Source organism: Paramormyrops kingsleyae, chromosome 20 (assembly GCF_048594095.1).
Source record: "Paramormyrops kingsleyae isolate MSU_618 chromosome 20, PKINGS_0.4, whole genome shotgun sequence".
NCBI classification, from domain to species: domain Eukaryota; kingdom Metazoa; phylum Chordata; class Actinopteri; order Osteoglossiformes; family Mormyridae; genus Paramormyrops; species Paramormyrops kingsleyae.
The window spans coordinates 9,947,584-10,069,479 of record NC_132816.1 but is presented as its reverse complement, the minus strand read 5'-3'; the positions used below and the strand labels follow the sequence as shown (position 1 = coordinate 10,069,479).

The following is a 121,896-nucleotide window of genomic DNA, read 5'->3' as shown; positions in this document are numbered from 1 at the left end:
AGTTCCTCATATAAATAAAAAGACTGTTGGCAGTAGAGGCTTCAGCCACTGGGCAGCAATCTGCCAGCATATGAGAGGGCTGCCCCCTCAGTCTCTGTTTAAATCCACACTGAAGCCCTCTGCTAGTCTACCTGTGCATGTCTGGTCACATATCAACATCTGCAATTACCTTCTGAGTCACTCTTCTCTCCACTGCCCTGATACTCTGTACCTGGGGCGAAGGTCAACTGAGTTCATGCCATTGGTATTGCAGACCATAGAGAGTTACTGGAAAGGAGATCTGATCTGCAGAACGGTGAACAGAGATCTGACCTACAGGTGGTGCGATGACCTGCAGACGAGGGCAAAGAAGAGAACATCTCACGCACACACACACATGCACGCACACCCTACTCTCCCCTAGCATGCCCAGTCACCTGAATCAAGAATCAAGTTGTAAGACTGCTATTTAAAACAAACCGAATTTTAAAAATGCGATCCTGTGCTTTAATGCTACCAACGCCCTGGTAGCTAAAGTTGTCCTTCCATCCCTCCTTGGTCTAGTTAGGATCACCGTGCCCTGGAATCTGTCCCAGGAAGCCCTGGCTGTACAGCAGGGAACATGCTGGCATACACACCCATTTCCTGGTACAGCCAGGCATTATGGGTAATTTAGAATCATCCATTCCCCTGAGCTGCTTGTCTTTGGAGTGCAGGAGTAAATCAGGCTAACTGGAAGAAATCCAGACAAGCACAGGGAGAACATGCAAACTCAGCAGTCACAGACGATGACTGGTTTTGAACCTACAGCTCTGGAAGCGTGAGGCGATGACGGTACCCAGTGAGCCCTGGAGCTGTCTGACTGCCCTCTCAGTCCATATTCAGCTGCACTCTTTTTTTCTTGCAATCTTAATCCAACAACTCAGCACCCAAATACAGTTCCTTTTTAAAAGTTTTCATGATATAATCTTTCAAGGGGACTTTTCCACCTGCATAATGTGTATTATGGTCTGCTATTTCTCAAACCCAGTGCAGTGAAATAATTTGAAGGCCTTCCTTTGAAAGAAAGTGAAACTAAAATAAAATTAAATGGTCAATATTAACATATAGAAAAAGAGATGGCCTATTTAGGCATACGGTTTGACGTTATTGACATTACCAATGAATACTCCTAACGCTGCTCCAGAGACAATGTCATTTTGACAATTTTCCAGCTGCCTGAAACTCCGACAGTTGGTTATGCAAATACCTTTAGATTTATTTGAAATGGCTCTCCAAGATTTCACATGTCAAGCGGATATTGCGAGTTTTACTTATTTAGGCAAAATACTGCATACTTCAAACCCCTTCCGCCTTTCAAAGCTGACAGACTCCTGATGCAATGGCAAGACAGTCCAAGCAATAAGTCAGCTAACAGGGGCTCCTTGGTTGAACATCTACTGCTTCTCCTCACTAGCATACTATTGTGCAGGGACCAAAGAAACATTTCATAGAAAGGAGGAATTCTTAGCCGCAAAAAATATAATATTCATTTTCTCAAGACAGCGTCCCTAAAAAGTGTCTGATATACACACAAGATAATTAGAATCCAACAGTAGATATTTTTCTAAATACTCATCAAGAATGAATATTTATTGAAATACTATACTTATGAACAGAAAACTTGAAAATGCAACATGCTGCTAAATGTTTATTGAGGAGAGAAGCATTGGCAGCACCGTACGTGTCCTCTTACAAAAATGTATCACGTTAGCCTCAATAATCCCGTCATCAAATAAGACTCTATATCGGATAAATACTTACGGAAGATGAATGGATAGATTTATGTTTTTCATAGACTATTGTGATTATCGTTGAAAAAGCAATAGTAGTCATTTTATAGTACACTCATACTGGATTTTACTCTGTAAATTGTAATGTAATGTAATGTGTAAATTTTACATATGGCTCAGATATAACAAGAACAAGAACAACAATAATAATAATACTTAAGTGAGGCTGTGCGTGGTGGCGAGTTTGAATCTGCTGTGCGCATCATCTACGTGACTTTTCACAGGGTTTCCTTTATAACGTGCTATTCTCCCATAAGAAAAACACGCTTCTCCGTATCCTTCCCCAATGACGCTCCTGTAATTACCGCATCCCCCACTGCTGGGTATCATAAATACTACACACTCTTCTAGCAAATACACTGTGTGAGCTAACATTTCTATTTCTGCGGTTTCTCTTTAATGTCTTCTTTACTTAACTTCAGTATGCAACAGTGTATCTATAAGTGATTAATGCCTCAGATTTGCCAAGGGAGCTATCAGCAGTGAACACGACCCAGTCCATCATTATATCGTGATCAGTTATCAGTGAAGAATTCGCTTTTATTTGGTGAACCCTTTAACTAGGGTTAATATCGGTCTGGAGTGGCTTTTCGGCGTGTAAGCAATTTCATACTACTTGGCATTCATATAGCAATAATTTTATCACACTGCTCAATGAATTATTCCCTTTATCATCATCAACAACGAGATTTTGCTCTACTAATATTTAAACTTCACGGTAGGCTACGTGTTAAAAACCCCCGAGCCCTATGCCCTCCGATGCCCGTCAATCGGGAGTCACCCTTCCTCGTCCGTCCCTTTGTCGCGGGGCGTGTGTGGACACAATCGCGCCTCCATTCATCATTTTATACCCCCCTCTCCGTTAGTAGCCAGTCATTCATTTCTAAATAATACAGGAGACTTCCAACTTCCCCATTGTTGCAAATTGGCTTTTTTTTTTTTAGATTTTCGATGCTATATGGCATGTACATTTGCTAGGGCGTCTGCGCAAGCACGACGCATGCTAAGAGTGAAAAAAAGCCTCATTTTGCGGTGACGTCCTTACTTCCAGCGAGCAGACCGCCCCCTCCTCTCCCCCTGCCAGCCTCGCTTAGCGGAATGCGGCTTCGCCTTCACCGGCCCACAGCCGCAGTAAGGTGCGTGTGTTTCTCTCTTCTCATTGTTATGTAGGGGAATGCTTTTTTCCCTTCTTGGTGGTGGATTAATTAAAGGACCGTTTCGTATGGAGATCCGACTGGGAAGCGAGTGAAGACGAAAAAAAGACGAAGATCCAATTGGCGTTCCAGGTAAAAAAAAAGACAGTAAGGTTGCGCGTTTTAGCGTTTTAGTGATGAAGCTTATTATTCGACTAGCGGTGGGCCTCCTTTTATCGTCATTACCCCCATGCAGACTTTAATTCCCGAACCGAAGTGGCCGCGACCTGTCATGCATATTCTTGCTTGTCTTTATTCCCAGCCTCAATAACGTGTGGCACGGGGGTATGCTTCCACAAAGCGGGAGGACGTATGAAAATGCATTTTGATGACACGTCTGATGCTTGATCAGATCAAAGGACAGCGTTTTTCTTATTTTGGTGGTGGTCCTCAGTGTGCGCAGCCGGCGAGCGCTCATATGATATCGGGGATCTTCTGACGTTTGAGGTCGGGGAGAAGCTGTCGGATCTCCCCAATCATATCAGATCTGCCGGCCTTTTGCTGCTCGCAGATAAAGCATTTAGTCGCCCAGCCCCAGACACGGTTATGCTACCTGCATACGACAGATGAGCCTCCTGCGTTAAAAATATTACCGCCGGCAAATATCCCCAAAATGCCTCCTGCACAGCCACTGCAGCTGCCGAGGGAGGAAACGCCGTACCACTGAAGCTGCTTAAAGCTTTGCGGGGTTTAGCCTACCGGCGGGCCTCCTTTTATCATACATTATATTCTACATATGTTATTTTCCATCTAAATCACATATGCATTAAGATCCTTGGTGCCTAAGCCAAGGATGGGTCCCGTGAAAATATGCATTTAACTACATCTTCTTTGTTCCTTTGTCTCTTTTGTTTCTTTCTAAGACCACGCTGTTAGAAGGCAGCCTTAGGCAGCGATTTTTAAAATTGTTTTTCTATGTAGGCAACTACTGTTAATAATTCCTTTTTATTGTAATTAACATAATTTTGCGAATTTATAGCTAAATTTCAAAACTTATCACCACAACATAGAGGAGCAGGGTATGTAAGCCAGCATGTAAACTTAAAAATTGGAGTCACTATTAATTACGTATTCATGGAAAATGGTTTAGGAGCTGGAAAGAGAATGATGGAGGGAGCCTGTCACAGGTGACTTCTTTTTCAAATAAATCAGAAGACAGCCGCATTTTATAGACACCAATTAGCCAGAGCCAGATTACTGTTAATCCATGCGTCTTAATTTAGAGTGGATTGTGACATCTACCTACTGACAAGTGCAAATAGTAGCTTTATGCTTATACCACAGATTTACATGAATGCCCAAATAACATAGTGTGTTTAAAGATAACCTTTTCAGAATTGAGATTTTAATTGACATTAGGGTTCCTGCAATACATATCAGTTTTTTATTCAGTCTAACTATTCTGTAATGATTTAATATTCTGTTGTGTCTTTCATATCTATCTCAGTATTGACTTGCCTTGCACCCTCATCCTTGATGTAATGAGCACTCACTGTGAGAGATTTGATGTCAGAAGTTAGACGCTGTGTTGGTCCTTGAAGCCTGGGCCCTCTGGGCATCGGGTTAGGGTTAGGATTGCTGTCGCTGGTGTGAGAGACTCATTTTTTAATCTCGCCGTGGGCGAACCAAAGACAAACTGCTGTACTAATGCAATCTGCTTTTGATGAGCTCTGTAATCCTAGTTAGCATTTTTTTGGCATTTAGTAATTCTCAAGTTTCTTGTTTATTCAAGCATGACCGAAATGCACCAGTATTTATACAAATTATGATTTGGGGACTTAGAACAAAAGATCCCAGCTCTGATTCTTGCTATTTTTTCCTATTATCATCTTATCTTATCTATACCCTTTGTAGGGCTGCTCAGTTCTGGCAAAAATCACAATCACAATTATTTTGGTCAATACTGCGATCATGATTATTAAATACGATTACTCACTGACTTTGGAAATATCATGCATTTATTGAACTTTAAAAAACTGTCTTGTTAACAGTGGATTTCCTTGAACTTTAAATATAATTCAGCTGAGAAACTAATAAAAAGGAATGTGCTGGATTTATAAAACAGAATAAAACTGGAACATAATTGCAAAATAAAACAAATTATTTTGTTTTGATAATCACTATATTTTACATATCATAGACAACTTTGGAAGCAGTGAAACCTTACAGTAGAAAATATGAACTGCCGGAAAATTGAACCGTTTTTGTCCTCATCATGTCTCAAGCAAAACTGGAGATAGTTTTGAATGACATTGTCTATCGAGAGCAGAGGGATCTCTGGATGGGTGGGGGGGGGGGGGGGGTTTGTTACCTCACCCTGAAGGGGCCACACTGGCATGTGTCTTTGTAGATAACTGCTGTATGCCACAGATTATGGTGTCCTATGTCCCTCAAGGGGGGGGGGGCATATGAACATGACGGCCGGAATATTCTGTAAATTGTAGATCTACTCAGTATACTGGAGTTTGTAGTGGAGGAGGCACACTGGATTTGCTTAGCACCTGATTCAGGTAAACAGGCGGTTTGTGAACCGTATCTTGAGCTTAGCCAGTCTGATTTATTTTATGTCGGTGCCGTTAATTTGCGAACAAGCTAGCAACATAACGTTAGCTAGCTTCAAGGATTGAAGCATATCGTGCATGAATATTTATGAAGTGAATAGCGTTGTGGTCTTACACCTTCCAAGTGTTTCCATGTTCTCTCTCTCTCTGGACTTCCTCTCCCATACCCACAGAGGTCCAGCTGAAGTGTACTGGTGTGTCTAAGTTGCCTGTGCGCATGTGTCCTTGCACATGTGTGCCTGTGCGCGCTTGTCTAAATTGCCTGTGCCAGTAAGCCAGGGTGTCCCCTGGCTTACTCATCCTACAGTATCCTCCAGTCCCACTGCAGGCCTGCTTTGGATACGTTGTTATGGATAATATATGGAAAGTTACTTTTCTATAGTATGCATCATTTTTCCTAATGATTTTTCTTGCATCACGACCAACAGCTTCAAAGATTTAAAGCCAAGTCTTACATTTTTTTTTTTATGAAATGCTCATTAATATTAAAACTGCATCCAAAAACCTATCAGCCACTTCAGAATTTATAGAATGATTATTTGCAAGCTTTGCTTAATGTCTTTAAAATCTTAAAACATATATTTACTCTAACCATCTATATGACGGAAGGATTTATTTCTGTACTATTTCCGAATACCTTTTGTTCTGTGACCTGTCAGATTAGCGATGTACACGTCTTGTATTGTGATATCCAGGCCCCACCCCTCGTCTCGCTTTTCATGTAGAGGTTGAAATTGCCTTGCAGAAAGCTTAACTCTCCTCACGGATGTAGGTAACTGGGAAAGATGCTTCCTTTGAAGTAGTGATAGAAATTCTCTCTCTGTCAGCTTCAGGGCGACTGAGAGATGCCAGGTATCCTGTCTTTGTGTGTTTGGACTGTGGGAGGAAAATTGTGTGATGGGGAAGCAGCCAAATTCCACTCCCCCACAGGAGAGAAGCAGGAATCAACCCCCCAACCCTAGAGGTGTGAGGCGACACTGCACCCCCTGCTGCTTTATTGTGCTTTTATGATTGTTTACGACTTTTTTTTTCTTTTTGTAACAAGCACTGTATATTTTGGGCCACTATGCATATCCAAAAATCAGCTGATCAGGACCTTCCCGGGGAGGCCATTCACACCCTGCCCTCTGCCATTGCATTTGTTAAATTGTGTTATTTTAATGCATTTTTTCCTTTTGTCCATCATTCCGGGTTATTTTTGCCATCGGCTAATTGCAGCCGCGTGTCCCGATCTCCTCGCCCCGTCGTTATTCGTCCAAGGATTCGCGGATGGCCATGAGCCGCTGGTAGCTTCAATGTGAGCCTCCGTCCGTTGGGTGAATTCTACTTTAAAAAGGCAGATGCCTCCAAAACAGGTTCTTGACTATTGATGAACAAATCTAACAAACTGTAAATTTACCTTGAAGAGGAGTATAGAATAAATAAAAGACCTGCCTGCCCTCCAGGAAGTGTAGGTATTTGGGGGGGGGGGGGGGGGCTGGACCTGTGGCACATGGGGTGGTGGTATATCCTGGGACACACTATGGACAAACTGCAGCCTAACTGCATGTCTGTGGACCGCGAGAGGAAACCCATGTGACGAACATGCAAGGAACCGGGGTGCGATCCAAGCCCTGACACTGGAGGTGTGAGGGGACAGTGCTGGTCACTGCACCACTGCACAAGCTCTCTGAAATTATCCATTAATTTCCAAGGAACTGCCTGCTGTAGTTAGCAAGACAGGAGCCTCAGTGTATCATGACACTGGAAAAAGATGGTGTGCTGTTCCTCACTTAAAGGCTCCGTCTCCTTCCGGACCAGCACTAAAAAGTGGGAGGGGCGTCACAAAATATTAAACGTTACCCTTTATATCAGTGTTTCCCAACCCAGTCCTCGGGGGAACCCCAGACAGTCCACATTTTTGCTTCCTCTCAGCTCCCAGCACACCTGTACCAGGTATACAGTGTTCCTGATTGGCTGCGAGCTGGGAGGGAGCAAAAACGTGGACTGTCCAGGGTTCCTCGAGGACTGGGTTGGGAAACACTGCTTTATATAACAAGCTTGCAGTTATTTACCTGGAAGTTTCTCTTAAAGGCAAAAAACAGTTTTTCAGCACAAATTCTGTAATAGTTGGTGTTAGCCCTAATAAGGTGGTATTAACCCTAATAAGGTGGTATTAACCCTAATAAGGCCCTCAGGGACAGTGAAGGTGAAACAGCCCAATGACATTAATATCCACATTTTGCCCTGGGTATGATATTCCTTTCTTATGCTTTCAGCATCAAATTACCACCAGTTTGAATGGCTAAAGTCCCCCATATTTATATGCTGTACATATGTATTATATAACACCTGATTGCATTTCACATGTTATCTGCATGTAGCACCTGATTTCTGGTCACGTGTTAATGGCCTTTGGGGGGCTTCCTGGGGAGCTGTGGGTGGCCTTTCATAAAGACGTGGCAACTTTCTCCATGGAAACTTTAGATCATTAGAGTGACCTGACTGCAATCCTGGAGACCTGGCGGCTGATTTGCACAAAAAGTCAACTGGAATGGGCGTTTGTGCCTGCAAAATCGCACATTTATCGAACAAAACTTAAAATGTGTATAGGTACAATAACTTGCATCCTTGATATTTGGACTGGGGCAAGAACAACACCTGGGATTTTTACCATCCTCTGTACTTCTGTTCTTTGTGTAGGAACTGGTCTTCAGCGATGTAAGAACTTTAAACAGTTATGCAAGAAACACAAGTATGGTCAAGTAGGCATATTGCGAAACACCCTGAATATTTTTGTGCATATAGTTTTTTTTTTTTTTTAAACGATGAAATTTATGCAAAGTTTGATGAATGAGGTTGCCGGTCCTTTGTAATGCTCCAGCAGTGACCTTGGCATCTTCCTCTGCTCTATGAACCGTCCTTCTCACTTTGCTCAGGGACACGGCACCTGGCACTTTATCGCTCTTGCAGTTTATATGCTTTTTATCTTAATTGTTCCCCAGTGGTCATGAGGAATAGGACATTTTCTGCTGGATTTCCTGGTTGCTGTGAAGGTCAAACAAGCATTTTGCATTGTTCTTTCATTCTGTCTGACGGATGACAAAGGGTTTTTGATATCCGTCTCCTTTCTATACACTGGCGTAATACGAGGCCGTGGAGGCTACAGTGTCAGTGCATCACGACTGATATGGGCTCTGATGGATATCAGTAAATATTCTATTATTTTAAGCAATTTCTATTTTAAAACCGAATTCACTGTGGAGTTGAATTATATTTCAATTATATATTTTGTGCATAAATATTACCTTACCTGTTTTTTTTATTCTGTCCATTTTGGTAATCTTTGAGTCAGATCGCCTGGTAGCAGTGACACTGCTCAGAAGGACATTTGTCAGCAACATTTTTAATATTCCTGTTTGCTTTTTGTGATTTGATTTGAGTGCCTTAATGTTTTTTTTTTATTATTGGTAGGAACAGCTGCTAATTTTGTTTGATTTTCAGGGTTAGCTAATAAACTGCCTGCATGCTTTAATGTTATCCACTGGGGGCACTGTCCTGTCATATTGTCATCCCCGGTCAGTGTGGTACAGAGCCAGGCCTGAGCGGGTGATGCCTGGCATGCGCTCGGTATCCTAGAAACAGTGGGAGCTGGTGACTGCAGAATGGTTGCTAGGTAACCCACTGGTGCAAGGTGCCTGCAGTATTTGTCATTTGTCTTTTAATTAACGGCATTTTCATTCTGCCCTATGCCTTTACAAAAGTTATAATTATGATGAGGAGAATGGGGGGGGGGGGGGGCGCTGAAGCCAGAATGAGCCCTTCGATTTTATAGTGAGAATGTTTCGATAAGCAAAGATAACAAAAGATGTCAAATAGCGAATAGGTGACGATTTCTTTGTGTCGTTATTTATTTATAAAAAAAATTATTTTTAAAGTTAGGATTAGGCTGTGAAAGCATTTGAGAATTAGGACTTTCTCCTGTGCTGTTTCCATTGTTGGAAATATTGTTTTAACTAAAAACACATGTGTAATATTTTCTTTCTCTCCTGCTTGGGGGTACCATTTATAAAATCAACAAAAATATGTGTGTGTTTAAACTACGCAATTCATAGCAGCTTTCACATTCCATTTTCTGTTAAATAAGTTTAATTGGTCAGTTCAGATAAACGGAGACATTTTCCTGATTTATTAAGAATCAAACGTTTAAAAGCAGTTTGTAAAGCACTGTCTGTTCATTCGCAGTTTTCCTTCAGGTGCCTGGTGTGTTGGAAACACACTCTAGATGTTTGGCCCGGAGCTGTGTCACCTCCTTCGTGACTTTCCGGAATGTCTTCTGTTCTTCTAAAGCCATTTCAGGAGACAATCTGTGATTCACACATTTCACACTAAGGGATTAAATTTTAATTTTAACAATGGGCTAAAACCTTTTGGTATATTGCATATCTGTCGTGGCTTGGTTATACTTCACTTTAATTTCATTTGAAATGATGGCAGTAGCTCGTATTGTGACTGTGTGTGTGTGTGTGTGTGTTCATGGTCATGTATATATTACATTGTAGGGACCAAATGTCTCCACAATATGATAAAACCCTGTTATTTTGATGAGAGAAGGCATGATATCATTTGCAAAACTAAATCTGTTGCCAAATTAAATATAATAAGGAATCAATCACAAAAGTACCCCAACTAACCATTTGTGGTCAAAAACTACACATAAGTATCCAGTACAAAATAAACAATGGAGTGCAGAAAACTTTTAAGTAGTAATTTACCAACATTAGAAATAATACAAGTCTGAAGACATTTAGTTTGTATTATTAGTTTGTTGACATTTAGACTGTGTTCAGACTTAAGAAAAATCAGCAGTAGCCTATATGTACACTGCACTCTACAGTTTTGCTTAATTTTTCCATCAGCGTAAGGTACAGTACCCCCTTCACATTGACGAGGGATAGGCCTGGAACATCCCTCTGAATGTGACGATTTGCAAATAATGCCCACACCCAACCTCACCCTACAGCAGTCTGCTAGCCTGAATGCTAAACCAATGTTGTGTTTTTTTTATTACCAGTTTCTACACAAACAGTACTGTACACTTTGCATGTAAAATTACTTTGTCATTTGCTATCAAGACTTCTTAATTTATTATATACAAACCATCTAAATTACACCACTGTATGTACAAAGTTACTACTGTACGCACTGGGAGCACTACGTTCTGGACCCATTATTAAAAATGCAAAGTTAACGACAGTAAAAAGTTTAAAAATGACTGTGGGGAACTCCACAGTTACAAAGTGAGGCTGGTTGCCAAGACAGAGATGCGCAGTGCAGTCATGCAAATCATTTACTATTAAAGAGTATGCAGAGTTAATATACACTAATAGATAGAGTATGCAGAGTTAGTATACACTAATAGATAGAGCATGCAGAGTTAATATACACTAACATATCAGAGGGGACTCCAACTCCGGTCCTTGAGAGCTACTGTCCAGTAGGTTTTCTATCCTACCTGGCTTCTAATGAGCCACACCTGTTCCTGCTATTTACATATTATAATAATAGATAAATAATATTTATATAATATATGACTTTATGTGATCCCAGTCATTTTCATTATTGGTTTCGACTTGCTCATCGAGTTCCTGTGATCTTTCAGCTGGCTCTAGTTGTTCATGGCCAACTTGTGAAGAACCAAAATCACGATTTTGCAGGCTAAACCAATCGCTGATGGAAAATTGAAGTGGTTTATTAGCCCTCGTACTCCTGCCCTGAATTTCCGATTCAACAATTTTTGGCAGTATCATACAGTAGCTGTCAAGTCTCCCGTTTTGGCCGGGAAACTACCGTATTTTACCCCTCTTTCCCGCCGTCCTCCCGTATTAGTATTTTCCCGTAAATCTCCCGTATTATAATGTCATTTAAAAAAATTCCTCTGCCTCTCCAAACTGAACTGTCAGTAGCCTCGCGAGAACTGGCACCTGCAGTAGTCTGCAGGTCATTTACAACAATAACCAAGTCATAAATGCGGAGGTTAAAATGGCAATGCTGTGTGCCAAAAACAACGTTACTTTCACCTTCTGTGACGACTTCAACACGGATACAAAGTCTGCAACAAATCTGTATAATAAGTCATTAGTGAATGCCAGAGAGCCACATGAGTGAACATGAGAAATTAAAAGAAAATGTGTAATGAAAATAAAATGTAAATGACAAGTGGTTATTTTAGATTTCTTGTACACCTGTCTTAAAATGTAAGGGATACTGGAGCTTGGTTGGGGTGGTGGGGCGGCTCGCGGTGGGTGCCGGAAAATTTCCCTTATTTTCAAATCCAAAACTTGACAGGTATGGCCAGTATCACCCCAATACCGATATTGCATCGCTGCCGTCTCTAATTTTGACCTTGTGGGGACATTTTTTTTTCCACAAAAGAACTCAAATCTGTGACTGTAATCAAAAAACTAAAAATGTCTTGTATTTTGTTTGGTTACTTATGGTTAAGGTTAGGGCTGGGTAAGGGTTAAGGAGATCATTGTTGGAATTATGGGCTTGACCATAGAAATGAATGGAGATTCTTCATAAACCTGGTGTGTGTATATTTTGTTTGTATTACATTGTGAGGACTTAATGTTGGTCCCCACAACATCAAAATAACCGGTTTTAACAAAATAACAAGGGGGGGGGGGGGGCTGATACCTCATCCAGGGTGTTCCTCTGCCTTGTGCCTTGTGCTGTAGGCTTGCAGTGGTTGAAGATGGGTGGGTGTTTAAAGAATCCATCAGAAATTATAGGTCCTGTTATGATGATGAAGACTTTCAAAGTAATTGTCGGTTGGTAATGAGATTTCTTACAGGTGATAAACATGTAATACATTTGTCTTATACTCATTTCATGGTTTTCTTCACATAATTTTTGTTACCTTTAATTATAGAGTCAGACTTGATTGCAGGTGTGCAGTACATGAAATGGGAGGAAAAATGAAAGGAATTGCAGCAGTGCCATTCAGAGAATTCTGAGCAAGTTTAAAGCTGTGTCTGCTGAATGCGTAGGTGAGGAACTAATGTGTAAAGCGTCGAGGGTTTTCAAAGCCTGCAGAAGGTATTGCCTGCTTTGTGGGCTGTTATTCAGGTAAAAAACAAGTAGGGTGAAGTATCTGAAATGTTCTTTAACAACAAAGAGAGGCTCCCAGAGGAAGCCTGAGCCGGTTTTAAATGAAAGGACAGAAGTCGAGATGGGGATAGAAAGGGCGGTGTGCCTTAGGAAGTCTGTGATCTCGGGGGGGGGGGGGGGGGCTCTCTGGAGATGCTTCCTTACAGAAGAAGGGAGAAGGGAAATTATCAGCTGTTTGGAAGGAGAGTGTTTCATCTCTGAATTGTCTGTCTTTCTCGCCTTTTGTGAAATCTGTTTTTCATCCTTATTTTTAGTGCCTTTTAATTTGGTATGTTGTATATCTGGTCTCTACATCTCTTTCCCTGAATTGTCTCTGGAAATGCAAGAATTGGATCAATTTAGATGAGATTAATGGTGGCAGGCTGAAGCGGATTACTCAGAGAGAAGGAAACCTTCATTTTCATGCAGTCCTATTTGTTTGTGGTTATCCTTTAAGAGTGTCTTATAAATATTTATGTCCTAATCATCTTCCTAAATTAAGAGGTTCTCTTACATGGAGAAAATATGGGCAGGCCTACAAAACATATATACAACTATATACAGTTTCGAAGGAAGTGGATTCTTTCTTGCAAATATTGATGGCAAGCGGTAATGCAATGTAATAATATTTTGATGCCACTGAAGAGTTGCATTTACGCTACAGTATTGATATAGATGACGTGTTGTCATGACTCTGTAATGTTGTGGGGCTGTCATGTGACCTCATGTATCATGTGACCTCATGTAAGTCTATCTCCTTAATAGATAGATTTTTTATTTTTTGCCCATAAAGATGGTGACCAAGTTATTTTTGTTTTTACATGGACATCTTTAGAATCTGCTTGTTATATTTTAGTAATATAATGATGTCCAGTTGGGAGCAGTTTGATTGATATCCTGCCCAGGTGTGGATAGCATGCAGCAGTCAGTTAGATGCTGGTAATCTAACCGCACAGTCAGCTGCAAAGTGATGTCATAGCTGTGGTTACCGGGCTTTGTATCAGGAATGTATTTATAAACATTTGATCTTTTGTAGTTTAAGATGATGCACTGATACGGTTTCCTGGGCATTCCTGCATATAGAGCTATTCTGTCTTGAATTCTTTGAGATATAAAGTTTACTTTTCTACTTTTAACCTTGGAACAGATGTCACTGCGAAAGTGATTTGGGTTCTGGTGCAGTTACATTAATTAGAAGCTGCTGTTTCTTCAGTTTCTCCTTGATAATGGATACTTGGTTCTATAATGCCGACCCGGAGAAGGCGCCCCGCACTTTCCCTTGGGATTAGGAGGCTTCTTCCTGTCCATTGGTGAGGATCCATTTGTCAGCAGTGTCCTACCAAAGTCCGTGTCTCTGGCTGCCATTCAGAAGGACCTATAGATAGACTATAACCTTCTCTACCTTCCATATCCTTCGTATTTCCATGTATCTCTTTGATATGGAATGTTTTTGCATTCGCCGTGTCTGTATTGTTATGGAAAACGTTCATGTCTTCGAAATTAGAAGGAATACTTTAATTGGCAATCCAAATTATGTCAGCAGAAATGTGTTTTCTGGGTGATTGGCAGATGTTCAGGGCACAGCCTCAAAACGCTGTAACATACATACAAGATCATGGTTATTAGCTTTTGACACAGTAAATCAAACCTGTTCCAAAAACTTTAATGATGAACAAAACTTTCTGAGTCAGTGTGTAAACATGATTGACACAAGGTGAGATCATATTTATTTTTAAACCTGCAACAAGTTCAGACGAAAAATATGGACTTGGTGTGCAATGGCCTGAATACATTAAAAAATTACAGTCACAGTGCATTGTACTGTATTCATTATTTGTATTATATTAGCTCAATAATCAAATCAAATATGAAATTGTGTGCAATAGGTTAATAGTTTTGCTAATCAGTATAAATATTTCTGTATATATAACTTGCCTGTATTTATTACTTGCTAAGAAATAAAATACACAGTCTGTGTACCTTGGAATATTTGTAATTTTTTGAGGAACCATGCAGATTTTGGAATTTTTGGGAAAATGTTGATCCACTTCTTGACCAGGATGGGAATGCGAGATTAAAGTCAGCCACTATGAGGAGGATTTAACCTTGTTTGGTTTAGTTGGCCACAAACTGTTTATCTTACTGTTTGGATGTGATTTTTTTTCTCACTTGTGTTGATCTGTATCATTTTATAGAGATTGGTATAAAAATGAGTGATGTATAAAGGGATCCCCACGTTGAGGCCAAGCCTTTTGTATTCTGGGTGTTGAATGACTGAGGTCACTGGGTTATTAAGGGAAACCTGTTGAGTAAGACTAGAAGATTAGCACAAAGTTCACAGTGTGAATTTGCTCCCATCCTTAAATGAAAAGCATCCCTCCATCTCTCCATCCCTCCGTTCCTCCATCCATCTATTCTAGAGGATCTGTGTTTCCTGGCAGCCTGTGTACTGAAGCAGGGGACACCCTGGACGGGATGCCAGTGCTGAAGCGCATTTACTCTGCAGACGTGCCTCTGAAGCCGTGTTTGATGTCATCCTCCTGAATGAATTACACCGCAGCCACCGCTGCTCTCCTTCACGCTTGCACATGGTCATGGTGGTGATCTGAAGGCTCTCTCTAGCCCGGGGGGGGGGGGGGGGGGGGGTGTATGGCTGTATGGCTGTGCAGGTTGCAGTGGCGTGCCTGTCATTGGGACGTGGCCGCTTCGCATCACAGGCTTGACATTAGGCTGTCGGGTCTTTCGGCCCCTTAACCCCCATCATAACGTTGTAAGTTATTATATTAACCATCATCATTTTTTTCTCTCTTTCTAATTTCTGGACTTCCATCCATTAGGAGGGAAATAACCATCACAGCACCCTAAATAAAAAAGTTATCAGTGTAACCTCACCCTCCAAGGTTCAAATCCTGCCCCCCCACCCCGTGTGGGTATGGGTGTGGCTTTTGCATATCCTGCCCCCCCCCCCCACTCCATCTGCATGTTCTCCCTGTTTTGCACGGATTTCCTGCGGGTTGCCTCCTTGCAGTCTGGCCCACTTCTTGTGTCCATGAGTATGAGCTCTGTGATGGGCCGGCATCCTCTCCGGAATGTTCCCTGGCCTTGGGGGTTTGTGCTTCCTGCCTGGCACCACGGCCCTGTTTAGCAGAGCCAGTTACAGAAGATGGATATATGGATGGACAATAGCTGTTTTATTGAATATATCAAAAAGGCTCTCAGGAAGTGTAACACATCCTCCTCCAAAACCTTGCGTACAGATGTACACCCAGAACAAATGTCATTCAATATGTTAGTTGTTTTTTTTTAGATCTCACCAGAGTTTTGGTAGAAGTATATGTTTCTGCAGGCTGGAGTGCTGAGCGTATCAGAGAGTGGGCGTGTCGAAAAGTCTGTGGGCCTGTTGAGTGTGGTGAACTGGGAGGAACCATGAATATACCTTAATTTGTACTTTCTGGAAGTATGACAGTAAGTGTAAACAAACATGGGATGCGTCTTATGCTATATGAACAAGTATGAAACAGATTATAACACATATCTTCATTATAGATATGTGTTAATCATAGTCATTGCCTGACCTATATGTCTGGTGAATGTCTGTTTTTTCTGAAATAATGACAAGATTTTTGGTCAAACAGAAATAATCTTTTTGCATCCCTGCTCTATTGCACATGTCCACCATTCGATATGCCCTCTACTCTGTCCTACAGAGACTCGTGTCTCTTTTGATTTCAGTCCCCTGAACTGAAACTCTGTTCATCCATTTTCCCCGGTTTCAGGAGACACGTTCAGAGATGTCGCAGCAGATAATGTTGTGGATGACGCTCGAGTGGGCAGGAAGTGACATCGCATTTGCTGAGTGATGGCACGCAGCTTGAGAAATTAAACTGCTAATTTTTATCCAAACCTGGTCTGTCATGGATTGTGATTGGCTATAATTATACGGTTTATCTGCTTAATGCTTAGTTATCGGTATGCTGAGATATTTTTATAGGGAGTGTCCTGCAGCAATGGCATGAGATTTAGTGCAGTTGATATATGGTTACTTTGGATTGGAGTTGGACTGAATATTGCATGTGGTAATTTTTCATATGTTTATATGATAAAGCTGTTTTTAAGAAATACTTAAAGGCTGTGAATTCAGACTTTAAAATGACGTTATTAAAGTGATTTTCCAGAATGTTGTGTTTAATTATTAGTCAATTTTTCCCTCTCTTACTGTGCCTGTGTCAGTCCGGGGAGGAGTGTGTGTGTGTGTGTATGTGTGTGTGTGTTTGTGTGTGTATGTATGTGTGTCTGTGCGTGTGTGTTTCTGTGTATATATGTGTGGGTTTGTGTTTGTGTGTGTGTGTGTTTGTGTGTGTTTTGTATATGTACGTGTGTGTGTGTGTGTGTGTGTGTGTGTATGTGTTTGCTTGTGCTTGCGTGCCGACATGCCCTGCCTTTCACGCCTCCTTGCTTGATCCCCTGGCCCTCACCTGACCCCCCGATGGCCTGAGAGGCATTTTGCCATCCCTCTCTATGCTCAAACCCTGACCAGCAGCGTGGCCCCGCCCTGTTTCAGCCGGCATGTCCCCAGAGAGGCTCGTCTGGTGTGATGAGCTGGGCAGATATTACCTTCCTGCGGGCAGAGCGAGTGACTTTTTAAGATTAAGCCAAAAACTTTTTTGGTTTCAGAGAAGCAGTATAAATTTTAAATGAATGTACCTGATACCGGAGCCTGCGGCCGTCCTGCCGATGGATCTGCGCCGTCTTGTGTTACGCCGGGCTGCTAGTCCTCTCCCTGAGACAAGCTGACCTTCTTTTTCATTTTTGGGAACCTCAGCATCTGTGTCGTCATCTTCTGGGGGATTTTCCTGCAATTATCAAAAGTTAGGACAAAGACGAGCGATGCAGGCTGGTCATCATCGGGGATGATCGTCCCTTAAGAAACAGGAGACGTAGGAGGCTGTAACAACAGAGGTAACTCGAGGAGGAGGCTTGTGTTTCACCTGGCTGCCTGCGGCTTTGCCAGTGCTCAGCGTTACGAGATGGGGCTTATTTTAATGTACGCGCAGTGCTAAGTACCATGTGCCATGGTAAGTAGGGTTGGGGGCTGTATAGACATTTGTTAATTCCTTGTATGTACAAGAAAACTATTCAGCGAGCGGCAGTGAATGGAGGCTGACAGTCCGCCAGCAGCAGTTATGGGTAAAGCTTCTCTGCTTGTTTATTTGGGCTTTTAGCGCTTTGGCGGCAAAGCGAGCGTCTTTTAGGGACGGACATCGATTTCCGTGTTCAGTGGGATTAAGCGCTATCTGCCAGACGGAGTGTTGCATTAATATCAGATGTATTATTAGGTATGAGGTGCTGTTGAGGTTTTCTAGCACGATGACTGGAATTTTCCAGACCTGTTGGTCTGATTCAGGTTATTTTTACTCAGCATGGGTAAGGTGGAGTAGAAAGAGAGGGAGGGAGGGTGGGGGTGGGGGGTCCGTGACTCGATTAAAGCCCCCACGCTACATATTCATGAAGCTGCTTATAGAAGGCGAGTCGGATTTTAATAATTAGCTATTTACGGACAAAATAAACACAGATACGTTTACAGATGATGGCCAGACGGTGCTGAGGGTCCCCACACTGGGTTTGTCCTGATCTGGGTTTTTTGCGCATTATGTAAAGAAAGATAGCTGTGAGGTATTTGGATATTTAGAGATTTAATTTTGCATTTTAGTGTACAGCCTAGGCATAACCAGTAAAAACAAGGTGCGAGGTGTTAAAAAGCTGCATGTGTGTGGGAGGTGAGTGGCAGCGTGTCGGTCCTGCAGGGTGAAGACGTTCGGCAGGCCGAGGTCCATCGGGCCTGAGCTGCTGCTGGCATGTTGGCCCGCGATGGCTGCCGTCCTTCAGAAGAGCCGCTGACCCGCCGGAGGGCAAGACGCCTCTCTTGGCATTTACGTTATTACTTTCTGTTATTCTGGTAATTTAATCTAGTAATTATTTACCAGTTCCATAAGCTATAAACCTTTGAAATTAATTAGCGTAATAGTTCATTTATTTAATTATGCAAAATGCATACTTGTAGGATAATCTGTCCAAGAATTGGGGTAACAGCATGTATTATGTAGCTTTGTAATAACTGTAGCAATTACAATGATTATCATCATTATTATTATTATTATTAATAATAATAATAATAATAAGAAGAAGAAGAAGAAGAAGAAGAATAAATATTATCATCAATAATAATTATTATAATAAATATAATTGTTAATAATAATAATAATAATAATAATAAGAAGAAGAAGAAGAAGAAGAAGAAGAATGGGCATCATCCTCATAATAAATATAATTGTTAATAATAATAATAATAATCATAATAATAATACTAATAATAAGAATGGTCATCATCCTCATAATATGAAGAGTCAGACATGCCCTTGCTGAGCCTTACGAAGCCTATTTCTAATGTACTGCTGGCTACTTACATTTTATGGAAAATTTCAACGTTGGTCGCAGTTTGTTTGTTTATCGCCCTTGAATGTCAGGCTGAAAAGTGATTCTTCTTTTCTGAGGAGAACTTCACTTTATAAATCACATAACACAGGCTGCTATTGTCAGCCAGCGATGCTCTGGCACGAAGTATGATGACTGAATGAATGAATGAATGTACAATGGCATTCCTAAGAGAGTTCTTTTATTCAGACTGCAACTTTGAATGTATAGGTGCAATTATACAAAAGCATGACTGTCCATGCATCCGATTTCAGAGTCTGCTTGGCCAGTGTGGCGTGATTGTGACCCCGAGCGCAGAGCAGCCGACCCGCCGGTCCAGCCTTTCTGTCAGCTCCTCACTGGCTCTTAATGGCACTATGCACTTTTAGTAAGTGCCTGCAATCATGCAGCCTCTATGTGCACGATTATTTTTCTGTGTTTTAAATGACTACCGGCCACGTCACACACTTTTTTTATTTATTCCTTTTTCCATCACTGCTTATACAGCACTAGGTTGTGGTGCATTGCTGGAGACACATACGCACACACACACACGTTTGTATTCGTATCTTTGTGGGGACTGCTCATTCATTTCTATCGGGGGAAAAACTCTAATCCCAACAATGACAACCTTAACCCCTACCCAGCTCTAATGTTCCTAATGTTTACCATAAGTAACCAAATAAAACACAGGATTTTTGACATTTTTAGTTTTTTGATTGCAGTCAGATTTTTCTAAAATTTAATTTCCCCCTATGGGGTTTGAGAACGGTCAAAATAACTGTTTTTTTATCACATTGTGGGGACATTTGGAGACCTGGGAGACGCCTGACAGACACAGATGTAAACGGTGAAAGCTGTCTGCTTGTGATCTGAACACCCAAGACGCTTTTAAAACAGCGTGTGAACAAGCCCACAATTATATAGTAAGGAAGTGAGTGTGTTATCATGTTAATGAAAGATGACTTCTTAAATTTCCGAAGAAAACTTGACTACTAGTTTTTATAAAATACCATAATGCAAAGTTGACCCAATAACAGCTTGTTGTAGGTCCCACTGGAAAACGTCATGTTCAGTCACATTCAAGGATTTGGTCGCTGGCTGGCTGATTTGCTTATCCTGCCATAGTAAGATCATCCTCAGTGTGAGTTCACTCTCAGACACACTTGTCCTGGGAAAGTCTGTCTGTCTGTGTGTCCCACCTTCAAAGTGTGCAGCAAAATGTTCTAGGCTGAAATTAGGTAGCTGACGAACATCGTCGCGCCTGTTTAATCAAACCCAGACGGGAGAGATGTTATGTTGTTGGAGACATGACATCCTTTTTCAGAACCCCTAGTCCCAGTCTTTTAAATGCTTAGGAACAGAAGAAGAGACTGGGTATTTTAGGGAAGAATGAGACTGTGGAAAAGAAGGATGATGGAAACAAATGAGTGCGAGAGGAATGTTGTGTCTTTAGCCTTGCAGAGGATTACTTGTGTTAGAGAGGAAGGAGTGCTTTGGGGGAAGAGAATTAGCACACTATTGTTCAGCTTTCCTGCCTCACTGAACATTACAGGATGGTGCGGACAAAAATAATACAGGCATTCTTTCGGTGAATTAAATATGTTAATAAAGGGATTTGTACATTAGTTCGTTTAAGGAGGGGATTTCTCACATCTTTCTTTGCTTGGTAACCGAACGCCGGTCTTTCAGCTCATTTTGTCACCCGGCTTCTCGGATGTGCATTTTGCGCGCATTTATTCTATAGCTATAATTTAATCTAGAGTGAATAATAATTATGAAGATACTAAAATTCTCAACTTCCACGCACAGTTTTTGACCAATTCAGCCATGTCTCTTAACACTTTGATATTTTGCTTTACTAAGCATCTTTTGGCTGTTTTACCAATAATTGCATTTTTTATGCTAGAATTTGAACAGAAGTAAGGATGGTGCAAACCAAATAAGTACAGTTAATCAGCAAATAATGCCGGCCACAAAAAAAACAAATTCTACTAAAATTCATGTCCTGGAACCATTTTTTCCCACCACTGGACGGTGGATCAAATTCCAGAACAATCCTGGAGAATCCTGGGGCAATAGCGACCCTATCTGTGACCTGCATGGATAGGAAAACCTCATTCTGTTATTTACGGGAACATTTGTGGATTCTCACTATGGTTAAAAAAATGAGGATCCTCATCCGGGAAAATTCTGAGTCCTCCTGAGCCACTGATTCCACAGCAGGCAGAGACAGGGCAAGTCCCCCCCCCCACAATGGACACTTGCAGGTATAAATTTAGCATCAGTGAAAGCTTGGTTTTCTTTACCTTCGTTGCTCCTGCTTTTTTGTATCTGGTTGAATTTACTGGTGCATTGATGTGCCGTGTCACCCTTCTACAGCTGAATGTGTGCAGTGGGGACAGTGAGCCCCCGGCAGCCTGCCGCCAGTGCTGTCCAGCACAGCGTGGGGTCTCCTCACTCCACTGCCGCCTCTGTGATGTCGGCTTAACGAGACTGTTAGGCTCCCCTCATGTCATGAGGTGCTAGGGATGTGCAGAAGGTCTTAGTGCCCTAATGGGCACAGACAGCCAGGCCGAGCCTGCAGTAAACCGTGTTTCAGTGGCTGTGTGCTGTTGTGCTTTTGCTGGGAACTGTGGATTCCACTGGTCCTGGATTCTGCAGAAGTGGTTGGCTCAGGGGGACTTGGTGACTGCGTGTAGCACTGTAGCTGCACATCTCCACCGTTTGGGGTTCGAATCCCACTCCTGCTGATTGAAGTTCATACATTTTGTCTGCTTTCCTCACACCGGCCAGACACTTGCTGTTATGCTAATTCGTGCCAGTGTGTGCATGTATGTGCCCTGTGATGGACTGGCATCCCGTCCAGGGTGATCCCACCCTGTGCCCTTTGCTGCCAGGGTCAGGCTCCAGGCCTCTCTAGTCACACTCACCAGGATAAGCAAGTAGACATTTGCTATTATTTGCTGTTGTTCAGTCTTTTCCATTTTTTTAAAACACATGCATGGTAAAAAAATGGCGACGTCACCTGATGTCACCAAGACTGCTGTACTGTGTAGCTCTGCCTCTGTCTCCGGCCTTCAGTAAGACCCCCCAGCCAGTGGGGTGGGGTTAATCGACATGATCCTTATCTGAGTTTATAATTATAATTTTATGTGCAGTGCTGATGTGGTCAACTTAACAGGATGAAAGTTCATTATAAATTAATAGATTCTTTAATTAAATAATGCTTATTTTGTCTTTCTAGGGATTTTAATGCATTTAAAGTGCCTTGTTGAGCTCTCAGTGTTAGTGTAAGTTTTTTTTTTGTTTTTTTGGAGGTTCACCAATGTATTAGTGCAGGGCTCTTCAACTCTGGACCTCGATTCCAAATCCAGGCCGTGTTTTCAGTTCCCCCAGGTAGTTGTTTAATAATTACTGATTCTGATTGGTCAGAGGCTTCACACCTGACTGACAGGTAAAGGCAGGCTGGAAAACCAGCAGTGCTCGGACCTCGAGGACCGTGAGTTGAATAACCCTGTATTAGTGACTTCTATCAAATGACCTGCTTCAGCTGGGTTAGGGCTCATTTTGCTGAATCTCTCGCATGAAGGTTGAACACATTACCTTGGCACTGATGGCTGCGATCCCGGCTTCTCTCCACAGATGGTAAGCGCCTGGACGTGACGCTTCTCCTCGTGCTGATCATGATGACGAGCGTGTTTGGTGCACGGGCCTGCACGGCCCCCAATAACTGCTCCATCATCTCCAAGGACTACTGCTACTCGGCCCGAATCCGCAGCACCGTACTGCAGGGCCTGCCCTTCGGGGGGGTGCCCACTGTCCTCGCCCTGGACTTCATGTGCTTTCTGGTAAGCTGGCGGCCTCCTGGGCTGGGGGTCGTGTGGGGGGGGGATGCCGAGTCACCAGAGGAACCAGAGTACTGTTGCGGGATTTTTTTTTTTTTTAGTTTTTGTTCTCTGCTGGTCCTTTTTTTTTTTTTTTTTTTTAAATTTTTGAAGCAGGTGACATTAATAGACAGCTGGCATCAGATTTTCATGGCTGCAGTTGACTGCTAATGCTCACAGAGTCACAGACCATAAAGCAGTGTTGTGTAAATGATGACGGTGGTAACTTTACTGAGGTCTTTCAGGGTAAACAGGCAAAGCTTCATGCACAGCTATAAAATGATAGCTCCAAAAATGTCATCAAGTGTATTAAACCATCATAGGCTTAGTTGGTAATGTTTTTGTTGAGCAGCCACTTAACCCGTTAATGATTAAGCGGGCATGCAGACATACTTTTGTTGCAGTGTCTCTTTTTGCCTGGTGGTTAGATTCCCCAAGGCTCCAAAAGCTCTCAACATTACATTACAACAATACTAATAGTTAAAAAAAAATAAAAATCACTCAAGCAGTAAAACAGGATAAATGACAAACTTGGTGTCTGTTTTTGTAGGCAGGGTTAGATTTCACAGGAGAGGCTAATATGGAGCCGGTAAATCTGGATTAGCCAACTCGTTTCATTAACTCAGATATTGTTCTGCTTCCAGCTTGACTTGATGTGTTTCAGTTGTTGAGTAAGCGTTCAGAATCATGTACTGCCGTCAACTGGAACGACAATGAAATAAAATTTTGTAACATGAGCAAACTATAAAACAAACTAATGGACAAATTAATAAATACAATGTAAGAGTCTTTCTTTTTGTGAATCCTGCCCATGAGATTTCAGCCATTTCAGTAACCGCACGACACGCCTTGTCCCTAGGAATACCTTTAGGTGCTGCAGCACAAAAACATCAGGATTCAAAATTTGTATTCATCATGTTGAAGGTAGCAGCCAATCAGAGGGATGGGATTCTCATTTTACAACAGAAGTGTTGTTTTTAATGTAATCCCGCTGTGTTAATCCGGTGTTTGGGATAGTGCGTGATCTCGCCGTTCACCTTGCTGCCCTTCAGGTCCTTCTCTTTGTGTTCTCCATTCTGCGGAAAGTGGCCTGGGATTATGGACGCTTGGCGCTAGTGACAGACTCAGACAGGTAAGAGTACCGACGCTCGCACTTCACCATCTGAGTTTTCCTGTGGAGCTTCTGGCTTTAAAAGTCCTTGTGGTGACTCTTCAGTGTAGATTCACAAATGGGAGTTCACAGATGGGTGTGTTGATGGGTGGATGTGTGAATAATTCATATACTTCTCCAGCAGGAAACCTTCACTGGAACTAATGTATATTTTTCATTCTTGTTTTTCAGACCTAATGTCCTAAATGTCTGTGTATAAACTGTTAGAAGTTGATTCGCCGAGCCTCTATTTCTATGTTTTCTAGACTTTAATATGTGCTAACGTTAACCTCTACAGTTTCCAGGTCCCTGCATTCCAAGGTCTTCTAGACTTGAATGTATAGAACATGGGGCGAGTCTCTCTCCGCATCATAAATCTCGGTCTCCTTCGTGGCGCAGTGACAGTCACGGCTATCCTGTCATTACTGTATGAATCCATCCGTGTGAAACAGCTTTGCTGGAAGGTGAAGGATCCGTTCAGACTCCATGTAGACTCCGCGTCAGGGTGGGCAGTGAGCAGACCGCTGAACCCCCCCCCCCCCCACCTTCACACTGCTTTTAGCCTGCAGGGTTTGCGAATTCAGCTTCGGCTTCATCGCCCATCTCGGGAAATCCTTTGAGGAAGTGCAGGACAGAGGGTCCTGGTTCCCGAGTGCTGATAGAGACAAACCGATGGCCTTTTCCTTATCTCGTACTGACAGTCCATGATAAATGCAAGATTTTTATTATTAGCTGATATAGGATCTCTATGACAGTACTTGGGTTATTTGGCAGTATTGAGTGTTCCTCTGGTAAACTGGCTAATATAGCAAGAAATGAAGCACATGCTTCGTATTATGGCATGGTGGTGCCCCCTTGCTTCCCTGAGGCTTCAGAGTTGCCTTAAGGCCGCCAAACTGTTAGAGCCAATCAGAGCTTTGCTTGAGCCAATCAGAGCTTTGCTTGAGCCAATCAGAGCTTTGGTTGACCATGTGACTTCCAGGATTTCTTGGGCCTTCAGGTCTGCAGCCAGCGTTTGCTGTACAGGATCTAATGCTGCCATGCAGCTGTAGAATTTAAATAAAGTTCAGAAATAATATTTGCCACTTCACTGATATATTTTTCCTAATATTAATATTATATTATTCTGAAAAATGTTCTACAGAACACATAATTCTAGTGTCCAGTTATCATACAACAGCTGGCATGCTTTGATATGGATATACCACTTTAATGTGGTCTCTTGATTAACAGAAGTAGCTTAAATCAGTTTTGCATATTCTACTTAAGTATGATATGATTTGCAGAAGCAAATCATCCCCCTTAGAATAAATATCATTTGTAAAAATGTAGCATTGTTCTTCTTAACAGTAGACTGCATGGTCTGTAGGTTGTGTAGCAGCCTTGTCAGGTAAATATGTCTCTCATCCTTCACCTCCACAAATGAGATGTTCTGCTGCTGAAATTCTGATATTAACATATTGGACCCTAAGAGGGTATATCTGTATGTCTGAGTCCCCCCCCCCCCCAGCACATGCCCCTCCGTAATCTCTGTTATCTGCTTCCCATCTGCCCCCCCTACCAGCCACCCATTCCAGGAGTTGATTGCTCTTCCTTCCTTGAGTCATTGTGTAAGCAGGGGGGTGGGAAGTATGTGTGGAGGGGTGTGCTTCAGACTGCCCTTTCACGCCCCCCCCATGCCCTCGGAGGCCACTCTCAGCTGTCACTACCCGCTCCACACTGAAGAGCACAGAGCCCCCTCTCTTCTACAGTAGGTGGCGATGTCACAGATGGTCACCCTGTCATCAGACGATGGCTCCTTTGTGTTCCTGCACTGTTGTTCGCTCTCTGTCTCCCTCTCTCTCTCTCTCTCTCTCTCTCCATCTCCCTCTCTCTTTCTCTCCATCTCCCTCCCTCGTGCTCTCTTTCTTTTTCTCTGGCAGGATACGGAACGTGAATCACCATGGACACCTTGTCCAGCCGTTAAAATTCTTCTAACACAGAAATGGCTTATTGTCCTCACTATAAATTCTTACACAGCGTAATATCTTGTGCTCCTTTTGGCTTCTCTTGGGGTCATTTGTTTTTGCAAGGTGCTTATTAATGGACCACTAATAATGAGGAACAGTGATGTCACCTGACCATGCTTACTGAACACAATCATATTTGCACGTCATAGGTTGTTTACCTTTTTGAAAATAACTCGTTACAGATTTGTTTAGTGACCACAAGCTGACTCATTATTGTATGCTGCTAATTTTTTTCTCGTTTTTCTTCTGAAGACTGAAGAAACTCTTCAGCGGCTTGGACGAGAGGGAATAGTATGTTCTGACTTTTGAATTTGTGTGTCTCCTGCTATGCCGGTTTCACTGCCCACTCTCGCTCATTTTCCCTCTGGTGAATTAACGGCCCTTTTGTGTGGACTTGGGGTTTGACTGTGTGGTGGGGGCTCTCACTGATTTCCTTCAACCTCTGAGCACTTTGCCTGCAGTTCCTGCGACAGCGGTTGAATCCCATTAGGGATTTAAAGTGCATTTCTGCTTTGGTGTTCCCTAAGATGCTTTCACAGTCTGTTCTCTTTGCTGCGCATGCACCTTCTTACCTGTCTGATTTAACCAAAAATGAACAGAACAAGTACAAAGGATTATGAAGCAGTAAACAGGTAATTGGCCGCTGATCTTGGTGCCCTTCTGTGATGCTCAGGGAGGCGCGTAGCACAGAGCTCTGCCCGGATCCCTGTGAGATTGCCAGCCGGAGCCACTTGATTGGGCCTCGCTTTGCACCCCTGCAGAGTCCTGAGGGGTGGATGCTTCTGCTCAAGCAGATATCTAACTATCCAAAAATGAGTCATGCCTGCGAATGACATGGCTCTGATCCTGGGGGGGTTCTGGGTGATCCAGACTGGTGGTATAGCTCTCCCTTTTGGGGGGGGGGGCGGTGGGATGACATGGCCAGTGTGTCACTGGAAACTTTTATTGCAGGTTTGTTGCTTCCGGTACATATGTAACTGTTACAAAATCAAAGTAGTTTTGTGGGGGGAGGCTTAGTTTGTCTGTGGATGGCGTTATGGCCACTGGGGGGCATATTTATCATTGTGGTGATACTAATAGGTACAAACAAAATCAATCGTCCTTATTTACTGATGTGACACATAACAAGCAGAGCGACTGTATTCAGCAAAAGGTTGTCCTGATTCGCTGTGAGTGATCGTGTTTTTAAATAGTTCTGAGACAGCAGACGTACAATATAGTGTTACGGCTGGTGTTTTAGTGATGCCCAAACAGGCTGTCCCTCCCTGGCTAAAGTTAAGTGGGTGTGGGTGTGGAGACAGACATCCGGGGTCACACTGCAGCCCTGCAATGGATGTCTTACTTTCATACTTAAAAAAAATGTTTTTTATGCATTAGTATGTGATTCTGGATAGGTTAGTGCAACTACTAGTTAACTGATAAAATGACAATAAAAGGATGATTAAATGGCTACTGTAAGAATTTGTATCTACTGACTGATTTTTTAAATGCTCTGTATTAATTTTTGTTTTCAGTTCAGATAAAAGTTAATTACAAGTGATTGCAAGCTTATCTACAAGCTTAATATCCTGATTCCTTAATGTCTATTCTCAGATAGTGAACTGACAACCTGATTGATCTTTAAAGCAAAGTTTTTTTTTTTTACCAGATTGAGCTGAGAAACCATGTCTTTTAAACCATCGGACCTGGTGCTAATTACGTTCTGGTCCTGGTACAATCCAGAGACTCCTCCACAATAAGGCTCTCCACAGGGCCCGGGACCCGTTTGTGTCACTTGATAATTCCTTAGAAGTTCCTGCGATTCCTGCAGTGGTCTGTGTGACCCTGGGACTGTCAAAGCTGTACGGATGACAGGTGGATGGTCATGTGCTGAGTAATTAAGGTTTGAAATTGCCAGCTCCATTAAGATGCATACTATAGAGCAGCAGATTAACAGGAGACTATTGAAGAGGCAATGGCTTTTTAAAAATTATTTTATTTTAAACTGCAGCTCTACTTTAGGGGTCTCTGCTTGGTCCACTGACCTGCTTGCAGATGAATATCTGTGCTGCAGTGGACTGGGTGTCATGCTCACAAGGTGCGTTAGGCTTCAAAATGCACAGGTTAATTTGCATATATGTTAAACACCTATCTAAATCAGCCACCAGGGTGCCTACAGATCATCAGTCTATAAATTTGCATCCTTGGCCAAAACCGCAGCAAAAGGACAAAATTAAAATCTGCTCCCAAAGTGAAGATTAACCTGACAGATTGTTCCAGAAAGGCTACCCCAGGGTTGCAGTGCTGTTACAGCTGTACTGGGTTCTACGTGACACGCTGCCCATGTCTCCAGTTGTGATGTAAATAGCAGAGTCGTTCCTTCCGTGCTGATGATGATAAACACGTCTCCGCTGAGCTGCTTAATGACGACTACTGCTGTCCTCTTCTGGCACCTCTGCTCCTTGGGGACATCCGAGCTGGGTGACTCTTAGCCACAGTAATTGCTCTGCTCTCAGTAGACTCCAGTACTCGTGTAGCTCCCAGAGTCCTTGGCTTGCACATTACCCAGTTTTATTGCTCATACATGTGTGAAAGTAAACCAGGTCTTCATAGAGAGCACGGGTCGGCTTCAGCACCCAAAACAACTGTTTAAAACAATTGTGTGTTGAACAGTGGAATTAATTGCACATTAGTCTTAGTGCAATGTACTGTTTTAATAAGCAGGCAGAAGCAGGCTTTGAGAGCAGGCCAGGATAATTGCTTCACACCTGAACGAACTTGTAATGTTATTTTTGTTTTTCTCCTAGTGTGGCATCGGCCCTACATTCGGAAACGCCCGATCGATATGAACGCCTCACCTCTGTTTCCAGCTCTGTTGACTTTGAGCAAAGAGACAACGTAAGCCAGTGAACACAAAAACGGATCTCTTGTCCATGTGGGTCGTAATGGCCCCCCTCCCCCCCCCCTCCAAATCTCACCTGTCAGTCAGAGCTCTCATCCCCAGCTGCTCTGCCAGTGGGACGGGCACCACCTATACACTTATACACAGGGACACAACAGAGGGAAGCTCTCCAGTCAGTGCCTGATCACTTTTGTTTGCAAAGTACTTCCATTCCTTTTTTCTTCCCATCTCATGTGGATTGTTTGGAGAGATTTATTTGTATGCAGATCTAGACAGTGGTGTATGGATAGGTATAGATATTATGCCGAGAGATCTCCTGTGTATTGCTGTTCAGCAGGGGTAAAGGTGAGCGTAGCACACTATGGGTATTACTTATTACAATGGAGTGTGTAGAATTAAGGAAGCATGTGCAGTTCGTTAAGGACCAAGGAAGGCCATCATTTAGTGTCGCTCATTTATACCTTTCCTGGAGAAACCTGCACTAATTCAAACTGAAATTGCTTCTTCTCTTTTCTCGAATTCAGGGCTTCTGCTCTTGGCTGACGGCTATCTTTAGGATAAAGTAAGTATAAAGTCGTAACGTGATTTTGCCGTATGGTCGGGGGGGGGGGGGTCACTGCAGAGCCTGGGATGGCACCTTAACCAGCTCCCTGTAGCTTAATTAGATCAGTGTTTCTCAAACGGGTCCTTGGCGACCCCCCCCCCCAGGGGTCCACGCTCTTGCTCCCGTTTTCAGATACTTTAGACCAGGGGTGTCAAACTCCAGTCCTGGGGGGGCGGAGCCATGCATATTTTTGGGTTTCCCCACATTTAACACACCTGATTGAACTCCTTGTGCTTATTACCACAAAGCTCATAAGCTAAATCATTTATGGTGGAACAGGGGAAGAACTAAGCTACACAGGGCTGCGGCCCCCCAGGGCTGCAGTTTGACACCCCAGCTTTAGACCATCTGAGGGAGCGAAACCGTGGCCCCTCTGTGGTTCGCCGAGGGCTGGGATGAGATGATTGGATAGGAGCATGTGAGTCAGTGTCCACGGCGCCTCCTAGTGGGCAGTATGGATACATGCGAGCTGGACATACTGTAGCTAGGGGAGCCTTGGGGGGGGGGGCATTCTCCCATGAGCCACTGATCCTTCTCCTCCTTAGAGACGAGGAGATCAGAGAGAAATGCGGCGAGGACGCGGTCCACTACCTCTCCTTCCAGAGGCATATCATCGGGCTGCTGGTGGTCGTGGGGGTGCTGTCCGTGGGGATCGTCCTTCCCGTCAACTTCTCCGGAGATCTGCTGGGTAAGAGCGGCCGGGGTATGCAGGGGCAGCACTGAGCTGCCCTCCGCCCGCTACCCCTGGGGCCCTTCGGCACCGATGATGGATGGCTGAACATGCTTTCTGGGCTAAGAACAGCCACACCTGACTCTGCTGGGATTTCGCTCAGCCTTTGATTACAGTTTACTTTTCGTAAATACCTTTTTCATTTCTGGGCACTGTTGGCTCGGAGTGGAGGAATATTTACGTTTACACCGTGTGCCTGTGCTGCATTAATTCCTGCAAGACGTCATTGCTTATATAACGACCCCTAGCGTCCCTCGACTCGGAAATATTCAGCCCCCTCCTGATTTCCTCCAGAACCCAGCTTGTGCTGTCTTCGGCAGTCCCCTCCAGGTTTTTTGAGTGCTTGCGTCAATCTCCTGTTGGCTTATGTAAAGTTCTCCGGTCCGTACTGGGATCTCACGCCCTCACAGGGCAGGGTAATGGGCTCTCTTTCCTGCCGAGAGGCACCTCGGAGTCGAGCACAGCAGACGGATGACGTCTGGCTCCCTGGGGGCTCTTGGCATTTTGTCTTCTCTTTTGGTTTTGTCAAATAGCACAGGTAGACTTTCTTAGCCCTGTTATGCAGGATGTAGTGCATGGCTGTTGCAAGGAGCTGCTTTTCTAGGACTAGAAGGGGCTCTGTTATTTAGATGCAGAGTGATATAACTTTGATGCGGGGGTCAGTTTGAAATGCTCACTACTGAAAATGGACCATCCAGTCAATAGAACTCCTTATGGACCTTATGATAAAATATAGATGTAATTTATAGAACTGAAAAAAATGCTCCAATATTGAGTGTCTTGACAAAACTGTTGAATCATCTCAACTAAGAACTTTTTTTTTTCCTTACATCAGAGAATAATGCCTATAGCTTTGGACGAACTACTATAGCAAACCTAAATTCTGGGTGAGTACGTTGAAAGGTGCATAAAATTAAGGAGTCAAGTGATTGAAATGAAAGTGATATGTACATATGCATATATTTATTTAATCTGTGTGCTTCTGTATGCTGTGTGACTTGGCTTGTGTCTCTTTGGGGGATCAGATGAGGTGACGTTGTGTTTATGCTTAACAGGAATAACCTCCTCTGGCTGCACACCTCATTTGCGTTCATGTACCTCCTGTTGACGGTGTACAGCATGAGAAGACACACCTCCAAGATGCACTACAAAGAGGATGATCTGGTAGGGGCACCTCATGTAGGGAGGGTCAGTGCGTGGGAGGAGGGGCAAGGCCTCCTCGTGTTGGGTAGGCTGGGGGTGTCAGGCTGAGCTCAGCCTGTAGGGTCACCTGGTGTAGGGTAGGCTGGGGCCAACTCGTGTGGGGGAGGGTCAGCTAATGTAAGCTATGGCCACCTCCTGCAGGGTCAGCTCCCCAGGCCAGTGTGTTTCTCCTCATTTGAATTCTAGTTGTAGGTGTATTGTTCTGTGTTTTAGGGGTAGATTGTTCCTGTGTGTAAGTTCCACAAAAGCCTTTTGAGTGCGCCGCTAAATATGAGCCAGATGCTAGTTAATCAATTAATAAGCTGCTGAAGACAGATCAGGGCCGCTGTAGCCTGCTTGTGTTGGCAGCCGCCTCGTTTTTGAGATTAAATTTCCGTGGAGAATCACTTGACTCTCCTCCTGCAGGTGAAACGCACCTTGTTCATAAACGGGATATCGAAGTACGCCGAGGAGAGCCACATAAAACAGCACTTTGAGTAAGTATGCTTGTGTTATTTTCACCCGCTTACATGACGGGGAAGTACGGGACGCTGGGAATGCAGTGGCTAATGATGCTCTCACACTTAGAAATCTGGGGGTTTTTCAGAATGAGTCCATGGGGGTTTTTGTATCTGCAGGGATGTCTAGTATAATGAAAGGCTCTGCTGTGTGGTGCTGCTGTTTCTATGGTATTCTGGAGGGCCCATGTGCATTACTAACAGTACTGACAGTACTAACAGTACTGAATTAATACTGCAACAGTCAGAATCACATCAGAGACAAGCCTAAAAAAACAACACCCAAATTCGGTGATCCAAAGCAATCCGGCAGAGTTTAATGCAGGACCCAAGTGCCAGCAGAATACATTTCCTGGATACTGTTAAATAACCTTTTAGTGATGCCTTAAACTTTACATAATTGGTAAAATATGTTTAATTCGTGGAAACAGTAACTAAAATTTGCCATGCCAGCACCAAGTGAAGTTTTTTTATTGGAGATATTTGGCATGCTGATAATTCAGTAATGAGGAAGTGTCATTTAGGTAAAGCAAAGGAAATTTGATTGGGATCTCAACCTTATGTTTGTGTGTCTGTAACTGGAAACTGTGTGCAGCTGTTTTTCCAAAAGTTTCCATGCTAACACTCTGTTGCTGTGACACAGACAGGCCTATGAGAACTGCACTGTGCTTGAGGCTCGCATCTGCTACAATGTGGCAAAGCTCATGTCCCTAAACACGGAGAGGTAAGATACTCTTTCGCTCATCATCCTTCTTCTGCAGAGTCAGAGAAACGTGTATCTCATGGGCGTTTCCAGTTAGGACAGCACCCCCTAATGGTCTCTTATGACCTAATTATTTGGCCAGTGAAAAACTAGGAAATAGTGCAAAATTGTTCAGGAACATTTTGTTGTAAAAACTCATGGTTTTTGTTTTTCTAACTGGGTTTCAGCAAATTTTTTCATTTTAATTGTCTGCAGTTTGTCAAACATAATAACGAGTTTGTGAGTTTTATCTTCACATCGGTAATAATTTACCTTACTGGCTGATTACTGTTCTACTGTGAGTTTTTTTTTCAACTATAGGGATTATAACAGGTATGTAAAAAGGAAAAAAAATACTGGATCAGTTTTAATGCATTCTGTGTATGCATCATGAAAATGAAAGCGGACTGGAAAATGTGTTAATTAGGTGTCTGTTGTTGACCAAAAGATGAAATATAAAATGTATAGGACAAAACATACAATCTGCTATGCCTTTATTGGGTAGATGCACAAGGCTAGTATAAATATGTAATTAAACAGAGCCAGGCTTAACCGAAGGCAAGATTATGGCAATATGCTATGAGACGAGGTCCCTGCAGGCTGCTTGTGTGTAAACCAGAAACAGCTGCCTGTCAGAGAAGATACAAGTAAGGGGCTGGAGCAGGACAGAGCCGAGGGGGGAGGAGAGGCACGGCTGACAAGAATGGGAGCTAATCATCAAAATGGGGGGCAGTGGACTAGAAATACGACAGAGTGACCTTTAGGGTGACAGAGGAAGGAGTCCTGTGAGGCACGCAATTAAGAGGAGTCTTTAAGGCCGGATTCACGCTACAATACTCCTGAAATCATCAGATCGCTGTACCGCTCACACTGCATGACGCCTGAAGTCGTCAGATCGCTGTACCGCTCACACTGCACGACGCCTGAAGTCGTCAGATCGCTGTACCGCTCACACTGCACGACTCCTGAAGTCGTCAGACCGCTGTACCGCTCACACTGCACGACTCCTGAAGTCGTCAGACCGCTGTATTGCTCACACTGCACGACACCTGAAGTCGTCAGATCGCTGTACCGCTCACACTGCACGACTCCTGAAGTCGTCAGACCGCTGTACCGCTCACACTGCACGACTCTTGAAGTCGTCAGACTGCTGTATTGCTCACACTGCACGACGCCTGAAGTCATCAGATCGCTGTACCGCTCACACTGCACGACTCCTGAAGTCGTCAGACCGCTGTATTGCTCACACTGCACGACTCCTGAAGTCGTCAGATCGCGGTACTGCTCGCACTGCACGACTCCTGAAGTCGTCAGATCGTTGTACCGCTCACACTGCACGACTCCTGAAATCGTCATATCGCTGTACCGCCCACACTGCACGACTCCTGAAGTCGTCAGACCGCTGTATTGCTCACACTGCACGACTCCTGAAGTCGTCAGATCGCGGTACTGCTCGCACTGCACGACTCCTGAAGTCGTCAGATCGTTGTACCGCTCACACTGCACGACTCCTGAAGTTGTCAGATCGCTATACTGCTCACACTGCTCGAGTCCCATGCGGGTTTCTGCGACTCATCATTGACTGCATCAGGTCGCGTCTTTGAACAGATTACACTTGGCGATCTAGCACCGATTTGCCAGCACTGATCGAACACCGATTTACCTCCGAGCTGGGGGTTTTGTCTGCGATCTCCAAAAACTGTTGGCAAGTGGAAAATCAGGGCTAAAATCGTGTAATGTGATCTTGGCTTTAGTGAGGAGGTTCTGATCCCTGAAAAGGACCACTTGGGGCTTAAATTTGTTTGCAGCTGGACGATTTCCTGGCATTGTTGTAAATTGTCCCTAAAAGTAAGACGTCATATTGATGCATTAATATTACTGGCTCCTGTAGTTCAACAAGTGGAGTATTGCACTAAAGTCATGGATTCAAATTCCAAGGGAGCACATGCAAATGGTAACACTTCTTTCTACTGCAAGTCACTCTGGATAAAAGCATCAGCTAACTGTAGTTACTGTGAGTGTTGTTCTGACAAAGCATTTAGCTAGCTATGTAAAGATACACCACCATGCACAGTACAACCGCAGCATGTTATAGTGTTTATTTGAGGATACATCTCCAGTGAAGTGATTGAGGCTAGAAGATATCTGTCATGCTTCCAAGCAGAGCTTTGGGACTGTGTTGCCATGGGTTACTCATGATGCAATATTGTATGCGCTAACAGCTAGTTTCTAATTTTACCACCTGCATCTGCTTAAGCTCTGGCCTCTGTATGTTGTTTGTTTTAGGGGCCTGAATCATGCAGAGGTGCTATTAAATATGTAGGACGTTCTCACCAACCACATTACGCACTGACTCTTTTCTTGTAGTCTGGGAGTAGTAATTATCTTTTGTGCTAAAACGATTGTAACTTGAAACTGTTGGGATATAGTAGCTACATAGGTTAGGAATGTATTCATTCATGTAATTGAATATAAGAGTGTCCTGTGGTGGACTGGTATCCTATCCAGGGTGTTGGCCTGCCTATTGGCCTGCACTACCTGGGATAGGCTCCAGACTAACAGTGACTCATCCTGGATAAGCAGTTATGGAACATGGATGGATGGATGGATAACTGGCACCTCAGTAAGTGTCAAGAAAAAGGGAGCATATCATCAGCCGCTTGTACCGGGGCTTTGAGTCTTCTGGTGACAGTGAGTGTGATTGTCAGCATCTCCCCAATGCTGTCTGCAGCAGCACGGAAGCTCTGCATGGGGAGATGGCAAGAGGCTTGTCAGAATTCGGAAGTTCATTTGGTGTTCAGATCCTGAACTTAACGATGATGTGTCCATATATTAAGGACACAGTAGGCTAGCACTGACATCTCGTAGCTAATCTTCTGCCATTAAAGTTAAATCCCAGTGTTTGCAACATCTCCTTAAAGGAGCGGCTCTTCAGACCTAAATGGAATTTTTTATTTTTAAAATATTTTGTCATTTTTGGCATGACTGGCTGTCTGGTTGTTGAAGATGACGTTGGTGCACAGTGTGATGTTTTAAACTTGTGGGGGGGGGGGGGTTACGTCACCTGCAGAAAGAAGGCAGAGCGAAGCAAGAAGTTCTTCACTGACCTGATGGCCAAGGAGCACGTCCCCACCATGATCAACCCTAAGCCGTGTGGACACCTCTGCTGCTGCATCATCAAGGGATGCGAAGAGGTCTGTGTCCTCTAGGGGGCGCTCAGCGATGAATGGCGGGAGGGGGTGTGACCAAACAGCGCCGTTTCTGCCGTATGCTGACACAGAGGTAGACAGGAATGCCAGGAGACCATCTGCGTAAGGATGGAAAGCAGACCTTCAAAATCGCAGCGTCTCTGCTTGAGACTTCTAATTTCTGAGAGGATTAGGAATATAGTGGCAGGGGAAAAAATATGTCTATCCTACCTGTCCTGGCTGGTTCGGAGTGTGAGTGTGAGTGTGAGTGTGAGTGTGAGTGTGAGTGTGAGTGTGTGTGTGTGTGTGTGTGTGTGTGTGTGTGTATGTGTGTGTGTGTGTGTATGTGTGTGTATATATATATATATATATATATATATATATATATATATATATATATATATATATATATATATATATATATATATAGAGCGTATTCCATTTTGAGGGAAAAAAATAAAGTCAGCGGAAGCATATTGTATTGTGAGGCACCAGCTGTGGAACGGGTCGATGACGTCATCCCCCATGCTGTAGCTAATTCGATTCACGGTTGGAGAAAATTATTGTTTATTGTTGGGTTTTAGGTGTATTGTGTCTTCCCCCTAATATAGTTCATTAGTCCCAGTTGGTTTGTGAGTAGTTCAGTCTTGCTGTGTCTTTTTCCCTTTGTATTGAGTGTGTCGATGTAATGTAAACAGCAATGTGTCCCTCATACCCCTGTATCTATTTTCCCCATTGCGTAGGCTAGCCTGCTTCACAAATGAGCGGATCCCTACGAGTCGCTCCTGTGATTCACCCACTCGGCATTACAATATGTTTCACATTTTATTAGTTGATTTATCTAAAAATAAGCAGACTTGTGGAAGTTCAGCAACGTGAAAGTTCTCTCGCTTAACTCGTGCGTGAAAAACAAAAAGTGCGTATGCTAGTGAAGGCTCATTTTTTGGCGTTTTCCAAAGTGTTTGCTGACAGCGGTTGTGGGTCGTTACGAGCAGATGTGCGGAGCTCGTGTCGGGCTTCATTAAAAGTTAGAGCGTCAACACCAGGCCGAGGACGTGCAAGACGGGATTCGCAAGCCAGACGTGGCTTTAAGGGAGGGAAGCGATTTGACAAAGGATATGGAAAGGTGTCTTTTTCTCTTGTGCGGACAGGAGGAGGCTGTGAGCTATTACACCAAGCTGGAGTCGAAGCTGAAGGAGGAGTACAGGAAGGAGAAGGAGAAAGTCAACACGAAACCTCTCGGGATGGCGTTTGTCACTTTCCAGAACGAGGCGATGACTGCAGTGTGAGTCATTCTTCTGTGTGCCTCTTTTCTGTGTGTGTGTGTGTGTGTGTGTGTGTGTGTGTGTGTGTGTGTGTGTGTGCGTGTGTGTGTGTGCATGTGTGCATCTGTAGGGGTGACATTTTGAAAAGTAGAGGACCAAAATAGAAACGTTAATGTCGGCTTTATCAATGGCTTGCAATTTGTGCTCTATTTCATAACTATAATCATGTTTGGAGTGTCACAGTATAATGACAGATACAGTATCAATTCTGCTCTGTGTCTGTGCTCTTCATTGAAAGCAAGTTGTCTTCTTGTGGAAAATTGCACGTGATGCAGCTGAGTAGAATTATTTTCCTGGTGCTGGGAGGATCAGTCTGCTTTATAATGGAAGCGCACTGCTATTGTAATACTGAGTCTATATTGGAGGAACTTCTACAATCAGGTATTAAGAAGTAAAACAGGCCTGTTCAATTTAATAAACACACGTTGTTTGAAAACTGGGTCAGTTACTGAAATGTATTTACATTTGATCGAAATAAGTGGAATCAGTATAGCCAATTTGTCTCCCAAAAAATGTATGAGTAACATTTATTTATGAGTATCATTAAGCAGAAATCGCATTATGAGCAACAAAGTTAAAACATACAAAAGAAAATGCAGTGATTAAAATTCAGAGAAACAAATTCAACAAATCAGAGAAAGTAGTTTTGGTAGGTTTTGATTAGGGCTGCGTGATATTGGAAAAAATTCTAATTTTATTTAGTGATAAATATCAAGATATTTCTGAAGTGAGAAAGGAGTTGAAAACTAACTGAAAACAAACTATAGATGAATAGGACTTCTTATGATCTACCAATAGTGTCTATCGAGTCAGTTGTTGGTGTTGCCAAAAAGCAGTGTTGACAAAGCATTTACTTTTGAAAATACTGTTGAAATGACGAAATTAAAAATTAGAAACTGTCCAACCAAGCTGATTATTGCGATCCTTGTGAATTGACAAATGCATGTGCATAACATGCGATGTTGATATTAACTTGGCACATCATGCAGGTCTAGTTTTGATGATCCTGTGTCCCCGCCCCCCCCCCCCATTTTGGGATGTGTTGTGGTTCCCTGTTAGAATGGGGGCATGTTTCGACCAAACCTGCAGTTGTTGTTATTAACTGCAGGTGACAGACTGAGCCTGTGTCCATGTAATGGATCAGTAACTGGGCACTGGGGCCTTTTTCTGTTTTTATTCTGTTATTGCAGTATTGTCATTTCCCAGGTGCTTGTTAGCTGTAGAATTCTGTGCTGTATAAACATCCTCCTCTCCTGATGCAAGAGGCCAGAGGCAGTTGAAATGCTATTTTCTGTATGGAAACATGCCTTAAATGTTTAATCTGATGGCCTTTAATGCCTTATCCACTGAGAGCAGGGGCTTTTGCCGCGATATCACTCTCTTTTTGGACCTTTAAATACGGAAGGTGAGTGGTCTGTGTGTGATGCAGCATGTGAGTGTGTGTATGCTGATGTGCATTGTGGGGACTGGCTCCAGTCACGCCAGTGTCCCGCCGTGACTGAGGCAGTTTGTCCTCTCTCTCTTTCTCTCTCTCGCTCGCAGAATCCTGAAGGACTTCAATGCCTGCCACTGTCAGGGCTGCAAATGTCGCCACGAGCCCAAGTCGTCTCAGTTCAGCGAAAGCTTGCATATCTACAACTGGAGCGTCTCCTATGCCCCAGACCCACAGAATGTGCGATGGTGAGGCACCCAGTCTTCTCTGTGGCTAATTGCCTTTAATTAAAGGGCTGAGTATCTCCTGATGCACTGAAGCTCCTTAACCGCTTAACCAGCACCTGATCTTTATTTGCCCCAAGTCAGTGTCATACTGTCTGCTGCCTAAATTAATTCATCAATCAGATGTTTACTTTTAGTAACAAGTCATTTTAGTAACAAATATATATATATATATCCAAACCAGTCAGGACAGCTAGATATATTTGGTCTGATTTTAATTACACACTAAATCTTCTGCCACTAATAGGACAGACTCTGATGTTTCAGAGAGAGAACAGACTAATCTCCCATAAGAAGTGTGTAGAAGCAGGTATTCAGGGTGCCCAGAAATGTTGAGTCCCATGAAAACCCCCTTGCCCGTCACTGTCGGGATGGTCAGCTGGCTTAGTTTTGCCCTTGTTGCCATGGAGCCAGAGATAAACGGCCTGTTGGTCATCGAACGAAGAGCATCTTGTCGATACCTCTTACTCAATACTGCTATTTATATCTGGAAAAATCTAGATGGTACACTCCCACAGTTTTAGGTTCTCTCTGGCTACATTTGTTGAATGTGAGGAGCTTAATTGAAATTTCGATAACTGTAAAATGTTTCCTGTGGTAGAAGCCACTAACAGTTATCTTAATTTTCTAATGGAAGTAAAAAAATTTCCAGTGACAGTAATTAGCAGCTTCTTAGAGTGCTCCTACATTATGGTGAAATGCTCTTTTCACTGCACCAAAGAATAATTGGGAAATTGGAGTAGAAACTTGGATAACACTTTACTGTACTTGACAGTGCACAAATAATGTGGTATTATGCTATTATGTGTGTATTACTTAATCACAAACTAAGTCGTAATTACATACTTATCTCATGTTTGTTCATCATTAATGAATTGTGACACATCTTTTACCCCAAGCAGTTACAGTATTTGTTACTATATCTGTTAATTGTGTAAACCTTTGTAAACTACTGAAGGAACAAGTAATGAATAACGTTACATACTGACCTCATGTTTGTTCATCATTAATGAATGGTGACTTTTCTTTTATCTCAAGTACGTACTATATTTGTTCATGATTTGTACGTCAGTAGTAACTGAGTTACTAATAAGTGATTGTGCACCCTCAAGTAAAGTGCTACTGAAACTTGTAATGGGAAATCACTACCTGGGAGATATTATTGATTTCAGCAAGGAGTAAAGCATGCAATACATTTTAATTTAATAATAAAATGTTAAATTGTTTAGCAGAGCACATAAATTCTACTTTTCAAGCTTCCTATACCAGCTGCTCTTCGTGATCTTGGTGTGTATTAATTACATTTAGTGCAATTTTTACATTCTTGTATATATTTCAAAAAAAAAAAAATTCTGCTGTAGCAGGCTGTTACGAAGCACACAATGACTGCTTCAGCTGAGAAGTACAATAGAATGTATTTTTTGGGATGCTTTGCCCGTCTGGTTGATGGAGAAGAATTTGCCTCCAGTCTTTGGCAGATCGCATCGTTCGTATCTCTTGTTGATTAGCTTGGTTGCCTCCAGGTGTGTCAGTGACTTCAAAGTCAACCAACTGAGCTGTACAGTCAAAGTGCTCATGCTTTGAAGCAGCTGCATCCTATAGCTACACTGAGGTTTTTGAGGGCTCATACTGGTTTGTTATGTAGCTGGACTTTCTCAATGAACTGTGGAAGTATATTTGGCCCCTTGAGCAATAATTATATCTGGTTTCCTTCCATGTATATTAATGAGCCTTGATTCACAAAGTGGTTGTGTGTCATTACAACTCTACCTCTTTAAAAACAATACAAGTGTAATGTACAAATGTACAAACAAACCACCATTGGGTAGTTTTGGCCTGTGGACGACGAGATTATTTTTCCATTTTCCCTTGGTACTTGTGCCTTTTATCTGTCATCGGGTTTAGTCTCCCATCATCTCACCAAGAATGACTTCAAGGATTTCTCAATGGATCTGACCCATACGCAAAGCACAAAGGTTCATTGAAATTTACACAACGTACTCCTTTTAGCTATTGGGTTTCCTGGCAAGCTTCATGAAACATCTGTCTTTGGGAATCAACATGGTGTCTTCGCTGGGCCTCGCTTGGCTGAGCCCCACGGTGTACCTCTTTGCTGACTACGCCTGCTCTCCTCAGAATTCCTTTTGCATTCTGAGGACTCCCCGACATCGCCTAATTACGTATGTAACTGGGTCGCTTCGCGGGAAACATCCCCAGCGCGATTGTTAGTTCCCGCCGCGAGCCATTTTTGTTGTCTGTCGGATTTCAGTAGATCAGTCGAGGCAGCTGCTGTAGGCACGTTGGCGGCGGCTGCCTGAGAAGAAGCAGATATCGCCGGACATTCTAACCGGTTTCATATTCGCTCGCGATTTGTATGCACTCGTTCTCGCCCAGAGAAGCCTTCCTGTGTAGATTGTTAAGAAATGTAATGGCTCTGGTTTTATGGTTCTACCGCTGAACTTGGCCTTGGATAGAGGTAATGTTGGGTGACCAGACAATCCCTGTCAGAAAGGACACTTTGAGCTTCAGGTCTTGCAAATTCCTTTAAAACTGAAAAGCTCCTGCGCTTGGCAAAATAGTTCAGTTCTTTTTGTGCTTCAACTGGTGTATTTCCTTGATTGAAAGACTCATCCAGCTGTTTCACATTAACATTAGTGACACATGCATGATTGTAGGAGACTGACCAATCAGCACACAGCAAGAACTCAGTGCTTAAGTGAAATCCAGGTCCTTTTAATTGAAAAGGTAGTTTACAAATCCTGTTACTGTGACCCTAAAAATAGCATGGTTGTGTCAATTGAATGGCAATGCTCAATGTAAGGAGAACAGTTTTTCTGGGGGAATGTTTTGAAGCCTGTAGAGAAACTGTCCGCAGATTGTCTAGTCAATGGAGAGATTCACTCAGGACAAAAAGCCAAGAAGATTGGTGGAGCCACCTGGAGGCTGCTAGTTTGGCCTGTAGTCAGCGATTTCTCCCAGTACCTGACCTTGCTTGACAGCTAATAGCTCAGCATCGGACAGCGTGGCTGGTGAGCCAGACATCGTGGGGACTGAGCTGATATACTGCAGGAGGAGGAACCCGTTTTGCTGTACACTTCCAATTACACACATCCAATCGCAGACACTAATGCAATTACAATAACAGCACTATGGGAAATCATCTCATTATATGAGGTTAGATTGCATGTCAGACTGCAAATGAATTATTTTGCGAGGGAATTCTGGTGAATACTTTCTTCAGGCATTGACATAGTAAATCTCTGTTACAGACAGTTGGTAGTGGATATAGGTGTGTTATTCTTCAAGGCAGGGGTACTTTTTGCTTAATATAGTTAGGGGAAGGATTGGGTTCATGCTGTACACTTTAGAGTAGTGGTGGGCAATATTGCAATATTTTATCATAACCGGATACAATTGTATTCATGATACTCATTTCAGAAGTATCTCAGGGACTACAATTGCATTTAATTTAGTTAAGCATTTTGTCCGATGCAGCATACACATAAGGCATTCCATTCCACAAACATACATGCTGACAGGGAGTGCAGCTAGGCTGAGCGTCCAATGAATGCTCAGGTACAAGTGCACTAACATTATTATTATAACAACAGAACAAACAGGCAAGCATGGATGACGCGATGCCTACTACGACAAAAACTGACTGATGTGAAACAAAAACAATTTCAGTCTGCATAACATCTCAGCGCTGTCTGTATATCTCAGTTCTTTATCAATCATCTTAGTGGCTAAGTCTTGCGAGAATTAATATCTTAATTGATGTTTTTTAATTGGTTATTTAACATTACTACATACATTTAAAAAAATCATGATCTATATTGTGGATTGTGATTCTAACCAAAAATATTGTGATATAACTTTCTGGCCATATCTCTCACCCCTACTTTATAGCACTTTTATATTTTGAATTTATGTTTTTAATGTCATATTGATGTTGGCAGATGGAAGTTGCTTGTTTCTAACCCCGTTCAGGTGACTGCTCAGGCCACTGTACAATGTATGTGTATCTTTTTTCCTTCCTTGTAGGGAGAACTTGTCTCTTGGGGGTGTCTCCTGGTGGGTGCGCTGCTTCATCATCAATTGCATCCTCTTCCTCTTGCTCTTCTTCCTCACCACTCCGGCCATCATCATCAGCACCATGGACAAGTTCAATGTCACCAAGCCAGTGGAGTACCTCAATGTAAGGGGGGGACATCCTTCTGAAGCAGTGTTTACACCCTAAGTGTTATGGAACATTTAGCTACGTACTCATCAACCCCCAAGTCTACCGAAAGCATTTTAGCATGTTCCTGTTAAGCACATTTAGAATATAAATGGTGCACTCCTGAATTTGATTGAGAATATAACTATACTTTCCTGAATTTGAAAACATGACATTCTGACCTTAGATGTGAGAAATGTTCCCATGAAGACAAACTTTCCCACAGCAAAAACCATTGATTTACAGCACAGACCATCTATATCACAGTGTGACTCTACATGGTCCTTGGGGACCCCCTACCAGGAATTGGGGGGGAGCAGAAATGTGGTGTGTCTGCGGGTGTGTCTGCGGGTGTGTCTGCGGGAGTGTCTGCGGGGGTGTCTGCGGGAGTGTCTGCGGGGGTGTCTGCGGGGGTGTCTGCGGGGGTGTCTGCGGGACTGTCTGCGGGACTGTCTGCGGGACTGTCTGCGGGACTGTCTGCGGGAGTGTCTGCGGGGGTGTCTGCGGGTCCCAGAGGACCGGGCTGGGAAACGCGGCTCTAACATGAATCTCATTCCCCCAAAGAACCCCATCATTACGCAGTTCTTCCCCACCCTGCTGCTCTGGGCCTTCTCTGCCCTGCTGCCCACCATCGTCTACTACTCAGCCTTCTTTGAAGCCCATTGGACCAGGTATCTGCATACTCTGTCATGCACTTTTTCGATTTTCACTAAAACTTATGAGACACGAGCTCCCTGTTCGGCTGCGACCGGCTGCCCGAGCCTCCGGGTCTCCCTGCTGCTTCTCAGCTTGCCCCTTTTCCTGTTTGCTTCAGGTCGGGGGAGAACAGGACCACCATGCACAAGTGCTACACGTTTCTCATCTTTATGGTGCTTCTACTTCCTTCCCTTGGACTCAGCAGGTATTTCCGCGGCAACAGGACAAGCCGAGAGCCTAATAAAATAGCCATGGGACTGCGAAGTGGGGGAACGGCGGGTGTAATTACAGAGAGGTGGACTTCGTTGGCGGCAGAAGCACGATGAAAGCATTCTTAGCATTTTAGCCAGTCCCTCAGCTCGCCTCCATGTAGATGTCAGGCTGCTGCCTCAAATATTATGCAGCAATGTTGTTATTATTGGGGAAAACTTGTATAAAACAAAATCTTTGTTTTTACCACCTATGCAGTTTGGATGTTTTCTTCCGCTGGCTTTTCGACAAGAAAATCTTGGTCGATGCCCCAATCAGATTTGAGTAAGTGGTGTCTTTTACTCTGTTTTTCGTTGTTATTTTCTGTGGAGCCTTTTCCTGCAGTATTCTTCTGTTAAGAGTATTCCGAGTGTTTGATTGGGTTTTAATTATAGACCACATGGTCATATATGCTGGTCTGTTTTACCAGGCGATATGTTCTTATTCTTTCTTATGAGTCTGGGGAAACATTTTTCAGTGCAAAGACAAGGAGACATGGAGTTTGTTCCTCTAGCACAGGGGTCTCCAACTCCGGTCCTGGAGAGCTACTATCCAGTAGGTTTTCTGTCCCACTTGGCTTCTGATGAGTCACACCTGCTCCTGGTATTTACCTGAGAACAGGTGTGGCTCATCAGAAGCCAGGTAGGATAGAAAACCTACTGGATAGTAGCTCTCCAGGACCGGAGTTGGAGACCCCTGCTCTAGCATATGAGACAGTAATGTGTTTTTTTGGGGATGTGCTCTTGAAATGAGACTGTTGACATGTGAAATGTGTCTCGAGTTTCCAACACATTCGTTTAAAGGCAACCTAAATTTTAGGTGATAGAGGTTAATTGTTTGAACATTTCAAAAGGTTTGAACATTCCTGCTTTCTTGTCCAGGAACATTTTCTTTCACTCCATTTTCTTTGAAATCCTCCTTTATGTCTCTGTGTCATTTATTTCAAATTCAAGCCCAATAAATAGCAGTTTGCCGTTTGTCAAATTTAAAGCTTGAAACACATGTTGTGTTAGAATAGTATTATATAGAGCATTCAGGATGCATGACAGGTGCTGGGGGGGCATTCCTGTCAAAACAGGCTTTGTAGACTCAGTTTGTTGGTTGTGGGTTGCTGTTACCGTATTTTTAAAAGTGTTGAATTAAATTGTTGAGCGGGTGCATGAGTTTGGTGCTAGCAGACCATGTTGGGGGTGTCATGCTGACATGGGGGCCTCTCAGCACGTCTGCCCCTCGCCCTCCGCACCCCCCATCCTGTACCGCTCGGTCTCCGTCCTCGTCATCCTCTCTCCTGTCCTCTCGCACTCCACAGGTGTGTCTTCCTCCCAGACAACGGCGCCTTCTTCGTGAACTATGTCATCGCCTCGGCGTTCATCGGGAACGCCATGGACCTGCTCCGGATCCCCGGCCTGCTCATGTACATGATCCGGCTGTGCCTGGCTCGCTCGGCCGCGGAGAGGCGCAACGTCAAGCGGGTCAGTATTTTGGGAAAATGCTGGGGGGGGGGAGGAGCCCCTGTGTGGGCAGCCTTGGAGTAGCTGTATATTACAGCAATATTACACACCGATCAGCCGTAACATTGAAACCACTGACAGGTTTAGGGAATAACATCGATTATCTTGTTACAATGGCACCTGTCAAGGGTGTCATTATATATTGGACAAGTGAGCAGTCAGTTCTTTAACATGAGTGTTGGAAGCAGGAAAAATGGGGAAGTGCGAGGATCTGAGCAACTTTAACAAGGGCCAAGTTGTGATGATGACTGGGTCACAGCATCTCCAAAACAGCAGGTCTTCTGGGGTGTTGCCTGTAGGCAGTGGTCAGTACCGAACAAAAGTGCTCCAAGGAAGGCTAACCGGTGAACTTGCACTGGGGTCATGGACGCCCAGGGTTCAATGATGCACGTGGGGAGTGAAGGCTTGCCTGTCTGGTCTGATCTCACAGGAGAGCAATGGAAGAAAGTGGCCCGGTCTGATGAGTGATGTTTTCTGTTGCATCATGTGGGCGGCCGAGTGAATGTGTGTCATTTACTTGGGGAAGATATGGCACCAGGATGCACTATGGTGGGCGTGCCAACAGGGGGGCAGAAGCCAACACAGTTTTTCAGATTTTCCTGCTCAAACACTTCTTAATCGGTTAATTACCAGGTCTAGTAGGTGTGTCTGAGCAGGGAAATCTGCAAACCTGGCCCCCCAGGAGCGGAGCTAGGCCTCCCTGCACTCTAGGAAGCAGGCAGGTGGGTGGAGTCAGTGTCATGTTCTGGGCGATGTCCTGCTGGGAGTCTGTGGGTCCTGGGATTCCTGTGGATGCCACTTTGACACGTACCACCTATTTAAACATTGTTGCAGACCAAGTACGGCCCTTCATGGCAACCGTATTCTCCAGTGGTAGTAGCCTCTATCAGCAAGTCAATGCTCCCTGCCACACTGCAAAGATTATTCCGGAACGGTTTGAGGACCATGATGGAGAGTTCAAGATGTTGATTTGCCTCCAAATGCCCCAGATCACAATCCGATCGTGCATCTGTGGGATGCGCTGGACAGACGATCACAATCCATGGGAGCCCCCCCTTGCAACATCTGGGGTTTAATCTTAAAGAAAAAAGGGAACGACGCAAAAGTATAAAGTCCCTCCTGAGTAATTCCATGAACTTGTTTCAACTTCCATTTGCGTTTGCCAAGGAAGCTGTCTGCCTGTGTCAAAAGTGCGTGAGCTAACAGAGTGTGTCTGTCGTGCCCCCACCAGCACCAAGCTTACGAATTCCAGTTTGGCGCCGCCTACGCCTGGATGATGTCCGTCTTCACCGTCGTCATGACGTACAGCATCACCTGCCCCATCATTGTCCCCTTCGGTGAGTCACCACATCCCTTCTTGCTGGCTCTACCAGCTGCACAGCTGTTATCAATCAATATTTAATTATTTACTTATTTGATGACTAATACTTTCTTATGACTTCTTATTTCTTATTTTTAATTCTTTATTAATTTATATCGTTTGATTTTGTTCTTCGTGTTAATATGATTTTGTTCAGGGTGGCGATTAGCCCTTTGGTTTAGCGTGTTGTGTGAAATCTCCGCTCCCTTGCCCAATAAGATCCTCTCATGCATTCTGAATGCTTATTAAAAATGTAAGAACATAAGAACATAAGAAATTTACAAACGAGAGGAGGCCATTCGGCCCATCAAGCTCGTTTGGGGAGAACTTAACAAATAGCTCAGAGTTGTTAAAATCTTATCTAGCTCTGATTTAAAGGAACCCATGGTTTTAGCTTCCACTACACTAGCAGGAAGACTATTCCATACTCTAACTACACGCTGTGTAAAGAAGTGCTTCCTCAAATTTGTTTTAAAATGTTCTCCCTCTAATTTCCACTTATGGCCACGAGTTCTAGTATTTAGACTAATATTGAAATAGTCATTTGGCTGAAAAGCATCCAGACCCGTTAGAATCTTATAGACCTGAATCATATCCCCCCTTAGTCTCCTTTGCTCAAGGCTAAACAGATTCAGTTCCGCTAACCTCTCTTCATAAGACATTCCTCTAAGACCAGAAATCATTCTCGTAGCTCTTCGTTGCACCTTTTCCTAGGCAGCAATGTCCTTCTTGAGGTATGGTGACCAAACCTGCACACAGTATTCTAGGTGGGGTCTTACCAAGGAATTATATAAGTGTAACATCACCTCCCTTGACTTAAACTCCACACATCTAGAGATATAACCCAACATTCTGTTCGCCTTTTTTTATTGCTTCCCCACACTGGCGAGAGGGGGACATGGAAGCATCAACATACATACCGAGATCTTTCTCGTAATCAGCTACCTTTATTTCAGTGGAACCCATAAAATATCTGTACTTTATATTTCTGCTCCCTGCATGGATTACCTTGCATTTATCTGTGTTAAATTTCATCTGCCATGTATCAGCCCATTCGCTAATTAAATCCAGATCCCGTTGAAGCCTCTCTGCTGCTAGATTAGTATCTGCTACCCCGCCCACCTTGGTGTCGTCTGCAAATTTAACCAGTTTACTGTATGTATTTGTGTCAATATCATTAATGTAAATTAGGAACAATAGAGGTCCTAAAATTGAACCCTGCGGTACCCCACTATGAACGGAGGCCCACTGTGACATTGTGCCTCTAATAACTACTCGCTGCTTCCTGTCAGTTAGCCAGTTTTTGATCCAAGTTGCCACAGTTCCTAAAATCCCTGCAGCTTTAAGCTTTAGCAAGAGACGTTTGTGGGGGACAACATCAAAGGCCTTCTGGAAATCTAAGTAAATCACATCATAGGCCTTTTTGTGATCAATTTCACTTGTAGCTTCCTCAAAGAACTCAAGTAGATTCGTTAAGCAGGATCTACCTCTCCTAAATCCATTTTGGCTATCCTTCATGATGTTATTTGCATCTAGGTAATCTACCATTTTCACTTGAATTATAGCTTCCATTATTTTTCCAGTAATGCTAGTTAAACTGATTGGCCTATAGTTTGCTGGATTACTTCTATCCCCTTTTTTGAATATGGGTGTTATATTAGCATGCTTCCAATCTGATGGTACCACACCCGCAGATAACGATTTCTGGAATATTAAAGTTAAAGGTTGGCTAATAATATCCCTCATCTCTTTTAAGACTATTGGTAAGATGCCATCAGGCCCCTGCGATTTATTTATTTTGAGTTTAGCTAGGCTTAGTATCACATCAACCTCAGTTATACATATATTGGTCATAGACGATGCTGTATGCTGTATGTAGCTGCGTGTTCATCCGTGCTGAACTTACTGCTTGCAGTAGGGAGAAAAATCCCATCGCTGTTAAACTTAAGCAGAGTGTTGAAATAAAAGTCGTGAAGTGCAGCCACGTCCTGCGGCGTTGAAAGGGCGTATAGATGCCTCTTTGAAAGTGTGTCTCCTCGCTTTCTCTCAGGCCTCATGTACATGCTGCTGAAGCACCTGGTGGACAGATACAACATGTACTACGCCTACCTGCCCTCCAAGCTGGACAAGAAGATCCACTCAGGTGCCGTCACCCAGGTGGTGGCCGCGCCCATCCTCTGCCTCTTCTGGTTGCTCTTCTTCTCCACTGTGCGCACAGGTGAGGCAGCTCTACGCTGGATGCGGACTGTGGGGGGGGTTCGAGTGAATTGATTGGCGTTTTCACAAGTTTATCCTTTTTAATTTTTTCCCGGATGTGAACAGAATATGTGAACGTATTTAAAATGTATAGTTCATTTTTAGAAATGAATCAAGCCCTCAGCAAGACCCCCAGCCTGGGGCCTGGTGCAATACTGGCCATAGACCGGTACTGGTCTGTGGGCTCGGGGTTGGGAATCAGCGCTGTAACTCATTCATCTACCTTTCTCTTGGCTTATGAGTCTGGCCAGCAGATGAAATTGTTGTGGCCTTGAGGTTTAAGTGTCGTCCACCTTTGCTAATAATCACTAACATTTCAGGTCCAGAAAGTAAAATTCCAGACCAAGATTTTGTTTCAACCAGTGAGTTGAGTGTTAGGAGTCACAGAGTACTCAACTGGCAGGTTGAAACAAAATCTTGGTCTAGAATTTTACTTTCTGGACCTGAAATGTCCATCTCTGATTATGAATAATCGTTTTGAAATCCCTTCCAAGCTGCTCAGCCAAACCCACAGAAGCTCCTTTTTTGATCAGCAATCTGATCCAGAGCATGTGAGCGGAGCGGAGCGGAGCGTGAGCAAGGAGCGGAGCGGGCGGAATTTGGTCAGGGTGCGGAGCGGTTTTCTAATTAAGGCTGGAGCGGTCGCTCTGTCTCGCTCCAGTTTCGCTCTGATACCGCTCTGATACCGCTCACACTACGATTCTGAGACGTGCCCAAATCTACCCAGAATTCATCTGGGTAGACCGCCCACGGTCATCTGGAATGATCTCACTCTTGCACATCTGTATTTGAATCAGCTCATACTCTGAACTGATCCTGAACTTGACCTGATACATTTGCTTATTTAGTGAACATTTATTTATTATTATTTTTATTATTCATTGTTTGGTCCTGGTTCAGAGGATTTTCTTTGTGAAAACCAACCTTTAATGTGTGGTTTTCTTTTTTTTTTAATAGGCTTTGTGACCCCAACAACCATGTTCACGTTGGTGGTCCTCATCATCACCATCGTGGTCTGTCTCTCCCACATCTGCTTCGGGCATTTCAAGTACCTCAGTGCCCACAACTACAAGGTATGGGTTCTTGTTCTCTGGGTCACTGTTCTTCAGGTACAGGTTACTGTATCCCACCTTCAGGGGGTGCTGTTGTCCCATCTACGCTTCCAGTGGCTCAGTGATTCTTACCTCCTCTTCTTCCAGATTGACACCAAGGATACTGATGCAGATGGGGTGGAGAATGGCCGTCCGGCTCGCTCCACCACCTCTCCTACCAACAAGGCAGCAGTAAGTGGAATCTTGTCTCATCCGTGGGACATCAAGCAGTGTCATTCTAGGCTTGTGCCCAGTACCTGAGTGTGTCGGGTCACATGACCAGAGAGCAGCCTCCAGTTGCACAGCTGAACATCCTGTATGTCCTGGTCATGCACTGAATTAAATTAGCAGAGAGGATTGTAAAAATAAGCAATACATGGGTATCATATTTCAGTTGTGTGATGTGACAGCCTTCACAAGGACCTTTAAACCCATTTTAAATATTCTTCTGGGGAGCAGTTATGCTAAATCCCAGGCTAGAATTTGTGTCAGTACTTATGTGGTTTAAAAACATCTACGTGACCGACGATTTTTATTTTATTCTTTCTTTCTTCACCCCTCCCCCTTCCCCCAGCAAATGTATATCGCCCAGGTTCTGCAGGATCCAGGATCAGAGGAAACGGGAACCGGAAGCGGGGAGGAGGACGGCCAGGGGTCCTCGCAGGACGAGGAGATGATCAACACGAGGAACAGTATTAACGAAGCGGACTTCCAGTCGGGAGAGGACAGCCTTATAGCCAATGAAGTCCACCCGTAAGAGCGCCGCTGCGGAGATCGAGAGGCCGAGGAAGGGGGAGGAAGCTGGGGAGGAAGCTGGGGAGGGAGGGGGGGCGGGCAAGACGAGATCCACAGAGGCAACTGGGCTGATCACCCAAACCCACTGCTCCCTTCAGATTCCGGGACCATCCCACCATGGAGGTCATCCCCATGAAACCCACTGCTCCCTTCAGATTCCAGGCCCACCCCTCCAATGGGGCCGTCCTCCGCTGAGCTTGGGGTCACCCCCCCCTCCCCCCGCCAGCGAGAGCGTGCGGCCGAACCAGCGCCAGCTTGGTGTTCTCCGCTCCTCGGATAAGGACTGGAATGGCAGCCTGATGCACAGCCTCTCTCATCTGATCCAAATACTTTACCTTCGGCCCCCATCCTGTGTATTCCCGCCTCACTTTAACACCACTAATCCCTAGAATGTGAACGGTGTCTCGCTGTTTGTCTCGTTTGTGCTGCACACGCCCCTCAGCCTGTACACAGGAGAGGCAGGAGCCGGCTGCTAACCTGGGACCCCCCCTTTACACCCTCATGCCCCTCGTAAGGAGTAACTGTGACAGGCTGCATGTTTAGTCCTGTGGGTGGTCTGTCTTTGAAGCACCAGAACTGCCACAGTGTAGCACTGCTTGGGGGGGTGGGGGGGGTGCTTGGTGTGTTCGTTTTTTTTTTTATAGCTTTGGTGCACTAAATGTGCTCAATTCTTCAGTTCTGCAGCGACCTGCAGAGGCGGTCATGTGACCCTCCCATTCAGCGATGATGCGCTGATGTTCAGCCGCCCTGGGAATTAAGGGTGACCTCTTCATGCATGTCAGAACCATTTTACTCCGATTCCTTTCATCAAATTATATTTCCATGTTAATTTAACTTTATGTACTAGCTAACTTCGTATTAATTGCTTATTCTAATGGCCAGCGAGATCTTCAGATCTTTTCTCTTTTTTTTATTACGTACATTTTAAAAATGTACAGTCTAAAGATTAGTGCAATGTTTTTAGACCTCCGGCGGTTTAAATAATCGTTGATTGATGGAAATTGTGTGACTCATTCCGCCCCAAATAAATATTAATGAAGAAGGTCATTGTCGCTTAGCTGCGTGGGACTCTAGGGGTCAGCGACCTCAGACTTCCTGAAGATACGGCCCTTGATCGCTTGAGCCATAGGGATTCGATCCACTAGGGAGGTGTTTTTAAAAATGGCCTAGTGACATGCGAAAGTCATCATGACCATGAAGCATTTTGCTGGTCTTTTCATTTGGATATTAATACATACTGATTGCATACTGAATACATACTGATATACTTTCAGTTTTTTCACCTGTGCTGGCTTAACTGTATGTAGCCATGTATATAGCTATAGATTTTGTGCTTGAATTTGTTTAGAAAAACAAATATTGTACCATATTTTGTACAATATTATTGTACAATATTTTATGGCATTTTGTGTGCATTTTTCAGCAATAGCTCAATGTGCAAAGGATGTACTGAAAGTGTGCTGTTTTAACCGATCCAGCTGTGTAGGGCACAGCAATGCTGGAAAGGTGAAGAAGCGCCACTGTTTTTGATGAAAAAAGCCGGATGCGTTCGTGCTGGTGGAGGCCGAGTGTTTGGCAGCAAAGAGCAATATGTAGAGAATGAAATTTGAATAGTCTGCTTATCGCTTTATAGCAGTGTTTCCTGATACAGTTCTTGGGGGCCCTTTTGCTCACTTTGAGCTCCCAGCCAAACAGCACACATTTTTGCTCCCTCCCAGCCAAACAGCACACATTTTTGCTCCCTCCCAGCTCCAAAACGTGGCCTGTCTGCGGGTCCCCGAGGACCGGGTTCGGAAGCACTGCTTTGTGGTGATTCTCCAAACGCACAATTGGAGTGAACAAAATGTTAATTCCTTCATGTCCCGGTTATCTTGTGACACTGAAACATAACTTATTTTGAATCTGGATTCGGTTAACAAGTAAGTCAGATATCTTTGTACTACTAAATACTATGATGGGATCACCTCTGCACCAATTACCTGCAAGTATTTTCTTTCTGCAGCTGTCTGGACAATGGGAACCATCTGCTTTGGTCACCATGCTGTGTGTCCTCGCAGTGTAATTCAGTGCAATTCACTCAAGGATCGTGCACTGAGTTTGATACACTTGACATTTTGGTTTCTCAGAACATTTGTACAGAATTCCCGTGAATAAATCAATGTTACTTAGACCTGAGCCCCAAACCACGAAGATGAATGCAAGCTCCGAACATCACCTCGTAATTGACTGACTTCAGTAACTATTTAGCAGAGGTGGGTAATTCAGCTCCACAGAGTAAAAGTCCAGACCAGGATTTTGTTTCAACCAACCAGTGGAGTATAAAGAGTCACAGTCACTGAGTACTCAGCTGGACTTGTACTCTCTGGACCTGAACTATCCACCTCTGTTATTTAGATACTTTAACATCTGATCTGGAGGTTAAAGTGTCATTAGCAGGTGCTACATGAAATATATTCTTAAAAATCTGCAGCCTTTAAGGTGTGGTGTTGGAAAACTTGTACAATAGAATTGTTCTTTTTTAAGTATAGCTCTTTCTAAAGTAGTGGTAGATGAAATATAGCATATCTTGAAAATCTTGTGATGCACAGGAGAAATGATGTTGATACGCAGTATCAATGAAGAGCTGTGCTTCTGATTGGCCCGTCTTTGGTGTGCAGCGTGTCTATGGTAAATCTTTGAATTTCTATGTCCTTCAAAGAGCAGTGGTAGAAACGCAATTTTAGACATAGTAGTTTTGCTAAAACCTTCGCTTAAGTTAATATCCGGCTTGTACGACACATCAGTCGAGTGACTGTTGCTGTCTGCTGGGACATAGATATTTGAAATACCGTACAGATAGCGGACTAGAACACTGTGGCGGATATGCACTTATAGCAAATGGCCGCTAGAGGTCTCTGTGTACATTTTTTTAGTTCTTCAATTCTGGAATGGAGACTCATTAGAAAGGGAAAATGAAAGAATGCAATATACACAAAAGACGGACTGAGTGAAAGAAAACTGTTTTGTAAGGTGATATAACTTGAAAAAAAAAGAACTGACTCAGGTTTTCTTTTCTTTAAATAGTACTTTATTTATGCTTTTGATTATTTTTGTCAGGTTTGATGTGCAACTTGTTTAACCATTCACATTTGTGAATGTTTCAACTTCATATATTACCATTATATATAAATTTTATTGTGTGGCTTTTATACTTTTACATTTTGTCTTTGTTTTAGGTTTCATCAAGTTTAAGTTTCAAAGCAAAAAATGTGATTGATATGTTTTTACCCCTAAACACTCCTTGTGTCTAACAAATTTGTGGGTCAAAGGAGATGATAATAATTCTGAGAAGCACATGCCACAGAGGTCTGGCCCAAAGACTTCTGGAAAACTGAGCACAAAGCAAACTCTTTATTCACGTGTTTTTGAAGATATAAGGCACTCGGCATTGATGGTGTCCAGGGGAGACCTAATGATTTCCCTCATAGCATGTTTGTTTCATGTAAATGTTTTTCTTTTCTTTTCTTTTTTGACATTTTTCCTTATTATGGGGATGAAGTTCAAGTAAAGATTGTGGAAGCTTGTGATTGGCTTGTATGACATTGGCTTGATGAATCAATACCAATAGAGACATGCATATAAAATATTTTTGTAAATAGCCTTCAGTAACTCCACCATCATGGTAGTTATGATAATGTGGAGTCGAACACTTATGTACAGTTTATGTAAGTGATTACTGGGAGGGTGGGGGGGGGGGGGGGGTAAAATAATATGTACAGTAGACTGTTTGGGTTTTTTATTGTACTGGTCATTAACTGAATTCCCCTGCCATAAAAATACTAGTGTTTAGGTTAGTGTTTAACAGGACCATTCTGTCGTCTTGGGCTGTCATTTTTTTACATTTTATTTTTAACTTGGGTCAGAAGGCTGTCTGTATAGTGAAAAACTTGTCAATCTCTCTCCCCCCCCCCAATAAAAACTTAGAATGGTTCTTGATCTTCTTGATGTGTCCTTTGTGTCTTCTTTCAGTCTGCTCTCGTGTTTAGAGCTGGCTGGCTGGTCTGCATGGTCTCCCCATGAAGGGCTCATGTCCCATTCGGGGTGTCCCTGGTTTATGTGCTGCACTTCCTGAGACAAAAGTGTGTGCAGGGATGTTTGGAGCCCAGTAAAGTCTGGCTTCAGTTTTCTAAGATCTCTAGTCTTCGTGCCATTTGGTGAAGAATTTCACCAAGGAAATGCCTGAACCAATGTCCACACTGAACATACTTTAATTTTCCCAATGTCTTGACAACAAAATTATCATGCACACCCATTTAATTCATTAGTGTAATTCAGAAATGGCATCTTGGGGAAAATGTATATCAATGTAATTTCGTAGAAATATTCATATGTCAGAATTATTTTTCTGTAAAATTCAAAATCTTCAAATTTACTCAGGAAAAAAGACCTTTGAGGGTACAATTACTTGCCACTGGGGCTGTACCCTCAAGGGTCTGCCAATTGTACCCTAGCTGCAGGTAAATGTACCTTTTAAGGTACAGAAATGGACTGCGAGGAGCATTTTTTGTACCATGGGGCGTACATTAATGTCATTTGCACCTTGGGGAACAAAACAGTACCAAGGATGTTCCCTTTTTTCTGAGAGTGAAATAGTTTAAAAATAAGTAACTTAATAGTCTATGAAGATGCTTTTTAAACTCATCATCTTCTCCAGTTTTGCGGACAAGTGCTGGTCCTCATCTTTGGCACCGCAATGTCTTGGCTCTTATTCTGGTCGAAGGGTTTGCCAGCTGAGGCATCTAGCCAAATCTTTCATCTGGCTTGTTGTCTGGTGTACAGTCCGTCCTGATGTTCTTCACTCATTCAAACACCCAGGCCTCAAAATCCCCATTTCTGTGCAACTGCTCAAGTACACAGAAAGAACAGAGAATCTGTTGTGGTACTGGTTTGGTAGTGTGTACATCTCCAGCTAGTCTGTAAAGTAGTCCTGGGTGTGAACACGCGAACGCTCCAGTGCCCTGCCGTGCAGGTCCTGCTTGATATCGCAGTTCACTGTTTGAGAGGCCACTGTGATGTTTTCTACAGCACAGCTGTCACAACTGGACTGTAACCCAGCCCACAGAGACCCCCCAGACAGTCCACATTTTTGCTCCCTCCCACCTCCTGGTGTGGACAGTCTGTGGGACCCCAAGGACCAGGCTGGGAAACGATGATAGATACGGGGCTCCCCCCAGCTCGGGCAAACCCCCATAGCTAGTGAAATTCTCTAGCCAAACTCAGATCTGCCAGATGGCTGCCCCATTTCCCCCCCCCCCCTCCAGGAGAGCACAGAGCTCCAGACTGTCCCACTGTGGCCTTTAGCCTGAATGCCAGAATGAGGGCAGATTGCTTCATCCACCACTATACAACACGGGTATCAGATCCTCTACTACAGTCTGCTGGGATGGAGACTGTCACTCATCCCAGAGTAGGCAAAACCAGACCGAGGAGACATTGGTAGCCAGTGGGATCTTCTACTTGTATATATATTTTGGACTGGCTCCATCCTGCCGGCTCTGAAGCACTGAAATAAAATAATGTTCTGGCCCAGATGAAGATAACGAGTCACCCTGGAGATAGGCCTGCTCCTCAGCTAGCTGTCACCGCCTGTGATGACTTCAACAGATCACCTCAAGGCTGCTGTTGTGTTTTCCTTGCTAGGTTAACTTGCCATTGTGTGTGATCCAAGGATGTTTAAGTCCTAGACAGGGGACACCAGGCATACAGACCAGCTGCCCTTGTGTGCAATGCACCTCTGCGCTTGGTCACTTTGCTGTGGCGCTCCTTAGCCAAAGCTGTACCCAAAAAATCTGTTATTCTGTAGGGGCCTCAGGGGGTTAGTAAAAAGCTAAAGGAATATGCACCCCTGTAAAAGACAAGGTGAGTAACCCTTAGGAAGCTGTGATGCATATGTGATTATTAGGCTGGGGGCGCCACCATTGGCTCCTGTGTTGGGGGATTCAATCGCACCTCTGCACCGTGTGAGTGCAGTTTCCTCTGGATATTCCTGTTTCTTTCTTCAGTTCCAAAACATGACCAGACAAACTGGAGTCTCTGAGGCGCAGGGGAGTGTCTATCTATTCATCGCAGGGCATACCTATCCCACCAAACACAGGAGATTTAGAAATGCCATTTTTATCTGGAGGACTTGGAGCAGGGGCATCAAACTGCAGTCCTGGGGGGGGGGGGGGGGCGGAGCCCAGTGTAGCTTAGTTCTTTCTTGTTCCACCACAAATGTTTCAGCTCAAGAGCTGTGTGGTAATCAGCTTGACACCCCTTGACTTAGAGGGAACCCATGTAATGCAGCGAGAGCAACAAACAGATCAGGGGGAGCAAGGCTCACAAGCATGGAGAAATCAAGCTACAATGAGCCACTATGCCACCAAGACACACATGTTCATGTTTAGTTTTATTACAATTAAGACATTATATCTATATCTATATATAAAAAAACAAAATAAAATGAACAAAAGTCTCTAAAAAGCTATAAAAAGCCTATGCAAAAAACCCCTATGCAAATCAATAAAAGCTTTCTTTCTTCTTATTATTGTGTATTACCAAGGATCATAAGAATGTTAAGCTGGTCTCTCTGCTCCTGTAACCATCACAGTAATGCAGAAATGTGAAAATGTGTGACATTTCAAAAGTGTTTTTTCTTTCAGGTAGGTGACAACCGGTAACAGAAAACGAGTACCATAGGAATCCAGCCGACTGGAAACGTACCAGGAGCAGCTGGCAGGAGCCACTAGATGGTGCTCATGTTCATTTTTAATAGTGCTGCAGTAAGAGATTATGTAACGATAGTGTCTGTGTTCCTTAAGATAAAGTCGTCCACGCCAGCCTGTCCAGGATAAGAGGTTGAAAGTTGGAGAAATGGGTGGAGATACAGACTTGCTGGTGGGTCTAGACAAGTCCTCGAAAAACAAAGGAGATCGCAGCTCCTAGAGCCAGTCCAAAAGTCAGAAAGAAGGCCATGACGGTTCCAGCCGTCTCTGCCTCGTGTGGCGCCACCTTCCTGTTTAGAAATAAAACCACAACCAAAAAACATGAGGACACTGTATCACCAAACGTAAAGAGGCAAGTGGTTGGCGATGAGCATTAAAGTAGTGAACAGGACGGGGTGAGGATGTGTTTACTTGGGCCCAAAGCACATGCAGAGGCTGGCCAGGTATCCGTTAGAGAAGGCGAAGAAGATCATGAAGATGATGAACCAAGCATCGTGCTCAAAGAAAACCGGCAGGCGGTGCCTGGGCTGCACATTGCAGAGCATGAAGAGAGGCACGAAAAGCAGGCGAGCCAGCATGAAGACGGGCAGCAGACGGCTGTCCTTCCCTGGCTGGAGACGAAACAATGACGGCACATGACCACCAGGGGACAGCACAGTCAACACCAACATGGGAAACACACTTTACACTAGCGGTGTCCAATCTTATCCGCAAAAGGCCGGTGTGTGTGCGGGTTTTCACTGCAACTCCCTAATTATATTACTAATTAGAGGACTGATTGGCTGAAGAGTCCTCACACCTGGGCTTGAACAGCTGACCTACAAGTTATCGCTAAAACCTGCATACACACCGGCCCTTTGCGGATAAGATTGGCCACCCCTGCTTTACACATTTAATTAGCTGGATTGCTCAGTATCTATGTTGCGTGGCTTGATGTTTTTCATTCACTCCTAGTTTGCATCAAGTAATTAAGGCTGTTGCCAAATTTGTTATCTTGTATTATCAATCATTTTATTTGTGATGTTATTGGGAAAATTACAAGGGACTGTATCTCAAACAACAAGGGAACTCTCTTGAAATCATTTTTTGTACCCCTGCAACAGTACGTAGGGCCAATATAGCAAAATTTGTATTTACCAAAACACATTGTGTAATCATATAAAATATATCCCATATAAAACATTCCAACTGAAATAAATTATTATAACTGCAAATAACTCAATTATACTAAAAGTATCCAAAGATATAGAGATTAATGTGAAAGAATCGAAAAATTAAACCGTGTTTCCATCATATGTTGTTCATGGATGGCCCAGTAGTCAAATGCAAGTGAAAAAAATCATTCTACAGTCCATGAAAGAAATCATATGGTGCTGATGCAGGTGTGAGTTACTCTCCTTACTAATGTAAGGCCTTGCTTAGACTGCCTCCTACTGGCAGACACAGCTGTGGTGTTATTGTTTAAAATGCTGCCCTTTGCTTAGCTTCACATTTGCTTCCACAATGCAGCCCTTACTGGAGGTGCTGGTACGGCTCTTCACATACCCACATGCACACTGCAGTGAGGCTTCGTCCAGCCCAGTCCATCAGATTGAAGAGCAGAAAACACGACACTGGGATGAAGTATATCTCTGGAGGTGAAGGAAAATGATGGTTGCAAGACATTTCAGGTAAAAAGATGGTAAACATAAAGGTTAAAGGAAGCAGATGCTGTAAAAATGTGAGGAATGTTTGAGGTGAAGGTACGGTTCCCTGTGAACTATGAGGTGCAGATGAATGCAGGCATTTTATAGCCTACAAAGGCCAAACTTGGTCTAACTCTCCCAGAAAGCCAAGGAAAAAGCCCTTTTTGACCCTCAACTGAAGCAGTGCCTGTTACCACTGAGATAAGTAGTTGGTGTATGGCTCATTCAGTTAGGATGCTTCTGCTAAGTGAATGTAATGTGGCAAACTTCCAGTGAAAAAGAGCTGCTTGATGCAGGGACGCACCCCAGGCACCGCCGTTGGAGATGGTGGACTTGACATCCACAGTGACAGCAGGGAAAATACCAATGGTGACGGTGAAGATGAGGCACACGGTGAGCGCCAGCACCCAGATCTGTGGAGAGAATCACTCAAAGGTTCCGTCTCTGGTTCTGCCTCTGCTCCGCATTCCCAGGCTTGCGGGTTGTGCCTCCAGCACTGCACAGTGACAGCTCCGAGGTTTCCAAGCCAGCATCGCTCAATACCTTTTTTAAGATGGTGACAATAGAGACATTCGGCAACCCGGCCTTGTCTGAGGGGCACAGTTCTGCTGTGGGACCCCCTTCGATGTTGCCTGCCACTAAAAAAATATATGCAATCAGCATCTCCCCATGTTTCTTTGAGAAGTCACAGTACAAATCAATTTAAAACCAAGTGTTTGTTAGTAGACCTCATCTAGGGTACCCACCACTTCCTGGGATACGCTCTAGGTTCACCGTTACCCTGTTCTGGATAAGTGGTACGAGGACTTATCTACCATACAAAAAAGCACGCTTCATGAGGGCGTATGGTTGTGTAAAACCAACTCTTATTATGAAGTTCAGATTTTTTTACATAGCTTGGTAACCATTTGTGGTTGCAGTATAGATATATATGCTGGAATGCAGTCAGAATATGTACTCTGTATAATTTGATTTTTTACCTTTTTCATCGTCATAATGCCTTTATAATGCAATCGTAGAACATACATTGCAACTTCATAATGCGTTCATAGAACATTCATAAGCTGCATACCCTAACATCCTAACATACCTTAACATCTTTATTATATATTAATAACAAACATTATAAAACAGTAACAAACATTGTTTGTGTAATCGTATAATGTTTGTTATTAATGTGTATTAAAGCTGTCAAGGTATATTAAGATGTTAATGCAAACTTACATGCTGCTTATGGATGTTCTTTGAATGCATTATAAAGGCACTATGAACATACAGTCAGTGTAAAGTGTTACCAAATTTTTTATGAAATATATCAACAGGGGATAAATCTTTCAAGTTTACCTGTAGGATACAACTCCATTTGGGTATCCTTCTCAAGCTTATTTTTGTTCTCCTGGTAATACTGGAAGAACTCCTGGAAGAGTGACAAAACCAAAGCCATCGAGTAATATGCAAGAACGCCAACAATCAGGCTGAGGTGACAGCATGAAGCAACCTTAATGGCGAAATCGCTAAAGAGGATCAGTTATTTGCTCACCATTTTGGGAAGCGCCACGTAACACCCCATAGCCAAGAGGATGACTACACAGGCTGTGATGAAGTACCCAAATGCACTGTCCTGCAGCTGCGAGCCACCTGGGAAAAGCCATCAGCATTAGCTCAGAGTCAGGAACCAGAGGATTCAACACCCAAAGCGATTGGCTATAATATTTATATTTCCTGCAGATAGATTAAAACCACTCTATGTGTGGGCCTTACTTGCAAGGGCGCAGATCATTGAGAAGGCGGCGAATGTGCCGGCCAGGCCCTGTCCACTCATTATGGGTGCCGTATAGGCGATGGGGAGCAGCCCGGCCGCGCCAAACAGACTGCCCTGCAGTACGGCTCCGAAAGCTGCATAGGCGGCACAAGGGGGCACCTATGAAACAAGCTCGGGTTGCACACTGTCGATCAACACGTCAGAACATAGCACTGCTACTGAAAAGCTGAGAAACTAATACTGCCTCAGATTGGCCTTAGCACTGTTAAAACATAACATAAAAAGTCAGATGTTTTCTCAGCAGGGATGGAGAACACATCCAAGATCTGTGGGCTCGGGGAGAATCAAATGGAGCCTTCAGGAAATTAGTGCAGAGGGTGGGGCAACTCACAGTTGATAATCACAATCTTGGTCATGGTGATCATGAAGAACGGGAAGGGCTCAGCATCCACCTTCACAGCTATGGCTGTCATGAGGAAGACCACCAGGATAACTCCCAGGCTTCCCATTATCCGCAGCTTCTGGGGAATTCTGTGGGAGGGGACAATCATCTCGAGGAAGTGCCTCCATAAATGAAGATGGAGCTAAAAACTCAATACAACAAAGAAATATCAGCCACCGCCACTCAAACCATGAATTTGCAGGACCCCCAAGGATTGGCTCACAAACAGTCATTACACTAAAATAAATAAAAATAAACTTGTTCCTCATTTAGGAAATGTTGGAGCAGCATTGGCATGCTAACCAGCTAGCTAATCACAATATTCTGACTCCACTTGTTAGCTAACTTTAACGTTATATGCAACCATAAAATAATCATATCCCAGAGACAAGAAGTCTGTAACAGAAACTTTGCCTAAATTGATCGGTTTCTTCAGCACAAATGAAATGCCCGACTTCACAAACACAGACAAAGAGGTGAATGAGGATGCAGTGCTTGTGGCTAAGGCTGCCTCCAGAGTTAGCGCTAATGCTAACCCTTCCCCAAGACGTCACACTTGCATGACCCCTTAGTAAGTGAAGCTAATGCTGTCATTCTCTCCTGGGTTGTTGCGCATTAAAGTTGACTGACCAACAAAAATGTTAAAAAACAGACATAAAATTAGCTGTAATTAACAAGTTTATTCCCAGAACTGAGATACTGTGTTCTGCTTTTGCTGCATTCCCTTTGAACGTGAAAGCAAATTAGCCCTTACAGTAGAATGCAGCCAGGGGTGGGGGTCCCCAAAATGAATTTTTCAGTGGCCCCCAGAAACAACAAACCTGCCTGCTTTATAGCCTAAGACAGGGGTCACCAAACCTTTTCAAACTGAGAGTTACTTTATGGGTACTGAGCCATACAAAGGGCTACCAGTTTGAAACCTAAACTTATCTAAACTTCATGTACAATAAACATGCTTTAAATGCATTTTTTAAAATATTGTCATTTTCAAATCTATATAAATGCAAATGTGATTAAAGAAGAATAGCAACAGGATAAAATTTAATTTTAGATGCTTTTTTTGTGCTATTTTTAGAACAGGTCTGTGGGGAACTCGTGGTCCTTGGGGGCATCCTGGTGCCCGTGGGCACCACGTTGGTGACCCCTGGTCTAAGAAGCCTCTGCCCTTTAATCCTCCAGCTCAAGGAATTTTAACATTAACCTGATTTACCTCAGTAAATGCGGAATGCGAGTGCAGCGCGCTAACTCACTAGCCTTGACCCTCGAAGTTCCTTTACACGTGACACGTCTCAGAAAAACAAAGGTCTTGAATCCAGTCTTTTCTTTGATATCTGTTTTTTTTTACTATAAACTTAAAATTATAATTTAAAGATACAGGGGACTGAAACCGTAATATATGTACCGAGCAAATTCCGACATGGAAGGTACTTGGGCCACAACATGCCAAAAAAAGGCTACAGGTGACGTTCACTCACCGCTGGTGTAGAAATGAGTTGAGGCAGGTGAACAACAGGAGAGGCAGCATGGCACAGAGTGTCATCACATTACTAAACCTGGATTCCAGCACATTACGGGTGTCCCCACCCGGAGCAGTCTCGTTGCTGCCCCCTTCTGGTGAGTCCCTCAGACGGCTGGTAAAATACTGGGTGGAGAGCAGTATTGTTATGGAACTGCAGTTACATGAGGCACCACCAGGGGACCCCGCTGTTAATTCTGCTTTACAGAATTAACCATTTGGTGCTGTTGAAACGAAAATACTAACATACGTGTTAAGATTAAGAAGAATGAAAAATGTAATACGATCTAAAAATCCTCAATTAAGGTCTTGCAATCAATACTTATTTTAATTAAGGTACTAATTAAATACTTAATACCAAACAAGAACAGAAGTCTTTGCTATATGTCACTGTACCATGGTTGCAGTCATAAAGAAGTTCCAGGGTAAGAGAGTCCCCAAACCGAGCATGAAGAATATGAGCCACACAGCTCGGTACCTACGACCAAAACAAACTGGTTATACAAATCAAACGCTGACCCTCCTCTGCTCTTATAATAATATCAAATTCATTGACTTACTTGTCTCTGGGGGCGTTGAGTGTTGTCATTGTAATCTTCTGATGGTAGGATAACTCTTTTCAATGTCTGCAGCACAACCTGAGAATCATAGTTTTTTTTACACTAATAATACAATGAATAAATTTCTGCATGATGTTTTTATTAGGTTTAATTTTTATATGCAAGAAAAGCTACATAGAGAAGCTACAGAAAATATTTTTACACGATCAAAATATATAATTTGCACAAGAACAGGCAGGATCTACATGTGTTTCATAATATATGTAAGAACTATAGGCCTCTACTCATTTTCCAGTGAAACAAAATGCTTGGATAATATGGAATGTTTTGTGACAATATTCGATAAATTAATTTATCATTTAAATGATTATTTAAATTACAATTTAAATTATACCAGCAACCATTAAAATTATCTGTCAAACACCTATTAACTTAGTGGACAGGCTCTAAACAATTCCTAACATCTGATTATGTTACATTGCAAACTAAGGCACAACAGATCGATTTAATTCTTATTTATAATGCATTTTGTCTGTTCCATCCTGAGGCTGCGTTACATCCTAGCTTCACAAAATCTCAAATAAATTCTCATAACTTTAGGATAAAAGTTAAGCTGTCCTAACTTTCCCTGGTCACCACATAGTGTTAGCTATAGCTAAACATATTTAATCCATATCGTTGCTCTTTTATTGCTTTCACCAGGGTTTTAGAAAGTTAGGAAGCTTGTGTAATATACTTTCCTGTGTTAAGATAACAACGGCATAGGAACTGATAATGTATAATGGCTCGTTTTCCTAAAACAGGTACTAACCCTAGTTACCATAGTTAGTTAAGACAGGATCTGCAAGTTAGGAAGTTTCTGAAAAACGGATCCTGGACAGAACACACGGTTATAAATAAAAATTCAATCGACTAGGCAAGATCGATCTCTTGTGACTTAGTTTGTAAGGTATCCAATTAGATGGTTTTGTTTAGAGCCCACCAACTAAGTTTGATGGGTGACTTTGACAGATCGTTTTATATCATCATTGATAATTGAACAATTTAAATGATAATTTAAATGAAATATTTATTGAATATAAATATAAATATAATATAAATAAGTCAATTGAATATTATCAAAAATATCATCCACAGGGTAACACATCCAATTACAAAAGCAATTACATTTCATTTTGAATTCTCATTAATAATTATTAGTCAGTGATATAAATGACAAACTGTCTACATTTTCTGCAGTAAGTAAAGCTATAATAATGTTTTGATTGTTATCATATTCTGTATTCAATGAGAGAAAACACAAACACGAACAAGACGCATCTTTGGATATTAGAAGAAACACGTTGCTTAGCTAATTTTCACCTTTTTCGTTTTTGTTTAACATGTCAAGCAGCATATATTAAACCGATTAGGTATCAAGATAATACAAGGTAATAAGGACGCAAGAAAAGAAATATGTAGACCTACTCACAGAAAATGCATGTATATCCAGCAACGGCTCTGACAAGGAAATAGGTATTCTGCACTCAGAGATATTTGGCCCCGTTTCCAAGAACTGCGTGAGCTTGCAACCCCCCCTAACAGCCAACCACATGCTGCATATGTAACTGATAACAACATATCTTAACACCCTCACACTGCTGCATCTGCTAAAAGTGATGTCTAGTGAGAACACCACGTAGGCCTGTATTTCTGCGATGTGTAATCACCACGCAAGAAGAAAGAAAAGTCAATGCATTTATAAAGTATGCACTTCATCTAATTTACATTGACTTTCCCTTTGTTCATCGTTATTGCTGGGCAACTTAAAGATTTGGTTTACATTAATTGTTATATTTAAAAGTATGGATACAAAAATATATTAAATATATTAAATTCTATATTAAATATATTATTATATTTAAAAGTATGGATACAAGGAGTCGCACTTAGTAACAATACGTTCTAATACGTTCCGGGATAATTCGTTTTTGGGTGAAATGTACGAGAAATGCGTAATTACCATTAATTTCAAATGGGAAAAATTAAGCACTAGTTGGATGAAAGAAAAACAACGCAAGGGATTGATCGGACGCAACATTGGTGCAGGTCCAAACAGGATGGGGCGGCTGCCCCACTAGCGTGTTACTAAGTAACTAAGTGCGACTCTTTGTATACTTGAAAACCAGAATTCAATTTAGTTGTAACTCAGTACATAGTATTAAATATTTTCAATAATTTCAGTCGTAAAATGGCAAGTCAAAGACTCATATATTGAGGGGCACCTGTATCTTCATCTCTATCACAGCAATGAGCAAAATTATGTTTCACTATATCTAACAGAGTACCATGAAGCTAGCAAGAACAAGCCAGAATAATGAACCGGATGTACTTCCGTTGTCATGGTTCAAAGCATTTTTCAAAGTAAAAACTTATGTCTTTAATGTTTTGCATTACAGATTTATGGAATTGTAAATTCAATTTTAAGTTAAGTAGGCCTATAATTCTTTTTGGACTAATTGTCTACAGTGATGGAAGACTATGGGACTGGATTCCGACAGAAGTTGGAGAAGCGGCCACGATCTTCCAGAACGGGGTTTTCTCACAAAACCTCTATTCCGAAGATTGTTGAAGGAAAGAAGGTGAAGCATCTATTTCACTAACTACAGCAGAATCTCAGAACCAATATCAATGATAAAGTTAAGCATGTTTATGCTTTTTATACTTTTACGCATAATTTAATGTTTTTGCCAGTTTTGAGCTGATTTTTATAAAGTAAACATTCAGTAAACAGTATTCTCTATAAGCAAATAAATGATGTCTGTGGTAAGACATAATTTCTTTGGAAAAAGAGAGTGAACAGTTGCATTTCCCCAAATAAGAATTATAATAATTATAATTTTAAAACTGTGTCAGATATTTCAAATAAGAATATATTTCATGTAGGTCAAAAAGGTCAAATGTATATGAATAACACAAATCTAAAAGATTGTGTCAGCTTCAAACCTAGTTATTATACATGCTACTAATGCTCTCTGAATAGAAACAGTGCCACTTATATCAAATAAGTGTCAGGAAAAAGTTTGCTGGGTTTTAAATGCAGTCACCCCAATGCGAAATGATACCTGATTTCACATAGGTCAAATGTATATGCATAACACAAACATAAAGGATTGTGTCAGCTTCAAACTTAGATTGGTACATTCTGCTAAGGCTCTTTGAATAGAAACAAGTGCCACTTATATCAAATAAGGGTTAGCATAAAGTTTGCGGGGTTTTAAATGCAGTCCCCCAACACTAAATTACACCTGATTTTGCATAGGTCAAATGTATATGAATAACACAAATTTAAAAGATAGTGTCAGCTTCAAACTTAGGTACATTCTACTAAGGCTCTTTGAATAGAAACAAGTGCCACTTATATCAGATAAGTGTCATCAAAACGTTCACTGGGTTTTAAATGCAATCCCCCAACACAAATTTAGACATGATATCACACAGATCACATGCTTATGCATAGCACAAATGTAAAGAAACTCTGTTGTTCCCTGTTACTCCAGTCTGTGTTTTCTAGATACAGTATTCTAAAATGGTGCATGACTTAAATTTAGTCTAATTAAACCAATTTACGTTCATGCCACCATGAGGATTTAGATATAACACATTGTATGTGTATGAGTCATTCTTCCAGATTTATGTAATATGTTACAGGACTGCTTCTTGTTAATTGTCGTATTTCATCTGCATATGTAATAAATTTAATGAACACCACTCTCACATAGATTTAGGTTACTGTATAGTATGGTCAGTTTTACCTGCCCCAGGTGTGAGTGTGGCTTGTTTTTGTTAATATTATTATAATACACACATAATACGGACTATTTTAGCGAGCTGTGATACTCTATGCCAGCTGTCAGATATGATAAGGAAAACAAACTGTATGAATAATACAACATAGAACATGACTTAAGCAGGGCATTTTTATGCAAATGCTTATTTTAGAGTGTTTTCACGCACACAATTACTCACAAGCACTTTATTAAACAGTGATAATACAATTAGTTCTGTCAAGTTCGGTGTCTTGATATTCTCACGATACGTAAGAACATAAGAACATAAGAAAACATGTATGATTTCTATGTGTCAATGGATTCGTGAGTTATTGTTTTTATACTCAGTCAATGCATTGTGTGGCGATTGGGTCCCAAAAGTTAAATTGTCAATGAAAGGTTATATTTATCATATCTGATTTACTGGCTATAATATCAATATTAATAAAACAATAACGGAGATGAAATCAACTATAACCCACAATGGCAGATTTGAGGGATTTGACAAAACTATAGCTGAATAGGAATCTCAGAACAAAGTGTGTAATTTAGAACTGTTGCCACTAATTGTGTCAACAGACACAAAGCAGTGCCGACAACTAACTTCTGCTCAGTAACCTATCTATGGAATATTTTCATCAGCAGAAGCCAAATGCCTTTTGGTGTCCAGTTCTTGTTCGCTTTTCTCCTTTCAATGGCTGCGTAAGTAACTTTTTTTTGCTGAGTTTTATGAAAATCTGTTAAGGCAATCGAAAAGCTAAAAGTGTCCAAAGTCTTCCATTGGACAAAAGCGTATACATTTTGATGACGTATGTTTCTTGGTTACCCTCTTGTTTTTAGTAACACCTTGTTGTTTTTGGTGTGCAAGTGAGTATGAAGCCCTATGGTCCTATTTTGACATGCCAGTCAGTCTATCATTACTTGTAATCAGAAGGTTGCCGGTTCAAACCCAGCCTCAGCACGTCTGCAGATCCTTGAGCAAGGCCGTTAACCCCCAGCTCCCTGGGTGCCGCTACGGGTGGCTGCCCTTCACGGACAGCTTGCTTACAAACAGCAAGTTGAGGGAGGCGTAAAAAAGACAATTTCCCCACGGGGATTAATAAAGTGATTATTATTATTATAAGTGTTGTCTGCCCATCCAATTAAGGACCAATTGCCCGTCCAATGAAGGATCCTTTGGACCAAATAAAGATCAAAATTTTTGTAAAATTGGCAAGAAATGCTGTTGAAGATGCTAGTGGCATATTTCAGTGGAATGCGATTATCTAGCAACAACAAAGTGGTTTTCTGGCTTTAAAAAAGGGTTTGTACTTGGCATTAAACATACATAGCATGATCTAAATGTATTCCTACTTATCTTTGGGACAGCTTTGAAAAATGTTTGGCAACAACACACAGGATTTTTCATGCATGGACTGAAATTTACAACATTTTTGACAATCTAACTTTTGGTTTGTTTTTCCTCTTTAGATGCTTCCATCGCCATACTAAACAACACAAACGAAAGTAATGGAGACCAAGTCAAAATTTTTGAAGCATGCACCAGAAAGGGTGGTTGGTGATGTGGCTATAAAAAGACTCTCTCTGGAAAATGATGTATATTCAGGAGTGGACATTTGATTCATGTCTGTTTACCTGTTTATTTATTATTCTTCATATATATACATATACTGTACACACACACACAGGTTTGTAATGATATCTTTGTGGGGACTCTCCATTAATTTCTATGGGGAAAATTCTAATCCCAACATTATGACCTTAACCCCTACCTAGCCCTAACCTTAACCATAAGTAACCAAATTAAATGGTTATTTTTTAGTTTTTTTTATTGCATTCACAGATCTCAAAATAACAGATTTTATTACATTGTGGGGAACATATACATTAGTGTCATTCCCTGATGTTATGGGATGTTTTCATTCTTGATTCTGGCATCTTAAAAAGTGTTTTTTTCCTCCCATACACTACTGCGCTACAGATAGCTACTGTAATAAAGAGCTTGGAAATTTGACTGTGAAAGGTCTATTTTAGTTGCATTATAACAGCTGCTTTCCCCCATATTTATTAAAGAAGGTGCAATAATCTCTTCTCCAGAGAGTCTCCTTTGATCACATTCAAACTTTACCATTGACATATTCAGAGGTGTTTATTTTGTGTATGTGCTATGAGTATAGTAGTATTTTAAGTTATGCACTACAAGTTGCAGACATAATTGCATTGAAAACATAGGATATGTACAGTAATTCACTGTTTAAGTCAGTGTTGTCCTGTTAATCCAGTTATTGAATATCAAAATCCCGTTGCAATAAAATAAGGGTTCCCCAGCCCCGACTGGCGAAATCGCCTACGTGTGGGCGTACGGGTGGAGTGTTGGCTCTGAGGTTAGGGATCCATGCTTGTAATCAGAAGGTTGCAGGTTTGAATCCTGAGAATACCAGCAGTGATCCTACTCCAGTGGGTCCCTTCAGGAAGATCCTTAACCTACAATTGCTTTGTCCTGGGATGTTAATCCATGTCTGGCCCTATGGAGGTCCTCCAGCTTATGGGGAAATGAGGGGGCTGGTGGCAGGATTGGCACTCCAGCCACCAGGAAAAAAAAAACTCCCACTGCTCCATTCGGGCCAGTGTGGTGCTGAGGTATAATCTGCCACATGACTGTACCCAGGTTCTCATCCCTGAGGTGGTTCATTGTGTTGTGGGTGTGGCAATGCGCCCCATACCCCTCTGTCTCCTACTTGCAGATATGTTTTTATAGTGTGTCTTTCTGTGAGCGAGACCAGGAATCGGGGCGGGGCAGATCTGGACAGGGGTGGGGCTTCGGGACTCCATTTCCGAATGTTTTCTCAAATGCCCCGAATCTTTTAGTCTTTTAAAATAACTTCAACTTTGCCTCATTTCCCATCAGTCTATCTGAATGGACCAGGAAATCATTGGAGCAGAAGTTCTTTTGCTAAGGGAATATCGTCATCTATAGGTCCACCCTAATATTGTCAAATGTAGCAGATTTTTCAGCTAAACATGAACTCTACAGTATCATAGTTGAACAAAATAGCTTTCAAGATTAATAACGCCAAATTGCTACCCTACTTCTGTTACGTAACTTCTTTTTATGGTGGTCATACTCAATATTTGTTGTTTTAGGGTTTCACAACAACAAAAACAGTTGTAGGCTCTACACGGGTATTTTTTTTCCTGAGCAACTATCAGGCTTTTCCCAAATGATGACTTTTATGCGTTCTAACATCTCAGTCGTACTGAGCCTCTACAGTAAGTGGTCAGAGTGTTTCCCACGCAATACTTTTGCATTCCCTTGCAAAACTATTCCAATAAAAGCAGTACTGTGTCCGTTTAAAGTACAAAATATGGACCAATAAGTATAAACGGGAGTGCAAATCTATTTCAAATTTTTTTTTCCCACCCTGACCTCTTAGGGGCTCCGTACTAACAGCCTGAAATAATGCATATAACTGCCATAAATTAGGAAAAAAATATCCCCCGCGGAGCATGTCTCAGGACCCCTAAGGTTTGGGCTTAGACCCGGAATGTTTACGTAAGGCTCCGCCCCTGCAAAGAACCAACCATTACAGTATAACCTGCGTGAGATAAATCAAAGGATCAAAGTAACCACACCACCCCCAGCATGGCAAGTGAGTGGATTAGTCCTTTAAATACCCATGTTCTTGACCATTTCTCTGTTGCTGTGACTCCAAGGATGACATCACCAATCTGAAGGTCACCCGAATATGCTCTCCCAAACCTGCACAATTAAAAGCCAGTGTAATTTACTAGGTGTGCCTATCTTGTTTAGTTATAGATCTATTAACCCATTAGTGTATTGCCCCATTGCACATTAAATGAATACAATATAATAACAACTAGTACAGACAAAAAATAATCTGAAAATCCAAGGGGTGTGCATTGTTCCCTAGTGTCCACTGATCCAAACACACCTCACTACATGCGCCTGTCTTGTCTTGTTGTCTAAAGTTACTAACCCATTCACGTATTGTCCCATTGGACATTATATGGAGCCATGCGAACATTGAAAGATTAATTTAAATTTGCCTGTAAAGCAATCTGGAAAACCAAGGAGTGTGAAGCAGTTGCCATGAACCCAAATAGTTAATTCCAATACCTCATTACAGCTGAAATTACCTATTTTCTTAGCTATTAACGAGATTTTGCACAAATTATGAAATGGCTCAAACAGCAAAAAAAAAGTGGTGTCCATCATTGTCTGTGTACTGCACATCACAATTATGTTCCATCACTGCCGTTAAAAGCTATTAAAGCCGGAAAACTGAATGTGGAATATGAGGCTAACTTAAGCGCGGTCCTTCACCTTGGGCTAAGGAATGTGCAGAGGACAAAGGAACATGGACTTTATGGGTTTCATGAGTTTTCAAAGTGAGTTTATGTTTAAAGGCTACATTTATTTAGGTTAAATATATCCTACGCATATATTTGTGCACGATCTATGTTTCATAATTGCCAGTCCATTACCAATCAAATCGTTTAATATATTCATTTTAATTTAGTTTTTATTGTTTAAAGTTTTACTGTTCATTTGTAATAATTCACAAAATAAAAACGCAAATAGCATTTTTACTGTAATCAGCAGGTAGCTACGATTACTTATCAAAGTCCTGCCTAGATATTTAAGGATCACTTTTACATTCTGAAGCATTCTTTATATTAATTTAGTTAGGCCTATAACAGTTTCAATGGTATAACGTTTTTGGAAACATCTTTCGCAGTATCATTTGCGTTATTCATTCTGAATATATGAAATGCATTTACATCAGCACTGAAATATTACTGAAGCAATATTGTTAGATGATGAATCTTACATTAATTTTATTTTATTCCCTTTTTACCCATGTGGAGTCTAAAGAGCGGCGGAGCCAGTAGGGGATGCGATTCACTGCAGGGATGCTGAAATAGGTGTTCCAGGAAATTCAGTTCCCTATATTCTCCCAAACATGTTCAAACATAGTTGAGTTGGCCTAGTTGGAAGGCCCAAAATGGTATGCATTCATGGAGCCCAAGATCTCTAGCAGAACCTCTGGTTATTACTATTCATAGCTATGCAAAAACGTATGATTGATGGCCAAAATAGTCATTCAGCAACGTATTTCCGCGTAAACGGAGAACATGGGGGTACTGAATTTCCTGGAACACTTGTACACCTGAAAAAAACCTACTTAAGAACAGTAACAAAGTTTTTTCTACTTTATTACTTTACACAAGTACTTTTTCTACTTTATAAAAAAACAGCATTTATCAACCCAAACCAGAACGTCCTTTCCATGTTTATTTCTTGATCATAAATACTGCTTAACTAGAATGATCACTTAGCCATATATTAAATAGACTGGCAGGTCCCCATTCTGCTGAGTTTATCACAACTATCATAAAATAGGAACATTCGAGGCGGGGGAACGATCACACAAAGTTTAGCAATGCCCCCACCCCCCATTCCAACACCCGCCCCTCAAAAGTCATGAAGAACCTAATTAGCACAGACTATGCTGGTACAGTATCTACTTACCCTATCGGAGTCAGAAAAGCAACAGCTGTGGATGAGTAGAACCTTTTTGATATTTAATACCTGGTAATTGTAATAACTGGTATAATATTAAGGTGATACAGCTCAGTGACCTCTGTCAGTTGTAGGTACTCTGCCAGAGCATGTGTTTCTTACCGGCATAACCTTAAGCTTATATTTTTTGAGAAGTGTGGCTTGTGTTTCAAAGCATGACAACAATCAGCTGATCACGTTAGTTCCTGGTAACATGCTCAGTATGAATAATGCCTAAACTAATCGTACGCTATAATAAATATAGACTAATAAATTGATTAAATGAGATAACGCTGAGCGAAAAATGCTTAAGCACCTAAGAATACCACTGATGTTGAAATAAAATTTATGGCTATAAGTTACTGGTCAACTAATACGAAAGAGGTAAAAACTTTGCTGTACGCTTTAATCCCTCTTAATACTTTTAAATGATGCTTAAAAGTATTCATAACCACAATTAATTTAAGTTTGGAAACATTTATAAAACTAGATAAATATGAAGAGCTACACTGAACTAAAACAAAAATATACTCTTGTTTATAGTATCAGTTCTCTAAGTTGCGTTCAGAGATCGCAACTAAGTGTAAGCAAAAAGTATTGTGACATTTTGAAATAGAATTAGAGAAGTGATTCTAGTTATCTTAACAGTTTCAGTACTGCATACCCCAAAATGCAAAAATAAATGTATTTCATAAAAGCAGGAGCATTAGAAATTGGGGAGACATGACCCCCCAGTATTGGCAGACCCCCCCTTAAGATGTTTACAAAGAAGAGGAGGCCATTTGGCCCATCGAGCTTGCTTGGGGAAAATTCAACTAATAGCTTGAAATTGTTAAAGTCTTATCTACTATAGCTCTGATTTGAAGGAACCCAAGGTTGCACTACACTAGGATGAAGATTATTCCATACTACACGCTGTGTAAAGAAGTGCTTTCTCAGACCCAGTTTCAAATGTTCTCCTGCCCTGGTGGACACGGGTTCCACCATCACCCTGGTCCTCCCAGGCATGTTGCCAGGCACTGATGGGGCTGTGCCAACTGGCTGGGAGTCCGCAAGCATCCAGCTGGCATCAGTGACTGGCATGCACATGGGCATGAGGGGGAAGAGGCAGCTGTGACCCACACTGGCAAGACACATGGTGGCCAACATTTTTGACTCCAGCATCATCAAGCTGGACCTGTTAGTTTGCCTCGGGGCTGCCATCATTGTGCCAGGGGCAGCCCTTTTCCTCAGTACAAACGTGGTATTCCTCCAGTATGACAGTGACTGCCAGCATCAGCAGCTGACGCAGAGAGGGGGAGAGGTGTCCGTGTGGATGGCGAAGAAAGCAGCCCACAACTTCTGGGTGAAGATCAACAGCAATACGGCTGCAACTCCAGCCCAGATCATGGAGAACAGCAAAACTGCAATGGGGCCGTCTCCCAAGATGGTGCAGGCTGTCCAGGAACTGACAGCAGAACAACAAGAGGACCTCAAAGCCCTGTAGAGCTTTTTTCACAATATCTTTGCCACCAGGACCGAGGATAGCCAACCCACTTCCTTGGTGCAGCACAGCATCGATACAGAAGATGCCACGCACTTCTGGTCAGTGCTGTATAGCCTGTTCAACACTTCTGCCACCTTCGAGAGGCTCATGAAGCACGTCCCAGTCCATGTCCCCCAGACCCAGTACATCTTGCCTTTTACCTTGATGACCTGCTGGTACACGCTGCTGATTTTGCCGGGGCACACTGGAACTTTCCACCTGAACCACTGGAAGGGCTCTCTCTTCTAGTACAAGATGCACTTCCTAGGCCATGTCTTCAGCAGGGAAGGCATGGCCATCTACCCAGAGAAGATGGCAGTGGTGCAGTGCTGGCCAACTCCATGTACAGTGGCAGAGCTTAGCGTCATATTACTGGCGCTTTGTAGGGAACTTCGCCACCATTATACTGTTACACCATCTTAAAGAGAAAGGAAGCGGTTTCACGTGGATGAATGCCTGTGCTGCATCGTTTAACTAGCTTTGTGTGGTGCTTGCCAGTGCTCCCATGCTAGCATACCCTTTTATTCTGGACACAGACGCTAGCAGCGAGGGGTTGGCACTGTGCTTTTGCAGGTGGGACCCAAAGAGATGCACGTAGTTGCAGAACTGATATATACTCATGGCCATGAATTACTTCACAAAGTGTCAGTGAAGCTGACCAGAGCACCACCACCACAATGTGAGTGGCAGCAGGGACTGAGCAGGACAGTGACAGTCTTGGGGGCCTATTGTGAGCCTCTGTGTACAGCGTCTTTAAGTCCAAGTTTCTTCTGCTTCCGAATGCAATCTGAGCTAAGAAAGCAGTGTCATATAGACAAAGTACAATTAATTTCTTACTTGAATGCCTTCTCCAAAGACTACAGACAATTAACAAGACAGGGCAACATTATAGTGTAAAAAAATATTCAGTAGGGCTGGGTGATGTGTGATATTAATATCAACATCGCAAGTTATGCACAGGCAATTCGCACATCACAGATGGGTTGAGATCAGGCTTTTGTGTATATTCATACTGTATGGACATTATACAGTGGTGTAAGGTTTTCTCATAAAGAATGTCATTTTGCAATGTAATTTTGGTACTTAGAAATCTTGGTGATAATTTTTTTTTTTTGTGAGGGTTACATTTCACAAGAACATTTATATTCAGTTAAAGGAAACAAAACTTAGCAAGCGTTGCAATTTTAATGGACAATCCTTTTCAACATCATCTAGTATTTGTTTAATATTAGTTTAAAGTTTACCGCCGCTACTTTTGCACGAGCTCTTTATGTACTTTTAGAGCCAATCATAATCATTTTCCTTCACCAGCAGATGTTCCATAGGCTATATAATGTGTCATGATTTGCTCGCATATTTATGACAGCACATACTTATAAAGTATTTTAGTTCATCGAAACTGGCTACCCAAGTATTTTATGACGATGCTCTGACATAGTATTTTGTTCTATTGAGATGTGCTACCTGTAGTTCTAACACTGGTAATACAGTCTGATAATGTATTTCAGACTGTCACAATGCCTGTTTACATTGCATTAGTTTGTGTTGTTGTTTACTTATTTATTATTTTTTTGTACCATCCACTTTCAGTTTCAGCCCATAAAAACGATGGTAGCATTTTTTGGCAGGGTAGCACTGCTCAATAGATATACCTGTGTTAACATGCTATGGCAGAACAACTCGACAAAGTAGGACAAATGGACAGAACAGGGACCCTACAAGTAGTTGTAATTTCATTGTATGAAAATATATACATATATCTTAAAAACCCGATATATCGCCCAGCCCTAAGTATGACTGACACAAGTTCGATTATCAACTATCAAAATTGGCATTGCCTCAGCTATGGGGCGCCAAGTGTCAAGCGCTCATTTTCGTGTACATTTTGTAAATGAAAGACAGTGATTTAGTGGACGAAATGAATTTCATGAATTAAACAAAGTCATTTGTGGATGAAAAGCAACTCTACCCCAATGCTTTTGATGTAGCTCATTTTAGAGGCGCCACCTTCTGGTCATGGCAAGGTACTACCCTCCCCCTGTGGGCACGCGCCTACTACACACCTCTCCTACTACACACCTCTCCTACTACACACCTCTCCTAACTCAGCCAAAGACAAAAAGCATTCTGTGTTGCTCTGTAAAATTTGTCAATTCGCAGATGATACATCCATCTTAAGAGATAATTTCATGGTAGATAAAGCACTTAATATAATCTCAGTATTTTCCAAAGCATCAGAATTATCACTCAGTATTAATAAATGTGAATTACATCCCATTCACACGTGCACAGAATCTTCTATTATAGTTAAATATTTAGGTATAACAATATCCAAAAATGTTACTAGAAGAGAAGACATTGATATTTCCAACCACATAACAGATATGAATACATTTCTCAGTCATTGGCTAACCAAGGGACCATACTATTTTTGGTAGAGTTATTTTTATCTAAAGCAAAAGGCATATCTCAGTTAATCTATCCTTGTCACTCCATGTATGTTTCCTCCAGTAATATTTAAAACGCCAATTCTTTTATCTTCCAATTCATTTGGAAAAATAAAAATCATTATATCAAAAGATCACAGTTATTGTAGTTAAAGAATACATAAAGGGAGGTATCGGGGTGGCAGAATTTGAATCAATGTATTTATTAAATGGCCTATTTCCCCAAAGGTTAATGAAACTCATCTCAAAATAATACATAAGGTTTATCTGGTTGCAGAATTTTTCTAAGGATAGGTTTAAATTCAAGGTGGAACTTCATACATTTTGTGATATTTCAGATTAAACTTTATGTCACTGATCATCAACTGGCGGCCGGCGGACCGAATCCGGCCCGCTGAGCCGTTCAATCCGGCCCGCGACTGGATTCCAAAATTGTGAGGATCAAAAACAAAATAGTGGTCCACACTATTAAAGCAACTAAAAATAACATGGGAGCCAGAATCAAATGCCTTCAGTTTTGTAATGAAATGGAAAAAGTATAAACATTAAACATAATGTTAAGCCAAAATTAGATTTTTATTTGATTTTCTTCTTGGGGGTCCGGCCCCCAAGGAGACTGTCTGGTAAAACTCTGGCCCTCTGACAAATATAGTTGATGACCCCCTGCTTTATGTTATGTTTTTCTCATGCCCCATGGCCAAAAGTTTTTAGTTAGATATTAAAAACTGGATATTACTTCTAAATGCCATTCCACATTTTGATACTTCTCATATATTTTTTTACATGGATAATTTGAACCCTTCTATTTTGGACATGATTAATAAAGTCATTCTTATGAGCAAAAATCATATCCATTGTTCCAAATGGAGAAATGATAAGCCTTCCTTTGTGTGTATTATAAATAATTTTAAACTATTTTTTTCATCACTCAGCTAAGATAGCTAGAAAGATTAGCATGTGAATGAATTCCCTGTGACGACATTTTGTCTTAATTATTAACAGAACTGATAACAGTGCTGGAAATTATCAATAAATTCTAAATGTTGGCTGTGGCTCGCGCAGATTTGTCTTGATTAGTGAGTTTGTTACGTTGCTTTTATAGTATTTCATTTCCTTTCTTTATATGCATGGGATCTTAAGCTTTTGTCTCTGTTGTACCTCTTAAAAGCAATTACTTCTGTATAGTCATAATAATAATAATAATAATTGCTACATGGACTAGCTGACCCTGAAATCTCCTAAATGAATAAATGAGATGTGAAATGTAAGGTCGTCTTACATGTTCACAGCTGCGGGTGTGAATCCCGCCTCCTGCCCCCACCCTGTCTGGAGTATGTGTGTTCTCCCTGGGTGGGATTCCTCTGAATAGTCAAAAATCCGTGATTAGGCGTGTCAAAACTGCCCATACTGTATGTGCCCTGTAATGTAACTCCATTCCATGTCTTATGCAATAAGCTGGCGTGTCAAAACTGCCCATACTGTATGTGCCCTGTAATGTAACTCCATTCCATGTCTTATGCAATAAGCTGCCTGTGATTATAGTCTCAAGGCTACAACTCACCTCCTGTACTTGATAAGCAATTGACTGTAGGATGGGAAATAATACTTTACCGGAATCAGGTATCAAAAGCGCAAGAATAAGATCATTGTACAAAAACATTCATTACATTTTTCACATTTATTCACACATAATTTTTAAGATAGTCATACCACAACTCTTAATTTTAGCCATATTATAAATGTTCCTATTTATCCCAAGAGAATCTGCACAAGCTGGCAGAACACTTTGAAACAGTTTTATCATTCAAAAGCAAATGGAAAACTAAAGTATTTAATTATTTAAAACAGCATTTTGAATTTAGCATTTGTTGTGCTAAAATAGATTTAAAATGGTATGGCTATTTAAAAATCAGAATGATTACGTGAAAGAACATGTGTACTTACTTGCAGTAGAAGTCTCTCTGAACTATGGCACTTGATGTCAAAATACCCAGAGTTCAAAGAGCGTAGAGTAGCTTATCTCCCTCTGTGGGAGGGAGTGATGAACACAAATGGCTGGTTAAGATCTTTCAAAGTGTTTAAATATTATCAACCGATCTTCTTCCTCAGTAACATAATGTTCAGATGCTTTTGGAATTTTTTATCCTTCCTGGTTAGTGAGAAAACACTAAATAACTAATAAATCATATTAAATAATTTGTGCTGCATTGGCTCTGAATATCCTGTTTTGTAATCTGCCAGCAAAAGATGCAGAATGGGTGGAGTAATGGTGAAATGTACGCAGACTTGAAGATGTGACACTACACATGGTCAGGGGTGGAGGAGGGAGTGCACAGCAGGGGGGTGGAGCAAAGGGGGCCCTCAGGAAAATTTGCTGACCTGGGGGTTCTTGGTGAATTGTTGTGAATTCTGAGTGATCATCTCTTATCAAAAAGGGCATTCCCTGGTAAACTCTGCAGTGGACCCCCTGCCATGAGGGTGGATACCCCATCCTCCCCCACCTCCTCTGCTACTGCATATAGTCATGGGCGTGGTCTTCACAGTGATGAACAATCCACTAAAGGAGTTACAATGAAAGATGTATGTAGGAGCTACGGCTGTAATTGCAAACGTAAGCCAGCTGATTCCGGCTTGGAACAGAAGTGCCGGCTTCACAAGGACTATTCAGCTCCTCTTTTACTCTCCTTTCTTCTTTCTTTGTATGCAGTGCAATAAATTAAGTGGAAAAAGACAATGTAGTCGGTTATATAAAGACTAACTCCCAAGATCACTTATATTTCCTTATTACTATATATAACCACTGTTATAGATTTCTATCATTCATGAAGCAATCTTTTAAATGAAAGAAATTATCTTACTTCATGATTGGTTCCTTCAGAGATTCCCCGTTCACGAATATGACAATCTCTCTTACATCACCTGCTGGTGTAATGAGGTACTGACATCTAAAACAGTCCATCCATCTATCATCCAACTATTTTCTATAGCTGCTTGTCCAATGCAAAGTCACAGGGGTCCAGAACCTATCCCAGAAGCTACAAGCACAAGGAGGGGACCCTGGATGGGGCGCCAACCCATGGCAGGGCACACTGCCATGAAGGTCTTAAGTTGACAGACCACAGAGGTGTAAAGATAAACGTGACACAGTTTACCTTTTTGTCCCACTTAACCAATATTGATCCTAATAACAGAATAAACCAGTTCCATTAAACATAAAGTTAACCCCCAGTTACGATGATGATTCACATGTAGTATGTTAAAAATGAGCCTTTTGGTTGAAGTCTATTCATCAACATTACATCTGTGGACAGTTGCTGTGGTGTTTGGTGCTTCAGTGGTGGAATTCTTGCCTGCAAGTCTTGTCCTAGAACTTGGTTTGCTGACAGTCCACGATGGCTAAAGATGCTGCCCATGCAGTTTGCCAAATTTCTGCAAACATTCTTGACTTTAGTATGACAGCCATCTCTCTGCAAGTCTGTGATGCACGAGCTGAAGCGTACTGGCAAGTCACCAACAGGCATGGCAAAGCAGATGAATGAGGTGCTGCATCTGAAGTATGGGCGAGCTCACCTGGCACAGCTGCCTGCCATAGAATCACAAGCATCAGGGAGGCTGAGGCCGGGCAGAGAGCCACTGGGCAGTTCCTGGGCAAGGGAAACCCGCCACATGCATTTGGGCCATGTGAAGATCCAGTTGGCTGGGGTGGAGTCTCTGTGTTCAGTTTATTAAATTCATATGTCAGGAACCAGCCATATCCAAACCGATCCAGGGTTCTTCTGGGTTGGTTTTCAGATCTGACCACACCAGAAAAGTTGCTTGGAAAGCAATGCTGGTTGACAGGTGAGACCAGCCATCTTCTCTTCGCTGCTATTCAAACTGCCAATGTGATATCTAAATAACAAAATCCATTTTCTTTGTATATCTTTGTGTCCTGTATTTAGGGATTGCTGTGCTCTGTTTAAGATCCTGGACTGCGTTCCTGGTGAACTTCTCTGGGATGCCTGGAAGACTCCTTCCACTGTTGCTGGGGCCACTTCTGGGCCGCAGTGAAACACTTGTGCCTCACGGGCATTGCAGTGCGAGTTCCGCTGCCTGAGGTGTTTTTCATGGCAGTGCACCTCTGAGCGTCACCCTCTGTTCGGCACTTTCTGCCAGCTCCTCTCCGCTTCCTTCTTTGTGCTGGATCAGGAGAATCTAAAGAGGGTCCAGAATGCCTGTGTTCTGCAATGTCAATCCCACTGAACAACATGTTTGCACTGCAGAACCATCTCTTCATTAGCGGCTCTGTGCTTCATGTTGGGCCGCATTAAACCAAGTTTTTTTTTTTTTTAAATCTATTTATAGATTTTATTTTTACATAATCATACACCCTGTTGTGGTTATTACCTACATACTTCAAAGGGTTAACTAAATTGTTCTGGATGTTTATATAATTGAATATAGATTCTGAATAGATGAAAATATTAACATGTACATATGCAAATATTTTCACAACAAACTGTATGCACAGAGTTTGTATTATTTTGTTGTGCAGATCTACATGGTGCCCTCTTTGTAGTCATTTGGAGCACAGGAATATACTGTATGTGTGTATGCTTGTCAAAAGTTATATTTTAATGCTGACCTTAAATATTCCATATTTCTATAAGAAAAAGGATGTGCACACTGATACAACCAGCTTATTGCTTTTTATTTTTTATATTTTCCCCGCTAACAGATTCGTTTATTTTTCAGTTGAATTGTACAGGTTATAGGTCACATTACAGGTGGGAAAAGTTTTGAAATGACTGATCGTGGTCTCATTTTTTTACATAACGAACACCTGGCATTTTAACAGTGGTGTGTACACTTATATATCCACTGTGTCTGTGAGGAGGACTGTAACTTTGGTGCATGTATGAAATCCTGTCATGTTTAACTGGTACTTTTAACTGAAGCTTTTTGTTTTTTAAATAAAGGTTCTTCTTAGCTCATAACTGCTTGCTATTGGCGATTTTTGTCAATTGCTATTTCTCAATGAATCTATGTTCATAAACAAAATTAACCATTAATTGAAAAATTACAGGCTTCCTTTTTCTCTACTTAAATAAAATTGATATAGCAGATTCTTCTCTGCAGGTCAGGTCATGTTGGGGAGCATGAACTGGTACCACGCATGGCTGTGCCCACCACATGAAACACCTTGGGATCCCAGTTGGTGATCCCCCCCCACCAACATGCTATCCAGTCCAACCCTCTGGAAGTGCCCGTCATCTGCTGCAGCCAGGTGTCACACGGGCGTCCCCTTGGCCTGGTCCAGCCGCTCGGGTCCTCAGCCTATGTGTCTATTCCTTCGGTACTGTGTCCCTTCGGAGAATCCTTGGGCACCGCTGGTTTGACTTTGTGTCGAACGAACGCTTGTTAGAGGAGTCCTGAATGAGGCACATTACCTGCATTGTGAGGGAGCGTCAGTCACGGCACTAAGGCCAGGTGGCGCGTTTCCCTGGGGATGATCCGGCTCGCAGGATCCTCATTGCTGAGGACACGAGCGGCTGGACCAGGCAAAGGGGACGCCCACATAACACCTGGCTGCGGCAGATGGTTGGCCATTTCCGGAGGGTAGGACTGGACCGTGTGTCTGCCTGGGGGATCGCTGACCGTGATCAGCCTCTTACGGAGTTAGCGATGCTACCTTATTGGTGACACAAAATTACTTTCATACTTTCAGTACCCACACACCTGATCAAATAACGGTCATGTTAATTCATTATTTAGCACGTAATTATAGTAAACATGTATGAGAGACAAAAGTCGGCCATTATCTCTCATCAAACAAGTGACATGGCTGCAAGCTAGCCACTCGTCCTGTCTTCACAGAATTTTGTCCCTAGAATAAAAGTTGTTAGAAACTGCGCGTCTTTCGAATATCGGAACAGAGCCACAAAGTCAAAGTGAAAAACACTTGTAAATAATCTAGACTGGAGTACTTCGTGATTTTCTTAGCTAAACAAAAATGCCATTGTTACCTCAATGAAGGGAGCATCATGGGGGGATGCCAGTCGATCGTAGCTAGGGCATACTGCAATACAGACAATCGCGCTCTGCGGGCGACTGAGAAGCACCGCAGTATAAGTAAAGTTTGGGGGAAAAACATTATGGAAAAGCACCGGCTCCTAATCCACAAAAAGAGTGACATATTGGCCGGGAATCTAACCCGGACCAAGCGAGAGAGAAAATTAAGACAGTCAGTTCACTCACACGAAATAAACGAATTAGCAGCAAACAATAACCTGAGCTCTTTTAAAAACGCCTTACGAGATAACTGTAAATTTATCCCGTAGTTCTACATTTATCCCAAGCAACGCATCTAACTTCTCTCCACAGAGTATATCGCTTAGAATAAAAGTTTCCAGAGACTGCGCGTCTTTAGAAAGTAGCGCCACAATGGCATAGCGCTACAATGTCGTAGTGGCCAAAAATATATTACATCCGTAGTGGTTTAGCACTACCACGTAGAACGAATGGGAAACGGTTTAGGGCCGTTTCGCTAAATACGCTTTCTATCGCTTGCATTGGTGGTTCAGTGGTAGAATTCTCGCCTGCCACGCGGGAGGCCCGGGTTCGATTCCCGGCCAATGCATCCCTTTTTCCGTGGATTAGGAGTCGGTGCTCTCTCCGAATGCTTGCACTGCAGTAAGGCCATCAACACCACCAACCGCTTTAACCCAATCCTCGCTCTTTCCTGTTTGTGGCCTATCTGTCCCATAGAAAAAGAAGGTGCCACATTTCATTATTCACTTTGCTTCTACTCGCTACCTGTACAATAAAGGCAGCCCGTCCTCCTATCTCCTATGTCATCGGCTTTAACTGTTCGACGTGTGTTTAAACGCATGATATCGCTGCAGCTTGTATTCTGCTTCATCGAATTAAATGTTTATATCTGAAAAACACTGAAAAGGCGATACGTGTCACTGTACAGACCAAGCACTAAACTAGCGATCGAAGTTTTTTTTTCCCGAATCATTATCCCGTGCAGTAGTGATGGTAGGCTACTATTGTTTTCTTCACTGCTGCACATAAACACTACTTAGCTAATAATATGAGGCAAACGCCATAATAACATAGCATATCCATTTGTCGATAAATCAAAGTGAAAAACACTTGAAAATAACCTAGACTGGAGTACTACGTGATTATCTTAGCTAAACAAAAATGCCATTGTACCTCCATGAAGGGAGCATCATGGGGGGATGCCAGTCGATCGTAGCTAGGGCATACTGCAATACAGACAATCGCGCTCTGAGGGCGACTGAGAAGCACCGCTATCGATCTAAAACGCAAGAAATCATTCTGTGCATAATTTTTCCGTGTTATTTCCCAATCGCTATTCATTTCAACATGATAATTCTCACATCGTGGCTATTTCTAACAAACCTGTAAACTCTGCCACTGATTGGTTAGTATGAGCAAAGTTTAGGGAAAAAAAACATTATGAAAAAGCACCGGCTCCTAATCCACAAAAAGAGTGACATATTGGCCGGGAATCGAACCCACCAAGAGAGAGAGAAAAGCCAGTCCGTTTATTCACACGAAACAAGCGAATTAGCAGCGAACAATAACCTGAGCTCTTTTAAAAACACCTTACGAGATGACTATAAATTTATCCCGTAGTTTTACATTTATTTCAAGAAACGCATCTAACTTGTTTCCAAAGAGTATATCGCTTAGAATAAAAGTTACCAGAGACTGCGCGTCTTTAGAAAGTAGCGCCACAATGGCATAGCGCTACAATGTCGTAGTGGCCAAAAATATATTACAGCCGTAGTGTTTTAGCACTACCATAGGGAATGAATGGAAAACTGTTTAGGGCCGTTTAGCTAAACTTGTTCTCGCGCCAGTTGCGAATAGCTGTAACAGAAAACCAGCCAATCAGAGAAAAGCCTTTTTTGCTTCATCTGTGCTGTTCAAATTCCACGAGAGAATCGGTTCGAATCCGCCTTGAGGTATTATACAATATGAGATATGACTGGAAAGTATTGCTAATAAAATAAAATTAATTAGTCGTAAATTTAAAAGTACTTCATACCAGATTTATTGGATGAATGCTGCTACTCTGAACATAATAAATTACTACACCAGATTGCCAGTAACTTGCCACAAGTTTACTAATTTTTTCGGGTATTCCCTTGTTTGTCAGTGTGCTTAATTATCTAATAATATCTTACAAAGGACTGTTGATGTACTCCGTAAATGATCAAAATGATCAAATGTGAGATATGTGAAAACTTTGAAAATTAATTGCAACTGTAAATTTAAAATTAGATTTTGTATGTTATACGAAATTTATTAGATTAATGCTTCTACTTTGAAGATGGTAAATTACTACACTATATTGCCAGTAACTCACTAGAAGTGTACTGATTTTTCAGGTATTCCCTTGTTTGTCAAAGTTTGTTTAATTATCATTGATATCCCCCACAAGGATTATTGACGTACCACTTAAATAATCTCAACCAGCATATTGGAATATTCTTATGACACAAAACCTATCGTGTTAGATGACATAATTAAGTTGCAAAAAAGCAGCCGTGTGTAGAAAAGAATCTGCTAAATCAAGTTTTTTTAACCAATAAAAAAGCAGCGTGTAATATTTAAATTAAATGTCAATTTTACATGACATGGTTTCATAGACAAAGAGTAAGTCCTAAATTACCAACAGCAAGCGGTTAAGAAACAGGAAAAGCTGTACTACAAAAAAAAAATAAACTTTACTAGCAAAACATGACAATATTTCAGACATGCACCAAGGTCACAGTCATCACTGCAGACATGACAACACTGTTAAAAATGTGGGACAAATTATTCAAAACATGAGGATCCCAGGATGCATTTCTTGAAATGACTTTTGACACTGACCTCTGACAGACAGACCCAAATAAAAATCATCAGTCTAATCAAACAGTCAGGTTCTGAGGATGAAAGTAGTGTGTCATGAACAATCTATACAAACATTTAGAATTTAAGAATAGAATTTTACGTCTCAGTATTTACAGAAATGTAATAACGTGGACTGTAATTTAAGATAAGTGTTTCAGAAATAATATGGAACTTTTAAGCACAGTATTCCAATATAACTGCTTACTAAATGAAAATGACAAGCAATCACTCATCAACAAGGATAAACTTCCCTTTAAAAACAAGAAAACCTGATCTGCCTGGGGCATCGCCGGCCGGGATCAGCCTCTTACCAAGTTAGCGAATCTACCTTATTGGTGACACAAAATTACTTTCAGTAACCACACACCTGATCAAATAACGGTCATGTTAATTCATTACTTAGCACGTAATTACAGCAAACAAGTATGAGAGACAAAAGTCGGTCATTATCTCTCAACAAACAAGTGACATGGCTGCAAGCTGGTCACTCGTCCTGTCTTCACAGAATTTTGTCCCTAGAATAAAAGTTTTAAGAAACTGCGTGTCTTTCGAATATCGGGACAGCGCCACAAAGTCGAAGTGGCCAAAAATCTATTACGTCCGTAGCGGTTTAGCACTACCATAGAGAACGAATGGGAAACGGTTTAGGACGCTTTCGCTAAATGCGCCCCCTATCGCTTGCATTGGTGGTTCAGTGGTAGAATTCTCGCCTGCCACGCGGGAGGCCCGGGTTCGATTCCCGGCCAATGCATCCCTTTTTGAAATGGAATGGTAGTTTACAAATCCTGTTGTAGCTCATAGTGTCCCTCCTGACATGGATTAGGTGGTCACCCTAGTGGGGGGGTGTTACGTTACGTTGATTATTGTGTATGACGGTTTTGTTTTCTCGGTTTACGATTTCTCGCTTTGCCCCTTCTCTGTACTTCTGCCCTGGTTTTGTTTGCTTTCTGGTTTTCGATCTTTCGCCCGGTTTTTGGTTACGACTTTGCGCGCCCCTCGGACTTTACGCTTTGCTCTGTATGTGTGTTTCTGTATGTGTCTGGTGCGTAGGGAGTGGTTGCCGTTTGGGTTTTGATATATTTTGTGTCCACGGTTTTGGTTAGGGAGTAAGGTGTAGGTCTTGTGGTTACTGTGTTCCTTTGTTTTTACTAGTTCAGTTAGATTTGGGTTTCTTTCGGTAGTCGGGGTTTTGTTTGTTGTTTTGGCCATAATCACTCCTGAAGCTCTTGCACCAGGTTTGCTGTTCTGTGTCTGTCGCGTGTAAGTAAAATAAGAAAAAAATATAAAAAACATACCCCTTTGTCCACGTGTGTTCCCTTGTGCACCACACCCTGTGTTTCCCTTATTCCCATTCCCTTTCCCTTCCACTCTGTTACGCCCCAACCCTAGACTGGGGTTCGTAACAATCTGTGTCACCAGTCACGTGTTGCACTGACCAAGAGAACTTTAGTATTAAATTATACAATCTCAGGCAGAACCATAAATGATTTTTGTTTACAAAAGTAACATTTTTTTTAATTCAGAAAAAATGTCTTATTAGTACTTTGGTAGCATCAGAGGAGGCTTTCAGAGAGTCAGGTGAAGTCTGACTACAGTATTAATAAATTGCAATATTTTCCCACCCTTTGATCTATGGAACACTTCTTCTAGTACCCATCCACCACCATTTGCTCTCTCTCTCTCTCTCTCTCTCACACACACACATTGTTTGAAGTTCAGAGATCAGAGAAGATGTACAGCAGATTATAAATATCAGTATTTGTTTCATGATCATTTTCTTAAAGTACCTTCTTAAAACAAACCTAAAAATCTGTTCTGTTTTTCTTTTATGGTAGGTCAAGATGCACAAGAAAGTGGTGTTCACAGGGAAAATCCGTTTTGTGTTCCGCAAGGGACCACTCGGGTTTCTCCTGCAGGAGCCATCTGAAGAAGCCAGACGGACTAAGGACAACCCCACTCTGCAGGACAAGTCTGCAACCCTGAGGGAGGCTTTTGGAGAAGGAGGGGGCTGAGGGGCATAGCAAGGACAGCCTACTGTCACTTGTGAATTATGCTCTCAGTTTTGCAGAGATCCAGTCTCTTCTTGCTTATGAGGCTAGTGGAGTGGGTGGCTAGCGTCATCAGAAGATGTTCAGCTGGTTGGCTTTGGCTCCCGGGCCAAGAGCACCTGGAAGGAGATATGGGATAGCAGGGCTGATGGCTACGCAGACTTCATCATGGGGAAGAGATGCATCCCAGGGACACGTACAGGATGTACAGGCTGCAGCAGTACCTAAAGAAGAGGTAGCAATCTGCTACTGCTCCCACACCTGGAGTGCATGCCTCAAGGATCCCAGCTGTAACTGACTTTAACCTATCATTCTGAATTTGTTCTCTTTATGTTGTTGTTTTACCTTTACACGTTGTTATATAGGTTTAGCGTAATTACGCGGGACTGTTGTTCTGAAGTCCGCTATTATTGAGGTACGTTAGAAGGAAGCACGTTTTCCCATATCCAGTTCGCTTGCTAACGGATCCAGCTTGTGGGCTCATCATCTAAGCACAAAGGAGTAAAAGGGTTAAGAAAAAGGTTAAATCCCTTCCGTAAGCAGCCAAAGAGGTACGTGTGTTCATTAACTTTAGTAGAGTTTTGTTTAAGTTGTATTTACCCATGTAAATGCTAACAAAAGTTCGCGTTAGCTTAGCAGATTCATATACAGTTCTCTTTACTGTTATTTTATGTTTATATTTCATTTGTATTTAGTTCTCACGTGCGCCATTGATGGTGACAATGACGAAGGTGATCCTGCTTAGTGAATAAACCATCGATCAGTGAAAATTAAAGAACTCTTGTGCTCGTGTCTTACTGGAGGGAGCTACAGTGAGAACTCGACGGCTCGTCGCGAGTGGACGAGAAAGAAGACCGCAGCCAGGGCTAACTCAGCTGCAAGTGATCTACAGGTTTCATTAGACGCTGTCATCTGCTGATATTTTTGTGCCTTTATAAGACATGCTGGTATTATGTACTTACGTTTTTTTGTGTCCAATTTGTTGCTGGTGTGGTATAGGTATTACTAAGGAATTCAAAGAGTAAGCACAGCTATAAACAAGTTTCATTATAGTAACAGTAGTCTGCCCAAGTGATTATTCTTTAAGGGTGTTTTTTGAATTTTGCTTTAAAATGAATGTTTTTCATTTAAGTTCATACAGTAAATTATTTATTAATCAAGCAAATTTATTAAGTTAAACCAAACCAAATGTCAGATACGGGCTGACCTCCCATCTCCCAGCTTCTTCCAACTCCACCCATTTTTCATTTGGAAGCCCAAGAGCGTCCTCATGGTCAGGTTGAGGAACAACTACAGCCTACCATGTCTCCAAGGCTGTCCTAATCCGCTGATAGTTTCTGCTGGTGTGGGCAGGCCTCAGGTGGTTGTTGGCACCGGTGGACAGTATTATATCTTGTCCTCACGACTGTCCTGCAAGGCCTGTCGGAGAAACTGGTTTGCTGACAGTCCACGATGGCTGGAGAAGCTGCCCAAAGGGTTTACAAACATTCTGCCTGCATTCCTTACTTGTAAGAAGGCCATCTGCAAGTCTGTGATGGACGAGCTGAGGCAGACGGGAAAGTCACCAACGGATATGGCAAACCAGGTGAATGAGCTCATGCACCTGAAGTATAAGCGAGCTCACCTGGCATACCTGCATGCCATAGAGAGCGTCAGGGATGCTGAGGACAGTGTGTATGGGCAGAGGACTATTTGGCAGTTCCTGAGGAAGGAAAATACGCCACATCCATTTGGGCCATATGAAAATCCAGATGGCTGGGGTGGAGTTTCAGTGTCTGGTTTCTACCTGACTGACTGCCTGCTAGAGGAGTTGACGTCAAGAGCCAGCCATATCCAAACTGCTCCAGGGTACTTTTGGCCAGGTCTTCAGATCTGACCACACCAGGAAGGTTGCTCAAAAAGTAACACTGGCATCTGGGGTTATGTCCAGTTATGCCATCATGAATGAAAACTGGATGATTGTTTCCTGGGTGATGGTTCAGTCTGGGACTGAGAGGTCCTTGGTGCCGATGTAGGTACAGTGATGCTGGAGTGGAAAAGGCAGGCTACCACTGGATGGACAGGTAAGAGCAGCCATTTTCTCATTTTACTGCCATTCAGCCTTGCCAAAATGATGTCTAAACAAACAAAATCAGTTTCTTTGTGCCTTGCATTTAGGGATTGCCATGCTCCATTTAGGATCCCGGACTGCATTCCTGGTGAACATCTACACTGGGATGCATGGAGGAGTACCCCTTCGATTGTTGCTGGGGCCACTTCTGGGCCACTGGAGAACACTTGTGCCTCACAGTCATATTACAATTCCAATATCATTGTGAAGCTGGACTTGTTCCACTGCCTGAGCCGTTTTTCACAGGAGTACACCTCCGAGAATCGCCCTCTGTTTAGCACTTTCTGCAGCTCCTCTCTGCTGCCTTCTCTGTGGTGGATCAGGAGGACCGAAAGAAGCTGCAGGACACCTATGAGTTCTGTGGTATCAGTCCTGCCAAATCCACAAAACAACACGTACAGGAGCACCGCAGGACCAAAATACCACAACCCACAGAGCTGCTGGACAGAGTAGAGAAAGTTTTGAAGCATTTTCACCTGGCCACGGACCTCAACAACGTCCCACTATTCAAGCCATCCATGCTGAAGACGTGGTGCATTCAGAGAGTGCACATTCTCTGCAGTTGCCTCAGTGATCCCAAATTCTCAGTTGAACTATGCACCTGATGAAGACGCCAAAGTCCCCATTTGGATCCCTGTCAGGGGTACCTCACAACAGGAGGGGTACCACTTCTACCAGGCCCAGTGGATCACCGGTACTCATGTCTCCATTGAATTGTTCCAGGCCCAGGGCATGACAGGAGTGGCACGGTGGAACTACCAACGGCTGGTGGACCTTAAGCAACCAGGTGTCATCCTCCCTGCTGTCTTCGATCCAGTTTTAATGACTGAGTTGAACTCAGCCTCCCAGAGAGTCACCGGGAAGGAGAAGTATCCCGCACTTCACCTCTCTGATAAAGACACTGGAGAGAAGTTTGGCTGCCACCCAGTCCCTCTGGATTGGGACAAACACAGAACCCAAAAGAGAGATGAACCAGCTGCTTCCATGCCTCCATCCCCTATGCAGACACCTGCTCCTGCCCAAGCCCAAGCTCCAAACCCGGCATCCTCGGCATCCCCTGGACCAACACCATCTATCAGCCATCTACTTTCTGCTGGTGTGCTGCTGAAGCAGGAGATGCTGTCTGAAGATACCCAGGAACCTCCGGCAGCAATGGGTAAGTTAACATCATTCTTTGGACATTCAGTTTTGTGTTATATTGTAATAACATGATCAATTGAGGAACTATTATTACTTTATTGTGTTGCAGAAACCTCACATGCCTTGCCCCTGCCACTCAGATCCTCACCAAGGAGGTTTTGCATTGGACCACACAAGCTGGACACCACCCATGAAAGAAGCTATTGAGTGCTTGCTGCAGAACTACCATGGGCAGAAGGACATCCTGAAGCCGCAGATCCCAACAGCTTGCTGCACCCCACAACCAGACTACATATATCCCACTATGTGAAGTATCTGGCAAAACTTCTTAATACTAGTTCTTCTTTGAACACAAGCCAGGAAAAACTTTTGGAGACCTAGCAGCTATGGCACTCTTTAACAGAAGGGAGCAGGACAGCTAGTGTTCCTATGGTCACCATGGAGCGGGCTATTGTCAACCCACCTGTACCTGCCCTGTCCACACCTCTGACACAAGACTCTATCGAGAAAATTGTGGAGGGCATCTTCAACAAGCAGCAGCAGCTTCAGCAGCACCAGTCAGAACAGAAGAGAAGGCAGACAAAGACCTGTCTTGCCTGTGGACAGCCCAAGTCTGGATATGAGACTGATGGATCCTCCATCCACTTTTTCTATCAACAAGGGCCAGTGTAGTATTTTTTTTTCTCATTACAAAAAAGATCACAAAATACAAATACAGAAGAGAGGAGAGAATAAAAAGAAAGAAAAAAGGAAAAACCAAACCTCAACCTTTGAACAGTCTGGATTGATAGCTACTACATATTTATCCTGTGATATATCAGTATTTCTTCATCTTCATCTTGTCGCCGAGAACATAAACACAGTAAATTTTTTCAGACCTTGAATTCTTATTTTCTGAGTTAATTGCTCCATGGTATATATTCCATCCACTATTTCAAACCATTCATCTTGCGTTGGTGGGTCTGGCTTATACCATCTCTTTGTAATAGCCTTTTTTACTGGCTCCTAATAGTATTTTTAACAAATATCTATCATCTCCTGACATACCGCCAAAATACATCACGATCTAGGTATATCATATCCCAATACTTTAACAATAGTCGAGTGGACATTCTCCCAGAACTGTACAATAGCAGGACAGAGCCAAAAAACATGAGAATGGTTTACATTTATTACTCCACATTGTCTCCCATGGTTGTGCTACCTGTAGAATTTTACTCCTAAGTTTGGGGGTGATAAAAAAAAAAATGGGTCCGTATGGCTTGCGCTTCTCCATAATGTCAGCAGCATAATCGTTAGCAAAGTAAAGCCACTTGCCCTCAATTTCAATCTTCCGCTGCCGGGATTTCCTTAGGACCAACTCTTTACCGTGGAACTGTAAGAAGTGTTTGCGCTTCAATAATACCAGTCTTGACTCTGCAGTTCCCGTAAAACTTCGTCTCTAAACTGAACGAGATCGTCCTTCATTGTTTTCCTGACATCGTTTTTAAATTCGCTCAGGTCCCTTCTCAAATCTTGTTTAAAGTCTTTCAGCTCATTATAAAGTAGCGTTAGAGTAATGCGTTATTATTAACGCTGGCTTCTGCGCCATCTTTATTTGACGCTGTTTCCTCACCATTCCCGTGTTCAGCATTAGCCATGTCCGAGTTTTCTTGAGTTTTATTCATAGTTTAATCGTTCTTGTAACTCCTTTATGCTTTCCCCCTTTCGTTCCCGAGTTTAGATGATTTCAAAACGATTTATATTTATAGAGGGTACTTTACCAAAACCGACTCTGAGGAGCTCGCCTCTACACGTCCATCTTGCTGCAGCACCACCCGGAAGTCCCCGTGCGCTACTAATACTGCTCAAAGAAGGTGTATCAAAGTAGTGCTACTGAGGGGCTCTCTAACCCCAAAATGGCCTTTGAGAAATTTGCAACGACAGAATTTTTCCAGAGGGAGCTGGAGGCTAACAAGAAACAGGTGGAGAAAATGGACAAAAAGAGGAAAAGGCCAGACTCACGAGAAGCAGGCCGCATTTGCAGATTATGCCGCATGAACCTGAAACAGGGCCCAAACAGCTCTTTATACCGAGATAAGGGCATGGCCGAGGAGATGACTGGAGGGAGTCTCCGGTGTCTCCGTTCTATGAGGCAGAGAGACAAAGATGGGTAAACTTAATCATTTTAATGTTATATCTGAATGCTGGCCTTAAATGTTCCATGTTATTTCGACAAGGGCTCTCTTTATGAGTATAGTCCATGTTTTTACGTTTGTGTAAAACACTGAGATACATAAAAATGCTATATATTTGTATAGAGGTACTTTCATCTTCAAGATCTTCCTGTTTGATATATTTTGCTTGTTATACATGTGACTGTTTGTTTTATGTTATATTGGTGTGATTAAGACTATGTTACACTGACCTTGACATTGACTTTGACAAATAAGGGAACACCTGAAAATTCAGTACACTTCTAGTGAGTTGCTGGCAATATTGTTTAGTAATTTAATATGTACAAAGTAGCAGCATTCATCCAACAGGTTTGGTATAAACTACAAAATCTAATTTTAAATTTACAGTTGCAATTAATTTTCAATGTTTTCCACTCATCTCACATTTGATAATGTTTATAAATTAAGCAGTACATCAACAGTCCTTTTAGATTTTAATGATAAACAAACAAGGGAATAAAATTAATAAACTGGTAGTAAGTTGCTGGCAATCTGGTGTAATAATTTACCATGTTCGGAGTAGCAGTATTCGTCCAATAAATATGGCATAAAATACTTTTAAATTTATGACTAATTAATCTTGTTTGCAATACTTTTCACTCAGGTATCTCATATTTTATAATACCTCAAGGCGGATTCGAACCGATTCTCTCGTGGAATTTGAACAGCACAGATGAAGCAAAAAAGGCTTCTCTCTGATTGGCTGGTTTTCTGTTACAGCTATTCGCAACGGGCGCGAACCGGCCCGGGTTCGATTCCCGGCCAATGCATCCCTTTTTGAAATGGAATGGTAGTTTACAAATCCTGTTGTAGCTCATAGTGTCCCTCCTGACATGGATTAGGTGGTCACCCTAGTGGGGGGGTGTTACGTTACGTTGATTATTGTGTATGACGGTTTTGTTTTCTCGGTTTACGATTTCTCGCTTTGCCCCTTCTCTGTACTTCTGCCCTGGTTTTGTTTGCTTTCTGGTTTTCGATCTTTCGCCCGGTTTTTGGTTACGACTTTGCGCGCCCCTCGGACTTTACGCTTTGCTCTGTATGTGTGTTTCTGTATGTGTCTGGTGCGTAGGGAGTGGTTGCCGTTTGGGTTTTGATATATTTTGTGTCCACGGTTTTGGTTAGGGAGTAAGGTGTAGGTCTTGTGGTTACTGTGTTCCTTTGTTTTTACTAGTTCAGTTAGATTTGGGTTTCTTTCGGTAGTCGGGGTTTTGTTTGTTGTTTTGGCCATAATCACTCCTGAAGCTCTTGCACCAGGTTTGCTGTTCTGTGTCTGTCGCGTGTAAGTAAAATAAGAAAAAAATATAAAAAACATACCCCTTTGTCCACGTGTGTTCCCTTGTGCACCACACCCTGTGTTTCCCTTATTCCCATTCCCTTTCCCTTCCACTCTGTTACGCCCCAACCCTAGACTGGGGTTCGTAACAATCTGTGTCACCAGTCACGTGTTGCACTGACCAAGAGAACTTTAGTATTAAATTATACAATCTCAGGCAGAACCATAAATGATTTTTGTTTACAAAAGTAACATTTTTTTTAATTCAGAAAAAATGTCTTATTAGTACTTTGGTAGCATCAGAGGAGGCTTTCAGAGAGTCAGGTGAAGTCTGACTACAGTATTAATAAATTGCAATATTTTCCCACCCTTTGATCTATGGAACACTTCTTCTAGTACCCATCCACCACCATTTGCTCTCTCTCTCTCTCTCTCTCTCTCTCTCACACACACACATTGTTTGAAGTTCAGAGATCAGAGAAGATGTACAGCAGATTATAAATATCAGTATTTGTTTCATGATCATTTTCTTAAAGTACCTTCTTAAAACAAACCTAAAAATCTGTTCTGTTTTTCTTTTATGGTAGGTCAAGATGCACAAGAAAGTGGTGTTCACAGGGAAAATCCGTTTTGTGTTCCGCAAGGGACCACTCGGGTTTCTCCTGCAGGAGCCATCTGAAGAAGCCAGACGGACTAAGGACAACCCCACTCTGCAGGACAAGTCTGCAACCCTGAGGGAGGCTTTTGGAGAAGGAGGGGGCTGAGGGGCATAGCAAGGACAGCCTACTGTCACTTGTGAATTATGCTCTCAGTTTTGCAGAGATCCAGTCTCTTCTTGCTTATGAGGCTAGTGGAGTGGGTGGCTAGCGTCATCAGAAGATGTTCAGCTGGTTGGCTTTGGCTCCCGGGCCAAGAGCACCTGGAAGGAGATATGGGATAGCAGGGCTGATGGCTACGCAGACTTCATCATGGGGAAGAGATGCATCCCAGGGACACGTACAGGATGTACAGGCTGCAGCAGTACCTAAAGAAGAGGTAGCAATCTGCTACTGCTCCCACACCTGGAGTGCATGCCTCAAGGATCCCAGCTGTAACTGACTTTAACCTATCATTCTGAATTTGTTCTCTTTATGTTGTTGTTTTACCTTTACACGTTGTTATATAGGTTTAGCGTAATTACGCGGGACTGTTGTTCTGAAGTCCGCTATTATTGAGGTACGTTAGAAGGAAGCACGTTTTCCCATATCCAGTTCGCTTGCTAACGGATCCAGCTTGTGGGCTCATCATCTAAGCACAAAGGAGTAAAAGGGTTAAGAAAAAGGTTAAATCCCTTCCGTAAGCAGCCAAAGAGGTACGTGTGTTCATTAACTTTAGTAGAGTTTTGTTTAAGTTGTATTTACCCATGTAAATGCTAACAAAAGTTCGCGTTAGCTTAGCAGATTCATATACAGTTCTCTTTACTGTTATTTTATGTTTATATTTCATTTGTATTTAGTTCTCACGTGCGCCATTGATGGTGACAATGACGAAGGTGATCCTGCTTAGTGAATAAACCATCGATCAGTGAAAATTAAAGAACTCTTGTGCTCGTGTCTTACTGGAGGGAGCTACAGTGAGAACTCGACGGCTCGTCGCGAGTGGACGAGAAAGAAGACCGCAGCCAGGGCTAACTCAGCTGCAAGTGATCTACAGGTTTCATTAGACGCTGTCATCTGCTGATATTTTTGTGCCTTTATAAGACATGCTGGTATTATGTACTTACGTTTTTTTGTGTCCAATTTGTTGCTGGTGTGGTATAGGTATTACTAAGGAATTCAAAGAGTAAGCACAGCTATAAACAAGTTTCATTATAGTAACAGTAGTCTGCCCAAGTGATTATTCTTTAAGGGTGTTTTTTGAATTTTGCTTTAAAATGAATGTTTTTCATTTAAGTTCATACAGTAAATTATTTATTAATCAAGCAAATTTATTAAGTTAAACCAAACCAAATGTCAGATACGGGCTGACCTCCCATCTCCCAGCTTCTTCCAACTCCACCCATTTTTCATTTGGAAGCCCAAGAGCGTCCTCATGGTCAGGTTGAGGAACAACTACAGCCTACCATGTCTCCAAGGCTGTCCTAATCCGCTGATAGTTTCTGCTGGTGTGGGCAGGCCTCAGGTGGTTGTTGGCACCGGTGGACAGTATTATATCTTGTCCTCACGACTGTCCTGCAAGGCCTGTCGGAGAAACTGGTTTGCTGACAGTCCACGATGGCTGGAGAAGCTGCCCAAAGGGTTTACAAACATTCTGCCTGCATTCCTTACTTGTAAGAAGGCCATCTGCAAGTCTGTGATGGACGAGCTGAGGCAGACGGGAAAGTCACCAACGGATATGGCAAACCAGGTGAATGAGCTCATGCACCTGAAGTATAAGCGAGCTCACCTGGCATACCTGCATGCCATAGAGAGCGTCAGGGATGCTGAGGACAGTGTGTATGGGCAGAGGACTATTTGGCAGTTCCTGAGGAAGGAAAATACGCCACATCCATTTGGGCCATATGAAAATCCAGATGGCTGGGGTGGAGTTTCAGTGTCTGGTTTCTACCTGACTGACTGCCTGCTAGAGGAGTTGACGTCAAGAGCCAGCCATATCCAAACTGCTCCAGGGTACTTTTGGCCAGGTCTTCAGATCTGACCACACCAGGAAGGTTGCTCAAAAAGTAACACTGGCATCTGGGGTTATGTCCAGTTATGCCATCATGAATGAAAACTGGATGATTGTTTCCTGGGTGATGGTTCAGTCTGGGACTGAGAGGTCCTTGGTGCCGATGTAGGTACAGTGATGCTGGAGTGGAAAAGGCAGGCTACCACTGGATGGACAGGTAAGAGCAGCCATTTTCTCATTTTACTGCCATTCAGCCTTGCCAAAATGATGTCTAAACAAACAAAATCAGTTTCTTTGTGCCTTGCATTTAGGGATTGCCATGCTCCATTTAGGATCCCGGACTGCATTCCTGGTGAACATCTACACTGGGATGCATGGAGGAGTACCCCTTCGATTGTTGCTGGGGCCACTTCTGGGCCACTGGAGAACACTTGTGCCTCACAGTCATATTACAATTCCAATATCATTGTGAAGCTGGACTTGTTCCACTGCCTGAGCCGTTTTTCACAGGAGTACACCTCCGAGAATCGCCCTCTGTTTAGCACTTTCTGCAGCTCCTCTCTGCTGCCTTCTCTGTGGTGGATCAGGAGGACCGAAAGAAGCTGCAGGACACCTATGAGTTCTGTGGTATCAGTCCTGCCAAATCCACAAAACAACACGTACAGGAGCACCGCAGGACCAAAATACCACAACCCACAGAGCTGCTGGACAGAGTAGAGAAAGTTTTGAAGCATTTTCACCTGGCCACGGACCTCAACAACGTCCCACTATTCAAGCCATCCATGCTGAAGACGTGGTGCATTCAGAGAGTGCACATTCTCTGCAGTTGCCTCAGTGATCCCAAATTCTCAGTTGAACTATGCACCTGATGAAGACGCCAAAGTCCCCATTTGGATCCCTGTCAGGGGTACCTCACAACAGGAGGGGTACCACTTCTACCAGGCCCAGTGGATCACCGGTACTCATGTCTCCATTGAATTGTTCCAGGCCCAGGGCATGACAGGAGTGGCACGGTGGAACTACCAACGGCTGGTGGACCTTAAGCAACCAGGTGTCATCCTCCCTGCTGTCTTCGATCCAGTTTTAATGACTGAGTTGAACTCAGCCTCCCAGAGAGTCACCGGGAAGGAGAAGTATCCCGCACTTCACCTCTCTGATAAAGACACTGGAGAGAAGTTTGGCTGCCACCCAGTCCCTCTGGATTGGGACAAACACAGAACCCAAAAGAGAGATGAACCAGCTGCTTCCATGCCTCCATCCCCTATGCAGACACCTGCTCCTGCCCAAGCCCAAGCTCCAAACCCGGCATCCTCGGCATCCCCTGGACCAACACCATCTATCAGCCATCTACTTTCTGCTGGTGTGCTGCTGAAGCAGGAGATGCTGTCTGAAGATACCCAGGAACCTCCGGCAGCAATGGGTAAGTTAACATCATTCTTTGGACATTCAGTTTTGTGTTATATTGTAATAACATGATCAATTGAGGAACTATTATTACTTTATTGTGTTGCAGAAACCTCACATGCCTTGCCCCTGCCACTCAGATCCTCACCAAGGAGGTTTTGCATTGGACCACACAAGCTGGACACCACCCATGAAAGAAGCTATTGAGTGCTTGCTGCAGAACTACCATGGGCAGAAGGACATCCTGAAGCCGCAGATCCCAACAGCTTGCTGCACCCCACAACCAGACTACATATATCCCACTATGTGAAGTATCTGGCAAAACTTCTTAATACTAGTTCTTCTTTGAACACAAGCCAGGAAAAACTTTTGGAGACCTAGCAGCTATGGCACTCTTTAACAGAAGGGAGCAGGACAGCTAGTGTTCCTATGGTCACCATGGAGCGGGCTATTGTCAACCCACCTGTACCTGCCCTGTCCACACCTCTGACACAAGACTCTATCGAGAAAATTGTGGAGGGCATCTTCAACAAGCAGCAGCAGCTTCAGCAGCACCAGTCAGAACAGAAGAGAAGGCAGACAAAGACCTGTCTTGCCTGTGGACAGCCCAAGTCTGGATATGAGACTGATGGATCCTCCATCCACTTTTTCTATCAACAAGGGCCAGTGTAGTATTTTTTTTTCTCATTACAAAAAAGATCACAAAATACAAATACAGAAGAGAGGAGAGAATAAAAAGAAAGAAAAAAGGAAAAACCAAACCTCAACCTTTGAACAGTCTGGATTGATAGCTACTACATATTTATCCTGTGATATATCAGTATTTCTTCATCTTCATCTTGTCGCCGAGAACATAAACACAGTAAATTTTTTCAGACCTTGAATTCTTATTTTCTGAGTTAATTGCTCCATGGTATATATTCCATCCACTATTTCAAACCATTCATCTTGCGTTGGTGGGTCTGGCTTATACCATCTCTTTGTAATAGCCTTTTTTACTGGCTCCTAATAGTATTTTTAACAAATATCTATCATCTCCTGACATACCGCCAAAATACATCACGATCTAGGTATATCATATCCCAATACTTTAACAATAGTCGAGTGGACATTCTCCCAGAACTGTACAATAGCAGGACAGAGCCAAAAAACATGAGAATGGTTTACATTTATTACTCCACATTGTCTCCCATGGTTGTGCTACCTGTAGAATTTTACTCCTAAGTTTGGGGGTGATAAAAAAAAAAATGGGTCCGTATGGCTTGCGCTTCTCCATAATGTCAGCAGCATAATCGTTAGCAAAGTAAAGCCACTTGCCCTCAATTTCAATCTTCCGCTGCCGGGATTTCCTTAGGACCAACTCTTTACCGTGGAACTGTAAGAAGTGTTTGCGCTTCAATAATACCAGTCTTGACTCTGCAGTTCCCGTAAAACTTCGTCTCTAAACTGAACGAGATCGTCCTTCATTGTTTTCCTGACATCGTTTTTAAATTCGCTCAGGTCCCTTCTCAAATCTTGTTTAAAGTCTTTCAGCTCATTATAAAGTAGCGTTAGAGTAATGCGTTATTATTAACGCTGGCTTCTGCGCCATCTTTATTTGACGCTGTTTCCTCACCATTCCCGTGTTCAGCATTAGCCATGTCCGAGTTTTCTTGAGTTTTATTCATAGTTTAATCGTTCTTGTAACTCCTTTATGCTTTCCCCCTTTCGTTCCCGAGTTTAGATGATTTCAAAACGATTTATATTTATAGAGGGTACTTTACCAAAACCGACTCTGAGGAGCTCGCCTCTACACGTCCATCTTGCTGCAGCACCACCCGGAAGTCCCCGTGCGCTACTAATACTGCTCAAAGAAGGTGTATCAAAGTAGTGCTACTGAGGGGCTCTCTAACCCCAAAATGGCCTTTGAGAAATTTGCAACGACAGAATTTTTCCAGAGGGAGCTGGAGGCTAACAAGAAACAGGTGGAGAAAATGGACAAAAAGAGGAAAAGGCCAGACTCACGAGAAGCAGGCCGCATTTGCAGATTATGCCGCATGAACCTGAAACAGGGCCCAAACAGCTCTTTATACCGAGATAAGGGCATGGCCGAGGAGATGACTGGAGGGAGTCTCCGGTGTCTCCGTTCTATGAGGCAGAGAGACAAAGATGGGTAAACTTAATCATTTTAATGTTATATCTGAATGCTGGCCTTAAATGTTCCATGTTATTTCGACAAGGGCTCTCTTTATGAGTATAGTCCATGTTTTTACGTTTGTGTAAAACACTGAGATACATAAAAATGCTATATATTTGTATAGAGGTACTTTCATCTTCAAGATCTTCCTGTTTGATATATTTTGCTTGTTATACATGTGACTGTTTGTTTTATGTTATATTGGTGTGATTAAGACTATGTTACACTGACCTTGACATTGACTTTGACAAATAAGGGAACACCTGAAAATTCAGTACACTTCTAGTGAGTTGCTGGCAATATTGTTTAGTAATTTAATATGTACAAAGTAGCAGCATTCATCCAACAGGTTTGGTATAAACTACAAAATCTAATTTTAAATTTACAGTTGCAATTAATTTTCAATGTTTTCCACTCATCTCACATTTGATAATGTTTATAAATTAAGCAGTACATCAACAGTCCTTTTAGATTTTAATGATAAACAAACAAGGGAATAAAATTAATAAACTGGTAGTAAGTTGCTGGCAATCTGGTGTAATAATTTACCATGTTCGGAGTAGCAGTATTCGTCCAATAAATATGGCATAAAATACTTTTAAATTTATGACTAATTAATCTTGTTTGCAATACTTTTCACTCAGGTATCTCATATTTTATAATACCTCAAGGCGGATTCGAACCGATTCTCTCGTGGAATTTGAACAGCACAGATGAAGCAAAAAAGGCTTCTCTCTGATTGGCTGGTTTTCTGTTACAGCTATTCGCAACGGGCGCGAACCGGCCCGGGTTCGATTCCCGGCCAATGCATCCCTTTTTGAAATGGAATGGTAGTTTACAAATCCTGTTGTAGCTCATAGTGTCCCTCCTGACATGGATTAGGTGGTCACCCTAGTGGGGGGGTGTTACGTTACGTTGATTATTGTGTATGACGGTTTTGTTTTCTCGGTTTACGATTTCTCGCTTTGCCCCTTCTCTGTACTTCTGCCCTGGTTTTGTTTGCTTTCTGGTTTTCGATCTTTCGCCCGGTTTTTGGTTACGACTTTGCGCGCCCCTCGGACTTTACGCTTTGCTCTGTATGTGTGTTTCTGTATGTGTCTGGTGCGTAGGGAGTGGTTGCCGTTTGGGTTTTGATATATTTTGTGTCCACGGTTTTGGTTAGGGAGTAAGGTGTAGGTCTTGTGGTTACTGTGTTCCTTTGTTTTTACTAGTTCAGTTAGATTTGGGTTTCTTTCGGTAGTCGGGGTTTTGTTTGTTGTTTTGGCCATAATCACTCCTGAAGCTCTTGCACCAGGTTTGCTGTTCTGTGTCTGTCGCGTGTAAGTAAAATAAGAAAAAAATATAAAAAACATACCCCTTTGTCCACGTGTGTTCCCTTGTGCACCACACCCTGTGTTTCCCTTATTCCCATTCCCTTTCCCTTCCACTCTGTTACGCCCCAACCCTAGACTGGGGTTCGTAACAATCTGTGTCACCAGTCACGTGTTGCACTGACCAAGAGAACTTTAGTATTAAATTATACAATCTCAGGCAGAACCATAAATGATTTTTGTTTACAAAAGTAACATTTTTTTTAATTCAGAAAAAATGTCTTATTAGTACTTTGGTAGCATCAGAGGAGGCTTTCAGAGAGTCAGGTGAAGTCTGACTACAGTATTAATAAATTGCAATATTTTCCCACCCTTTGATCTATGGAACACTTCTTCTAGTACCCATCCACCACCATTTGCTCTCTCTCTCTCTCTCTCTCACACACACACACATTGTTTGAAGTTCAGAGATCAGAGAAGATGTACAGCAGATTATAAATATCAGTATTTGTTTCATGATCATTTTCTTAAAGTACCTTCTTAAAACAAACCTAAAAATCTGTTCTGTTTTTCTTTTATGGTAGGTCAAGATGCACAAGAAAGTGGTGTTCACAGGGAAAATCCGTTTTGTGTTCCGCAAGGGACCACTCGGGTTTCTCCTGCAGGAGCCATCTGAAGAAGCCAGACGGACTAAGGACAACCCCACTCTGCAGGACAAGTCTGCAACCCTGAGGGAGGCTTTTGGAGAAGGAGGGGGCTGAGGGGCATAGCAAGGACAGCCTACTGTCACTTGTGAATTATGCTCTCAGTTTTGCAGAGATCCAGTCTCTTCTTGCTTATGAGGCTAGTGGAGTGGGTGGCTAGCGTCATCAGAAGATGTTCAGCTGGTTGGCTTTGGCTCCCGGGCCAAGAGCACCTGGAAGGAGATATGGGATAGCAGGGCTGATGGCTACGCAGACTTCATCATGGGGAAGAGATGCATCCCAGGGACACGTACAGGATGTACAGGCTGCAGCAGTACCTAAAGAAGAGGTAGCAATCTGCTACTGCTCCCACACCTGGAGTGCATGCCTCAAGGATCCCAGCTGTAACTGACTTTAACCTATCATTCTGAATTTGTTCTCTTTATGTTGTTGTTTTACCTTTACACGTTGTTATATAGGTTTAGCGTAATTACGCGGGACTGTTGTTCTGAAGTCCGCTATTATTGAGGTACGTTAGAAGGAAGCACGTTTTCCCATATCCAGTTCGCTTGCTAACGGATCCAGCTTGTGGGCTCATCATCTAAGCACAAAGGAGTAAAAGGGTTAAGAAAAAGGTTAAATCCCTTCCGTAAGCAGCCAAAGAGGTACGTGTGTTCATTAACTTTAGTAGAGTTTTGTTTAAGTTGTATTTACCCATGTAAATGCTAACAAAAGTTCGCGTTAGCTTAGCAGATTCATATACAGTTCTCTTTACTGTTATTTTATGTTTATATTTCATTTGTATTTAGTTCTCACGTGCGCCATTGATGGTGACAATGACGAAGGTGATCCTGCTTAGTGAATAAACCATCGATCAGTGAAAATTAAAGAACTCTTGTGCTCGTGTCTTACTGGAGGGAGCTACAGTGAGAACTCGACGGCTCGTCGCGAGTGGACGAGAAAGAAGACCGCAGCCAGGGCTAACTCAGCTGCAAGTGATCTACAGGTTTCATTAGACGCTGTCATCTGCTGATATTTTTGTGCCTTTATAAGACATGCTGGTATTATGTACTTACGTTTTTTTGTGTCCAATTTGTTGCTGGTGTGGTATAGGTATTACTAAGGAATTCAAAGAGTAAGCACAGCTATAAACAAGTTTCATTATAGTAACAGTAGTCTGCCCAAGTGATTATTCTTTAAGGGTGTTTTTTGAATTTTGCTTTAAAATGAATGTTTTTCATTTAAGTTCATACAGTAAATTATTTATTAATCAAGCAAATTTATTAAGTTAAACCAAACCAAATGTCAGATACGGGCTGACCTCCCATCTCCCAGCTTCTTCCAACTCCACCCATTTTTCATTTGGAAGCCCAAGAGCGTCCTCATGGTCAGGTTGAGGAACAACTACAGCCTACCATGTCTCCAAGGCTGTCCTAATCCGCTGATAGTTTCTGCTGGTGTGGGCAGGCCTCAGGTGGTTGTTGGCACCGGTGGACAGTATTATATCTTGTCCTCACGACTGTCCTGCAAGGCCTGTCGGAGAAACTGGTTTGCTGACAGTCCACGATGGCTGGAGAAGCTGCCCAAAGGGTTTACAAACATTCTGCCTGCATTCCTTACTTGTAAGAAGGCCATCTGCAAGTCTGTGATGGACGAGCTGAGGCAGACGGGAAAGTCACCAACGGATATGGCAAACCAGGTGAATGAGCTCATGCACCTGAAGTATAAGCGAGCTCACCTGGCATACCTGCATGCCATAGAGAGCGTCAGGGATGCTGAGGACAGTGTGTATGGGCAGAGGACTATTTGGCAGTTCCTGAGGAAGGAAAATACGCCACATCCATTTGGGCCATATGAAAATCCAGATGGCTGGGGTGGAGTTTCAGTGTCTGGTTTCTACCTGACTGACTGCCTGCTAGAGGAGTTGACGTCAAGAGCCAGCCATATCCAAACTGCTCCAGGGTACTTTTGGCCAGGTCTTCAGATCTGACCACACCAGGAAGGTTGCTCAAAAAGTAACACTGGCATCTGGGGTTATGTCCAGTTATGCCATCATGAATGAAAACTGGATGATTGTTTCCTGGGTGATGGTTCAGTCTGGGACTGAGAGGTCCTTGGCGCCGATGTACGTGGGATTGGCCAAGAGGTACAGTGATGCTGGAGTGGAAAAGGCAGGCTACCACTGGGTGGACGGGTAAGAGCAGCCATTTTCTCATTTTACTGCCATTCAGCCTTGCCAAAATGATGTCTAAACGAACAAAATCAGTTTCTTTGTGCTTTGCATTTAGGGATTGCCATGCTCCATTTAGGATCCCGGACTGCATTCCTGGTGAACATCTACACTGGGATGCATGGAGGAGTACCCCTTCGATTGTTGCTGGGGCCACTTCTGGGCCACTGGAGAACACTTGTGCCTCACAGTCATATTACAATTCCAATATCATTGTGAAGCTGGACTTGTTCCACTGCCTGAGCCGTTTTTCACAGGAGTACACCTCCGAGAATCGCCCTCTGTTTAGCACTTTCTGCAGCTCCTCTCTGCTGCCTTCTCTGTGGTGGATCAGGAGGACCGAAAGAAGCTGCAGGACACCTATGAGTTCTGTGGTATCAGTCCTGCCAAATCCACAAAACAACACGTACAGGAGCACCGCAGGACCAAAATACCACAACCCACAGAGCTGCTGGACAGAGTAGAGAAAGTTTTGAAGCATTTTCACCTGGCCACGGACCTCAACAACGTCCCACTATTCAAGCCATCCATGCTGAAGACGTGGTGCATTCAGAGAGTGCACATTCTCTGCAGTTGCCTCAGTGATCCCAAATTCTCAGTTGAACTATGCACCTGATGAAGACGCCAAAGTCCCCATTTGGATCCCTGTCAGGGGTACCTCACAACAGGAGGGGTACCACTTCTACCAGGCCCAGTGGATCACCGGTACTCATGTCTCCATTGAATTGTTCCAGGCCCAGGGCATGACAGGAGTGGCACGGTGGAACTACCAACGGCTGGTGGACCTTAAGCAACCAGGTGTCATCCTCCCTGCTGTCTTCGATCCAGTTTTAATGACTGAGTTGAACTCAGCCTCCCAGAGAGTCACCGGGAAGGAGAAGTATCCCGCACTTCACCTCTCTGATAAAGACACTGGAGAGAAGTTTGGCTGCCACCCAGTCCCTCTGGATTGGGACAAACACAGAACCCAAAAGAGAGATGAACCAGCTGCTTCCATGCCTCCATCCCCTATGCAGACACCTGCTCCTGCCCAAGCTCCAAACCCGGCATCCTCGGCATCCCCTGGACCAACACCATCTATCAGCCATCTACTTTCTGCTGGTGTGCTGCTGAAGCAGGAGATGCTGTCTGAAGATACCCAGGAACCTCCGGCAGCAATGGGTAAGTTAACATCATTCTTTGGACATTCAGTTTTGTGTTATATTGTAATAACATGATCAATTGAGGAACTATTATTACTTTATTGTGTTGCAGAAACCTCACATGCCTTGCCCCCGCCACTCAGATCCTCACCAAGGAGGTTTTGCATTGGACCACACAAGCTGGACACCACCCATGAAAGAAGCTATTGAGTGCTTGCTGCAGAACTACCATGGGCAGAAGGACATCCTGAAGCCGCAGATCCCAACAGCTTGCTGCACCCCACAACCAGACTACATATATCCCACTATGTGAAGTATCTGGCAAAACTTCTTAATACTAGTTCTTCTTTGAACACAAGCCAGGAAAAACTTTTGGAGACCTAGCAGCTATGGCACTCTTTAACAGAAGGGAGCAGGACAGCTAGTGTTCCTATGGTCACCATGGAGCGGGCTATTGTCAACCCACCTGTACCTGCCCTGTCCACACCTCTGACACAAGACTCTATCGAGAAAATTGTGGAGGGCATCTTCAACAAGCAGCAGCAGCTTCAGCAGCACCAGTCAGAACAGAAGAGAAGGCAGACAAAGACCTGTCTTGCCTGTGGACAGCCCAAGTCTCGATATGAGACTGATGGATCCTCCATCCACTTTTTCTATCAACAAGGGCCAGTGTGGTATTTTTTTTTCTCATTACAAAAAAGATCACAAAATACAAATACAGAAGAGAGGAGAGAATAAAAAGAAAGAAAAAAGGAAAAACCAAACCTCAACCTGTGAACAGTCTGGATTGATAGCTACTACATATTTATCCTGTGATATATCAGTATTTCTTCATCTTCATCTTGTCGCCGAGAACATAAACAGAACAAAATTTTTCAGACCTTGAATTCTTATTTTCTGAGTTAATTGCTCCACGGTATATATTCCATTCACTATTTCAAACCATTCATCTTGCGTTGGTGGGTCTGGCTTATACCATCTCTTTGTAATAGCCTTTTTTACTGGCTCCTAATAGTATTTTTAACAAATATCTATCATCTCCTGACATACCGCCAAAATACATCACGATCTAGGTATATCATATCCCAATACTTTAACAATAGTCGAGTGGACATTCTCCCAGAACTGTACAATAGCAGGACAGAGCCAAAAACATGAGAATGGTTTACATTTATTACTCCACATTGTCTCCATGGTTGTGCTACCTGTAGAATTTTACTCCTAAGTTTGGGGGTGATAAAAAAAAATGGGTCCGTATGGCTTGCGCTTCTCCATAATGTCAGCAGCATAATCGTTATCAAAGTAAAGCCACTTGCCCTCAATTTCAATCTTCCGCTGCCGGGATTTCCTTAGGACCAACTCTTTACCGTGGAACTGTAAGAAGTGTTTGCGCTTCAATAATACCAGTCTTGACTCTGCAGTTCCCGTAAAACTTCGTCTCTAAACTGAACGAGATCGTCCTTCATTGTTTTCCTGACATCGTTTTTAAATTCGCTCAGGTCCCTTCTCAAATCTTGTTTAAAGTCTTTCAGCTCATTATAAAGTAGCGTTAGAGTAATGCGTTATTATTAACGCTGGCTTCTGCGCCATCTTTATTTGACGCTGTTTCCTCACCATTCCCGTGTTCAGCATTAGCCATGTCCGAGTTTTCTTGAGTTTTATTCATAGTTTAATCGTTCTTGTAACTCCTTTATGCTTTCCCCCTTTCGTTCCCGAGTTTAGATGATTTCAAAACGATTTATATTTATAGAGGGTACTTTACCAAAACCGACTCTGAGGAGCTCGCCTCTACACGTCCATCTTGCTGCAGCACCACCCGGAAGTCCCCGTGCGCTACTAATACTGCTCAAAGAAGGTGTATCAAAGTAGTGCTACTGAGGGGCTCTCTAACCCCAAAATGACCTTTGAGGAATTTGCAACGACAGAATTTTTCCAGAGGGAGCTGGAGGCTAACAAGAAACAGGTGGAGAAAATGGACAAAAAGAGGAAAAGGCCAGACTCACGAGAAGCAGGCCGCATTTGCAGATTATGCCGCATGAACCTGAAACAGGGCCCAAACAGCTCTTTATACCGAGATAAGGGCATGGCCGAGGAGATGACTGGAGGGAGTCTCCGGTGTCTCCGTTCTATGAGGCAGAGAGACAAAGATGGGTAAACTTAATCATTTTAATGTTATATCTGAATGCTGGCCTTAAATGTTCCATGTTATTTCGATAAGGGCTCTCTTTATGAGTATAGTCCATGTTTTTACGTTTGTGTAAAACACTGAGATACATAAAAATGCTATATATTTGTATAGAGGTACTTTCATCTTCAAGATCTTCCTGTTTGATATATTTTGCTTGTTATACATGTGACTGTTTGTTTTATGTTATATTGGTGTGATTAAGACTATGTTACACTGACCTTGACATTGACTTTGACAAATAAGGGAACACCTGAAAATTCAGTACACTTCTAGTGAGTTGCTGGCAATATAGTTTAGTGATTTAATATGTACAAAGTAGCAGCATTCATCCAACAGGTTTGGTATAAACTACAAAATCTAATTTTAAATTTACAGTTGCAATTAATTTTCAATGTTTTCCACTCATATCTCACATTTGATAATGTTTATAAATTAAGCAGTACATCAACAGTCCTTTTAGATTTTAATGATAAACAAACAAGGGAATAAAATTAATAAACTGGTAGGTAAGTTGCTGGCAATCTGGTGTAATAATTTACCATGTTCGGAGTAGCAGTATTCGTCCAATAAATATGGCATAAAATACTTTTAAATTTATGACTAATTAATCTTGTTTGCAATACTTTTCACTCAGGTATCTCATATTTTATAATACCTCAAGGTGGTTTCGAACCGTATCTCTCGTGGAATTTGAACAGCACAGATGAAGCAAAAAAAAGCTTCCTTCTAATTAGTTGGTTTTCTGCTAGAGCTATTAGCAACCTGCTCGAACCCGCGCGCGGAGAGTGGTTTAGCTAAACGGCCCTAAACAATTTCCCATTCATTCCCTATGGTAGTGCTAAAGCACTACGGATGTAATACATTTTTGGCCACTACGATATTGTAGCGCTACGCCATTGTGGGGCTACTTTCTAAAGACGCGCAGTCTCTGGAAACTTTTATTGTAAGAGATATACTAGTTAAACTACGGGATAAATTTACATTTATCTCGTAAGGTGTTTTTAAAAGAGCTCAGGTTATTGTTCGCTGCTAATTCGCTTGTTTCGTGTGAGTGAACTGACTGGCTTTTCTCTCTCGCTTAATTGGTCCCGGTTCGATTCCCGGCCAATATGTCACTCTTTTTGTGGATTAGGAGCCGGTGCTTTTTCATAATGTTTTCCCCCCAAACTTTACTCATACTGCGGTCTTCTCAGTCGCCCGCAGAGCGCGATTGTCTGTATTGCAGTATGCCCTAGCTACGATCGACTGGCATCCCCCCATGATGCTCCCTTCATGGAGGTACAATGACATATATGTTTAGCTAAGAAAATCACGAAATACTCCAGTCTAGGTTATTTACAAGTGTTTTTCACTTTGACTTATCGACAAATGGATATGCTATGTTATTATGGTGTTTGCCTCCTATTATTAGCTAAGTAGTGTTTATGTGCAGCAGTGAAGAAAACAATAGTAGCCTACCGTCACTACTGCACCGGATAGTGATTCGAATTTATTTATTTTTTTAATAAACTTAGTTTAGTGCTTGGTCTGTTCAGTGACACGCATCGCCTTTTCAGTGTTTTTCAGATATAAACGTTTAATTCGGTGAAGCAGAATACAAGCTGCAGCGATATCATGCGTTTAAACACACGTCGAACAGTTAAAGCCGATGACATAGAAGATAGGAGGACGGGCTGCCTTTATCGTACAGGCAGCGAGTAGAAGCAACGTGAATAATGAAATGTGGCACCTTGTTTTTCTACGGGACAGATAAAAGGCCACAAACAGGAAAGAGCGAGGATTGGGTTAAAGCGGTTGGTGGTGTTGATAGCCTTACTGCAGTGCAAGCATTCGGAGAGAGCACTGACTGTTAATCCACGGAAAAAGGGATGCATTGGCCGGGAATCGAACCCGGGCCTCCCGCGCGGGCGGCGAGAATAGTTTAGCTAAACGGCCCTAAACCGTTTCCCATTCATTCTCTATGGTAGTGCTAAACCACTACGGATGTAATATATTTTTGGCCACTACGACCTTGTGGCGCTGTTCCGAGATTTTAACAGTCGCATATGGTAACATTAAAGATCTTAACTATTTCACGTGTTTGATGAGAGATAACTGACCGACTTTTGTCTCTTATACATGTTAGCTTTAATGAATTAAAATATAATAATAGTGAATTAACATAACCGTTATTTAATAATGCGTGTGGTTTTTATTTTGTTATATGATATAATCTTATACTGACAGTAATTTTGTGTCACCAATTGGCTAGCATCGCTCACTTGGTAAGAGATTGGTAGGTAATTTGTGGCACAGCTTATGTGTCTATGGCTTGTGGTAAAATGACACGCGGAATAATGAATGGACATGATCGTTTTTTATAATCGTGTCTATAGTTTTCATGTAATAACATTAAAAAAAATCTTGTCAGTCCGTTTTTGTTTTAGTCATTTTAAAACACATTCATAAAGCATTATAAACAGGGGTGTGTGTGTGTGTGTGTGTGTGTGTGTGTGTGTGTGTGTGTGTGTGTGTGTGTGTGTGTGTATATATATATATATATATATATATATATATATATATATATATATATATATATATATATATATATATATATATATATAAGGCATAACACATTGCCATGTTCATCATGCATTAGGACTACCTTATGAAGCTCTCATCTATAATGCATGGTAGATACCTATATAATACAGTACAAAGCATCTTTAATGCTTATACCGACCATTACAATGCATTATGAAGGTATCTATAGTGCATTCATAATGCATAATACTCATGGCCATAAATTGTTATGCCTATTGATAAATATTTATAGCCATTTAAATAATACTTTATGGATGCATTATTATTTGTTATGAATGTGTTTATGAATTAATAAAGCAATGGCCTTAAGTAAAGTGTTACCTGATTTTTGTTTACAAACGTAACATTTTTTGCTGAGGGGCTCTCTAACCCCGAAATGGCCTTAGATGAATTTGCAGAGACAGAATTCTTCCAGAAGGATCAGGAGGCCGCCAAGAAACAGGTGAAGGAGAAGATGGAGAAAAGGAGGAAAAGCTATAATACCTCAAATCTTCAAGATCTTCCTGTTTGATATATTTTGTTTGTTATATATGTGACTGTTTTATGTTATATAGGTGTGATTAAGACTATGTTACACTGACCTTGATGCATGGCTGAAAACCTGTCATGCTCTACTTGCACTGTTAACAGGCACTCTATGTGTCCATACTGCATACATACCATCTTCTGGCACTCTGCCCCCCATAGCTGACTCGGCCCTCTGCTCAGCATTCCTACTCTCACCCAGGCCAGCGTCAGGCACATGCTCCCTTTTGATCAGGTTTTCTTGTTTTTAAAGGGAAGTTTATCCTTGTTGATGAGTGATTGCTTGTCATCTTCATTTAGTCATTGAAAGCAGTTATATTTGAATGCTGTGTTCCATATTATTTCTGAAACATTTATCTTTACAGTTCATGTTATTTCATTTCTGTAAATACTGAGAGGTAAAATTCTATTCGGATATTCTAAATGTTTGTATAGTGGTTCATGACACATTACTTTCATCCTCAGAACCTGACTGTTTGATTAGACTGATGATTTTTATTTGGGTCTATCTGTCAGAGGTCAGTGTCAAAAGTAATTTCAATAAATGCATCCTGGGTCCTCATGTTTTGAATAATTTGTCCCACATTTTTAACAGCGTTGTCATGTCTGCAATGATGACTATAACCTTGGTGCATGTCTGAAATATTGTCATGTTTTGGTAGTAAAGTTTCTTTTTTATATAGTTATTCCTGTTTCCTCACTGCTTGCTGTTGGTAATTTAGGACTTCCTCTTTGTCTGTGAAACTATGTCATAAATAAAATTGACATTTAATTGAAATATTACACGCTGCTTTTTTCCTGGTTAAACAAAATTCATATAGCAGACTTTTTTTCTACACATGACTGCTTTTCACAGCTTTATTATGCCATCTAACATGATAGGTTCTGCGTCATAAGAGTATTCCATTATGTTGGTTAAGATTATTTAAGTGGTACATCAACAATCCTTGTGCGGGATTAATGATAATTAAACAAACTTTGACAAATAAGGGAACACCTGAAAATTCAGTATACTTCTAGTGAGTTGCTAGCAATATAGTGTAGTAATTTAATATGTTCAAAGTAGCAGCATTCATCCAACAGGTTTGATATAAACTACAAAATCTAATTTTAAATTTACAGTTGCAATTAATTTTCAATGTTTTCCACTCGTATCTCACATTTGATAATGTTGATAAATTAAGCAGTACATCAACAGTCCTTTGTTAGATTTTAATGAAAAACACACTTTGACAAACAAGGGAATAAAATTAATAAACTGGTAGTAAGTTACTGGCAATCTGGTGTAATAATTTACCATGTTCAGAGTAGTAGTATTCATCCAATAAATCTGGCATAAAATACTTTTAAATTTATGACTAATTAATCTTGTTTGCAATACTTTTCACTCAGGAATCTCATATTTTATAATACCTCAAGGTGGTTTCGAACCGTAGAATTTAAACAGCACAGATGAAGCAAAAAAGCTTCCCTCTGATTGGCTGGTTTTCTGTTACAGCTATTCGCAACCTGCCCCCGCGCGGGCGGCGAGAATTCTACCACTGAACCACCAATGCAAGCGATAGGGGGCGCTTTTAGCGAAAGCGTCCTAAACCGTTTCCCATTCGTTCTCTATGGTAGTGCTAAACCACTACGGATGTAATAGATTTTTCGCCACTTCGACTTTGTGGCGCTGTGCCGATATTCGAAAGACACGCAGTTTCTTAAAACTTTTATTCTAGGGACAAAATTCTGTGAAGACAGGACGAGTGACCAGCTTGCAGCCATGTCACTTGTTTGTTGAGAGATAATGACCGACTTTTGTCTCTCATATTTGTTTGCTGTAATTACGTGCTAAGTAATGAATTAACATGACCGTTATTTGATCAGGTGTGTGGTTACTGAAAGTAATTTTGTGTCACCAATAAGGTAGCATCGCTAACTTGGTAAGAGGCTGATCCCGGCCGGCGATGCCCCAGGCAGACACACGGCCCCCCTTTTGATCAGGTTTTCTTGTTTTTAAAGGGAAGTTTATCCTTGTTGATGAGTGATTGCTTGTCATTTTCATTTAGTAAGCAGTTATATTGGAATACTGTGCTTAAAAGTTCCATATTATTTCTGAAACACTTATCTTAAATTACAGTCCACGTTATTACATTTCTGTAAATACTGAGACGTAAAATTCTATTCTTAAATTCTAAATGTTTGTATAGATTGTTCATGACACACTACTTTCATCCTCAGAACCTGACTGTTTGATTAGACTGATGATTTTTATTTGGGTCTGTCTGTCAGAGGTCAGTGTCAAAAGTCATTTCAAGAAATGCATCCTGGGATCCTCATGTTTTGAATAATTTGTCCCACATTTTTAACAGTGTTGTCATGTCTGCAGTGATGACTGTGACCTTGGTGCATGTCTGAAATATTGTCATGTTTTGCTAGTAAAGTTTATTTTTTTTTGTAGTACAGCTTTTCCTGTTTCTTAACCGCTTGCTGTTGGTAATTTAGGACTTACTCTTTGTCTATGAAACCATGTCATGTAAAATTGACATTTAATTTAAATATTACACGCTGCTATATCATGTTTTTTTAACCAGTAAAAAAGCAGATTCTTTTCTACACACGGCTGCTTTTTTGCAACTTAATTATGTCATCTAACACGATAGGTTTTGTGTCATAAGAATATTCCAATATGCTGGTTGAGATTATTTAAGTGGTACGTCAATAATCCTTGTGGGGGATATCAATGATAATTAAACAAACTTTGACAAACAAGGGAATACCTGAAAAATCAGTACACTTCTAGTGAGTTACTGGCAATATAGTGTAGTAATTTACCATCTTCAAAGTAGAAGCATTCATCTAATAAATTTCGTATAACATACAAAATCTAATTTTAAATTGAAAGTTAATTGCAACTGTAAAAGTTTTCACATATCTCACATTTAATGATATCTCACATTTGATCATTTTGATCATTTACGCAGTACATCAACAGTCCTTTGTAAGATATTATTAGATAATTAAGCACACTGACAAACAAGGGAATACCCGAAAAAAATTAGTAAACTTGTGGCAAGTTACTGGTAATCTGGTGTAGTAATTTATTATGTTCAGAGTAGCAGCATTCATCCAATAAATCTGGTATGAAGTACTTTTAAATTTACGACTAATTAATTTTATTTAATTAGCAATACTTTCCAGTCACATATCTCATATTGTATAATACCTCAAGGCGGATTCGAACCGATTCTCTCGTGGAATTTGAACAGCACAGATGAAGCAAAAAAGGCTTCTCTCTGATTTGCTGGTTTTCTGTTACAGCTATTCGCAACGGGCGCGAGAAGAAGTTTAGCTGAACGGCCCTAAACAGTTTCCCATTCATTCCCTATGGTAGTGCTAAAGCACTACGGATGTAATATATTTTTGGCCACTACGACATTGTAGCGCTATGCCATTGTGGCGCTACTTTCTAAAGACGCGCAGTCTCTGGAAACTTTTATTCTAAGCGATATACTCTGTGGAGTCAAGTTAGATGCGTTGCTTGGGATAAATGTAAAACTACGGGATAAATTTACAGTTATCTCGTAAGGTGTTTTTAAAAGAGCTCAGGTTATTGTTCGCTGCTAATTCGCTTGTTTCGTGTGAGTGAACTGACTGGCTTTTCTCTCTCGCTTAATTGGTCCCGGTTCGATTCCCGGCCAATATGTCACTCTTTTTGTGGATTAGGAGCCGGTGCTTTTTCATAATGTTTTCCCCCCAAACTTTACTTATACTGCGGTGCTTCTCAGTCGACCGCAGAGCGCGATTGTCTGTATTGCAGTATGCCCTAGCTACGATCGACTGGCATCCCCCCATGATGCTGCCTTCATAGAGGTACAATGGCATATTTGTTTATTTGTTTAGGTAGCGAGTAGAAGCAAAGTGAATAATGAAATGTTGCACCTTGTTTTTCTATGGGACAGATAAAAGGCCACAAACAAGAAAGAGCGAAGGTTGGGTTAAAGCGGTTGGTGGTGTTGATGGCCTTACTGCAGTGCAAGCATTCGGAGAGAGCACCGACTGTTAATCCACGGAAAAAGGGATGCATTGGCCGGGAATCGAACCCGGGCCTCCCGCGTGGCAGGCGAGAATTCTACCACTGAACCACCAATGCAAGCGATAGGGGGCGCTTTTAGCGAAAGCGTCCTAAACCGTTTCCTATTCGTTCTCTATGGTAGTGCTAAACCACTACGGATGTAATAGATTTTTCGCCACTTCGACTTTGTGGCGCTGTTCCGACATTCGCATATGGTAACATTAAAGATCGCAACTGTATCACTTGTTTGATGAGAGATAACTGACCGACTTTTGTCTCTTATACATGTTAGCTGTGATTAATGAGTTAAACAATAATAATAATAAATTAACATGACCGTTATTTGATACTGCGTGTGGTTTTTATGTTGTTATATGATAGAATCTTGTCCTGACAGTAATTTTGTGTCACCAATATGCTAGCATCGCTCACTTTGTAAGAGACTGACGCTAGGTTTGTGGCATAGCTTGTGTGTCTATATCACCAGGGGCATGTGATCCAGTAGCATATATCACCAGGGGCATGTGAATCCTGGGGTCTACATGACTGTGAAAACGCCAGTCCTGAAAATGCAAATGTTTATAATGACTATAGGTCAGCACATAGAAATTACCATTGGCATTTGTGATGGTACAGCAGAGGTGTAGTCTTTATTTTTTAGTAGGATATATATACTGATACATATGCAAATATGATGACAGTGATATATGACATTATACATCCATGTTTTCTATGTCCAATCATGACTAATACTGTCTTATACTATCTTATGAGAAATGGACCCATAATATTGGTTATAGTTCTTCAAGAACTCAGTTCTATATATTTATTAATGTACATTTTATAGTATGTGCCTTTATTTACAGTTTTTACAAAGAAGTAAACAATATGTAGATTTGCATTTTGCTAAAGAAATATGAATAATGGAATGCAGCCACACATGACGACCTGTCAGAGCATCTATACTGCAGGGCCCCAGCTTAGAGTGGCTGTAAAAACACAAACAAAGTTACAAACAAAGGTTTACTTTGGCCTAAACAAGGCTAAACAACAAGGTTAGCACTGCATTATCCAGTGTTTCTGAATCTACATTTGGCTGCAGACAAGATTTTTAGGAAGTGAAATCCTTAGGAAGGAAATGTATTTTTGGTAAAGGTGTCATTGCTACATGGATAAATGTATGTTCATCTCACACAGAAATGTATTATATCATGAGATTCACCTTTTAAAACAACATAACTGAAATTAAATTATGAAGTCATCCTAAATGCTGATAATTTAATTATGTACAGATACAATATGCAATAATGCATTCTGAATATCACAGAAGATTTAGTGAAACAATCGGTCAAGTTATGCATAGAGGACAGAGAAGGTTATCAAAAACATCCAGCAGTGGACCAGTGACAACATTGCAACGCTGCAAGGATGTTTTGAAACCACAGACTGGGAAAACCTCCTTTCCATCTCCAGTAACATCAACGAGCAGGTGGACACAGTGTCCTCATACATCACCTTCTGTGTGGACAGTATCATCCCTACCAAGAAGATTACCATCTTCCCAAACAATAAGCCCTGGATTACTAAAGAAATAAAAGAAATCCTAAATAAAAAGAAGAGGACATTCTTCACCGGCACTGAGGCTGAGGAGAAGGAGGTAAACAGAGAGGTTAAGCGCGCCATAAAGAATGCCAAGCTGAGGTACAAAAACAAGGTGGAGGAGAAATTCACACAAGGAAGCCTCCACTCAGCTTGGCAGGGGATAAAGAACATTGCCGCTGTGAACACCGTGTCCACCATCCACAGGTACATCCAGGTGGCAGGTCATCAGCCCTCCCCAACAACCTCAACTCCTTCTTCACTAGGTTCGAGACTGACAACACCTCCCGTCTCAAAGACATGGTCTCCTCCCTCACGCCCGCAGGAACAGAACTTTCCTTCAACACGAAGGAGGTGGTGAGAGCCCTCAGAAGGACCAAGGTGAGCACAGCACCCGGCCCAGACATCATCAGTAGCAGCATCCTGCAGTGCTGTGCAGAGCAGTTGGGGGCGTGTTTCAGTGGCTGTTTCAGAGATCAGTGGACAGCAGCACAGTCCCCCAGCTGTGGAAACACTCCACTGTGGTCCCCACTCCGGAAAAGTCCTCAGTTAAGGAACTGAATGATCTCCTACCTCACTTGCAATGAAGGCCATGGAGAGGGTCATTAAGGATCATATCATCAAGGTGACCGACCCACTCATGGACCCTCTCCAGTTCACATGCCGGGCAGGCAGGGGGGTTGACGATGTGAAAATGTTCATCATGGACCAAGTACACAAGCATCTGGAACTCCCCAACACCTCAGCTAGACTCCTGTTTGCAGATTCCTCATCTGCATTCAACACTTTGCAACCACAAATCCTGGCAGAGAAACTCTCCACCCGCTTCCACCTGGATGACCAGCTCACTCTGCGGATCATCAACTTTCTGACCAACAGGACACAGAGAGTGCTGGTCAACAACACCTTCTCTGACCTCTCCATCACCTCTACTGGCTCCCCCCAAGGCTGCGTCCTGTCACCTCTTCTATTCATCCTGTACAACGATGACCGCAGGTCCTCCCACCCAGACTGTCATCCAGTGAAGTACGCGGATGATGCGGTTCTCCTGTCTCTACTCTCTGGCTCCTCACATCAGCACAGCTCAGTGCTCTGTGAGCTGGTGCAGTGGTGTGACAATGCCTCCCTGGAGCTAAACGTGGAGAAGACCAAGGACATGGTGGTGACCCCACATCCATGGGCAGACAGTGGAGGTGGTGGAGGAGTACAAATATCTGGGCACTATCTTCGGTTGCACCCTAAAGTTTGCCTCCAACACCGAGGACATTCTAAGGAGATGTCAGCAGCGGCAATATCTCCTAAGGAAGCTCAACAGCTTTGGGGTCAACAAGGTCATACTCAGAACCTTTTACTACTCCTTCATTGAGAGTGTCCTCTGTTTCTCCATCACCTGCTGGTATCATTCCACCAGCCTGCAGCACCAGGACCCGTCTGCCAACACAGTGAAAGTCTGCTCTAAGATCATCGGCCTTCCAGTCAGAGCACTTTCATCCCTTTGGGAGCAGCAAACTCTAAGACTTGAGCCCCCCCCCATGCCCACTAACAATCCCTCCCTTTAAATATTTATTCAGTTCTTATCTACCTGAATGACTGCAATTTTTCACAGCATCTTCCAAATACTGTTGCACTTTATATCATGGTGTCCTTGTTCAACTGCCCTGTGTGCCTTTAATTGCCCCTCGGGAACAAAGTTATTTTGAATTTGAATTGAATTGAATAGGAGTCCTTGATAAACCAGGTCCTGGCAGACCTCAATGATACATTACGCACTAGCTATACTTTGCCATGGCTCCTTGGACTGCATCAGTGTTTCTTAACCCCGTCCTCAGGGACCCCCAGACAGTCCATGTTTTTGCTCAAAAATGTAGACTGTCTGGGAGGGAGCAAAAAGGTGGACCGTCTGACAGGGAGCTGGGAGGGAGCAAAAAGGTGGGCCGTCTGGCAGGGAGCTGGGAGGGAGCAAAAAGGTGGACCGTCTGGCAGGAAGCTGGGAGGGGGCAAAAAGGTGGAGCGTCTGGCAGGGAGCTGGTAGGGAGCAAAAAGGTGGAGCGTCTGGCAGGGAGCTGGGAGGGAGCAAAAAGGTGGAGCGTCTGGCAGGGAGCTGGGAGGGAGCAAAAAGGTGGACCGTCTAGGGGTCCCCGAGGGCCAGCTTGAATAACCCTGGACTATATGCACATATTACATTGACCTACCACTGGGAGCCGACTGAGAAGCTCATCTACAGCCATTTCATCCAAGCTGTCTTGGAAAGAAGGCTCACTTCTAGTGGATTCCTCTTGGAAGTTCGCAAGGTCATCTTGGCTGCTAGAGAGAATCAAATAAAGTTATTCATGAAAAGAGTAAACATCTCTTGAAACTGGTTAATCTAGATTTTTATTAATACATGAATGAAATAAATATTAAAAATAAATATTGCTTTTGTTAGCAGTTTAGTACCATTCATAGATAACACACAAAAGTTCCATTATAGCAAAGACTGAAATACCTGCTTCGTCATAACAGTGAACGTGACAGAGGGACTGGAGGATGGAATGGAATGATCCAATTTATTGATACCCACAGAATAGTAGGAGACCCAAGCAACTCAAAAATGCACAATACTGTGAACCGTTGGAGATCAAGCACACATAGAAAACTACTTCTTTCAATACTAGTGAATCGGATGGCCTGACACCCCCCCCCCCCCCCCCCCCAACACACACACACACACACAATGGTAATGGCATGATTTAGAACTAATAAGCTGACAGTGATCTGCTGACACATAGTGGTAACTTGGGTAAGATTGAACATTTTTAGGTATGATAGATCTGTAGATACTATTATTTACTAATTGCTTATAATGGTCATACCTCCGTTTTCCTGCCAAAACGGAGTCCAGGTATTTCTTCACTGCCATCTGTTTCCGGAATCGGCTGAAGTTGTCAGTGAAAACAGCGTCTGAATGACGCTTCACTGGTGATTCATCTTCCAATAAGTCATCACTAAGAATGAGGAAAAAGACTATTATCGGCTTTTATATTTGTGCATATTTTAAGTGGACGTTCAAATATCAAATTTTAATTTAAGTTCAGTGAAACCTCATTGGTCCACATGGAGAAATTCTTTGACATGCAGACGTGTTAGGAGGCATGGGGAAGCCCAGCAGCCACCTGCTGCAGCATCCATGGAGTTTGGGGTTAAGGGCCTTTCTGATGGACCCATGGACATTATTCTGCAGAAGTCAGGCTCAAACCGGCAATTTTCTGATCACAGGCAAAGAGACTTAGCCTGTTAAGCCACACGCTGCCCCAACAATCCAACTTTATTTATCAAATGCACAGTAGTACAGTAAACGGGAGCGGATATGGCCAATTAAATGAATTCCCTGACTGCTCCCTGTCGTAGAGCAAAGTGGGAACCCAGAAAAGCTTTACCTGATGCGCTTTCCAATCAGAGATTCGAGGTACCGTCTGGCTGACAGCTGTCCAAGAAGTTTGCTGTAGCCACTTGTAAATAAGCCATCTGCATGCCTTGTGGGTCTACAAACATATTAAACTGGCATTTATCAGTAACATGGAACAGTAACTTTGCTCCTCATCAAACCCTTGGAAGTTATATATTCTACATCTTCTACATATTTTCTATATCTGCCTGATAGGACCTACTTCTGCCTGCAGAACCACTTCAAGGGTAGGTGAGCTGTGTGTTCAGAGAAGCCTCTTTGCAACCATTGTGGTACTGAGCTCTTATTTTTGCATGTGTGGCCTTCCTGTTAGTTTTAACGAGTCTGGCCGTCCTCTAACCTCCCTCATTAACAAGGTGTTCTCAGCAGCAGGAATGTCATTGACTGGAGCTTTATTGTTCCATTATTTGTAAACTACTGGTAATCTGCAAGTGACTCCTGCAGGGTGGATGTTTCTGAGATGCTGGATTCTCGACATCTGGCACCAACATTCACATCACGGTTGATCTGGTGTCTAATCAGGCAGCTGTTCTGAAGCTTAACGGAACGGTAACTGGATTTCTTGACCCCTATGTGGCGTACATATGTCTCAGGTAGGTCTTTATTAAACATAATATACATAGAGATTTTTTTAATATATTGTCTTCATTTATATATCGTCTTCACTGTATTCCTGCATGTCTAGTTGAGTATCGTCTGTTTTTTCTTTATCTGCTGTACTATTGTTCCTTGTACCTGGTGTGCTTGAACAAATACACATTATGATGCATTTGCAAAAGTGTCAGTTAAAGTGTAAAAATGCAGTAGACACCTTTTCACTTAAAGAACTTTGTGTTAAGTCAGTGGTAATTGCGAG

The 121,896-nt window shown here is 42.4% G+C and overlaps 3 protein-coding genes and 2 long non-coding RNA genes across 18 annotated transcripts in view; 3 read left to right on the top strand and 2 right to left on the bottom strand.

The window, feature by feature from the left end:
• Positions 1-2,717: 2,717 nt before the first annotated feature.
• LOC111852384 (CSC1-like protein 2) lies at positions 2,718-55,256 on the top strand. 7 transcript variants are annotated; one of them, XM_072703712.1, is made up of 25 exons: positions 2,718-2,947; positions 22,813-23,018; positions 24,107-24,186; positions 26,466-26,504; positions 29,000-29,090; positions 29,619-29,656; positions 30,244-30,386; positions 31,264-31,315; positions 31,484-31,592; positions 32,037-32,107; positions 32,772-32,852; positions 35,941-36,064; positions 37,210-37,343; positions 38,926-39,063; positions 43,144-43,297; positions 43,883-43,989; positions 44,133-44,219; positions 44,483-44,548; positions 45,573-45,735; positions 47,006-47,111; positions 49,185-49,352; positions 50,348-50,463; positions 50,590-50,673; positions 51,056-51,234; positions 51,375-55,256. In XM_072703712.1, the coding sequence occupies exons 2-25, from the start codon at positions 22,854-22,856 to the stop codon at positions 51,469-51,471; spliced, it is 2,592 nt and encodes an 863-aa protein (XP_072559813.1). In that variant the 5' UTR covers positions 2,718-2,947; positions 22,813-22,853; the 3' UTR covers positions 51,472-55,256. The 7 variants fall into 7 exon arrangements, with proteins under 7 accessions (XP_072559813.1, XP_072559812.1, XP_072559815.1 ...); XM_072703711.1 differs by having other exon boundaries at positions 2,719-3,097; XM_072703714.1 differs by lacking the exon at positions 2,718-2,947 and adding an exon at positions 5,469-5,514.
• Positions 55,257-57,684: 2,428 nt separating this feature from the next.
• On the bottom strand, positions 57,685-79,317 carry LOC111852386 (equilibrative nucleoside transporter 1-like). 7 transcript variants are annotated; one of them, XM_023828261.2, is made up of 13 exons: positions 79,294-79,317; positions 63,985-64,062; positions 63,821-63,902; positions 63,384-63,550; positions 61,858-61,997; positions 61,466-61,600; positions 61,245-61,342; positions 61,049-61,121; positions 60,248-60,342; positions 60,009-60,117; positions 59,565-59,650; positions 58,431-58,630; positions 57,685-58,309 (listed from the first exon to the last, which is right to left on the bottom strand). In XM_023828261.2, the coding sequence occupies exons 2-13, from the start codon at positions 64,011-64,013 to the stop codon at positions 58,198-58,200; spliced, it is 1,326 nt and encodes a 441-aa protein (XP_023684029.1). In that variant the 5' UTR covers positions 64,014-64,062; positions 79,294-79,317; the 3' UTR covers positions 57,685-58,197. The 7 variants fall into 7 exon arrangements, 6 of the variants coding, with proteins under 6 accessions (XP_023684029.1, XP_023684031.1, XP_023684028.1 ...); XM_023828263.2 differs by lacking the exon at positions 79,294-79,317 and adding an exon at positions 73,348-73,482; XM_023828260.2 differs by lacking the exon at positions 79,294-79,317 and adding an exon at positions 65,456-65,600.
• LOC140581322 (uncharacterized) lies at positions 65,640-68,490 on the top strand. Its single transcript, XR_011984391.1, has 3 exons — positions 65,640-65,729; positions 66,493-66,605; positions 68,436-68,490. It is a non-coding gene; the product is annotated as an uncharacterized lncRNA (long non-coding RNA).
• LOC111852394 (uncharacterized) lies at positions 73,606-82,325 on the top strand. The gene is made up of 2 exons (XR_002840225.2): positions 73,606-81,189; positions 81,291-82,325. It is a non-coding gene; the product is annotated as an uncharacterized lncRNA (long non-coding RNA).
• Positions 82,326-116,627: 34,302 nt separating this feature from the next.
• Positions 116,628-121,896, bottom strand: part of LOC111852390 (VIP peptides-like) — a 6,075-nt gene continuing 806 nt past the window's right edge. The window contains exons 3-6 of one of the 2 annotated variants that reach the window (XM_023828270.2): positions 121,012-121,116; positions 120,448-120,579; positions 119,788-119,899; positions 116,628-116,985 (exon numbers count right to left, since the gene is read on the bottom strand). In XM_023828270.2, the coding sequence (XP_023684038.2) occupies positions 116,977-116,985; positions 119,788-119,899; positions 120,448-120,579; positions 121,012-121,116 (358 nt within the window). In that variant the 3' untranslated portion in view covers positions 116,628-116,976. The remainder of the gene's footprint in view (positions 116,986-119,787; positions 119,900-120,447; positions 120,580-121,011; positions 121,117-121,896) is intronic. The other variant, XM_023828271.2, reaches the window with a different exon arrangement.

Excerpts from the sequence above, each read along its gene's own strand:
- LOC111852384 (XM_072703708.1), top strand. The coding sequence starts at position 6,463 with ATGGGGAAGCAGCCAAATTCCACTCCCCCACAGGAGAGAAGCAGGAAT. Across the intron at positions 36,065-37,209 it reads TCATCAAGGGATGCGAAGAG|GAGGAGGCTGTGAGCTATTA; the intron begins GTCTGTGTCCTC and ends TTGTGCGGACAG. Across the intron at positions 51,235-51,374 it reads ATAGCCAATGAAGTCCACCC|ATTCCGGGACCATCCCACCA; the intron begins GTAAGAGCGCCG and ends TGCTCCCTTCAG.
- LOC111852386 (XM_023828261.2), bottom strand. The coding sequence starts at position 64,013 with ATGACAACACTCAACGCCCCCAGAGACAA. Across the intron at positions 60,343-61,048 it reads AATGGAGTTGTATCCTACAG|TGGCAGGCAACATCGAAGGG; the intron begins GTAAACTTGAAA and ends ATATTTTTTTAG. Across the intron at positions 59,651-60,008 it reads CTCCAACGGCGGTGCCTGGG|AGATATACTTCATCCCAGTG; the intron begins GTGCGTCCCTGC and ends CTTCACCTCCAG.